This window comes from Seriola aureovittata, chromosome 23 (genome assembly GCF_021018895.1).
Source record: "Seriola aureovittata isolate HTS-2021-v1 ecotype China chromosome 23, ASM2101889v1, whole genome shotgun sequence".
NCBI classification, from domain to species: domain Eukaryota; kingdom Metazoa; phylum Chordata; class Actinopteri; order Carangiformes; family Carangidae; genus Seriola; species Seriola aureovittata.
In genome coordinates this window covers 10,242,084-10,382,770 of record NC_079386.1, presented here as the reverse complement: position 1 = coordinate 10,382,770, position 140,687 = coordinate 10,242,084, and the positions used below count along the sequence as shown (strand labels likewise).

At 39.5% G+C, this 140,687-nt stretch overlaps 11 protein-coding genes across 12 annotated transcripts in view; 5 read left to right on the top strand and 6 right to left on the bottom strand.

Moving 5' to 3' along the window:
- Window positions 1-7,076, bottom strand: part of LOC130164878 (mucin-2-like) — a gene marked incomplete at its 5' end in the record, with an annotated part of 13,280 nt that extends 6,204 nt beyond the window's left edge. The window contains one exon of the mRNA XM_056369870.1: window positions 3,379-7,076. Coding sequence (XP_056225845.1) covers window positions 3,379-7,076 — 3,698 coding nt within the window. The remainder of the gene's footprint in view (window positions 1-3,378) is intronic.
- Window positions 7,077-7,142: 66 nt separating this feature from the next.
- LOC130164446 (mucin-2-like) lies at window positions 7,143-9,100 on the bottom strand (the record flags this gene model as incomplete). Its single annotated transcript, XM_056369192.1, has 1 exon — window positions 7,143-9,100. A coding segment is annotated over exon 1 (1,545 nt), but the record flags the coding sequence as incomplete, so codon positions are not given.
- A 4,834-nt stretch (window positions 9,101-13,934) lies between these two features.
- On the bottom strand, window positions 13,935-17,293 carry LOC130164877 (salivary glue protein Sgs-3-like; the record flags this gene model as incomplete). The annotated part of the gene is made up of 3 exons (XM_056369869.1): window positions 17,280-17,293; window positions 17,105-17,115; window positions 13,935-14,662 (listed from the first exon to the last, which is right to left on the bottom strand). Coding segments are annotated over exons 1-3 (753 nt in total), but the record flags the coding sequence as incomplete, so codon positions are not given.
- A 2,091-nt stretch (window positions 17,294-19,384) lies between these two features.
- Window positions 19,385-27,042, bottom strand: LOC130164876 (salivary glue protein Sgs-3-like). The gene is made up of 3 exons (XM_056369867.1): window positions 27,000-27,042; window positions 19,775-20,665; window positions 19,385-19,392 (listed from the first exon to the last, which is right to left on the bottom strand). Exons 1-3 carry the CDS (start codon window positions 27,040-27,042, stop codon window positions 19,385-19,387), a joined length of 942 nt encoding a protein of 313 aa, XP_056225842.1.
- Window positions 27,043-47,135: 20,093 nt separating this feature from the next.
- On the bottom strand, window positions 47,136-52,156 carry LOC130164875 (putative uncharacterized protein DDB_G0282133). Its single transcript, XM_056369866.1, has 4 exons — window positions 52,114-52,156; window positions 47,657-52,000; window positions 47,479-47,543; window positions 47,136-47,320 (listed from the first exon to the last, which is right to left on the bottom strand). Exons 1-2 carry the CDS (start codon window positions 52,154-52,156, stop codon window positions 47,790-47,792), a joined length of 4,254 nt encoding a protein of 1,417 aa, XP_056225841.1. The 3' UTR covers window positions 47,136-47,320; window positions 47,479-47,543; window positions 47,657-47,789.
- Window positions 52,157-62,890: 10,734 nt separating this feature from the next.
- Window positions 62,891-68,472, top strand: LOC130164835 (E3 ubiquitin-protein ligase ZFP91-like). Of its 2 annotated transcripts, none has more exons than XM_056369823.1 (11): window positions 62,891-63,728; window positions 64,071-64,102; window positions 64,203-64,334; window positions 64,458-64,494; window positions 64,605-64,691; window positions 64,770-64,859; window positions 65,006-65,056; window positions 65,150-65,228; window positions 65,496-65,610; window positions 65,832-65,931; window positions 66,649-68,472. In XM_056369823.1, exons 1-11 carry the CDS (start codon window positions 63,406-63,408, stop codon window positions 67,472-67,474), a joined length of 1,872 nt encoding a protein of 623 aa, XP_056225798.1. In that variant the 5' UTR covers window positions 62,891-63,405; the 3' UTR covers window positions 67,475-68,472. The 2 variants fall into 2 exon arrangements, with proteins under 2 accessions (XP_056225798.1, XP_056225799.1); XM_056369824.1 differs by having other exon boundaries at window positions 63,602-63,728; window positions 64,055-64,102.
- A 1,208-nt stretch (window positions 68,473-69,680) lies between these two features.
- On the top strand, window positions 69,681-73,364 carry cntf (ciliary neurotrophic factor). Its single transcript, XM_056368510.1, has 3 exons — window positions 69,681-70,077; window positions 70,582-70,893; window positions 72,174-73,364. The coding sequence occupies exons 1-3, from the start codon at window positions 69,949-69,951 to the stop codon at window positions 72,312-72,314; spliced, it is 582 nt and encodes a 193-aa protein (XP_056224485.1). The 5' UTR covers window positions 69,681-69,948; the 3' UTR covers window positions 72,315-73,364.
- A 3,811-nt stretch (window positions 73,365-77,175) lies between these two features.
- LOC130164833 (uncharacterized) lies at window positions 77,176-84,776 on the top strand. Its single transcript, XM_056369821.1, has 8 exons — window positions 77,176-77,326; window positions 79,128-79,237; window positions 79,471-79,555; window positions 79,644-79,839; window positions 80,331-81,403; window positions 81,516-82,357; window positions 83,214-83,417; window positions 83,499-84,776. The coding sequence occupies exons 1-8, from the start codon at window positions 77,184-77,186 to the stop codon at window positions 83,741-83,743; spliced, it is 2,898 nt and encodes a 965-aa protein (XP_056225796.1). The 5' UTR covers window positions 77,176-77,183; the 3' UTR covers window positions 83,744-84,776.
- Window positions 84,777-87,024: 2,248 nt separating this feature from the next.
- Window positions 87,025-92,642, top strand: mfsd8 (major facilitator superfamily domain containing 8). Its single transcript, XM_056369987.1, has 12 exons — window positions 87,025-87,426; window positions 87,700-87,782; window positions 88,291-88,334; window positions 89,054-89,294; window positions 89,411-89,524; window positions 89,678-89,822; window positions 90,036-90,094; window positions 90,272-90,380; window positions 90,517-90,651; window positions 90,735-90,838; window positions 91,054-91,280; window positions 91,425-92,642. The coding sequence occupies exons 1-12, from the start codon at window positions 87,368-87,370 to the stop codon at window positions 91,629-91,631; spliced, it is 1,527 nt and encodes a 508-aa protein (XP_056225962.1). The 5' UTR covers window positions 87,025-87,367; the 3' UTR covers window positions 91,632-92,642.
- A 768-nt stretch (window positions 92,643-93,410) lies between these two features.
- On the top strand, window positions 93,411-104,119 carry LOC130164691 (tetratricopeptide repeat protein 31-like). Its single transcript, XM_056369579.1, has 18 exons — window positions 93,411-93,583; window positions 93,759-93,781; window positions 95,182-95,248; window positions 95,424-95,656; window positions 95,765-95,845; window positions 95,930-95,995; window positions 97,634-97,810; window positions 98,633-98,797; window positions 98,986-99,049; window positions 99,177-99,267; window positions 99,354-99,495; window positions 100,010-100,114; window positions 100,425-100,524; window positions 100,836-101,067; window positions 101,816-101,890; window positions 101,975-102,077; window positions 102,467-102,574; window positions 103,157-104,119. Exons 1-17 carry the CDS (start codon window positions 93,559-93,561, stop codon window positions 102,563-102,565), a joined length of 1,848 nt encoding a protein of 615 aa, XP_056225554.1. The 5' UTR covers window positions 93,411-93,558; the 3' UTR covers window positions 102,566-102,574; window positions 103,157-104,119.
- Window positions 104,120-108,380: 4,261 nt separating this feature from the next.
- Window positions 108,381-140,075, bottom strand: LOC130164054 (zeta-sarcoglycan-like). The gene is made up of 8 exons (XM_056368444.1): window positions 139,748-140,075; window positions 132,799-132,993; window positions 129,436-129,537; window positions 122,092-122,179; window positions 120,719-120,841; window positions 119,766-119,838; window positions 109,855-109,978; window positions 108,381-109,223 (listed from the first exon to the last, which is right to left on the bottom strand). The coding sequence occupies exons 1-8, from the start codon at window positions 139,784-139,786 to the stop codon at window positions 109,032-109,034; spliced, it is 936 nt and encodes a 311-aa protein (XP_056224419.1). The 5' UTR covers window positions 139,787-140,075; the 3' UTR covers window positions 108,381-109,031.
- Window positions 140,076-140,687: the final 612 nt, after the last annotated feature.

Here is a 140,687-nt window from a genome sequence, read left to right as displayed (position 1 = left end):
GTTGTTGGGGCAGTTGTTTTAGCGGTTGTTGTTGTGGCAGTCGTTGTTGGGACAGATGTTGTTGGGGCAGTTGTAGTTGTTGAAGCAGTTGTTATAGCAGTTGTTGTAGTTTGTGCAGTTGTTGTAGCAGTTGTTGGGGAAGTTGGAGCGGTTGTTGTGGTAGTCGTTGTTGTTAGGACAGTTGTTGGTGGGACAGATGTTGTTGGGGCAGTTGTATTTGTTATAGCTGTTGTTGTAGTTTGTGCAGTTGTTGTAGCAGTTGTTGTTGTTGGGGCAGTTGTTGTAGCAGTTGTGGCAGTTGTAGTTGGTGCAGTTGTTGTAGAAGTTGAAGTTGTTGTACCAGTTGTTTTAGCAGTTGTTGTTGTTGGTGCAGTTGTTGTAGCAGTTGTAGTTGTTGGAGCAGTTGTTGTTGTAGCAGTTGTTGTTGTTGTAGCGGTTGTTTTTGTGGCATTCGTTGTTGGGACAGGTGTTGTTGGGGCAGTTGTTTTTTTTGGAGCAGTTATAGCAGCTGTCGTGGCAGTAGTTGTTGGGACAGTTGTTGTTGGGGCAGTTGTAGCAGTTGTTGTAGTTGGTGCAGTTGTTGTAGCAGTTGTTGTTATAGCAGTTGTTGTAGTTGGAGCAGATATAGCAGTTGTTGTGGCAGTAGTTCTTGGGACAGTTCTTGTTGGGGCAGTTGTTGTAGCAGATGTTGTAGTTGGTGCAGTTGTTGTAGCAGTTGTAGTTGTTGGAGCAGTTGTTGTTATAGAAGTTGTAGTTGTTGTTATAGAAGTTGTAGTTGTTGGAGCAGTTGTTGTTGTTGGGGCAGTTGATTTAGCGGTTGTTGTGGCAGTAGGTGTTGTTGGGACAGTTTTTGTTGTACCAGTTGTTTTAGCAGTTGTTGTTGTTGGTGCAGTTGTTGTAGCAGTTGTTGATGGGGCAGTTGTTTTAGCGGTTGTTGTGGCAGTAGGTGTTGTTGGGGCAGTTGTTTTAGCAGTTGTTGATGGGGCAGTTGTTTTAGCGGTTGTTGTGGCAGTAGTCATTTGAACAGTTGTTGTTGGGGCAGTTGTTGTAGCATTTTTTGTAGTTGGTGCAGTAGTTGTAGCAGTTGTAGTTGTTGGAGCAGTTGTTGTTGTAGCAGTTGTTGTTGGGGCAGTTGTTGTAGCGGTTGTTTTTGTGGCATTCGTTGTTGGGACAGGTGTTGTTGGGGCAGTTGTTTTTTTTGGTGTAGTTGTTGTAGCAGTTGTAGTTGTTGGGGCAGTTGTTGTAGCAGTTTTTGTTGGGGCAGTAGTTTTAGCGGTTGTTGTGGCAGTAGTTTTTGGGACAGTTGTTGTTGGGGCAGTTGTTGTAGCAGTTGTTGTAGTTGGTGCAGGTGTTGTAGCAGTTTTAGTTGTTGGAGCATTTGTTGTTATAGCAGTTGTTGTTGTTGTTGGGGCAGTTGTTGTAGCGGTTGTTGGTGTGGTAGTCGTTGTTGGGATAGATGTTGTTGGGGCAGTTGTAGTTGTTGGAGCAGTTGTTGTAGTTTGTGCAGTGGTTGTAGCAGTTGTTGTTGGGGAAGTTGTTGTAGCGGTTGTTGTGGCAGTTGTTGTTGTTGGGGCAGTTGTTGTAGCAGTTGTTGTTGGAGCAGTTGCTATAGCAGTTGTTGTTGTCGTTGGGGCAATTGTTTTAGCATTTGTTGTAGTTGATGCAGTTGTAGTTGTTGGGGCAGTTTTTGTTATAGCAGTTGTTGTCGGGGCAGTTGTAGTGGTAGTTGTTGTGGAAGTCGTTGTTGGGGCAGTTGTTGTAGCAATTGTTGTTGTTGGGGCATTCGTTGTTGTGACAAGTGTTGTTGGGGCAGTAGTTGTAGGAATTGTTGTTGGGGCAATCGTTGTCGCAGTTGTTGTTGGGGCAGTTGCAGCAGTTGTTGCAGTTGTTGTAGCAGTTGAAGCAGTTGTGGCAGTAGTTGATATTGGGGCAGTTGTTGTAGCAGATGTAGTTGTTGGAGCAGTTGTAGTTATAGCAGTTGTTGCTGTTGTTGTTGTTTTTGGGGTAGTTGTATCAGTTGTTGTTGGGGCAGTTGTTGTAACAATTGTTGTAGAAGTTGTTGTTGAGGCAGTCGTTGTAGCAGTTGTTGTTGGGGCAGTTGTTGTAGCATTTGTTGTAGCAGTTGTAGTTGTTGCACCAGTTATTGTAGTAGTTGTAGTTGTTGGAGCAGTTGTTGTAGTGGTTGTTGTTGTGGCTGGTGTTGTTATTGGGATAGTTGTTGCTGTTGGGACAGTTGTTGTTGGGGAAGTTATTGTAGCAGTTGTTGTTGTTGGGGCAGATTTTATAGCAGTTGTTGTAGCGGTTGTTGGGGCAGTCGTTGTTGTTGGGGCAGTTGTTTGGGTAGTTGTTGTAGCGGTTGTTGAGGCAGTCGTTGGGACAGTTGTTGGGGCAGTTGTTGTCGCAGTTGTTGTTGTGACAGTCGTTGGGGCAGTTGTTGTATCACTTGTTGTTGTTGGGCCAGTTGTTTTAGCAGTTGTTGTTGGGGTAGTTGTTGTAGCAATTGTTGTAGTTGGACTAGTTGTTGTAGCAGTTGTAGTTGTTGGAGCAGTTATTGTTATATCAGTTGTTGAAGGTGCAGTTGTTGTATCGGTTGTTGTTGTGGCAGTCGTTGATGGGCCATTTGTTATAGCAGTTGTTGTTGTTGGGCTAGTTGTTTTAGTGTTTGTTGTTTTGGTTGGTGTTGTTGTTGGGGCAGTTGATGTAGCAGTTGTAGTTGTTGGAGCAGTTGTTATAGCAGTTGTTGTAGTTTGTGCAGTTGTTGTAGCAGTTGTTGGGGCAGTTGTTGTAGCAGTTGTTGTGGCAGTCGTTGTTGTTGGGACAGTTGTTGTTGGGGCAGTTGTTGTTGGGGCAGTTGTAGCAGTTGTTGTAGCAGTTGTTGTAGCGGTTGTTGTGGCAGTCGTTGTTGTTCGGGCAGTTGTTTGGGCAGTTGTTTTAGCGGTTGTAGTGGAAGTTGTTGTTGTTGGGACAGTTGTTGTTGGGGCAGTTGTTGTAGCAGTTGTTGTTGTGTCAGTCGTTGGGGCAGTTGTTGTATGACTTGTTGTTGGGGCAGCTGTTGTAGCAGTTGTTTTTGTGGCAGTTGTTGTATCAGTTGTTTGGGCAGTTGTTGTAGCAGTTGTTGTTGGGGCAGTTGTTGTAGCAGTTGTTGTTGTGGTAGTTGTTGTAGCAGTTGTAGTTGGACTAGTTGTAGCTGTTGGAGCAGATGTTGTTATAGCAGCTGTTGTTGGGGTAGTTGTAGCAGTTGTTGTTTGGGCAGTTGTTGTACTATCAGCAGTTGTTGTTGTGGCAGTCGTTGTTGTTGGGGCAGTTGTTGTATCAGTTGTTGTTGTATCAGTTGTTGGGGCAGTTGTAGCAGTTGTTGTTGGGGCAGTTGTTGTAGAAGTTGATGTTGTGGCAGTCGTTGTTGTTGGGACAGTTGTTGTATCAGTTGTTTTTTGGGCAGTTGTTGTTGTTGTTGTGGCAGTCGTTGTTGTTGGGGCAGTTGTTGTATCACTTGTTGTTGTATCAGCTGTTGTTGGGGTAGTTGTAGCAGATGTTGTGGCAGTCGTTGTTGTTGGGGCAGTTGTTGTATCAGTTGTTGAATCAGTTGTTGGGGCAGTTGTTGTAGCAGTTGTTGTTGGGGCAATTGTTGTAGTAGTTGATGTTGTGGCAGTCGTTGTTGTGACAGTTGTTGTAGCAGTTGTTTTTGGGGCAGTTGTTGTAGTAGTTGTTGTGGCAGTCATTGTTGGGGCAGTTGTTGTATCAGTTGTTGTTGTATCAGTTGTTTTTGGGGCAGTTGTTGTAGCAGTTGTTGTTGGGGCAGTTGTTGTAGCAGTTGTTGTTGTATCAGTTTTTGTTGGTGCCGTTGTAGCAGTTGTTGTTGGGGCAGTTGTTGTAGCAGTTGTTGTCATAGTGGCAGTCGTTGTTGGGACAGTTGTCATAGTAGTTGTTTTTGGGGCAGTTGTTGTAGCAATTGTTGTTGTGGCAGTCGTTGTTGTTGGGGCAGTTGTGTCGCTTGTTGGTGTATCAGTTGTTGTTGGGGCAGTTGTTGTAGCAGTTGTTGTAGTTGGACTAGTTGTTGTAGCAGTTGTAGTTGTTGGAGCAGATGTTGTTATAGCAGCTATTGTTAGGGCAGTTGTTGTAGCGGTTGTTGTTGTGGTAGTCGTTGTTGGGCCAGTTGTTGTAGGAGTTGTTATAGCAGTTGTTGTGGAAGTTGTAGTTGGTGCAGTTGTTGTAGCAGTTGCACTTGTTGGAGCAGTTGTTGTTGGGGCAGTTATTGTAGTGGTTGTTGTTGTGGCTGGCGTTGTTGTTGGGATAGTTGTTGTTGGGGCAGTTGTAGCAGTTGTAGTTGTTGTAGCAGTTGTTGTAGCAGTTGTAGTTTGTGCAGTTGTTGTAGCAGTTGTTGTTGTGGCAGTCGTTGTCTTTGGGACAGTTGTTTTTGGGGCAGTTGTTGTTGGGGCAGTTTTTGTTGGGGCAGTTGTTGTAGCAGTTGTTGTTGGGGCAGTTGTTGCAGCAGTTGTAGTTGTTCGAGCAGTAGTTATAGCAGTCATTGTTGTTGGGGCAGTTGTTGTAGCAGTTGTTGTTGGGGCAGTTGTTGTTGGGGTAATTGTTGTAGCAGTTGTTGTTATGGCTGTCGTTGTTTTTTGGACAGTTGTTGTAGCAGTTGTTGTTGGGGCAGTTTTTGTAGCAGTTGTTGTTGTGGCAGTTGGTGTTGTTGGGGCATTTGTTGTAGCAGTTGTTTTTGTGTCATTTGTTTTAGTAGTTGTTGTTGTGGTAGTTGTTGTATCACTTGTTGTTGTATCAGTTGTTGTTGGGGCAGTTGTTGTGGTAGTTGTAGCAGTTGTTGTTGTGGCAGTTGTTGTTGGGGCAGTTGTATCACTTGTTGGTGTATAAGTTCTTGTTGGGGCAGTTGTTGTAGCAGTTGTTGTAATTGGACTAGTTGTTGTAGCAGTTGTTGTAGTTGATGCAATTGTTGTAGAAGTTGTTGTTGTGGCAGTCATTGTTTGGGCAGTTGTTGTATCAGTTGTTGTTGTATCAGTTGTTGGGGCAGTTGTTGTTGGGGCAGTTGTTGTAACAGTTGTTGTTGTATCTGTTGGTGGGGCAATTGTTGTATCATTTGTTGTTGTATCAGCAGTTGTTGGGGTAGTTGTTGTAGCAGTTGTTGTTGTGGCAGTTGTAGCATATGTTGTTGTGGCAGTCGTTGTTGTTGGGGAAGTTGTTGTAGAAGTTGATGTTGTTGCAGTCGTTGTTGTTGGGACATTTGTTGTAGCAGTTGTTTTTGGGGCAGTTGTTGTAGTAGTTGTTGTTGTGGCAGTCGTTGTTGTTGGGTCAGTTGTTGTATCAGTTGTTGTATCAGTTGTTTTTGGGGCAGTTGTTGTAGCAGTTGTTGTTGTAGCAGTTGTTGTAGTTGATGCAGTTGTAGCTGTTGTTGTTGTGGCAGTCGTTGTTGTTGGGGCAGTTGTTGTATCAGTTGTTGTTTTATCAGTTGTTGGGTCAGTTGTTGGGGCAGTTGTTGTAGCAGTTTTTGTTGTATCAGTTGTTGCGGCAGTTGTAGCAGTTGTTGTTGGGGCAGTTGTTGTATCAGTTGTTGTTGTATCTGTTGTTGGGGCAGTTGTTGTATCACTTGTTGTTGTATCAGTTGTTGTTGGGGCTGTTGTAGCAGTTGTTGTTGGGGCAGTTGTTGTAGCAGTTTTAGTTGTTGGAGAAGTTGTTGTAGTTGATGCAGTTGTTGTTGTGGCAGTCGTTGTTGTTGGGGCAGTTGTTGTATCAGTTGTTGTTGTATGAGTTGTTGGGGCAGTTGTTCTAGCAGTTGTTGTTGGGACAGTTGTTGTATCACTTGTTGTTGTATCAGCAGTTGTTGGGGTAGTTGTTGTAGCAGTTGTTGTTGTGGCAGTCGTTGTTGTTGGGGCAGTTGTTGTATCACTTGTTGTTGTATCAGTTGTTGTTGGGGCAGTTGTTGTAGCAGTTGTTGTAGTTGGACTAGTTGTAGCAGTTGTAGCTGTTGGAGCAGATGTTGTTATAGCAGCTGTTGTTGGGGCAGTTGTTGTATCAGTTGTTGTTGGGGGAGTTGTAGAAGTTGATGTTTTGGCAGTCGTTGTTGTTGGGACAGTTGTTGTATCAGTTGTTTTTGAGGCAGTTGTTGTAGTAGTTGTTGTTGTGGCAGTCGTTGTTGTTGGGGCAGTTGTTGTGGCAGTCGTTGTTGATGGGGCAGTTGTTGTATCAGTTGTTGTTGTATCAGTTGCTGTTGGGGCAGTTGTTGTAGCAGTTGCTGTTGGGGTAGATGTTTTAGCAGTTGTAGTTGGACTAGTTGTAGCTGTTGGAGCAGATGTTGTTGTAGCAGCTGTTGTTGGGGCAGTTGTTGTATCAGTTGTTGTTCTATCAGTTGTTGGGGCATTTGTAGCAGTTGTTGTTTTGGCAGTTGTTGTATCACTTGTTGCTGTATCGGCAGTTGTTGGGGTAGTTGTTGAAGCAGTTGTTGTTGTGGCAGTCATTGTTGTTGAGGCAGATGTATCAGTTGTTGTTGTTGGGACAGTGGTTGTAGCAGTTATTTTTGTATCAGCAGTTGTTGGGGTAGTTGTTGTAGCAGATGTTGTTGTGGCAGTCGTTGTTGTTGGGGCAGTTGTTGTATCAGTTGTTGGGGCAGTTGTTGTAGCAGTTGTTGTTGGGACAGTTGTTGTATCACTTGTTGTTGTATCATTTGTTGTTGGTGCCGTTGTAGCAGTTGTTGTTGGGGCAGTTGTTGTAGCAGTTTTCGTAGTTGGACTAGTTGTTGTAGCAGTTGTAGTTGTTGGAGCAGTTGTTGTAGTTGATGCAATTGTTGTAGCAGTTGTTGTTATGGCAGTCGTTGTTGTTGGGGCAGTTGTTTTATCAGTTGTTGTTGTTTCAGTTGTTGGGGCAGTTGTTCTAGCAGTCGTTGTTCGGACAGTTGTTGTATCACTTCTTGTTGTATCAGCAGTTGTTAGGGTAGTTGTTGTAGCAGTTGTTGTTGTGGCAGTCGTTGTCGTTGGGGCAGTTGTATCAGTTGTTGTTGTATGAGTTGTTGGGGCAGTTGTTTTAGCAGTTGTTGTTGGGGTAGTTGTTGTTGTGTCAGTTGTTGTAGCAGTTGTTGTAGTTGATGCAGTTGTTGTAGCAGTTGTTGTTGTGGCAGTCGTTGTTGTTGGGGCAGTTGTTGTATCAGTTGTTGTTGTATCAGTTGTTGTTGGGGCAGTTGTTGTAGCAGTTGTTGTAGTTGGACTAGTTGTAGCAGTTGTAGCTGTTGGAGCAGATGTTGTTATAGCAGCTGTTGTTGGGGCAGTTGTTGTATCAGTTGTTGTTGGGGGAGTTGTAGAAGTTGATGTTTTGGCAGTCGTTGTTGTTGGGACAGTTGTTGTATCAGTTGTTTTTGGGGCAGTTGTTGTAGTAGTTGTTGTTGTGGCAGTCGTTGTTGTTGTGGCAGTCGTTGTTGATGGGGCAGTTGTTGTATCAGTTGTTGTCGTATCAGTTGTTGTTGGGGCAGTTGTTGTAGCAGTTGTTGTTGGGGTAGATGTTTTAGCAGTTGTAGTTGGACTAGTTGTAGCTGTTGGAGCAGATGTTGTTATAGCAGCTGTTGTTGGGGCAGTTGTTGTATCAGTTGTTGTTCTATCAGTTGTTGGGGCATTTGTAGCAGTTGTTGTTTTGGCAGTTGTTGTATCACTTGTTGTTGTATCGGCAGTTGTTGGGGTAGTTGTTGTAGCAGTTGTTGTTGTGGCAGTCATTGTTGTTGAGGCAGATGTATCAGTTGTTGTTGTTGGGACAGTGGTTGTAGCAGTTATTTTTGTATCAGCAGTTGTTGGGGTAGTTGTTGTAGCAGATGTTGTTGTGGCAGTCGTTGTTGTTGGGGCAGTTGTTGTATCAGTTGTTGGGGCAGTTGTTGTAGCAGTTGTTGTTGGGACAGTTGTTGTATCACTTGTTGTTGTATCATTTGTTGTTGGGGCCGTTGTAGCAGTTGTTGTTGGGGCAGTTGTTGTAGCAGTTTTCGTAGTTGGACTAGTTGTTGTAGCAGTTGTAGTTGTTGGAGCAGTTGTTGTAGTTGATGCAGTTGTTGTAGCAGTTGTTGTTATGGCAGTCGTTGTTGTTGGGGCAGTTGTTTTATCAGTTGTTGTTGTTTCAGTTGTTGGGGCAGTTGTTCTAGCAGTTGTTGTTCGGACAGTTGTTGTATCACTTCTTGTTGTATCAGCAGTTGTTGGGGTAGTTGTTGTAGCAGTTGTTGTTGTGGCAGTCGTTGTCGTTGGGGCAGTTGTATCAGTTGTTGTTGTATTAGTTGTTGGGGCAGTTGTTTTAGCAGTTGTTGTTGGGGTAGTTGTTGTTGTGTCAGTTGTTGTAGCAGTTGTTGTAGTTGATGCAGTTGTTGTAGCAGTTGTTGTTGTGGCAGTCGTTGTTGTTTGGGCAGTTGTTGTATCAGTTGTTGTTGTATCAGTTGTTGGGGCAGTTGTTGTAGCATTTGATGTTGGGGCAGTTGTTGTTGTATCAGTTGTTGTTGGGGCAGTTGTTGTAGCAGTTGTTATAGTTGGACTAGTTGTAGCAGTTGTAGTTGTTGGAGCAGATGTTGTTATAGCAGCTGTTGTTAGGGTAGTTGTTGTATCAGTTGTTGGGGAAGTTGTAACAGTTGTTGTTTGGGCAGTTGTTGTATCACTTGTTGTTGTATCAGCAGTTGTTGGGGTAGTTGTTGTAGCAGTTGTTGTTGTGGCAGTCATTGTTGGGGTAGTTGTTGTATCAGTTGTTGGGGCAGTTGTTGTAGCAGTTGTTGTTGGGGCAGTTGTTGTAGAAGATGATGTTGTGGCAGTCGTTGTTGTTGGGACAGTTGTTGTAGCAGTTGTTTTTGGGGCAGTTGTTGTACTAGTTGTTGTGGCAGTCGTTGTTGTTGGGGCAGTTGTTGTATCACTTTTTGTTTTATTAGCAGTTGTTGGGGTAGTTGTTGTAGCAGATGTTGTTGTGGCAGTCGTTGTTGTTGGGGCAGTTGTTGTATCAGTTGTTGATGTTTCAGTTGTTGGGGCAGTTGTTCTAGCAGTTGTTGTTGGGACAGTTGTTGTATCACTTGTTGTTGTATCAATAGTTATTGAGGTAGTTGTTGTAGCAGTTGTTGTTGTGGCAGTTGTTGTATCACTTGTTGTTGTATCAGCAGTTGTTGGGGTAGTTGTTGTAGCAGTTGTTGTTGTGGCAGTCGTTGTTGTTAGGGCAGTTGTATCAGTTGTTGTTGTATGAGTTGTTGGGGCAGTTGTTTTAGCAGTTGTTGTTGGGGTAGTTGTTGTTGGGTCAGTTGTTGTATCAGTTGTTGTAGTTGATGCAGTTGTTGTATCAGTTGTTGTTGTGGCAGTCGTTGTTGGGGCAGTTGTTGTATCAGTTGTTGTTGTATCAGTTTTTAGGGCAGTTGTTGTAGAAGTTGACTTTGTGGCAGTCGTTGTTGGGACAGTTGTTGTAGCAGTTGTTTTTGTAGTAGTTGTTGTTGTGGCAGTCGTTGTTGTTGGGGCAGTTGTTGTATCAATTGTTGATGTTTCAGTTGTTGGGGCAGTTGTTGTATCACTTGTTGTTGTATCAATAGTTATTGGGGTAGTTGTTGTAGCAGTTGTTGTTGTGGCAGTTGTATCAGTATTTGTTGTATGAGTTGTTGGGGCACTTGTTCTAGCAGTTGTTGTTGGGACAGTTGTTGTATCACTTGTTGTTGTATCAGCAGTTGTTGGGGTAGTTGTTGTAGCAGTTGTTGTTGTGGCAGTCGTTGTTGTTGGGGCAGTTGTATCAGTTGTTGTTGTATGAGTTGTTGGGGCAGTTGTTTTAGCAGTTGTTGTTGGGGTAGTTGTTGTTGGGTCAGTTGTTGTAGCAGTTGTTGTAGTTGATGCAGTTGTTGTATCAGTTGTTGTTGTGGCAGTTGTTGGGGCAGTTGTTGTAGCAGTTGATATTGGGGCAGTTGTTGTATCAGTTGTTGTTGGGGCAGTTGTTGTAGCAGTTGTTGTAGTTGGACTAGTTGTAGCAGTTGTAGTTGTTGGAGCAGATGTTGTTATAGCAGCTGTTGTTGTAGCAGTTGTTGTATCAGTTGTTGTTGTATCATTTGTTGGGGCAGTTGTATCAGCAGTTGGTGGCGTAGTTGTTGTAACAGTTGTTGTTGTGGCAGTCGATAGGGCAGTTGTTGTATCAGTTGTTGTTGTATCAGTTGTTGGGGCAGTTGTTGTAGCAGTTGTTGTTGGGGCAGTTGTTGTAGAGGTTGATGTTGTGGCAGTCGTTATTGTTGGGACAGTTGTTGTAGCAGTTGTTTTTTGGGCAGTTGTTGTAGTAGTTGTTGTTGTGGCAGTCGTTGTTGTTGGGGCAGTTGTTGTATCACTTGTAGTTGTATCAGCAGTTGTTGGGGTAGTTGTAGCAGATGTTGTTGTGGCAGTCGTTGTTGTTGGGGAAGTTGTTGTATCAGTTGTTGGGGCAGTTGATGTAGGAGTTGATGTTGGGGCAGTTGTTGTATCACTTGTTGTTGTATCAGTTGTTGTTGTATCAGTTTTTGGGGCAGTTGTTGTTGGGGTATTTGTTGTAGCAGTTGTAGGTGGACTAGTTGTAGCTGTTGGAGCCGATGTTGTTATAGCAGCATTTGTTGGGGCAGTTGTTGTATCAGTTCTTGTTGTATCAGTTGTTGGGGCAGTTGTAGCAGTTGTTGTTTGGGCAGTTGTTGTACTACTTGTTGTTGTATCAGCAGTTGTTGGGGTAGTTGTTGTAGCAGTTGTTGTTGTGGCAGTCGTTGTTGTTGGGGCAGTTGTTGTATCAGTTGTTGTATCAGTTGTTGGGGCGGTTGTAGCAGTTGTTGTTTGGGCAGTTGTTGTACTACTTGTTGTTGTATCAGCAGTTGTTGGGGTAGTTGTTGTAGCAGTTGTTGTTATGGCAGTCGTTGTTGGGGCAGTTGTTGTATCAGTTGTTGGGGCAGTTGTTGTAGCAGTTGTTGTAGAAGTTGATGTTGTGGCATTCGTTGTTGTTGGGACAGTTGTTGTAGCAGATGTTTTTGGGGCAGTTGTTGTAGCAGATGTTGTTGGGGCAGTTGTTGTATCACTTGATGTTGTATCAGTTGTTGTTGGGGCAGTTGTAGCAGTTGTTGTTGGGGCAGTTGTTGTATCACTTGTTGTTGTATCAGCAGTTGTTGGGGTAGTTGTTGTAGCAGATGTTGTTGTGGCAGTCGTTGTTGTTGGGGCAGTTGTTGTATCACTTGTTGTATCACTTGTTGGGGCAGTTGTTGTAGCAGTTGTTGTTGGGGCAGTTGTTGTAGAAGTTGATGTTGTGGCAGTCGTTGTTGGGACAGTTGTTGTAGCAGTTGTTTTTGGGGCAGTTGTTGTAATAGTTGTTGTTGTGGTAGTCGTTGTTTTTGGGGCAGTTGTTGTATCACTTGTTGTTTTATCAGTTTTTGGGACAGTTGTAGCAGTTGTTGTTGGGGCAGTTGTTGTATCAGTTGTTGTTTTATCAGTTGTTGGGGCAGTTGTTGTAGCAGTTGTTGTTCGGGCAGTTGTTGCATCACTTGTTGTTGTATCAGTTGTTGTTGGGGCAGTTGTAGCAGTTGTTGTTGGGGCAGTTGTAGCAGTTTTTGTAGGTGGACTAGTTGTTGTAGCAGTTGTAGTTGTTGGAGCAGTTGATGTAGTTGATGCAGTTGTTGTAGCAGTTGTTGTTTTATCAGTTTTTGGGGCAGTTGTTGTAGAAGTTGATGTTGTGGCAGTCGTTGTTGTTGGTACAGTTGTTGTATCACTTGTTGGGGCAGTTGTTGTAGCAGTTGATGTTGTGGCAGTCGTTGTTGGTACAGTTGTTGTATCAGTTGTTGTATCACTTATTGGGGTAGTTGTTGTAGCAGATGTTGTTGTGGCAGTCGTTATTGTTGGGGCAGTTGTTGTATCAGTTGTTGTATCACTTGTTGGGGCAGTTGTTGTAGCAGTTGTTGTTGGGGCAGTTGTTGTAATAGTTGTTGTTGTGGCAGTCGTTGTTGTTGGGGCAGTTGTTGTATCACTTGTTGTTTTATCAGTTTTTGGGGCAGTTGTTGTAGCAGTTGTTGTTGGGGCAGTTGTTGTATCAGTTGTTGTTTTATCAGTTGTTGGGGCAGTTATTGTAGCAGTTGTTGTTGGGGCAGTTGTTGTAGCAGTTTTTGTAGTTGGACTAGTTGTTGTAGCAGTTGTAGTTGTTGGAGCAGTTGATGTAGTTAATGCAGTTGTTGTAGCAGTTTTTGTTGGGGCAGTTGTTGTTGTTGTAGCAGTTGTTGTTTTATCAGTTTTTGGGGCAGTTGTTGTAGAAGTTGATGTTGTGGCAGTCGTTGTTGTTGGTACAGTTGTTGTAGCAGTTGTTTTTGGGGCAGTTGTTGTAGCAGTTGTTGTTGGGGCAGTTGTTGTATCAGTTGTTGTTTTATCAGTTGTTTGGGCAATTGTTGTAGCAGATGTTGTTGGGGCAGTTGTTGTATCACTTGATGTTGTATCAGTTGTTGTTGGGGCAGTTGTAGCAGTTGTTGTTGGGGCAGTTGTTGTAGTTGATGCAGTTGTTTTAGCAGTTATTGTTGTGGCAGTCGTTGTGGTTGGGGCAGTTGTTGTATCAGTTGTTGTTTTATCAGTTGTTGGGGCAGTTGTTGTAGCAGTTGTTGTTGGGGCAGTTGTTGTAGCAGATGTTGTTGTGGCAGTCGTTATTGTTGGGGCAGTTGTTGTATCAGTTGTTGTATCACTTGTTGGGGAAGTTGTTGTAGCAGTTGATGTTGTGGCAGTCGTTGTTGGTACAGTTGTTGTATCAGTTGTTGTATCACTTGTTGGGGTAGTTGTTGTAGCAGATGTTGTTGTGGCAGTCGTTATTGTTGGGGCAGTTGTTGTATCAGTTGTTGTATCACTTGTTGGGGCAGTTGTTGTAGCAGTTGTTGTTGGGGCAGTTGTTGTAGAAGTTGATGTTGTGGCAGTCGTTGTTGTTGGGGCAGTTGTTGTATCACTTGTTGTTTTATCAGTTTTTGGGGCAGTTGTTGTAGAAGTTGATGTTGTGGCAGTCGTTGTTGGTACAGTTGTTGTAGCAGTTGTTTTTGGGGCAGTTGTTGTAGTAGTTGTTGTTGTGGCAATCGTTGTTGTTGGGGCAGTTGTTGTATCACTTGTTGTTTTATCAGTTTTTGAGGCAGTTGTTGTAGCAGTTGTTGTTGGGGCAGTTGTTGTATCAGTTGTTGTTTTATCAGTTGTTGGGGCAGTTGTTGTAGCAGTTGTTGATGGGGCAGTTGTTGTAGAACTTGATGTTGTGGCAGTCGTTGTTGTTGGGGCAGTTGTATCGGTTGTTGTTGTATCAGTTGTTGGGGTTGTTGTTGGGGCAGTTGTTGTAGAAGTTGATTTTGGGGCATTTGTTGTAGTAGTTGTTGTTGTGACAGTTGTTGTTTTTGGGGCAGTTGTTGTATCACTTGTTGTTGTATCAGCAGTTGTTGGGGTAGTTGTTGTAGCAGATGTTGTTGTGGCATTCGTTATTGTTGGGGCAGTTGTTGTATCAGTTGTTGTATCACTTGTTGGGGCAGTTGTTGTAGCAGTTGATGTTGTGGCAGTCGTTGTTGTTGGGACAGTTGTTGTAGCAGTTGTTTTTGGGGCAGTTGTTGTAATAGTTGTTGTGGCAGTCGTTGTTGGGGCAGTTGTTATAGAAGTTGATGTTGTGACAGTTGTTGTTGTGGCAGTTGTTGTATCAGTTGTTGTTGTATCAGTTGTTGGGGCAGTTGTTGTTGGGACAGTTGTTGTAGCAGTTGTTTTTGGGGCAGTTGTTGTAGTAGTTGTTGTGGCAGTCGTTGTTGGGGTAGTTATTGTATCACTTGTTGTTGTATCAGCAGTTGTTGGGGTAGTTGTTGTAGCAGATGTTGTTGGGGCAGTTGTTGTATCAGTTGTTGGGGCAGTTGTTGTAGCAGTTGTTGTTGTGGCAGTCGTTGTTGTTGGGGCAGTTGTTGTATCACTTGTTGTTTTATCAGTTTTTGGGGCAGTTGTTTTAGCAGTTGTTGTTGGGGCAGTTGTATCAGTTGTTGTTTTATCAGTTGTTGGGGCAATTGTTGTAGCAGATGTTGTTGGGGCAGTTGTTGTATCAGTTGTTGTTGGGGCAGTTGTAGCAGTTGTTGTTGGGGCAGTTGTTGTAGCAGTTGTTGTTTTATCAGTTGTTGGGGCAGTTATTGTAGCAGTTGTTGTTGGGGCAGTTGTTGTAGAAGTTGATGTTGTGGCAGTCGTTGTTGTTGGGGCAGTTGTATCAGTTGTTGTTGGGGCAGTTGTTGTAGCAGTTTTTGTAGTTGGACTAGTTGTTGTAGCAGTTGTAGTTGTTGGAGCAGTTGATGTAGTTGATGCAGTTGTTGTAGCAGTTGTTGTTGTGGCAGTCGTTGTTGGGACAGTTGTTGTAGCAGTTGTTGTTGGGGCAGTTCTTGTAGAAGTTGATGTTGTGGCAGTCTTTGTTGTTGGGGCAGTTGTATCAGTTGTTGTTGGCGCAGTTGTTGTAGCAGTTTTTGTAGTTGGACTAGTTGTTGTAGCAGTTGTAGTTGTTGGAGCAGTTGATGTAGTTGATGCAGTTGTTGTTGTGGCAGTCGTTGTTGTTGGGACAGTTGTTGTAGCAGCTGTTTTTGGGGCAGTTGTTGTAATAGTTGTTGTTGTGGCAGTCGTTGTTGTTGGGGCAGTTGTTGTATCACTTGTTGTTTTATCAGTTTTTGGGGCAGTTGTTGTAGCAGTTGTTGTTGGGGCAGTTGTTGTATCACTTGTTGTTTTATCAGTTGTTGGGGCAGTTATTGTAGCAGTTGTTGTTGGGGCAGTTGTTGCATCACTTGTTGTTGTATCAGTTGTTGGGGCAGTTGTAGCAGTTGTTGTTGGGGCAGTTGTTGTAGCAGTTTTTGTAGTTGGACTAGTTGTTGTAGCAGTTGTAGTTGTTGGAGCAGTTGATGTAGTTGATGCAGTTGTTGTAGCAGTTGTTGTAGCAGTTGTTGTTGTGGCAGTCGTTGTTGTTGGGGCAGTTGTTGTATCAGTTGTTGTTGTATCAGTTGTTGGGGCAGTTGTTGTTGTTGGGGCAGTTGTTGTAGCAGTTTTTGTAGTTGGACTAGTTGTTGTAGCAGTTGTAGTTGTTGAAGCAGTTGTTGTAGTTGATGCAGTTGTTTTAGCAGTTGTTGTTGTGGCAGTCGTTGTTGTTGGGGCAGTTGTTGTAGCAGTTGTTGTTGGGGCAGTTGTTGTATCAGTTGTTGTTTTATCAGTTGTTGGGGCAGTTATTGTAGCAGTTGTTGTTGGGGCAGTTGTTGCATCACTTGTTGTTGTATCAGTTGTTGTTGGGGCAGTTGTAGCAGTTGTTGTTGGGGCAGTTGTTGTAGCAGTTTTTGTAGTTGGACTAGTTGTTGTAGCAGTTGTAGTTGTTGAAGCAGTTGTTGTAGTTGATGCAGTTGTTTTAGTAGTTGTTGTTGTTGTTGTGGCAGTCGTTGTTGTTGGGGCAGTTGTTGTATCAGTTGTTGTTTTATCAGTTGTTGGGGCAGTTGTTGTTGTTGTATCACTTGTTGGGGCAGTTGTTGTTGGGGCAGTTGTTGTAGAAGTTGATGTTGTGGCAGTCGTTGTTTTTGGGACAGTTGTTGTAGCAGTTGTTTTTGGGGCAGTTGTTGTAATAGTTGTTGTTGTGGCAGTCGTTGTTGTTGGGGTAGTTGTTGTATCACTTGTTGTTTTATCAGTTTTTGGGGCAGTTGTTGTAGCAGTTGTTGTTGGGGCAGTTGTTGTATCAGTTGTTGTTTTATCAGTTGTTGGGGCAGTTGTTGTAGCAGTTGTTGTTGGGGCAGTTGTTGCATCACTTGTTGTTGTATCAGTTGTTGTTGGGGCAGTTGTAGCAGTTGTTGTTGGGGCAGTTGTAGCAGTTTTTGTAGTTGGACTAGTTGTTGTAGCAGTTGTAGTTGTTGGAGCAGTTGATGCAGTTGATGCAGTTGTTGTAGCAGTTGTTGTTGGGGCAGTTGTTGTTGTATCAGTTGTTGGGGCAGTTGTTGTTGTTGGGGCACTTGTTGTATCACTTATTGTTTTATCAGTTTTTGGGGCAGTTGTTGTAGAAGTTGATGTTGTGGCAGTCGTTGTTGTTGGTACAGTTGTTGTAGCAGTTGTTTTTGGGGCAGTTGTTGTAGTAGTTGTTGTTGTGGCAGTCGTTGTTGTTGGGGCAGTTGTTGTATCAGTTGTTGTTGTATCAGTTGTTGGGGCAGTTGTTGTTGTTGGGGCAGTTGTTGTAGCAGTTTTTGTAGTTGGACTAGTTGTTGTAGCAGTTGTAGTTGTTGAAGCAGTTGTTGTAGTTGATGCAGTTGTTTTAGCAGTTGTTGTTGTGGCAGTCGTTGTTGTTGGGGCAGTTGTTGTAGCAGTTGTTGTTGGGGCAGTTGTTGTATCAGTTGTTGTTTTATCAGTTGTTGGGGCAGTTATTGTAGCAGTTGTTGTTGGGGCAGTTGTTGCATCACTTGTTGTTGTATCAGTTGTTGTTGGGGCAGTTGTAGCAGTTGTTGTTGGGGCAGTTGTTGTAGCAGTTTTTGTAGTTGGACTAGTTGTTGTAGCAGTTGTAGTTGTTGAAGCAGTTGTTGTAGTTGATGCAGTTGTTTTAGCAGTTGTTGTTGTGGCAGTCGTTGTTGTTGGGGCAGTTGTTGTATCAGTTGTTGTTTTATCAGTTGTTGGGGCAGTTGTTGTTGTTGTATCACTTGTTGGGGCAGTTGTTGTTGGGGCAGTTGTTGTAGAAGTTGATGTTGTGGCAGTCGTTGTTTTTGGGACAGTTGTTGTAGCAGTTGTTTTTGGGGCAGTTGTTGTAATAGTTGTTGTTGTGGCAGTCGTTGTTGTTGGGGTAGTTGTTGTATCACTTGTTGTTTTATCAGTTTTTGGGGCAGTTGTTGTAGCAGTTGTTGTTGGGGCAGTTGTTGTATCAGTTGTTGTTTTATCAGTTGTTGGGGCAGTTGTTGTAGCAGTTGTTGTTGGGGCAGTTGTTGCATCACTTGTTGTTGTATCAATTGTTGTTGGGGCAGTTGTAGCAGTTGTTGTTGGGGCAGTTGTAGCAGTTTTTGTAGTTGGACTAGTTGTTGTAGCAGTTGTAGTTGTTGGAGCAGTTGATGCAGTTGATGCAGTTGTTGTAGCAGTTCTTGTTGTTGGGGCAGTTGTTGTTGTATCAGTTGTTGGGGCAGTTGTTGTTGTTGGGGCACTTGTTGTATCACTTATTGTTTTATCAGTTTTTGGGGCAGTTGTTGTAGAAGTTGATGTTGTGGCAGTCGTTGTTGTTGGTACAGTTGTTGTAGCAGTTGTTTTTGGGGCAGTTGTTGTAGTAGTTGTTATTGTGGCAGTCGTTGTATCAGTTGTTGTTGTATCAGTTGTTGGGGCAGATGTTGTAGCATTTGTTTTTGGGACAGTTGTTGTAGCAGTTGTTTTTGGGGCAGTTGTTGTAGTAGTTGTTGTTGTGGCAGTCGTTGTTGGGGTAGTTATTGTATCACTTGTTGTTGTATCAGCAATTGTTGGGGCAGTTGTTGTATCAGTTGTTGGGGCAGTTGTTGTAGCAGTTGTTGTTTGGGCAGTTGTTGTAGAAGTCGATGTTTTGGCAGTCGTTGTTGTTGGGACAGTTGTTGTAGCAGATGTTTTTGGGGCAGTTGTTGTAGTAGTTGTTGTTGTGGCAGTCGTTGTTGTTGGGACAGTTGTTGTATCACTTATTGTTTTATCAGTTTTTGGGGCAGTTGTTGTAGCAGTTGTTGTTGGGGCAGTTGTTGTATCAGTTGTTGTTTTATCAGTTGTTGGGGCAGTTGTTGTAGCAGTTGTTGTTGGGGCAGTTGTTGTATCAGTTGTTGTTGTATCTGTTGTTGGGGCAGTTGTTGTAGCAGTTGTTGTTGTTGGGGCAGTTGTTGTTGTATCAGTTGTTGGGGAAGTTGTTATTGTTGGGGCAGTTGTTGTATCACTTGTTGTTTTATCAGTTGTTGGGGCAGTTGTTGTAGCAGTTGTTGTTGGGGCAGTTGTTGTATCTGTTGTTGGGGCAGTTGTTGTAGCAGTTGTTGTTGTTGGGGCAGTTGTTGTTGTATCAGTTGTTGGGGCAGTTGTTGTTGTTGTTGGGGCAGTTGTTGTATCACTTGTTGTTTTATCAGTTTTTGGGGCAGTTGTTGTAGTAGTTGTTGTTGTGGCAGTCGTTGTTGTTGGGGCAGTTGTTGTATCACTTGTTGTTTTATCAGTTTTTGGGGCAGTTGTTGTAGCAGTTGTTGTTTTATCAGTTGTTGGGGCAATTGTTGTAGCAGATGTTGTTGGGGCAGTTGTTATATCATTTGATGTTGTATCAGTTGTTTTTGGGGCAGTTGTTGTATCAGTTGTTGTTGGGGCAGTTGTTGTTGTAGCAGTTTTTGTAGTTGGACTAGTTGTTGTAGCAGTTGTAGTTGTTGAAGCAGTTGTTGTAGTTGATGCAGTTGTTTTAGCAGTTGTTGTTGTGGCAGTCGTTGTTGTTGGGGCAGTTGTTGTATCAGTTTTTGTTTTATCAGTTGTTGGGGCAGTTGTTGTAGCAGTTGTTTTTGGGGCAGTTGTTGTAGAAGTTGATGTTGTGGCAGTCGTTGTTGTTGGGGCAGTTGTATCAGTTGTTGTTGTATCAGTTTTTGGGGCAGTTGTTGTAGCAGTTGTTGTTTTATCAGTTGTTGGGGCAATTGTTGTAGCAGATGTTGTTGGGGCAGTTGTTATATCACTTGATGTTGTATCAGTTGTTTTTGGGGCAGTTGTAGCAGTTGTTGTTGGGGCAGTTGTTGTAGCAGTTTTTGTAGTTGGACTAGTTGTTGTAGCAGTTGTAGTTGTGGCAGTCGTTGTTGTTGGGGCAGTTGTTGTATAAGTTTTTGTTTTATCAGTTGTTGGGGCAGTTGTTGTAGCAGTTGTTTTTGGGGCAGTTGTTGTAGAAGTTGATGTTGTGGCAGTCGTTGTTGTTGGGGCAGTTGTATCAGTTGTTGTTGTATCAGTTGTTGGGGTTGTTGTTGGGGCAGTTGTTGTAGAAGTTGATTTTGGGGCAGTTGTTGTAGTAGTTGTTGTGACAGTTGTTGTTTTTGGGGCAGTTGTTGTATCACTTGTTGTTGTATCAGCAATTGTTGGGGTAGTTGTTGTGGCAATAGTTGTTGTTGGGGCAGTTGTTGTATCAGTTGTTGGGGCAGTTGTTGTAGCAGTTGTAGTTGTTGAAGCAGTTGTTGTAGTTGATGCAGTTGTTTTAGCAGTTGTTGTTGTGGCAGTCGTTGTTGTTGGGGCAGTTGTTGTATCAGTTTTTGTTTTATCAGTTGTTGGGGCAGTTGTTGTAGCAGTTGTTTTTGGGGCAGTTGTTGTAGAAGTTGATGTTGTGGCAGTCGTTGTTGTTGGGGCAGTTGTATCAGTTGTTGTTGTATCAGTTTTTGGGGCAGTTGTTGTTGGGGCAGTTGTAGCAGTTTTTGTTTTATCAGTTGTTGGGGCAATTGTTGTAGCAGATGTTGTTGGGGCAGTTGTTATATCACTTGATGTTGTATCAGTTGTTTTTGGGGCAGTTGTAGCAGTTGTTGTTGGGGCAGTTGTTGTAGCAGTTTTTGTAGTTGGACTAGTTGTTGTAGCAGTTGTAGTTGTGGCAGTCGTTGTTGTTGGGGCAGTTGTTGTATAAGTTTTTGTTTTATCAGTTGTTGGGGCAGTTGTTGTAGCAGTTGTTTTTGGGGCAGTTGTTGTAGAAGTTGATGTTGTGGCAGTCGTTGTTGTTGGGGCAGTTGTATCAGTTGTTGTTGTATCAGTTGTTGGGGTTGTTGTTGGGGCAGTTGTTGTAGCAGTTGTTGTAGCAGTTGTTTTTGGGGCAGTTGTTGTAGTAGTTGTTGTGACAGTTGTTGTTTTTGGGGCAGTTGTTGTATCACTTGTTGTTGTATCAGCAATTGTTGGGGTAGTTGTTGTGGCAATAGTTGTTGTTGGGGCAGTTGTTGTATCAGTTGTTGGGGCAGTTGTTGTAGCAGTTGTAGTTGTTGAAGCAGTTGTTGTAGTTGATGCAGTTGTTTTAGCAGTTGTTGTTGTGGCAGTCGTTGTTGTTGGGGCAGTTGTTGTATCAGTTTTTGTTTTATCAGTTGTTGGGGCAGTTGTTGTAGCAGTTGTTTTTGGGGCAGTTGTTGTAGAAGTTGATGTTGTGGCAGTCGTTGTTGTTGGGGCAGTTGTATCAGTTGTTGTTGTATCAGTTTTTGGGGCAGTTGTTGTAGCAGTTGTTGTTTTATCAGTTGTTGGGGCAATTGTTGTAGCAGATGTTGTTGGGGCAGTTGTTATATCATTTGATGTTGTATCAGTTGTTTTTGGGGCAGTTGTAGCAGTTGTTGTTGGGGCAGTTGTTGTAGCAGTTTTTGTAGTTGGACTAGTTGTTGTAGCAGTTGTAGTTGTTGAAGCAGTTGTTGTAGTTGATGCAGTTGTTTTAGCAGTTGTTGTTGTGGCAGTCGTTGTTGTTGGGGCAGTTGTTGTATCAGTTTTTGTTTTATCAGTTGTTGGGGCAGTTGTTGTAGCAGTTGTTTTTGGGGCAGTTGTTGTAGAAGTTGATGTTGTGGCAGTCGTTGTTGTTGGGGCAGTTGTATCAGTTGTTGTTGTATCAGTTTTTGGGGCAGTTGTTGTAGCAGTTGTTGTTTTATCAGTTGTTGGGGCAATTGTTGTAGCAGATGTTGTTGGGGCAGTTGTTATATCACTTGATGTTGTATCAGTTGTTTTTGGGGCAGTTGTAGCAGTTGTTGTTGGGGCAGTTGTTGTAGCAGTTTTTGTAGTTGGACTAGTTGTTGTAGCAGTTGTTGTTGTGGCAGTTGTTGTTGTTGTTGGGGCAGTTGTTGTATAAGTTTTTGTTTTATCAGTTGTTGGGGCAGTTGTTGTAGCAGTTGTTTTTGGGGCAGTTGTTGTAGAAGTTGATGTTGTGGCAGTCGTTGTTGTTGGGGCAGTTGTATCAGTTGTTGTTGTATCAGTTGTTGGGGTTGTTGTTGGGGCAGTTGTTGTAGAAGTTGATTTTGGGGCAGTTGTTGTAGTAGTTGTTGTGACAGTTGTTGTTTTTGGGGCAGTTGTTGTATCACTTGTTGTTGTATCAGCAATTGTTGGGGTAGTTGTTGTGGCAATAGTTGTTGTTGGGGCAGTTGTTGTATCAGTTGTTGGGGCAGTTGTTGTAGCAGTTGTTGTTTGGTCAGTTGTTGTAGAAGTCGATGTTTTGGCAGTCGTTGTTGTTGGGACAGTTGTTGTAGCAGATGTTTTTGGGGCAGTTGTTGTAGTAGTTGTTGTTGTGGCAGTCGTTGTTGTTGGGGCAGTTGTTGTATCACTTATTGTTTTATCAGTTTTTGGGGCAGTTGTTGTAGTAGTTGTTGTTGTGGCAGTCGTTGTTGTTGGGGCAGTTGTTGTATCACTTGTTGTTTTATCAGTTTTTGGGGCAGTTGTTGTAGCAGTTGTTGTTTTATCAGTTGTTGGGGCAATTGTTGTAGCAGATGTTGTTGGGGCAGTTGTTATATCACTTGATGTTGTATCAGTTGTTTTTGGGGCAGTTGTAGCAGTTGTTGTTGGGGCAGTTGTTGTAGCAGTTTTTGTAGTTGGACTAGTTGTTGTAGCAGTTGTAGTTGTTGAAGCAGTTGTTGTAGTTGATGCAGTTGTTTTAGCAGTTGTTGTTGTGGCAGTCGTTGTTGTTGGGGCAGTTGTTGTATCAGTTTTTGTTTTATCAGTTGTTGGGGCAGTTGTTGTAGCAGTTGTTTTTGGGGCAGTTGTTGTAGAAGTTGATGTTGTGGCAGTCGTTGTTGTTGGGGCAGTTGTATCAGTTGTTGTTGTATCAGTTGTTGGGGTTGTTGTTGGGGCAGTTGTTGTAGAAGTTGATTTTGGGGCAGTTGTTGTAGTAGTTGTTGTGACAGTTGTTGTTTTTGGGGCAGTTGTTGTATCACTTGTTGTTGTATCAGCAATTGTTGGGGTAGTTGTTGTAGCAGATGTTGTTGTGGCAATAGTTGTTGTTGGGGCAGTTGTTGTATCAGTTGTTGGGGCAGTTGTTGTAGCAGTTGTTGTTTGGTCAGTTGTTGTAGAAGTCGATGTTTTGGCAGTCGTTGTTGTTGGGACAGTTGTTGTAGCAGATGTTTTTGGGGCAGTTGTTGTAGTAGTTGTTGTTGTGGCAGTCGTTGTTGTTGGGGCAGTTGTTGTATCACTTATTGTTTTATCAGTTTTTGGGGCAGTTGTTGTAGTAGTTGTTGTTGTGGCAGTCGTTGTTGTTGGGGCAGTTGTTGTATCACTTGTTGTTTTATCAGTTTTTGGGGCAGTTGTTGTAGCAGTTGTTGTTTTATCAGTTGTTGGGGCAATTGTTGTAGCAGATGTTGTTGGGGCAGTTGTTATATCACTTGATGTTGTATCAGTTGTTTTTGGGGCAGTTGTAGCAGTTGTTGTTGGGGCAGTTGTTGTAGCAGTTTTTGTAGTTGGACTAGTTGTTGTAGCAGTTGTAGTTGTTGAAGCAGTTGTTGTAGTTGATGCAGTTGTTTTAGCAGTTGTTGTTGTGGCAGTCGTTGTTGTTGGGGCAGTTGTTGTATCAGTTTTTGTTTTATCAGTTGTTGGGGCAGTTGTTGTAGCAGTTGTTTTTGGGGCAGTTGTTGTAGAAGTTGATGTTGTGGCAGTCGTTGTTGTTGGGGCAGTTGTATCAGTTGTTGTTGTATCAGTTGTTGGGGTTGTTGTTGGGGCAGTTGTTGTAGAAGTTGATTTTGGGGCAGTTGTTGTAGTAGTTGTTGTGACAGTTGTTGTTTTTGGGGCAGTTGTTGTATCACTTGTTGTTGTATCAGCAATTGTTGGGGTAGTTGTTGTAGCAGATGTTGTTGTGGCAATAGTTGTTGTTGGGGCAGTTGTTGTATCAGTTGTTGGGGCAGTTGTTGTAGCAGTTGTTGTTTGGGCAGTTGTTGTAGAAGTCGATGTTTTGGCAGTCGTTGTTGTTGGGACAGTTGTTGTAGCAGATGTTTTTGGGGCAGTTGTTGTAGTAGTTGTTGTTGTGGCAGTCGTTGTTGTTGGGGCAGTTGTTGTATCACTTATTGTTTTATCAGTTTTTGGGGCAGTTGTTGTAGCAGTTGTTGTTGGGGCAGTTGTTGTTGTATCAGTTGTTGGGGCAGTTGTTGTAGAAGTTGTTTTTGGGGCAGTCGTTGTAGTAGTTGTTGTTGTGACAGTTGTTGTTTTTGGGGTAGTTGTTGTATCACTTGTTGTTGTGACAGTTGTTGTTTTTGGGGCAGTTGTTGTATCACTTGTTGTTGTATCAGCAGTTGTTGGGGTAGTTGTTGTAGCAGATGTTGTTGTGGCATTCGTTATTGTTGGGGCAGTTGTTGTATCAGTTGTTGTATCACTTGTTGGGGCAGTTGTTGTAGCAGTTGTTGTTGGGGCAGTTGTTGTAGAAGTTGATGTTGTGGCAGTCGTTGTTGTTGGGACAGTTGTTGTAGCAGTTGTTTTTGGGGCAGTTGTTATAGCAGCTGTTGTTGTGGCAGTTGTTGTAGCGGTTGTTGTTGTGGTAGTCGTTGTTGGGCCAGTTGTTGTAGGAGTTGTTATAGCAGTTGTTGTGGCAGTTGTAGTTGGTGCAGTTGTTGTAGCAGTTGCACTTGTTTGAGCAGTTGTTGTTGGGGCAGTTATTGTAGTGGTTGTTGTTGTGGCTGGCGTTGTTGTTGGGATAGTTGTTGTTGGGGCAGTTGTAGCAGTTGTAGTTGTTGTAGCAGTTGTTGTAATAGTTGTAGTTTGTGCAGTTGTTGTAGCAGTTGTTGTTGTGGCAGTCGTTTTTGTTGGGACAGTTGTTGTTGGGGCAGTTGTTGTTGGGGCAGTTGTTGTAGCAGTTGTTGTTTTTGGGGCAGTTGTTGCAGCAGTTGTAGTTGTTCGAGCAGTAGTTATAGCAGTCATTGTTGTTGGGGCTGTTGTTGGGGCAGTTGTTGTTGGGGCAGTTGTTGTAGCAGTTGTTGTTGTGGCTGTCGTTGTTTTTTGGACAGTTGTTGTAGCAGTTGTTGTTGGGGCAGTTTTTGTAGCAGTTGTTTTTGGGTCATTTGTTGTAGTAGTTGTTGTTGTGGCAGTTGTTGTATCACTTGTTATTGTATCAGTTGTTGTTGGGGCAGTTGTTGTAGCAGTTGTTGTTGGGGCAGTTGTAGCAGTTGTTGTTGTGGCAGTCGTTGTTGGGGCAGTTGTATCACTTGTTGGTGTATCAGTTGTTGTTGGAGCAGTTGTTGTAGTTGATGCAGTTGTTATAGCAGTTGTTGTAGTGGCAGTCGTTGTTGGGGCAGTTGTTGTATCAGTTGTTGTTGTATCAGTTGTTGGGGCAGTTGTAGCAGTTGTTGTTGGGGCAGTTGTTGTATCAGTTGTTGTTGTATCTGTTGTTGGGGCAGTTTTTGTATCATTTGTTGTTGTATCAGCAGTTGTTGGGGTAGTTGTTGTAGCAGTTGTTGTTGTGGCAGCTGTAGCAGATGTTGTTGTGGCAGTTGTTGTTGTTGGGGCAGTTGTTGTATCATTTGTTCTTGTATCAGTTGTTGGGGCAGTTGTTGTAGAAGTAGATGTTGTGGCAGTCGTTGTTGTTGGGACAGTTGTTGTAGCAGTTGTTTTTCGGGCAGTTGTAGTAGTTGTTGTGGCAGTCGTTGTTGTTGGGGCAGTTGTTGTATCAGTTGTTTTTGGGGCAGTTGTTGTAGCAGTTGTTGTTGGGGCAGTTGTTGTAGCAGTTGTTGTAGTTGATGCAGTTGTTGTAGCAGTTGTTGTTGTGGCAGTCGTTGTTGTTGGGGCAGTTGTTGTATCAGTTGTTGTTTTATCAGTTTTTGGGGCAGTTGTTGTTGCAGTTGTTGTTGGGGCAGTTGTTGTATCACTTGTTGTTGTATCACTTGTTGTTGGGGCAGTTGTTGTAGCAGTTTTTGTAGTTGGACTAGTTGTTGTAGCAGTTGTAGTTGTTGGAGCAGTCGTTGTTGTTGGGGCAGTTGTTGTATCAGTTGTTGTTGTATCAGTTGTTGGGGCAGTTGTTCTAGCAGTTGTTGTTGGGGCAGTTGTTGTATCACTTGTTGTATCAGCAGTTGTTGTATCAGTTGTTGTTGTAGCAGTTGTTGTTGTGGCAGTCGTTGTTGTTGGGGCAGTTGTATCAGTTGTTGTTGTATGAGTTGTAGGGGCAGTTGTTTTAGCAGTTGTTGTCGTTGTGGCAGTCGTTGTTGGGACAGTTGTCATAGTAGTTGTTGTTGGGGCAGTTGTTGTAGGGGTAGTTGTTGTAGCAGTTGTTGTAGTTGGACTAGTTTTTGTAGCAGTTGTAGTTGTTGGAGCAGTTGTTGTTGGGGCAGTTGTTGTAGGGGTAGTTGTTGTAGCAGTTGTTGTAGTTGGACTAGTTTTTGTAGCAGTTGTAGTTGTTGGAGCAGTTGTTGTTGGAGTTGTTCGGGCAGTCGTTGTAGCAGTTGTTGTTGGGGCAGTTGTTTTAGCAGTTATTGTAGCAGTTTTTGTAGTTGATGCATTTGTAGTAGCAGTTGTAGTTGTTGGACCAGTTGTTGTAGCAGTTGTTGTTGTGGCAGTTGTTGTAGCAGTTGTTGTAGTTGGTGCAGTTGTTGTAGCAGTTGTACTTGTTGTAGCAGTTGTTGTCGGAGTTGTTGTGGCAGTTGTTGTAGCAGTTGATTTTTGGGCAGTTGTTGTAGCAGTTGTTGTAGCAGTTTTTCTAGTTGGTGCATTTGTACTAGCAGTTGTAGTTTTTGGACCAGTTGTTTTAGCAGTTGTTGTGGCAGTTGTTGTAGCAGTTGTTGTAGTTGGTGCAGTGTTTGTAGCAGTTGTACTTGTTGAAGCAGTTGTTGTTGTAGCAGTTGTTGTTGGGGCAGTCGTTGTTTTTGTTACAGTTGTTGGTGGGGCAGTTGTTGTAGTTGTTGTAGCAGTTGTTGTTTTGGCAGTTGTTGTTGGGGCAGTTGTTGTAGCAGTTGTTGTTGGGGCATTTGTTATAGCAGTTGTTTTAGTTGGTCCAGTTGTGGTAGCAGTTGTAGTTATTGTAGCAATTGTTGTTGTTGGGGCAGTTGTTGTAGCGGTTGTTGTTGTGGCAGTTGTTGTTGGGGCAGTTGTTCTAGCAGTTGTTGTAGTTGGTGCAGTTGTTGTAGCAGTTGTAGTTGTTGGAGCAGTTGTTGTTATAGCAGTTGTTGTTGGGGCAGTTGTTGTTGGGACAGTTGTTGTTGGGGCAGTTGTTGTTGGGGCAGTTGTTGTAGCAGTTATTGTTGTTGGGGCAGTTGTTATATCAGTTGTAGTTGTTGTAGCATTTGTAGTTGTAGCAGTTGTAGCAGCTGTTGTAGCAGTTGTTGTAGTTTGTGCAGTAGTTTTAGCAGTTGTTGTTGTTCGGGCAGTTGTTGTTGTTGGGGCAGTTGTTGTAGCGGTTGTTGTTGAGGCAGTTGTTGTTGGGACAGTTGTTGGGGCAGTTGTAGTTGTTGGAGCAGTTGTTGTTGTAGCAGTTCTTATAGCAGTTGTTGTTGTTGGGGCAGTTGTTGTAGCAGTTGTTGAGGCAGTTGTTGTAGCACTTGTTGTTCGGGCAGTTGTTGTAGCAGTTGCTGTTGGGGCAGTTGTTGTAGCAGTTGTTTTTGGGGCAGTTGTTTTAGCTGTTGTCGTTGTTGGGGCAGTTGTTTTAGCAGTTTTCGTTGTTGGGGAAGTTGTTTTAGCAGTTATTTTTGTTGGAGCACTTGTTGTTAGGTTATTTGTTGCTGTGGCAGTTTTTGTAGCATTTGTTGTTGTTGGGGCAGTCATTGTTGTAGCAGTTGTTGTTGTTGGAGTAGGTGTTGTACTGTGTGCAGTTGCCAAATGGAAAGCCACTATTGACAATCCTAATTAAGATAGAATCCATGTGAAATATTTTCACTTTTTCACTACATTCATTTACAGGGTACAATACAATGTGAGAATTGTGGATTTATTTCAAATACAAATCTTTTGCTTCACGGAACTTTACGAAGTTAGCCATTGGTGTACTTTAATAGTGGGGTTTTTTTTTCACCCCAAAGTAAAAATGTATTTTATAATAGATCATGATTTAAAGGTGGTGGTTGTTTTTGATACGCAGTCAAGATCTCCTACTTAACTTAATATTTTTTTGTTTTTTTACACATTTTGTCTTATTTTGTTTTAAAACAGTTTTAATACTTAGAATTGGCTTACCTGTTACAATCACGAAGCCTGATATGATCTGTCTGGAACCCATCTTGTCAATGAATCTATGAAATCAACGAAGACACAGTTTCACTCACAGGTGCAGTTCGTCAAAAGATTTTACCTCTCATGTAGCATATTTGTTAATTATTACTTTGTTTGTAATGTTAATATAATGAGCATATAACACATTCAAAAACATCTTTGCAACAAGTAGTCAATTATTACTATGTTTGTACTGTTAATATAATGAGAATATAACACATTTAAAAACATCTTTGCAACAATAATAATTTAATGTGAATAGTTTTTTTCTTCTTTGGTATTGTGTTTCAAATGAAACATAGAAACTTGAAAATAATAATTTACTTAATAATTAGTATGTATTTAATATGCAAATGACTTAATTCGGTATAGGAGTACTTTTAGCCTTAATAACTCATTGTATGTTTTAAATACTTTACTTCCTTACCTATATCTTGATTATACCACTGTGTCACAATGATGTTGATGAAAACAGAGAAAACATGAATGTCTATCACTAATGAATGAATATCACTAACTAGGACACTCTGATGAGTTTTTGTTGATCATTTCAACTTCACACTGAAATTTCCCTTTCCTAATTGTGGTTACAGCAGATACTCTATATTAGCGGTGGACATCTCAAAACCCAACATAATAATTCCATATTTAAGGAATAGAATGAATTTTGATGAAGTGTTTCAAATGCTTTGTTGAGTATGTATAAACCTTATATGCAATAACTGTCAACCAGAAATTTTACAAATCCAAGTTAATGGGGAGATCTTATATTTGAAGGAAAGACCTTATATCGCTTTAAAATACCTCACTTCAGTCTTACTTCAGCAAATACAAGACAAACAATAAGAATCTATTTCAAGTGTTCAGAATTTAGTGCTAAAAATAAACCCCTGCCTTTTCTTCATATCTGAATGAGGAATATTATTACTTCCAAAATTCTATTGTCAATTTCTTGTGCCATTTCACTCAATTTCTCCATTATTTCTTATCCAGGTGTAGCTAGAATATAAACACGTAACTATACACATTACCTCAACAAGTAGAGGACTTGAACACAGAGCTGCACTGAGTGGAGAGACTGTTTTTTAACCACTGTAAACACTTAATCTGTGCAACTATTCACAAGCATCAACCAGGCTGAAATGTGCTTGAGCAAAGAACTGGATTTAAGTGCAGGGGTGCTACGAGCTGACCCTGAACTCTGACCCGACTATGGCAAAAAGAGACCCCCAAAGAACCACTACCACATCACAGTTTCATCTTTCAAAAATGTTTGTCATCATTTGTATGTAATGATATGGATATAATAACAAAATTTAAATAGAGCTTTATAGTGGAAAAATAACCCTAGAATATCAGCCAAAGGAACCATTGAACCAGAATTCCACAAGAAATTACGTCTGTGGTGGGTAATTTAAGTGATGATCACTTATCACATTCAGTATGAGATAAAATGCAATAATGGCACATAATAATAAAAATAATAAATAATAATAAAAAATTGAAATTAAGACAGAGGACATTACTAAAATGCATTTGTATAATAAATATTTAACACATTACAAATGTTCAAAAATGTACATATAAACATAAAAGTGTACTTACCCAAAATTAAGATATAATATGAAAAGTTATTAATTCCCCCTTCTTTTTTCTGGTGTAGATGTTTTAAAGTGTTTCAGTGTTTGTTTTGTTTTTTTTAATTTAACTCAGTTCCCATATATAACACTGCAAACCTCTCACCCTTTGTGACAGTCAACACTGTTTGAAGCCTTTATGTATTGAACTCAAGTAAGAGTGAATGACGTGACTTATTGGTCATACATTTAAAAAAGGAAATTGTTACACCTTTGGTGATTAAAAACAATCACTTTGACAATCTGACAGATTCTTGGCACAGCACCACAGTATACTCCTTCTTTTGTTCTTTATTCTGGTGTATTCAAGCTAGGAGAATGAAGTTCTACCAGCCTGACAGGACAAAATGCCAAATAAATAAAAAAATACAGAGTTCTTGTGAGGTGAAGTAGAGAAGGAGGAAATGCAAGAAAAGTACAACAATAATGGATTTGGTAATTCAAAATATATTGAACGAATATTGTATATGACTTTTGGCCTTATCTCAGTATATATGTAAATAGATCATACAATACAGTTGAAGTACAAAGCCATTATATCAATATGATCCAGAATGAAATCACGGTATTTTATAAATGGTGAATATCTGTCTTTGTTTTGCTTATAACCTGAATGTCAATAGAAAATACATAATTGTAAAAGTAATCAATAGCAGCATATTGTTGAAATAAGGACACCTCAACTACGTTACTGCTACATTTGTTTCACAAGTGAGTTGAATGATGATATTTATTACATTGCAGCTTCTATACAAAGACAGTGATTTGCATGTCATGCAAATTAATTCAAATGATCGCATTTGTATTCACTGACAATTGATCGGGTTAAAGTTGAACACTGACATTACATTGAATCCTAAAATCTGGTTTGGCTGGTTTATGAAGAGTTCATTCTCAAGTGTTTTAAACCATTTAAGATATCTATTTCTTTTCACTTTAGCTTTTTTATTTTAAAATTAGTTGACATTATCCTGTGGCATATTTAACATGTAGCGTTTATCATCAGGTTTCATAGCTTTTAATTTGTGTACTCTTAGTGTAACCCTGTGTTATTCTTGCATTGCACTTCTTACGAATCACCTGTCAATCAAGAGCCTTTATGTGAGATCACTCAGTCCAAACTTAAAGGTGCAAGTTATTGCAGGTTTTCATAATCCAACATAAGGAGTAATCATCTCACTCATAAATATAGTAACAGGAATGATGCAGCAAATTTGGAATGTAAGCTGTACAGTACATATTAAATCCACGTATACTCTACTCTTAATGTTATTTTTTTTTAACCTTCTCACTTCTGAGGTAAGATAAATCAGTACTGAAGGACTACTTTGTTTAAACCAAACGGGGCGAAAGAAAAAGTTGCATTATGTTGAGAGCGTTAAATTTGTGGGGTTTTCGTTTTTGATTAAATTAAAGAGATTGGTTTGTCTGGTTTTATCTGGCTTTGTTATTCCTTGTTTTATACTCAAGTGAGTTGTCACTATTCAACAGCATAATTAATATGTAGTGACAATGTATCTAGTTGTTCTAGTTTTAGGCTTTTGCTGTCAGGATGCATAGCTTTTAGTTGCAGTGACATCTTTGGCTATGGGACCTATCCCTGTGTTGTTTTTGCACTTCTTAGAGCGCACCTTTCAGGCAAACTGCGTTACCACAGTGGAAAACAAGGCAGAATCTAGAACCTAGAGCTTACAGCTTCCTACAAGTTTCGGTCATAAGAAGATCCACGTTACAGGTTGCTGAAGCCTTATTCCACAACACATCATTTGATATCAAAAACCTGTCTTTTCAGTCCATTTTTTTGCAGAAGATAATCTCCCCCTGATACATCAAAATATTACATTTACAGCATTTGTAGCAGCTGTAAATGCCCACTCTGAAATGCTTTGCTTGTGTCATCCAAGAAAATTAAAATAAAAGGAATTCATTGTGAAAATAAATTTAGAACATAGTATTTATTTACATGTATGATGTCTTATTGTATCTTCAAGATCCACTAAACTCCCAATAGGAAGTAATCAATCTCAAAACTTGTCACAACTCTCAGACTACACCATAAACTCGAAAAAATAAACCAGCAGTGAAAGAGTGGAGGTGAAGATTCTGTTGAAGTTGAGATTAGGGGAGCAGTGAAGAGACAGAGTAGCATACCTAGCAAAGGAAATCCCCTTGTACAAAGGAAAATCAGGAGGTGCATTCCAGTGAAGATCTTTTATTAGGAACGTTTTAGGACAGAGATTCAGTTCACCCTCCCAGGGGAGCGGTGTCAGGCTTACACCCCTGCTGGACACGCTGTCCAGCAGAGGCCAGATAATTGTCTTACTTTTAAGATGTTCCTAAGTAACCAAATTTTGTTATTCAATAATTACAATGAATATATCTAGTCCTGATCCTCAGGTGGTTACATTGACATAAAACATTGCTTCTCTGTGTCTAATAGTTATGGAAATAATATGCATACATTTAACAGACATACAACTTGCAGAGTTAAACTATAATCGATCACATATCTCTAATAGAAGTAAAATTACAAATGTGCACATAATCAGTAAGAAAAGTAATAAAGTCATTGCACTGTAGCACCTTAAGACTGCACATTTTCTTGTCTAAAGAGCCTCTTTATGAATATGCAAATATGCAAGTTTAGCAAGCTTGGCACTTGCCCAATATGTCGTTGTAACAAAATGAGCAGCAGTCCATGTCAGCAAATTCAAAATGATTTTCATGACTTGCTAATTAGTTGACTCAAAAATGACTTGAATTCTATTTTAAAGATGATGTACCTTACTACCATCCTATATGAATACATTTTCAAGGTGTAGCATCATTGATGAAATTAAGTATATTTTTGCTTATAATTTATTTATATTTCATTACTCTTGTGTGTTTAATAATACTATTCTGATTCTGTGAGTGTCTCAGTCTCATAATCCAATGATACAATAAGGTGTGCCCACAGATTAAAAATAGAAAATAAGCAAGTGTTTGTGCATTTGTTTTCTTTCCGTAAACATACATTTTACTCTTGGTAGCTCAAAATTGGACCCTGAGAGAAAATATGTCATAATACATGCCACAGTGAACTGTGCCTTTTTTCCAAACCGATATGGACACAACAATGACAACCCTTTATTATATCACACATTTTCTCTCAAATAGCCAGCCATAATTCTAACTCCATAACTATAATCAGCTGTGATATTCACACTGTTCTCAGTCCATCAATAGACTCATCATCCAAATCAGGTAATGTGAGATTATCTCATTCCTCAAAAGTAATACAAGAACACATGGGTAATTTCAGTCTTGGCAATATTTTAGTGTGGTTAAACTGGGGACGAATGGGCCAATACAGTAGACCTAGTAAGCAGGCCACTAAGTGTAGGTACTGCATTAATGGGGATGACAGAACCCAAATGTGAAACGCCAAACCACGTGCCATAGTTCGGCTAGCTGGACATGTTCATTTTCCATTTCAGGGAGAGATAGAGAGCACAGCCAGTATAAGAGAAAGTAGGTTGAGAGATGGATACTTAGGCAGGGAGTGGTGTGGTAAACAGAGAGACAATGAGGAATAATAGATGGAGTTATTGACTCGATGAATGAGAGAGAGAAGCCATCAGTGAGCATGCAAGGTGAACCTCCAGATAACTAATTACATATTTGTCATATTTTTCTAAGGTGCAACTGAGCAGCCAAAAAAGGGACCTTGAGGTACATCACTTTCTTTCAAGGACAGCAATCAAAGCTGGCAAAACTTTGGTCACAGAAAAATGGCAATTGTCCTGACTGGATAACAAATTTCAAAGAAAAACAAAGATTTTTCCACTTAGATGTCTGTCACATAGAGTATGTTAGCCTGGTGAAGGGTGTTTGTAACCAAAGGCTAGCAGCGACAGTTAAGTCTTGTGCACCACAGAACTGCCAGGTTGAGTGTAGGATACTTGTTGCTCTTGAGTTCCCAATGAACCTTGTGATATGGGTAAAGAAATTGATGATAATATGATAATAATAATAATAGAATAATATATATACATAGACTAAATACAAATATAATAATTTTGTGCATATTGTGAGCCAATCCTCAATATGAAACTGATACTGTGTAACTGACTGCCAGTGTCTCACTATTTTATTTTTTATGACGATTTTATTAAATTTTTCTCTACTAGTACTATTTGGATATTTTGGGGGATTTTAAAGTGTTGTGTTCTGACTACAGAAACAGAAAAACATGTAAATGAGAACAGCTTTATTGGGAATTCAGTTGTATTAAAATACTGCATATATGACCACAGAGAGTAGGAGAGAAGAAAACAGATAAAGGGCTGAAAACCGGTGACATTAGGCAGAATTTCCAGAAAACTTTGACCGTATAACACCAAGGTTAGCTTTCGTTTATTGGCTCCCTATCCATGTCAGTTTAGACATTAAGGTGCGTTTAATGGTGTACAAAGTTCTAAATGGGCTTGCGCCTTCATACCTGTTTAGCAGGGTAGACCTGTATCCTGATATGAATGCAGTGTTCAACACTATTGTTTGAGCACCTAATGTGTGTCTTGTGGTTGTGCTTGCGTATGACCTTCAATCTGCAGTACTTAACTAGGCACACACGCTAGAGTCAGTCAGTGGCTATTCTCTTGTTGTGTGCAGGTATAGACTAATGTCTATTATATGTAATGTAAGTGTTGTTCCTGTCCAAGATAGAATCTGTGTTTGTGTTGGTGGTCTGTGTTTGGTTTATGTGCAGAGTTTTGTTGGAAATTATGTTGTAAATGCAGTCAATTGCTTGTCTCTTTTTGTGTGCAGTGTGGGAGGGTGTGCTGAAGTTGCTGTTGCTCTCCAGTATATGGAATGGCTGGGTCGGTGTCCGGAGAGCTGCATGGTGCAGAGCAGCAGCTGGTCAGCGGAGATAAACAGAATTGATGCAGAGACCGGCCAGCCACGAATCAGTGATCAGCAACAGCACAACAGTGCAGCACATGGACACTAAGGATTTGCAGAAAGGGCAGTAGCTTAAATAATTATAGGTAATTTCCTTTTAGCACAGGTGTAACAGTTGGATGTTTCTCTCCACCATGAAGTCCACATTGATGCTACACTGACTTACGAAAGGGGAGGGCCCCTCCTGTCAGCCAACATCTTTTCATACTCAGCATCAAGTTTTCTGTCAAGTTCTAAGGTTTTCTTGTAGAGAAACCTCATCTTTTCTGCTCCAGCCTGAAACAAATAACACGTAATACAGTTGCTTTAATATTTAAGTCTTGTTCCTTCGCAAGGCTCACTTGAGGAAAGGTCCAAATGTCACTGTGACTAGCCTGCTTAAATTACCCCTTGTGATCCTCTTGGCCTAGATGTGAAGGCTAAGGGGGAGGAAGATTTCCATCTTCGTGCAAAATTAACAACATAGCAATGGAAGCATTCAATTTAGGATAAAAGGCACTTGAAGCAGTTATTAGTCCCATGTGCAGACCACCACCATTAGCAAGTAATAAAAGATCAATCAATTACAGTGTGTCCACACTCACCATTTGTATTAAGACAGGCAAATTGAAAACTGCATAAAATTGGTAACAAAAGGACTAAGAGTGTACCCCAAAGATCTTTCTGTGTGTACAAACACTGTCTCATCATCTAGGGCCCCCACCTGAGAGTTTAACATTGACACATACCTTATACAAATGTGGCCTGTTGGGAGCTTCCATTTCCACCAGGGTTGATGAGACACGGCCTTCCACCCCTTACACTAAGGAACAACCCTCATTGCAGAGAGCCAGCTCCTCAGCAGGAGTCTACTCCTGTGTTTTTCCTGTTGGCTGCAGCAATATCAAAGCCATTTCATTGTGCTTTAGTATATCATCCTACAACAGAGAACCACTGAAGTACTAAAGCCTTGTACTTGTACTTATAAATTATGAAAGTAAGTCTACTTACCAATTTGAATTATGTTTTTATTTCTTAATTTCTCCCAAGTCCACTTGGCACCACTGGGGTTGCAGCTGAAAGAATTAGTCTAAAAATTTCATACATGCCATAACAATACATCCAAGCAATACATTAATTTAATGTAACACACAAATGTAATTACAGTCAGATCTACTCGTGCCTTAATGATAGAACAGTGATATTATAAATCTATTAACTCATGCATTCACACAGTTGCTGATTTTTTGCCAGCTGTCCTTCCTGCATTTGGTAGCTGCAACTGTGTTGCTTTTAGAAGGGATTATGTGTTTGATTTATGTGTGATTGGTTATACACTGCAAATACTGCCCCTTTAACGTGGATGTGCTCATTACTAGATCTGTTTTTTAATTCACAATTGAAAATGGGAACATACTCGGGGACAGCTCCAGGCATGTATGTATGTATAGATAGATAGATAGATAGATAGATAGATAGATAGATAGATAGATAGATAGATAGATAGATAGATAGATAGATAGATAGATGGTGTACTCACTGTCATGAAACTATGTAAGTGAGAGAAACACACCTTTAAAGTGTGATGGCTCCCCCTGTGGATAGGTGTACTTTGGTACACCAGGGGTATAGCTAAAGTGTATTAAAAAATACAATGAAATGAAATACAATTAAGAAAATAAAAGAATAAATTTCAACAATGCATATTCTGTTTTCAACAAAAATATCTTTTAGTTTTCAGTGGTTTCCCTGGTTTTAACATATCTGTGATGCCATATTACAAACGTTTGACAGCATGTTTGGAGTCTGCCCTTTTCTTTTTATATTTGTGTAATTTCTCCATTAATAAAACCAACTGCGCAAAGAAAATAAGATCTTTATCCATGGCTTTCAAATAATAAGTAAAATGACCTTATCATTATCACCATTTAAACTTATTTTATGCCAGATCACTTCCCCATAGAGTAATGCCAAAATAATCTCCTAGCACCTTACACCTCTGTTATATTCAGTAGGATGACATTTCCCACCATATTTCTTTTTATAAAATATTGACTTGCCTCTTATTCCAAAAAAGGTACTTAAATACCAATTTCCAGGCAGGTTATTTGATCAGATAAGTAGTTTATACATAGACTGACAGCTATTGACGCCAACACAGCCAGGTGGAGCTGTGCTGTCTCATGTGAGCTAATGTCACAGTGAAATTACTTGCTGTAACTTAACATAACATAAATGTGAATGGAAGCTTTTGAGACTGTTTAAAGATAGGTCATGTTGCTGGTTCCCTGTAGACCTACAGTATTAGGTATTGAAAAATCAGAAAAGTGTCAGTTTACTAGTGAACAGGAAACAGCATCAAATGTATGGTGTCAGGTAAGGTCTAACAGTGACTCACTGATAAGCCGTTTTTCTTTTCTTTTTCTTATTTTCGTAGAGGTGGTACCGTTACACATTCAGACTATTGTTCAGTATGGCTGAATCTAATCTTGATAAATCTATTATTTTGATTCTTTTTATGCCTCTACAATATCAGAAAAAGTGCCAAATAACCAGTTCCCAGAGCTCAAGGTCACATCTTCAAGCTGGAGTCACAGATTTTGTTGGCATTTTTTCTTAGAAAATTACTTAAACTGTTCATTCATGATCAAAATTGTTTTAGGTCAATACAGTCATTACTCATGGTTAATGATTGCTGTGTGATAAAATTATGTGTTGAGTTACATTTTTGGAAGCGATGAGACAGAGTTTGATCGTTTATACAAATATTTAATGCCTCTAATGAAAGGGATTTTCATCTGTCCGTCATTATGTTGTGATTAATCATTTTGTACCCACTTAAGATTATATTATAATAATTATAATTATAATAAGATCTATGAGAGTAAAATCTAGGACTACTGTTTACTTATGAACTATTTGGATGGAGCTGGTTTCAACAGTGACATTGAAGGTGTTGTTGGGGTTAGCCACAGCTTCTACTAATGCATCTACAACAGCAGTAGCCTGTGGGATTTCTGCCGGTGTAGCAGTTTGGTTGAACGCAATCCCCACTTCTGCTTCAACATTGTCCACTCATGTTCTGATTACAACTCGTCTGTATCAAAAGAGCACATTACTCTTAACATTGAGAAGTTTATACCTTTGCGTAATTAATCAGTTATTTTGTGACTATTAACATTCAAAACTCTAATAATGATGACCACAACCCTGGAAGTAAAGGAAAGTCAGTTGGATTCTCAAATATAAAAATTGTTACCTAAACTGTCTGACAAAAGTGCGGACGAAAACACTGCCAAATCTTTCCATAAAGATGATATCACACTATGGGAAGGAAGCAAATACAAAAATATTAATTAAATTAAAATAGAAAAATAGAGTATTCTCCAATTGAATTTTAAACAACTGTAAACCCAGTTAATGCACCTAGAAAAGTACTGAATAACGTGACCATTTCAACATTGTACTCACAACTGTTACAACTCTTGTCGCGAGAGTCTGAAATTCAGTGCTGTTCTGATCAGTGAGTTCTTCTACAAATGGTTCTGTCAAGGTTGCTGCGAGAACCACAACTGCTGCAGGAGCTACAGTTGTAGCTGTTGTTGTTGATGCAACAGTTGCAGTGGGTCCACCAGTTGCAGTTGATTGACCATTTGTTGTTGAACCTCCAGCTGTTGATCCACCATTTGTCGTGGATCCACCAGTTACAGTTGATCCTCCAGTTGTTGTTGAAACTCCGGTTGTTCCGCCAGTTGTTGCTGATCCACCAGTTGTTGAAATTCCAATTTTTGTTGATTCTCCAGTAGTTGTTGATGCACTAGTTGCTGTGGATCCCCCAGTTGCAGTTGGTCCTCCAGTTGTTGTTGAACCTCCAGTTGTTGTTTGGCCACCATTTGTTGTTGATCCACCATTTGTTGTGGCTCCACCAATTACAATTGATCCTCCAGTTGCTGTTGAAACTCCAGCTGTTGTTGGTCCACTATTTGTTGTTAATCCACCAATTGTTGAAATTCCAATTGTTGTTGAATCTCCAGCAGTTGTTGATGCAGCAGTGGGCGCCGCTGTTGTTGAATTTGATGGAATATTTGTTTCTGTAAAAGAACAAATGTGTAACATGAGAAGAAAAATGGAAAAAACACATCATGGTAGCCAAAGGCTCTTATTTTGCACAAACATATACATCACAATATACTGATTGTTAATGTTTAGTAAGTCACAGTTAAAGTCTTTCTTCTTTTTGTGACATGATAACTATGATTTTGTATGGTCTTTGTCGACCAATCAATTTCTTAAAAAGGCATCAAGCAAGGAATCAGTAATAACTTTGACAGTAAAATCTAATTGTATGCAGAGTTGAAAAATAATCCTGTAAACTTGATCCTTAATTGTCACAGGACTTAAAAATGTGATGCTTATTTACAGATGAAGTTCAGGAATATATCAGAAGTCATCCTTGGACTACTCGCACTCAGAAACAACTGTGCATTGTTAATTGGGAAAACAAAGTAGTTTATTGTGAATTTATGTATGCCCATTGTGCGTTGGGCGTTCAAAGACAAAGGGGCTTCACAGCACTAATCTTGACACTGTATTTTAAAAAACACAATATTTAAATGACAGGCAATAATAGATAATAACAGCATTTTTAAAACCATATCTGTCAAAATGATAGATGAGAGTCTATAACACAACCTCTGCCCCTGAGGTCATAGGTGTGGCTCCCAAGGAAGTCACAAATATGTTTGTGGGTGAGTCAGCAAAGTGTGTAGATATGTGAGTGTCATGAACTGATGCTGAAATTTTGTCACTGTGTACTGCTGAATCCACCACAGTTGAATTTAGTAAAGGGGAGGTAAACTCTTGAATTGTCAAAGTTTGCCTGGAATGACCTGTAGTGAAGGCTGAAAGAGTTTGTGTAAAGTAAGGATGAATCTAAGTTGAAGTTATTGTTTCAGCTAAGGAGTTGAACAGTCTTGACAAACAAAGGAAGTGCTAGAGTTTACCTTGGATAATTTGGAAGCTGGCTGGTTTGGTTTGGTCAGATTAACAGGAAGCAGTAATGCGTGAAACAGTATTTATTTTACTGCCAGTGACAGTATTTTTACTGACACTTTCCTCTGTTGATGTTTCATTTATTTCCTCAACTGATTCTGATGTTTCTCCTTTGACTCAAGTTAAAGCTTGAGTCAAGCTTGGCATTATTTGGCATTATTCAAGCTCCTACCATTTCCTCTTCCCTGTTGGAGGTAGCTGTTGTATTCCCACGTGGAGTAAATGTGTTTGTCTCCATGGCCACTGTAGTAGTCAAAGCATTTGTTGAGTTAATTTCAGGAACCTCTGTGAAGTGTGACAGCTGTGTGAGAGGAAAAGGCAGAGAAGACACAACATTTTAATTATAAGCAATAGCAGAAATTTTATTTGAAATTCATGTGTCCATTATCTCATTGTTGATAATAATAATAATGATAATAAAAACAGTTTCCACCTCCTTTGGCTGAGGTGTTGTATAGCCTAATGGCAGTGGGAACAAAGGATCTCCTGAACCTCTCATTGCATACATCTCTCCACAACAGTCCTGAGTGAGTCCAGACTCCTGCCAAGCACAGACCCAGTCTTTTTGACCATCTTGTCCAGTCTCCTTGTGTTGGAGTCTGACATGCTGCTGCCCCAGCATACTGCAGCATAAAAAAGTACACTGGCCACTTCTGACTGATAAAACATGTGCAGCATTTCACTGCAGACGTCAAAGCACCTGAGCCTCATGAAGAAAAAGAGCCGGCTCTGCCCCTTCCGGTAGATGGCATCCATGTCCAGGGGCACACCTAGGTATTTATAAGTGTGCACCACCTCAATGTCTTTCCCTCGAATGTTGACTGACTGAAGGGTGGGCCTAGACCCTGATAGTCGATGGCCATCTCCTTGGTCTTGGAGATGTTCAGAAGGAGGCAGTTCTTGTCACTCCATTCACTGAAGGTCTAGGGAGGCACTAAAAATGATCACATCATTTCAATTCCAACAGCCACACAGATGGTTAATCAGCTGGTGTTGATAGACATTGCTTCCCATCTGACTCTTTAGAGGTTTTTAAATAAAATGAATAAAAAGTAACATCTCTGCAAATCAGTGTTAATGCTAGCAAGCTAGGCTAATTAGATTGCGACTAGTGGCTTGTCAGCCTAGCCTGCTAGTTTCCACTTTCTGAGTGAAATACAAACTTCACATCACAAAGCAACCTTATGTTGAACTTTGTAAAGAGACAGACGTCTTAAATGGCTAACCACTGCACATCATCACATGCTTGTTGCAAAAGGGGAACAACAATCTGTATCAGCATTCAGAGTTTACAGCGTGTCTCCCAGTGCCAGATCTCAAATGTCAGTCAACTGCTACCCTGTGAAATGCTTAGTGTCCTGAAGCTTAGGTGTTTTTTCCACAGCTATATCCAAATAAAAATGTTATCCCTTTTTGAAAAATTAAATATTATGCACTACAGCTGTAGTAACGGTACTACTTAAGTTCCTAAATTACAGGGCTGCTTACGCTGGGACTTCGATACATCCATTTAATCCATCAATTTAATTCAGTTTAATCAATCTGTCTTATCAAGAACTTTGTGTAGCATGGAAAAATGACATTTTTAAAGCAAGATTCAAAAGCATACTTTGCATTTACAACAAATTAGTATGACATGTTTTGTGAAAATTATATTAATGTATAAAATCGATATTGCAAGAATGAGGTTACTCCTTTGATGCAAGATTAATCCAAATAAACAACCAACATTTTATTTTCATTCATGGGACAAGAAACAAAACAAGAGCACCTTACAATGTTGTGCAATCCACTGCAATGAATAATATTTTGTAGAAGCATTTTGTTTCGATGTCAGAGCAGTTGATCCCGCTTGATTGTTCATCATGGACATTTGGATATGTCATATCAGGATCAGCACAGGATTAGCACACAAGAGTAGCCTACTCCACTGATTTAGCATTCCACTCCCATGTTGAACTCACAATGGACAGTTTTTGATCAAAAGAATGATCAAAATGAATGCAGCAGAACCAAAGATATATTTTTTATTCTATTCATTATTTTTTCTTGTCAAAACCTGGTGCCTACTTTACCCACAATGCAAGTCAAAGCCGACAAAAGCTTCAAGTCAAAAGCCAACAATTAATTAATCCAGCTTCTACAGATTTCTACAAAACAATGGCTTTACCACCTCAGAACACTCAAATCTCTAGCAACTAACAATCCATTTTTTTGTGTAACTTCCTGTGGGTTTGCATCTAGTAACTATTTCAGCTATTACAACTGACAACCAATGCCCGGTACTAGACATCTACAACCACTGAAAATTTTAATCTACTCACACAACCATCTCAAAATTTAAAATGAATTGTCGACAAGCAGGCAACAAAACTTGTCCTGGGACTAGTCCATATAATAGAGAGGTCCAGAGAGGTATGGCATGGTGGCAGTGAGTGAGTGAGAGAGAGCATGGCCAGGTGGCCATCTTAAGTACAGGTGTGTCACATCTCCTCTGACGAACCTGCCACTCACTCTGCCTCCAAGCATCCTGAAACGCATCATAGGTCAAAGGGCAGATACACAGCACAACAGAGGCCAATTGTCACAATTGGCACTGCCTTTAAATCAAAGGTACTATTCCTCTACCCAAGACCCACTGACTCACTACACATGTTCTGAAATGTAGCAGTAGTATTAATAGTATTAGTATAGGCTGCAATGCAAGCCTTTCAATTTAGTCAGCATGTACTGCTGCAATACGATGTAGTTATAACTTAACTATATGAAAAGTAAATGGCATATTCTGTGATTGCTTTGATAAATCATGAAACTGACAGCAAATTTCAGGTTTTTACAAAGTGATGATAAACCTATACTGAAATCAATGGACAATAATTGAAGCTATGAAAAACAGGATTTGGAAAATAGTCAGAAGTAATGTGATTTGTTACAAATAGACTAAAACATATATATTAATAGGTTTCATGTTTCAATCCATAAAATTTAGCCTACTTCTGTGAGGACTTTCATTTCATTCAAACTCAGAAACCAACATAGGGAGGTGTGTTCAAACCTGAAAATCAAGAGTAGTCACATATTTTTGGTTATATGCTAGGGAGTGCACAGTTCATGAAAAAAAATCCATCCCATTTGTCAAGTATATCCAGGGTATAACCTTTTTTATGAAAAGCCTCCTTAATTGTACCTATTGCTGGGATTGCGTCATAATTATTGATATGATTTTTATTTTTATGATATTAATATTTTGGTATTATTGTGAACCATTTTCTTTGTGGTCATTGGTCATTTCATTATGTGATATCATATTGCTTATTTCCGGTGTATAATTCCCTAAGGGTACCTGGTGTAAATGATCTGTTCCACCCTGATGAAGTGATGACCAATATCCCAAACTAAATAAGGGCTTTCATTATAAGTTTTCACCTTGCTCTGCCTGAGACTTTCTGCAGGACATTTTCTTTTATATAAATTGCCTGGTGCTATACAGTAGTTGTTTTTGTTTTGGTTCTGAGCAGTGGTGGAACGTAACTAAGTAGATCTACTCACACTTTAGTATTTTCATTTTGTTACTTTATACTTCTACTATACTAGATTTTAGAGGGATATATTGTACTTTTTACTCTGCTACATTCATCTGACAGCTACAGTTAGTAGTTACTTTGCAGTCATGAGCATGTACAGTAAAATGCATTGTTATAGTAAATTAAACAATCCATTAGCATTTAAAATAGGTAGAATCACTTCCACCTCAGCCAGCTACAATTTTTAATTGCTTCATATAGGGACCCAATAGTACATATAGATTAGTGACAACTTTTACTTATAAACTTAAATAATGTCTTTTTACTTATTTTGAATGCAGGACTTACTTGTAATGGAGTATATCTAAGAACATTTACTCAAAGATCTGAATACTTCTGCTGTCACTGGTTCTGAGTAAATTGCAGTGAAACTGGAGGTAAAGGGTCTTAGATGAAACTGGAGCTTTAGATCAGTTTGGACTATAACCTGTCCTCTGTCTCCACCTTGTGGCAGGTGTGAGATCTGTGGCTTCACCTGCCGTCAGAAGGCCTCCTTAAACTGGCATATGAAGAAGCATGATGCAGAAGCCTCCTACCAGTTCTCTTGCTCTATTTGTGGCAAAAAAGTTTGAGAAAAAGGACTCTGTTGTTGCCCACAAGGCCAAGAGCCACCCCGAGGTGCTCATAGCTGAAGCCTTGGCAGCTAATGGAGGTTCAGTAAGAAGCAGCCCCACCCCGCTAACAGAGACTGTCCCAGTGCTCACCCAGCCTGACCGGCCCTCTGTCAGCCCGGAGAGCCAGGAGGTGGTGGGTGGTACGCTCACTCCACTGCAGCAGGTTGTGCTCCCACTTGCTCAACAGGCTCAGATAGATGTATCTCAAGGCCAGTTCTTCTGACTGCTAACACATCATATGTTGCAGGTAGCACACCAGCAGCAAGCCCCTACCTTGCTGCACCTCACCACTGCTTCTCCCACTAACCTGCCCAGCACCAGCCACCCCCAGCTCATCCTACTCCCCATCATTCCTGCCAGCACTGTCACATCCATGACCATTGCAGACTCCACCTCCCACCCTGAGCTCCATCACTACCCTTGCTCCCCAGCATGGCATGCAGTGGGGCAGGGAGGATGATGAAGTTGCATAAATGCACAAGGAAGGTGAGCTGTGGGAGAGGGTTATAGTGAATAGGGGTCATCAGGATGTTGGGGAAGTAATGTGGGAGAGCAACAGGGACAGGAGGAAGGAAGATGAGGGGATTGTTTGGAACCAGGAAGGAGACAGAGGCTGCGATCAAAAATTATGTTTTGCTTCAGAAGGTTCCTAACTGAGTTCCTAAGTGTCTAAGCTAAATCTCTAAATAATAAGGAAACATACATAGGAAACACTGGATCTTCCTTTACTGAAGTAAAGGAGATAATGCTGTCCCACAATTCCTTGCTGCAGCAACATTTAATATGACACACCATTGTAGTTTCACCATGGCAAAATGAGTGTTCTCTATTTAAGAAATGTATAGAAATGTCAAAAGCGCCCATGCCAAGAAACTATATACTTATGTCTGAATATAATTTATTCTGGTCTGGTTATTATTATTTTAATGGCTCAACTTTCTGTAACTGTGTATTCCTTTCATGTTATCTTATTTACACTTATTGCAATCCTGTTTGCTTTGTTTTTGTTTTCAGGAAAGGAGTATTTATTGTCCATGCGTTGCAAATAATGTTAGTTAAAAAAAAGCCTAGTGTAAGTATAGTCAGATTCTCTCAGCACTGTGGTTGTCTTGTCCTAAGTCCTTATGAATTCTCAGCCACATCTTCCCCTGATCTCATGACATTTTTCCATCAAGTTTAGTTCCGCTTTATTATATAAAAAGGAAATAATGATGAAATAGAAAGTGTAGCTTAAGTTTCCCCTTTTTTCATTTTTTAATAAATATTCCCAACACATCTTAACAACTGAGCAGCTTTAAAACCTCCTTTTCTCTTTCTTTCTCTCTAATAACCCACTCCCCCACTTTCACCACCTTTTTCTGTGACTATTTCTCACATCTCTCACTGACCCTGTTGAAAAGATCTGATTGAAAAAGTCAGTTTTATGAAATAATGATACAGGTTTTGATTATCTGTATAGATCATCAGTGCCTTTAATGGAAGCCTCTTCATTATACAGTGATACATGTTTTTATATCCACTTTAAATTGAAACATTTTATTTTTTTTGTATCCTGATCATCTTGAAGACTTAGTATTTCTTTCTAAAGGTATACAAAAATACCGGCAAACTCACAGAATACACATATGCATGATAATATAAATACATATAAATAAGAAAGTGACTGGATTATCGTACAGGACATTGTTCAGAAGTTGTATGTTTCTCGAGGGCCATGACATTCAACATAAATCTGATTGGGTCAGTTTTGGGGGAAGGAGCAAATATTGGCTGAATGTTTTGCTTACTGAAATTTTTTCTCTGTCAACTTCTGTAACTGGGCAGTTCCTATATGCAGTAAAACATAATTAAATATAAATAATTTAGGTAATGTTCAAATGACTACCTGTATGTTCTATTTCAATAGTAGTGTTTCTAAATTATATTATTATAGCGCAACATGTTCAATTGTTGTAGTGTGTCAAGGTTTTCATTTTCATTACTCAAAATTTTAAACCATAAATTTGCAGTGATAATGCTTTCATTTCAGTAGATCAGGTGCCTAAAGTTGTCTCCTTCATGGATGGTCTTCCTTGGACATTAAACAGAGAAATAAGGAAAAATTCTAGCAAAGGACCATGCTGGGTTGAATCAGTGTGCCATTGTGATCAACCTTTGTTATGAAGGTGTGTGGTCATCCAAACTTTGAATGTGATATCTGGTTCTATCTCTTTCCATGCCATATAACATTTGTGATCCTCCTCTTGGATATTTGATGAGAACAAAGTCCTTTTTCATACCAGTGATAGCAGTCATTTTCTAATGAGATTTCACATGGACATCAGCATGGACACTATTGCTGGCTTGATAGCAGCCATGACATCAGCACCAGGCAGGACGCAGTGATGAGACTGAGACTCTTGTGGCTGACTCCACTTGACACTTCTGTAAATAAAATGTAAATGAAAGGGGAAAAAGATTTTGCTTTAGCAAACAGTTCTGTACATAATATAGAATTTTGATAAGGTATCATTCAATATTGCTTACGTGTGCCATCCACAGAAATGGAAGCGGTGTCAACGTTGAAGGCTGTGATATTTGAAGCTGCATTAACCAATACATTTGCAATCTGAGTGTTATTAGGAACAGATGTAGATGCAAAGCCAACGTCCATGTTGTTGATGATTGATCCATTACTGCAAAAGAAATTACCAAGAAGTATTGTTTTATTTGTATGAAGTTATCGCCAATATTGGTAAGATTCTGTCAACGACAATAGAAAATTACCTGAATGAAACCACATTCAAAGAGCGGAATGAAGAAAATGCTTGTTGGTAGAAAGGCTCAAGCTGCAGACATAAAAGAAAACCAGCTGTAAGTACCATATTGGCTTGTGTTTGATCACTTGTGCATTTTGTATTTTTAATTATGGTATTTAATCAGGACTATACAACAACACTGTTCTTCCATTCTACTTCTTGTTAATCCAAATTCCAGTGCAATTTCAATGTCACCATATTTAATCTGTGTCCTATTTGCTGTATGTGTAACAATGTTTTTTCATCTCATAAGGAATAAGGAATATAAGGAATTATTAAAAGCATAAACTGAGATAATAAATTAGACATATGTTTGCATGAGACTAAATTCTTTTAAAAACCAGTTTATAATTAAAAATAAGTCACTCTCTGATTGTAAATTTACTATGTGCAGATGTTGAGTGATAATCATGATGAAAATATGTTTGCAGAGAAGGAGAATGACTTTAAATGAAACAAATGAAAAGAAAAGATAGCATATAGTAGAATACTGTTACATTATATACATCCAATACATCATGGACATCTTGTAAAACATTTCAAATTAATTTTGCTCAATTTCATTCTAATAAAAACACTTACTGTTGACTTGATCAGTGAGGCTCGACTTGTAAATGCTGCAGATGATGTATCCTGCAAGTCACTTGTAAATGTCTCTCCAACAGATCTGAAAGTCAACTGCCTTGTTGTGACTGCCTCAGCAGTTGTAGTCGTTGCTGGTACTGACGTGGTGTTTGTAGGGGTTGTTGTGGTTGTGGTTGCAGCAATTGTCGCATTTCCAATTGTTGTTGTGGATCCACCAGTTGTAGTTGTTGCACCAGCAATGGTTGTTGTAGTTGCAGCAATTGTAGCTGTAGTATTCACAGTGGGCGCTGGAGTTGTAATAGTAATATTAGTAGTAGTTGTTGTCGCATTTCCAATTGCTGTAGATCCACCAGTTGTAGTTGATGCACCAGCAATGGTTGTTGTAGTTGCAGCAATTGTAGCTGTAGTATTCACAGTGGGCGCTGCTGTTGTTGAATTTGATGTAGAATTTCTTTCTGTTAAAAAGAAAAAATATGAAGAAAAATGGAGGATACATCATATTAGCCAAAGGGTCTTTTGAACTAACATATTCATTACAATATACTTTGTGTTAATATATAGTAAGTCACAGTTAAAGTCTTTCTTCTTTTTGTGACATGATAATTATGTTTGTGTATGGTCTTTGTCGACCAATCAATTTGTTAAAAAGGCATCCAGCAAGGAATAGGTAATAACTTTGACAGTAAAGTCTAATTGCATGCAAAGTTGAAAAAACTTCTGTAAACCCGATCCTTTATTGTTGTAGGACTTAAAAATGGGATGCTTGTTTTCAGATGAAATTCAGGAATATATCAGAAATCATCCTTGAACAACTCATACTGAGAAAGATCTTTGCAATGTTGATTGAGACAACAAAGTTGTTTTCTAATATCTATTAATGTAAAATGTGGGACTACTGTTTACTTACCCACTACTTGGATGGAGTTGGCTTCAACACTGAGATTAAAGGTGCTGTTGGGGTTATTCACAGCTTGTACTAATGTGTCTGCAACATCAGCAGCCTGTGGGATTCCTGCAGTTGTATTAGTTCGGTTGAACTCAAGCCCCACCTCTGCTTCAGTATTTTCCATTCGTGTTCTGGCTACAGCTGGTCTGCATCACAAAAGCACATATCTCTTAACATTCTTAAGTTATACCTATGTGTAATTTTTTTTTTTTTGCCATCATTAACATTAACAACTTTAATATTGATCACCACAACTCAGGAGGTAAAGCAAAATCAGTTGGATTCTCAAATATGAAAATGTTACCTAAACTGAATGATGAAAGTGCGGATGAAAACAGGGCCAAATTGATTGCTGTAGATGATATCAAACTGTGGGAAGGAAGCAAATAGAAAAATATTAACAAATTAAAAATACAACATTTTTCAACTCAAATCCAAAAGCCATTGCAAACTCAGGTAATGCATTTCAACAATGTACTCACAACTGTTACAACTCTTGTCTCAAGAGCCTGAAATTGAGGGCTGTTTCGATCATTGAGTTCTTCTACAAATGGTTCTGCCAAGGTTGCTGCAAGAACCACAACTGGTTGGGGAGCTTCAGTTGTAACAGGTATATTAGTAGTAGTTGTTGTTGATCCACCAGTCGTTGTGGATCCGCCTGTTGTTGTTGAGCCACCAGTTGTTGTTGAACCTCCAGTTGTTGTTGATCCACCAGTTGTAGTTGAACCTCCAGTCGTAGTTGATCCTCCAGTTGTTGTTGATCCACCAGTGGTTGTTGAACCTCCAGTTGTACTTGATCCACCAGTTGTTGTTGAACCTCCAGTTGTTGTTGAGCCACCAGTTGTTGTGGATGCACCAGTTGTTGTTGAACCTCCAGTTGTAGTTGTTCCACCAGTTGTTGTGGATCCACCAGTTGTAGTTGATGCACCAGTTGTTGTTGATGCACCTGTTGTAGTTGATCCACCAGTTGTAGTTGTTCCACCAGTTGTTGTGGATCCTCCAGTTGTTGTTGATCCACCAGTTGTTGTTGAAACTCCAGTTGTAGTTGATCCACCAGTTGTTGTTGAACCTCCAGTTGTTGTGGACCCCCCAGTTGTTGTTGATGCACCAGTTGTTGTGGATGCGCCAGTTGTTGTTGAAACTCCAGTTGTAGTTGATCCACCCGTTGTTGTGGAACCACCAGTTGTAGTTGATGCACCAGTTGTTGTGGATGCACCAGTTGTTGTTGACCCTCCAGTAGTTGTTGATGCACCAGTTGTTGTGGATCCACCAGTTGTTGTTGAAACTCCGGTAGTTGTTGATGCACCAGTTGTTGTTGAAACTCCAGTTGTAGTTGATGCACCAGTTGTTGTTGAACCTCCAGTGGTGGTTGATGCACCAGTTGTTGTGGATCCACCAGTTGTAGTTGATGCACCAGTTGTTGTGGATCCTCCAGTTGTTGTTGATCCACCAGTGGTTGTTGATCCTCCAGTTGTTGTTGATCCACCAGTTGTTGTGGATCCACCAGTTGTTGTTGAAGCTCCAGTTGTAGTTGATCCACCAGTCGTGGTTGATGCACCAGTTGTAGTTGATCCACCAGTTGTTGTTGAACCTCCAGTTGTTGTGGACCCCCCAGTTGTTGTTGAGCCACCAGTTGTTGTGGATGCACCAGTTGTTGTTGAACCTCCAGTTGTAGTTGATCCTCCAGTTGTAGTTGATCCACCAGTTGTTGTGGATCCACCAGTTGTGGTTGATGCACCAGTTGTTGTGGATCCTCCAGTTGTTGTTGATCCACCAGTTGTTGTTGAAACTCCAGTTGTAGTTGATCCACCAGTCGTGGTTGATGCACCAGTTGTTGTGGATGCACCAGTTGTTGTTGACCCTCCAGTAGTTGTTGATGCACCAGTTGTTGTGGATCCACCAGTTGTTGTTGAAACTCCGGTAGTTGTTGATGCACCAGTTGTTGTTGAAACTCCAGTTGTAGTTGATGCACCAGTTGTTGTTGAACCTCCAGTGGTGGTTGATGCACCAGTTGTTGTGGATGCACCAGTTGTTGTTGACCCTCCAGTAGTTGTTGATGCACCAGTTGTTGTGGATCCACCAGTTGTTGTTGAAACTCCGGTAGTTGTTGATGCACCAGTTGTTGTTGAAACTCCAGTTGTTGTGGATCCACCAGTTGTGGTTGATGCACCAGTTGTTGTGGATCCTCCAGTTGTTGTTGATCCACCAGTTGTTGTTGAAACTCCAGTTGTTGTGGAACCACCAGTTGTAGTTGATGCACCAGTTGTTGTGGATGCACCAGTTGTTGTTGACCCTCCAGTAGTTGTTGATGCACCAGTTGTTGTGGATCCACCAGTTGTTGTTGAAACTCCGGTAGTTGTTGATGCACCAGTTGTTGTTGAAACTCCAGTTGTAGTTGATGCACCAGTTGTTGTTGAACCTCCAGTGGTGGTTGATGCACCAGTTGTTGTGGATCCACCAGTTGTAGTTGATGCACCAGTTGTTGTGGATCCTCCAGTTGTTGTTGATCCACCAGTGGTTGTTGATCCTCCAGTTGTTGTTGATCCACCAGTTGTTGTGGATCCACCAGTTGTTGTTGAAGCTCCAGTTGTAGTTGATCCACCAGTCGTGGTTGATGCACCAGTTGTAGTTGATCCACCAGTTGTTGTTGAACCTCCAGTTGTTGTGGACCCCCCAGTTGTTGTTGAGCCACCAGTTGTTGTGGATGCACCAGTTGTTGTTGAACCTCCAGTTGTAGTTGATCCTCCAGTTGTAGTTGATCCACCAGTTGTTGTGGATCCACCAGTTGTGGTTGATGCACCAGTTGTTGTGGATCCTCCAGTTGTTGTTGATCCACCAGTTGTTGTTGAAACTCCAGTTGTAGTTGATCCACCAGTCGTGGTTGATGCACCAGTTGTTGTGGATGCACCAGTTGTTGTTGACCCTCCAGTAGTTGTTGATGCACCAGTTGTTGTGGATCCACCAGTTGTTGTTGAAACTCCGGTAGTTGTTGATGCACCAGTTGTTGTTGAAACTCCAGTTGTAGTTGATGCACCAGTTGTTGTTGAACCTCCAGTGGTGGTTGATGCACCAGTTGTTGTGGATGCACCAGTTGTTGTTGACCCTCCAGTAGTTGTTGATGCACCAGTTGTTGTGGATCCACCAGTTGTTGTTGAAACTCCGGTAGTTGTTGATGCACCAGTTGTTGTTGAAACTCCAGTTGTTGTGGATCCACCAGTTGTGGTTGATGCACCAGTTGTTGTGGATCCTCCAGTTGTTGTTGATCCACCAGTTGTTGTTGAAACTCCAGTTGTAGTTGATCCACCAGTCGTGGTTGATGCACCAGTTGTTGTGGATGCACCAGTTGTTGTTGACCCTCCAGTTGTTGTTGATCCACCAGTTGTTGTGGATCCACCAGTTGTTGTTGAAACTCCGGTAGTTGTTGATGCACCAGTTGTTGTTGAAACTCCAGTTGTAGTTGATGCACCAGTTGTTGTTGAACCTCCAGTCGTGGTTGATGCACCAGTTGTTGTGGATGCACCAGTTGTTGTTGACCCTCCAGTTGTTGTTGATCCACCAGTTGTTGTGGATCCACCAGTTGTTGTTGAAACTCCAGTTGTAGTTGATCCACCAGTTGTTGTTGAACCTCCAGTTGTAGTTGATGCACCAGTTGTTGTGGATCCACCAGTTGTTGTTGAAACTCCAGTTGTTGTTGATCCACCAGTTGTTGTGGATCCACCAGTTGTTGTTGAAACTCCAGTTGTAGTTGATCCACCTGTTGTTGTTGAACCTCCAGTTGTAGTTGATGCACCAGTTGTTGTTGAACCTCCAGTTGTTGTTGATGCACCAGTTGTTGTGGATCCACCAGTTGTTGTTGAAACTCCAGTTGTAGTTGATGCACCAGTTGTTGTTGAACCACCAGTTGTGGTTGATGCACCAGTTGTTGTTGAACCTACTGTAGTTGTTGAACCTCCAGTAGTTGTTGAACCCCCTGTTGTTGTTGATCCAGCAGTTGTCGTTGAACTTCCAGTTGTGGTTGATCCACCAGTTGTTGTTGAACCTCCAGTTGTAGTTGATGCACCAGTTGTTGTTGTTGTTGAACCTCCAGTTGTTGTTGATGCACCAGTTGTTGTGGATCCACCTGTTGTTGTTGAACCTCCAGTTGTAGTTGATGCGCCAGTTGTTGTTGAACCTCCAGTTGTGGTTGATGCACCAGTTGTTGTTGAACCTACTGTAGTTGTTGAACCTCCAGTTGTTGTTGATGCACCAGTTGTTGTGGATCCACCAGTTGTTGTGGATCCACCAGTTGTTGTTGAACCTCCAGTTGTAGTTGATGCACCTGTTGTTGCAGATCCACCAGTTGTTGTTGATCCACCAGTTGTTGTTGAACTTCCAGTTGTGGTTGATGCACCAGTTGTTGTTGAACCTCCAGTTGTAGTTGATGCACCAGTTGTTGTTGAACCTCCAGTTGTTGTTGATGCACCAGTTGTTGTTGAACCTCCAGTTGTAGTTGATGCACCAGTTGTTGTTGAACCTCCAGTCGTGGTTGATGCACCAGTTGTTGTTGATGCACCAGTTGTTGAAACTCCAGTTGTAGTTGATGCACCAGTTGTTGTTGAACCTTCGGTAGTTGTTGATGCACCAGTTGTTGTTGAACCTCCAGTTGTGGTTGATGCACCAGTTGTTGTTGAACCTCCAGTTGTGGTTGATGCACCAGTTGTTGTTGAACCTCCAGTTGTAGTTGATGCACCAGTTGTTGTTGAACCTCCAGTCGTGGTTGATGCACCAGTTGTTGTGGATGCACCAGTTGTAGCTGATGATTGTGCAGCCACTGGTGTAGTAGCAAGCTCAATGGCCACTACATTTAAAGAACATAAGTATTAATGTGTTTAAAATAACACTATTTTTTTCACAGCACTGTGAACACCTCCACTCTATATTACAAGAATCACTAACTTACCTGTAAGTATCAGCAAACTTGATAAGACTGGTCCAAAACCCATTGTGTCTACTCTTTAACCTGCAATATTTGACAGGACAGTGACTTACTCAAAAAACACAATAAACAGCAAACATCCTAATGCACTTAATGTTCAATTTGTAATGATGAAAATGTCTGATTATTTTGTACAATTTAAACTATATTTGCAGCTTTGTAAATCATCATATGTACAAGTTGTTCTGTTGATTTGTAATTGTACAACATAGAAGCTCTTTTACCACCTTTGCTTCAAAGGAGCACCTGCTCTTCCAAGCATAGAATGTAATCGTTCAGTACATAAATGTGAATATAATTAAAGACTGTATAACAGAGATGCAATGTAAGCTATAGATTTAGAATTTATTGCACCACTACAAGTACATATTTCAAATACACATATAATTGACCTTATCATTTATTTGGTCTCATATATATATATGACATAAAAGCATATCAAATGTCTCTGCTAGATTTGTTTTTACATAGCAGGGCTGAAAGTAGGATGGTTTTACAACTACTAATTCACAGATATTATATGAGGGTGTAGGTATGGGACTCTTCTGTGGCTTTTACCACTTGGCCTTACCTTTCACAAAGTGACTATTTTTACTTCTGAGGCTGATATTTTGTCATAGCAGTAAGCACAAATGTAACTACTAATTTCAATGATTATTATTATGACACGTATTAGTGATATTTGAAACTCAATTATGGTACTTATTTTGGTCTATGCATAAGCAAGAAAGATGCTTGCAAAGAACATATTATATATCACAATGGATCCTCTCAACTTTCCATGTTTTCCTCAGACAGGAATCTACAAGCGACAGAGGTCACACCTTATGCAATTATGACCACTATAATCTGCATAACCTTTATATTTCACTCAGCTAATCAGAATTTAATATTAACTGTCTCATAGTTTTGTAAATGGTAAGTTATTTTGTTTAGTATTAGGTTTTATAGAGCTTATGAGGAAAAAAACAGACATTAAGTACTTGAAGTGGTATAAAAGGGTAAATTAAAATGCTTTCATATTTTTATGAATGTGCAAACGTAATTTTTTTGTTTTATTTCAAGTTCAAGACCACAATTCAAATTAAAGCATTAATATATTAAGTTCAGTGAGTTGTTTTAAATGACCACTTTCCACAACATTAATGACATTTTTCATCTGAAAGATGTTCTGCAGACTTAGAAAGAACAAAATATCAGGAATTAAATCCCAATTAAAGAAATCACATTGTCAATTTATGCCGCCAAAATGAAAGGGATTTCCATGAATACAGTTTAAATTATGAATGTTAACTATGAAATTTTATAATTAAAATGAAGACTAATCTTAGCACCGATGCACAGTTTAGCACTTTTACGTTTTACGTTTTTTTTCTGAGAGTTAATACTTGATTTCAAATTGTAGCATATAGACACTGGAAATAAAATGTCACCAAAATTGCATTTCCTTTCACACACTTTTGTCTTGTTTTTATCTTAACATTACACATTAGTGCCCTGAGTAGATGTTTCTTATGTTGTATCAAACATTTGTATCGTAAAAACTGACTTTTGGTTATTACAATATGCTAAAGGTGGCAGCCAACAATGCAATGGAAATAAAACTTTGAAAGGCACTGTAAAACAAATAATTTCTTGCATGTTAACATTTTGACTGAGTAGAGTATTTTATTGAATTCCAAACTGTATGTATAAAAAATCAGAAATGTGTATCATAATTATAAAGCAGCCTTTAAGACCTGGTGTAAGGTTAATAGCAATCTCAGTACTTTACATTTCAGACTAAAACAGGTTACTCTTTTCATTTTAAAACGTCTAATGGATCTAAAAATGATATAAAATGTATTTACATGTGCTGACTGAGATTACTCTTTTTCCACATAGGAGTCATAAGCCTTACTAGCTCTTGCCATACAACCAGCAGACCCTGACCTCATTATGGAAAGGAATAAGGGAAAAAAAGGTTCCTGCATGAACCAATACATTATTAATTTTTTTTTTCATCATAACTATAGGATGAATGAAATCTAAATAAGATTAGAAGCAAAGCATTGTAATAATCCAATAGAGCAAGATTTCACAAGAAATGCCAAAATAGTACATAACATGCAATCAAAAACATGTTATAGTAAAGTATAGAGTAATTTATTTGATTTCATAAAAATAACTGTAAAATCTAGAATTTAATTAAACAAAAATGTACTTACCCCAAGCAATATTCTAACTTTATTAATAATGTTCTTTAAATTTATTTTAAAGGCTCCTTATGAATGCTGCCCCAATGCACATCTTGTGTGATGCCACCTGTTTGCTGAGGTCTTATTTATATTGCTGAAAAGTAAAAGGAAGTGTCATAATAGGCGGTCATACATTTTCTGGAAATGTTTCAACACATCACTGAAGGATGACAGCAGGAAAAAAAACTGCCCAAACGGCTCCTGGGTCTTTGTCTATTTCATGGTTCAGCCTTTTTGAAAATCTAAAGCACAATGCATTCCAGTCAAGTGAACTAACTTATCTCTTAGTAGAGCTGCATTATACTCATCAAATCAAATACTTTCATTTTATTACCTGCATATTGATGTAACATGAACAAATTTTGGAGATTGCTACTTAGCATGAATTCTGTGGATTTCCACACATTTTTAGTTTCTTTGGTTTGCACACAGCGGCTATGACAACTAAACACACTCTTCTATGTTGAAAACATGACAGTGAAAGAATACAAATGCAAAGTAACAACATCATGCTTTTAATAAGCAGTAAAAATTTATCATTGACCCACCCTGTGTTCAGGTTGACATTTACAGTTTGTGAAATTCTTTTTTAGTGAGTAGGAATCACTGCAAGATTCAAACACTTTTTATGGCTTCAACAAAACTTTAAGTAAAAGATCCCTCAAAGTCAACATCTGCAGGACAATAAGACCATACTGTGATATTTAACAGTGTCTCATGGAATTATAGGATATACATAATCATATACATAATACTGTCATACAATAATGTTTCAACATGACCTGAATACAAACTCCACAGAAAGAAAGTAAGAAAATGAAAAAGAATAAATAGTGACAAAGTATGACACAGTATATATAAGCATAAATAATCAAGTTTATTCAGGGTGTAAATACAGTGCTCCAAACAGCAGATGTATTGGTGCCAGAATATTTAAAAAGAAAATAAACAACAGCATTAAGTAGAAAAGAAAAATAAGCACACAATGTGCAGGTAGATAAGGTAACAAAACATCACAAAACATCAGAATGATAAAGTCAATAAACAAATTTCAACATGGAAGAAAAGTCAAGGCACATCAAATTATACACAAGATTTGTTAAAGGCATATCTCCATTATTATTAGGTAAAAATTATGAACGATGGAGTATTTGTTAAATTTTACATGTCAGACAAAATATCCCAGTGAGCCTTAAAAATGTGATAATTCAGTAAATAAAAGAAATAATGAAATCCATAACTGAACTGGGGATTAGATGGCAATAGAACCTGGAAAAAAACAGAGCCAGAGAAATAAAAGAAATAAATTTTAAACAATAAATCTCTTTTATTGCAATTTCAACCACACAGTAGATTTGTTAGCAGCAGGTTTTGCTTTTTTTTGTATTTTCATTATGTTTAAAAATAGGACCTGAGTCTTATCATTAAAAAGGACAAGGTGGATGAAGACATGTATACCACAGAGAGAATGCAGTATGACTGGCATAACCACCAAAAACATGTTGGAGGAAACACTATAGACATCATTCAGTGCCCGACTTACTTTCACAATCCTTTTTTTAACTGTTCACGGCATTGGTAGCTGAGTGATATATCTATTTGTGGTTGTACACTCTGTCCTTGACAGTTACCATTTAGGCTACTTAACAGTCTATTGCACATAATCAATGGACAGCTGAGCTCAGAAAACTAACATTCAGTGTGAGAAACAACAGCTGCATCAGTGACAGCACATTACAGGAAATCTGCTTAGTTTGTGATTGAGAGTAGCTGAGAGTGAGCGGCCCATCAGTTTTACACACATTCCTCTTATACAATGAATTAAGAGTGTGGATTGGCTCAATTAATATTGATCACTGGTCATAACAGTGATCTACAAATAATAAGGATTTCAAGCCTTTGGTGTATAATGTATACTTCTGGTGGCAATGTTGGTATCTGTGAAATCAAATGAGAAATATAATTTAGTACAGGAAATTTCTTGACACAATTAAAATATCAACCTGGCTTGAACGTATGAGGCATAAAGACTAAGCACACAGCTAGAACACATGTATTCCATCATACAGACTAAATATCATACCATCACTGACTTTAAATGTATAGTTTGCCATTTTGGGACATACACGTATCCACTTTCAGAGTTCGTTGAGAAGATTGATGCCAATCTCATACCTGTATGGTGAATATGAAGCTACTGCCAGCAGTCGGTTAGTTTAGCTTAGCAGGTAACACTTACCTTCAAGTCCCCATATTTAGCAAATGTGGTCCAGGACAAGGGGCTTCACAGCAACAAATTTTGAAAATGTATTTTAAAAAACACAATATTTCTCCCCAATAAGGGGAAATAAGTAGGATTAACTTGTAGCTGGGTTGTGTTGGCTTGGGCAGGATTCAGGTGGGAGGCATCTGGGGTAAATGATAAAGGCTCGATAGAAGTTGAGCTTGTGGTAACATCTGTGATCGCTGTGGTTTGAGACACAAGTCCAGGTGATGGCAAAGAGCTGGATGGCACTGCTGACAGTACTGGAGTCACAGTTAGGTTTGTTGGTGTAACTGTTAAATAGCTGTTAACTGTTCTTTGAACAGGAATACCTATACTGTGGCAAGGAGTCCCATCTGTTGGTACAGGCACTTTGAGTTTGGGAATGTTGTCCTTGGCGGCTTGGTCGTGTCTCTGTTACTGTTGCCAAATACATTGATAGGGAGGTTGTGTCTGATGCTGTTTCCACAGATCCACAGATGATGGTGTTTTGACAGATTTTATGTTGTCCTGTGGAATCATTGTCGATACTGCAGGTTTTGGCGATTTCTCAGAAGATGTAGTATGTATAGGAGTTGTTGATTGTGGTGAGCTGGTTTGATTTTATGGCTGCTGTGGCTTGTGTTTGAAGAGTTGTTGACTCAGTTGTAAATGACATGCCGTGCATTGGTGTTGTACTGTGAATTGTTGCAACATCGGTTTGGTTTATTTCTGTTAGTTGTAGTGTACAAGTTGTTTGTATTTCTCCTCTTTTGCGCTGTAAGTTATTGTTGTTGAGTTTATTGTGGTTGATGCAGCTGTCTGTGGTTGTGGTGATGCGGTGGATACTGAAAGTGCAGATTCAGAAATTTGTTTTGATGACAAAGTGATTGCTTGTAATGATTTTTCCAGAGTTGAAGTTGTCTCTTGTGTTAGAACAGATACTGTTGTCACCGATACAGTATTTTGTATTGCCAATGGGTTGAGTTTTGTGCTGCTTCAGAGTTTGTAGGTTGTGTCAACGTTTTGGTTAATTCTGTCTTTACAGATGTTTTGGTTGGTGTTGCTGTTGCGGCTGTAGATATTGTTGTTAGAAAGAGAGCACCTACATTTGAGGCTGAGATTACATTTATCACTGATGAATTCTTTTGATTTGGTGTTGCAGTTGACCCTGAAACTGCAAATGATGTACTGTGCACTGCAATGTATTCTGTGGTTTGTGTCTCATGGGTTAGGGTCACATGACTGTCTCAGACACGTCATCAGATTTGTTGGAGGTTAAATTTGGCTCCTCTCTCTGTGTTTTGTCTTTGAATTTCTGTGTAGGTGCATAAAGCACATCTGTTTCTGATAAATGTGGAATGCTCCTTTCTGTACTATGATCTGTGACGTCTGAGGCCTTAGGTGTGGCTGGAATGGCAGTCACAAATATGTAGGTGGATGAGTCAAAAATGTGTGTAAATGTGTGGGTGTCATGTAATGGTGCTGAAGAGGTGTCACTGGGTACTGGTGTATCCACCACAGTTGAATTTAGTAAAGGGGAGGTCAACTCTTGCATTGTCAGAGTTCGGCTGGACTGAGCTGTAGTCAAGGCTGAAAGAATTTGTGTAGAGTCAGGATGAGTATGAGTTTGAGTCATTAGTGTAGCTGAGGAGTCTAACAGTCCTGACACATTATGTACCACTATGGATGTGCTAGATACAACAAAAGATAAGGTGCTAAGGTTTGCCTCTGATGATTTGGAAGCCTGTTGGTTTGTAGTAATATTAGGTGACAGACCTGTTGGGACAGATTCATGGGGAGCAGTCACAGGGAGATCATGAGAAGTAGGATTTCTTTTACTGGCAGTAGCAGTATTTTTACTGACACTTCCCTCTGTTGAAGTTGCATTTATTTCCTCCACTCTTTCTGATGTTTCTCCTTTGACTCAAGTTACATTTGGCATTATTCAAGCTCCTACCATTTCATCTTCCCTGTTGGAGCTAGATGTTGTATTCCCATGTGGAGTAAATGTGTTTGTCTCCGTGGGCACTGCAGTACTCAAAACATTTGTTGACGCAACATTCCTTTACTCATAAGCAATAGCAGAAATTTACATTAAAGTCAAACTGAAATTAAAGTTAATTTCTATTAAGTTCATTTTGATATATGTACTTATGTGATCAAATTTGTAAGTATTTAATGTTGTTTTTTCTGCCCCCACATTAGTGTTCTTGTGTTTGAAAAATGAAACAATATGCACTATAGCTGCACTATCATCATATATTTATTTACACAATAATTCAAATACTTAAGTTAAATAACATTAGTGATAAATTACATCTATTTAGTGATAAATGACATCTGTAATTTAGTAACCCATTTAATCCATCAATTTAATCCAGTTTAATCTTTTGATTCCAAGTGATTTCCTTTTTGGGATGCTTCGAATATTCTCATTTAGCAGACACTTTTATTCCAATCGACTTACAAGTGAGGGACAAAACTAAAGCGTCAGTGCAGTAGGAGACTTCGGTGTAATTACCTAGTTCTACATCTATTCAATCTAATTCAAGTGCTACGAGATCAGGTAAAGAAGTGCTAAAGGTGTTAAAAAGTGTTAAAGGTGTTAGGAAAGGAGGTGCCGTTGGAAGAGATGAGCCTTCAGGAGATTTTTGAAGATAGAGAAGGACAATATATATCATCGTATTATCTGTACTTTCTAGAAACTGGTATACGTCTGGTATGTCTTACATCAGGTGGGATATACATATAGTTAGTCATGTCATGGAACAGTTCATGCCATGTCACCTGACTCCCCTGTCAATAGGCTTAGAATATTTCCACACTTCATGGTGGCAAGTGATCGGCATCCATGAGCAGCAAGTATATCTGATAACAAAACAAAGCCAAAAAGCAACAGATTCAAGGCATTTGCCTCCTATTGTTTGAAGCCAAGCACCTTATACCAACAACAGCATATTCTACGTGTCTTGCATACTTATGTCTGAGTAAGTGTAGTCTGTGTGATCCATGTGTACGCAGTTTCAAAAAAGCATGAGACGATGTGTTGTAGATTACATTCTTTCCCCCACTGGCACAAATGCACTTCTGTTTTTTAATATGACTTCTCGATCAACCACCACTATGTACTGTATTTAATTATTTATTTTTCTGTTTGTGCCAGTATTTTTTGCAATGATGCGTGATGATTATACTGTATTGTATTCCTTTGGTTGATGATAAATCCAAGTAAACAACCAGCATTCAAACTGGCCTCTGATTTATGTGCCAACATAAAGCCCCTTTTGTAATCATTCATTGAGACTGTCTCTGTCATTTCTGTACTGGGTGTAGGTATTATAAGTATTAAACTGTCACTTGTGGATCTCCTGACCACGATTATGATTTAATATTATTTTAATTTTATTTATGAGTATTATTTCCTCCTTTATACAATTTACTTTATATGTTTTACAGCTTAATAACTCTGCATTAAGGGCATATATTCTGTTGTATTTTCTATAATATCCATAGAGAGAGAATGTTGGTGTGGATCCACTACAGGAAGGTCTGGACAGGATTTCAACAACCACATCAGGAAGAAAGAACTTTTGCTATGGACTTCTACATGACTGGAGTTGCTCTGCGCACTTTTGAGTCTTATCCCGCAATGGATCATATTATAATGTTTGAATGGAACGTAAGTAAGTTGATTATCTAAACGCACAGCTATGTGAGCAAATGAACTGTGGGATAGTGTCAGGTGCTTAGTAAAGCATGACCAGGGTTTTTCCTGGTGGTGTCCCCTAAGTGACCAGCTAAGTTGTCTATACCTGAAAACTGTGAATAAGCTGGGAAAAAAAACTTTTCAGGAGACGTTGAATAATGTTGAAGTCATTCATGAGAGTCATGAGACATATAAAAACATGCTTTGTTTAAACAGTCGAAGCTGCAGACTATCAATCACTTCGTCACTGTCGTTCTTCCTCAAATATGACAAGATGGGATTTTGCTTATGTACGTTATGTCCGTGGGCTGGAATGTGTCTGCCCCTCCCTGTCTCTCTCTTGCTCTCACTCTCTCTCTCTCTCTCTCTCTCTCTCTCTCTCTCTCTCTTGTCTGCATTAATGCTGTTTGGTTTCTTTTCAGTTCAAACGATAAACATCTCACTTGCACATATAGACTCCATCCAAATTGTTTCAAAGAATGTAGAAACTGCGAGTCACAAAATCTACTACTCACCTTTCAACACCATCAAACTGACGTCTTGCAAGAATCTTCAGTACACTGATAAGCATAAACATGACTAAAAGAGAAGAGCCATCTTAAGGTGTCTCATGTAACCAGTTCTTTCAGCCTTAATCACACCTGTCTGCCCACCTCATAGCAGTGACAAACAACATGAAATAAAATCTGTTCATTGTAATGTAATGCTGGGTGTGGGAGTTAGGGAATTTTTCATTAAGTTCTTAGGTAAGTAAAATGGAAGATTTCAGTGTGTGCAAATTGGTTATTTTTCATAGTAAGCCCGATTAGTCTGACATCTGAGCCTGTTTGGATGAGCATTATGTGTTTTCCTTTGATAAAAATAACAAAATGACAGTTAGGTTTTGTTTTGAGGGAGCCGTTAACCACTCCTTTCTATTCACAGTAGTTCAGTTTACAGGAAAATATGTTCTGATCCTCGTTGATAATTGTGAGTAAAAAGAGATCAGCCTGTTCAGCAACAATCCAAGCTTCATGGGGGGACACATCACACTCTTGACACCAGTGAGTTTTTGTTGAGACCAAATGAATAAGTTCAAGCTGATATCCTACCACATTCATAGCTGTAAGTTACACCATGCAACAACATTCTGGTCTACTGGCCGCTGAGCAGCTCCACCAGAGCAGATTAGGGTTAAGGCAAAGCCATTTTTTTTAAATAGCACCTTTCAACAACATGCCAGTTCAAAGTGCTTTACATATGACAAGAAATAAAATTAACAAGACAATACAAAAATACACATAGTACTTTCCAATGAAATCAAAGATTAAAAATCAATCATTTGATACACAGAAAGCCAGTTCCAGGATCTGAGACCTGAAGTGATGTTTTCCACTTTCTCAGTCAGCTTAATCACCTCACTGAGACATGTTTCCTCTAATTGTCGGATGAAGTTGGCAGATTTTGTTGTTTTCATGTGGATGTTACAATGTAAGTCTGAGCCTATGATTACACTAAGATTTCTGACCAGGTTTGAGGTAATTAACACTGAGCAAAATTATTTCTGCCCTATCTTTAACTATAAAAATTGGGACATCCAATAACTGATTTGTTCATACTCAAGGACCTTGCTTCAAATGAACCTCAGCATTGGCACTGCCTTTAAATGAAAGATTCTATTCCTCTACACGATGCCAGCTTAACAACCACAGATGCTCTGAAATGTAGATGAAGAAGACATAATCTGTATTGCAAGCCTTTCAATTCAGTCGGCCTGTACAGCTGCAATACAATGTAGTTATAACGTAACAATGAGAAAAGTAAATGGCAGAAACTGTGATCACTTTGATGAATCATGAAACTAACTTCAGAAAATTTCAGGTTTTTACAAACAGTTTTTTACACAGTAGTGGAAGCTAGAAGTAATGTGATTTGTCATAAATAGGCTAAAACATACATATTAATAGGTTTCACGCTTCAATCCATAAAATCAACTATGAATACTTTCATGTCACTCCAAATCAGAAACCAAAATATGAAGGTGTGTTCAAACCTGAAAACCACAAGCAGTCACATATTTTTGCCTAATTAATAGGGTAATTATAGTATTTAAATTCCATAATACTGGCACAAAGCCAACAAGGATCTTTCTACGTTTTCTTCATTTGCTTCCGTGTTCTGTATCACACCTAACTCTACCACATTTTTGTCATTCAGAACAGTTTCTAGTTTTATCATTTTTACTGCCATGCTTTGACCCAGCCACACCTCGGTCTTTATCAGTTGTCACATGCTACACTGAACAATGTGGGAAACTTGATATTTGTCTTTTGTGTTCAATAAGGATATTATTTTAGATATAATTTATGAATGGCTCATAATTAAATAAAAATAAAATAAAACACTTTATAGAATAGTAGTAGTTATAATTATTAGTAGTGTTTAATTACTTTGGGTTATGTATGCAATATAATGAAAGAGGGTATAAGAAAGAAGAAAAAACTTAAGTAATGGTAATGGCAGTATTTAATTATTTTAGATATGAATTTTGTGTGCCATATAATGAAAGAGATTATAAGTATGAAAATAATGATAACAATTAACAGTAGAATTTAATTATTCATAGGACAAACATAACCAAGATAGATCAAATTTTAATAGGTGTTGCGCAAACTGCATAATAGTCAATGCATAAATAGAAGCAGTCTACTTATAACTACATTCCCCATAATCGTCCTTTGTAAACAGTATGGAAGCCCGTTGGTCCAAAAGTAATATTTTCGCATATCCATCTGCTGTTCTTAAAGGAGACGCATCTTAAAAAGGCCCCGTCTCAGCCAAAGAAATATGAGGTTTGCTATGGCTTTAAGAAGTAAATAATGCTCAGTGTTTGTAAAATTATATTCCTCGTACAACGTAACTTTTTAATTAATCAGATAACTAATTAAATGTTGCGTACTGACGTGAAATTTACTCTTGACCGAGCTAACAAAACTTGGTCCCACTAGGGCCTTCTACGTTCATCTTAAATTATCTATTTTCACGACGAGGTAATAACAAAAGGGTCGAAACTGTTCAATAAGCGCGGCATGGACTCCGAGGAAGACGAAGTTTCGGGTACTCGTCCTGGTTTTGGGACTACCGGAGACTCAAAGGAGGCCCCTAAACCATCCACGGACTCGGTTGAGCCGTCCAGAGGGAGAGAAGGACGTAAAAGGCGGGGGAAAACTGCAGTGACCTCCCCGGACTCCTGTGATTCTCGTTCTAGTGCCAGCGGTTGTTTGCGTGTTTTGCGAGCCAGAGGAGCTTTAGCTGGAACAACGTTAGAGTCGAAGAATGCCACTTCAAAGAAAAAACCTGCAAGTCTGCTTCTTGGAAATGGATCACGCTCCAAAAACTCACCTGTCATGCAGTAAGTGCGTGCACAGATGCCAGCTACTATATTGTACATGACTATAGTATCCACATAACTGCATTACTTTCAGGAGGCATGTTAAAAGCTCCAGTGAAATTGCAGTGTAAGGAGGCTTGTGGCTGTAATTGTGGGCCATGTGTTTTAACAGTGGGGTTTCTTAAAGCTATAGAATTACCAGATATAGAAACCAAAACAAATGTGTTGAATGCTCTTGTTATTCTGTTCTTGTTCACTGTCAAAGAAAAGTTGAGTTAAAACTATCTGTATAATTACCTTGTACTACAGATTTATTTTGACTTTCACCTGGCTATTATTTACTATAGACCCTCTCTTACACAGAACTGCCATCAAGAAATCCACAGTCAAAAAAGGTATACATACTTAAATGCATATCATCTATAAGCAGGAATTTTGTTCTTGTGAGATATGATTAGATATGTCACTAACACATGGGCACACTAACTCCCTCAGCATCCAAACACATTCCCAGACCAAAGCGGTCCAAATCTAGAAAGGGCAAAGGGAGATCTTCAACCCGAGCCTCACACACCACATCAGCAACAGCATGCAAGTCTGAAGCAGACACGGAGGCTTCATCATTTGGTAAGAAAAAGATGACTTGCGTTCTTTTAACTGTATAATTGTACAAATGTCATGACAATAAGACTGTAATATTTTAAATGCAGCAGTCATCTCAAGCTGAAATTCATTATATCTGTTTCTCAGGAGAGGAAACGGGCGCTTTGAAAGGAAGCAATGACAAGTGAGTGTTATTCTACATAAGAAATGAGCAGCACAGAAAATGTTAGATTTCTCATTGATTTGCCAAAGTGAATTTCATTGTGGCCTGTATGGTGTTGATGTCCACATTAGCGTTGCAGATCCAGATGTGACTCTCAACGAGGACGATCCATTCAGAGATGACCCAGATGACCTCAACTATAAACCCGAGACAAAGACGTATGTTGAGCTCACTGCCCTTTCTTAATGAATGTTAAAATGTTAGTTTCAGTAATAACTTATCTTTTAACTCTCTAGGGAAAAATCAAGGCAGCGTACAACATTACAACAAAAGGAAGTCAAAAAAGAGGAATCAGAAGAGGAAGAAGAAGGAAATGGCATTAAAAAGTAGGTTTTGATCAAGATTGTTGTGCACATTGATGATAGACTGGGTGATAACACACAGTCAAACATGAAGAAACAAAGTATGGAGAAACAAGTGTTGTTTGACAATTCAGAATCCATACTAAACTTCTGAATGTGTTTTCATTTAGGCGAGGTAGACAGCCCAAAGATGACAAAGCCCCTAGGCAGCCAAAACGAAGGTATACATCTTTGTTATGTTATTTATTATTGATATCTTTGTTATTTGGATAGAGTATGACTATTATAAAATGTAGTCTTTTTTGTTGTTACAGGAAAAAGCCTCCAGTGCAGTATGTCCGCTGTGAAATGGAAGGCTGTGGTACTGTCTTAGCTCACCCGCGCTACCTACAGGTATGCCATCCTGTCAGCTGTAACCATGACAACCCCAAAAATAAGGCACTGTCTGGAATTTTGCACTGTACTGTAGTTAGAATATTAGCTTACCCACCGGAATATAACGGATATATTCTTACATATTATTTTAATCTGTGATCTTCTCTTAAGGTGCAAAGCTTGATGTTAATGTTTGAATGATTAAAAATAGATTAATCTTTAAAGGACTGAGTGTGAATGTATCTTCAACCTGCTGACTCTTTCTCTGTCATCTCTTTATTCCAGCACCATATAAAATACCAGCACTTGCTAAAAAAGAACTATGTGTGTGATCACCCTTCATGTGGGCGCTTGTTTCGTCTGCAGAAGCAGCTGTTGCGCCACGCAAAACACCACACAGGTGATGTTATAGGGCACAGATGTTTATGTACGCAGTGTTTAGACTGGCAGCATACCTTATGTTTATTTGCTTTTCATTAAGAAAATTCTGAGCCGCTTCAAGTCCCTAGTTGAACATGCCAAGTTAAGAGAAGAAATTAGATGGTTTATTTAATTTAAAAACTTGAATATTTTGTCTTTCCTGTCAGATAGTTTCATTTCTGCTCGTCATTTGTCTTTCAGATCAAAGGGACTACATCTGTGAGTACTGTGCTCGTGCCTTCAAGAGCTCCCATAACCTTGCTGTGCACAGGATGATCCACACAGGAGAGAAGCCAATACAGTGAGTAGGCACAACAGTTTCCTTATTTATTTAGAATGGATTATTTTAGGATAATCATATAATATAAATTGTATTTATTTCTGCTTCTGGTATCTACAGATATTCTTAGTACGCTTATATGAAGACACTCCATCGTTATGTGTTTTATGTTTGGGTTTTTTTAAGGCTAAATAAAAACATTTTTCGTCAGAATTAACAGAACATATAGGAAACACATCAAACGCTGAACACATTGTTAACTATTGTAGCCCTTTCTGTCACTGCAGTATTTACACCACTCTAGTATTGAATCCTGCTTAGTCTGCAAAATTTGCGTTGCATTACATACATTATATAGGCTACTACAGTATATCCAGGGTTGAATGAAGATTTAGACTATAAACCCTTTTTATGAAAAGCCTCTTTAATTGTACCTATTGCTGGGATTGCATCATAATTAGTGATAGGATTTTAATTTTTATGATATTAATATTTTGGTATTATTGTGATAATCATTTTATCTGTCTTTGTTGGTCATTTTATTATGTGATATTATTGTTTATTTCCAGTGTATAATCCAATAAGGGTACCTGGTGTAAATTATCTGTTCCACCCTGCTGAAGTTGTGACCAATATCCAAGTTTTGCAGTGAAACTGGAGGTAAAGGGGTCTGAGATGAAACTTGAGCTTTAGATCAGTTTGGACTATAACCTGTTTTCTGTCTCCACCTTGTGGCAGGTGTGAGATCTGTGGTTTCACCTGCCGTCAGAAGGCCTCCTTAAACTGGCATATGAAGAAGCATGATGCAGAAGCCTCCTACCAGTTCTCTTGCTCTATTTGTGGCAAAAAGTTTGAGAAAAAGGACTCTGTTGTTGCCCACAAGGCCAAGAGCCACCCCGAGGTGCTCATAGCTGAAGCCTTAGCAGCTAATGGAGGTTCAGTAAGAAGCAGCCCCACCCCGCTAACAGAGACTGTCCCAGTGCTCACCCAGCCTGACCGGCCCTCTGTCAGCCCGGAGAGCCAGGAGGTGGTGGGTGGTACGCTCACTCCACTGCAGCAGGTTGTGCTCCCACTCGCTCAACAGGCTCAGTTAGATGTATCTCAAGGCCAGTTCCTCCAACTGCCAACACATCATATGTTGCAGGTAGCACACCAGCAGCAAGCCCCTACCTTGCTGCACCTCACCACTGCTTCTTCCACTCACCTGCCCAGCACCAGCCACCCCCAGCTCATCCAACTCCCCACCCTTCCTGCCAGCACTGTCACATCCATGATCACTGCGGACTCCCAGAGCACGCTCCTAACCCTGAGCTCGGTCGCCACCCTGGCTCCCCAGCAGGACACGCAGTGGGGTAGGGAGGCTGACGAAGGTGCACAGATACCCGGGGAGGGTGAGCTGTGGGAGAGGGTTATAGTGGACAGCAGTCATGAGGATGTCGGGGAAATAATGTGGGAGAGCAACAGGGAGAGGAGGAAGGAAGATGAGGGGATTGTTTGGGAGCGGGAAGGAGAGAGACAGATTCTGTTACAGTGTGCTGAGATTCATGGAGATAATTTAATCTAAATAGAGAATGAGGAACTTCATAGAGGGTAAGATGAAGGGACAAAAGACTGAAGAAAATGTCAAAAGTTCATAAACTGACATAAATATTTGAAATAACAGAATTTATTTCCATGGAGTATAACATAGTAGTTGCATACAGTTCTCAGTTACAGAGCTACTTCATATCAGGGAGTATAATTTGTAATATTATAGAGTACATTACTTATTTTACCACTTAATGAATATTTTATAACTTTTGTTTTATCACCTTGTGTTTGTATATACGTGTGTATGTTAGACTGAAAGATGATTGTGCATTATGTACAAGAAAGTCTAAAATTACATTTATGTTCCCATAGTATCCCTGTTCTGTTTATATGCATCTGTTTTGCAAGGTAAATTGACAAATGTCTTTGAGATAATGAGGATAACTTCAGTAGTTACAGTTACTTAAAACTTCAGCAACAACTACAACCAAATTAGGTTCTCTGTGTAAAAGAATCTTTGGTGTAAGATAATACAAGACATATTGAAATGTATTGAATGTTTAGTCTGGACCTTGAGACAAATCTAACTTGTTTTGCTGTCAGTAGAGGTTTGACAAGAAGAGATTACAGTCAAAATCTAAAATAAGTCGTTTTTATCGATTATCAGTGATTTGGTTCTGCTGGTGTGCTAGTAATCCCTGACAGTGAGCTGAAGCAGTTAAATGGAATTCAGTCATCTTTTATTGTTATTATTATTTTTATTCATTATTTACAGCTGTGCTTTTCCTACTGTGACATGTCAAAGTGTCTCCCACATTTTGTAAAGAAAAGATCAAAATCACCTTCCTCATTTGATTGTATTTGTTCACCTTCCACTTTGACTTTTTTTGTCAGCAATTGTCTTGAAGCAATGTTAGATAATAAAATGTACCTCTGTACACTGCCACTACTACTGAGTACTCATAAGCTTCCAATCTTAATTTATCAGAAAATGTGTCCAAAATAACTATAATAAACAAATTATGTTCTGAAGTCTTTGAGTGGAAGTATTTTTTTGGACAAATCATTTAAACAAGGTGATTCAAAATTTACTGATTTATTAGAAACAACACATTTCAATATCAATTAGTTACGAATCAGTATGATTTTTATTTATGTCAGATTTAAGCAAATGCCTAATTCTGAATACAGGAGAACAGGAGATGAATGAAAAGCAGCCTAGTAAATTATTGCAGAAGATGCACATAGTTGTTTATAATTGGTTACATATTAAAGCTGGTAATTATAAAGCTGAAAATTTATTTTCCAGTGCTCCCTGGTGGACAAACTATGTAACACAAATACTGCTTCTAAATGACTTCAGTTAACTTTTACTTATCTTTTAGAAAGTACTCAGACCCCTTCCCTTTTTGCACACTTTACTGTGTTGTAGATTCACATGTACATGATTAAAATTGACATTTTTACCCATCGATCTACACTCAATAATACATAATGACAAAGTGAATAAGTGTTTTTAGAAAATTCCAGAAAAAAACTGGAATCCCGCATTTACAAACGTAAACTAAGAATCTTACATTTTTACACTTATTTCATCTGACAAAAAACGAAATTTCTATTACATATTTTTATTCCAACTTTATTTACAACAATGGCCAGGATGGTGTATTTACATGAAAACATCCACAAAAAAACAAACAAAAATGTAATTGCTAATAACTTTATTATTCTTTGAGGAGAAGATTGGGTGTGATTGCAGGGTAATAAAAAGGTGTATGTAGTTTTTTGGATACGGTATTTTGCCAATTTTAAATGAACTAAATTCACTTTTGCCTTATATTTGTCAATGTGTTGATAAAAATTTTAGATTCCAAATAACACATTTTCTAAACATGTTTTTAAATGAGTGAATGTCATAAATTATGAATCTGGAAAATATCTTTCCATAAAAAATTAATCATAATTCTCCATAGGGACGATGCAAAACGTGGGTACCAGAGCTTTTGTTCTCTGTACTCTTTACTAAAAAGTGGTTTGCAGTATGTGTCAATTTTTTAGATTAACTGCCTATTCTATTGGTCAGAAATATCATATGCTGCACCCCTTGTGGTTTTCCATACTAGCTTGCAGTGGCTGAAAAAAACTACCCCAATAATGAGAGTTTTTATTATTTGCGGAAGGATGGGTGGGCCACACGGTGACGTTTTTTGGGACAAAAAAGGCCCTCCTGTGCGTCCCCCTAAAAACGCCCCTGTGGCTTGCGGAACCAATTAAATCCCCTCTGGTCGCGTGCATGCCAACATGAACACCGACATAAACACGCTGCACTGACAGTCGCTGTGAGGACCTTCGGCTCGTGCTCAAACCGCTGAAGTATCCAAAAAAGATTCCGCGACACGTTGTTTCTGTGCCAATATTTACGACCTTGGAGGGGAGGGAGATATTTCTCCACTCGGTCTTCATCCAGCTCGCGGCTAACCCACCTATATAAACAGGGCTGGAGTGCAAATGGCAGAGCAGGAGGAGCAGACGATAACCGTGCTGGACGCGCCGGTGACTGGCCGGTCGCGAACGGGGAGAGCGGTGGCTCTCGCCCGTCTACTGCACCACGAATGTACTCATCTGCTCCAGCTATATGTGAGTTATCAGTTTGCACACTCGTTATGCTTACCTCATACTCGTCAGGCGGTGGGATACACTCCCGTTCCCGTTAGTTGGGGCTTTTGCGAGCATGTTTTTGTTGTGAGGCAGCTAGCTACCTGTCGCATTTGAATTACATGTGGGACTTTTACTGGATATACTTTTAATATGCACCACTATGCACTTGTGTGTTGTTGAAGGGATGCTGTGGTGCAGAGCGTAATTACACTAAAAGACGCCCCCACCTCTTCCCCATTTCCCTGGGGCCCCCTAATGGATAGAGTGCATTGGATTTTTTTCCTGCTGTCATGCTTCTGTGCCTCATCTTCCTTTTTAGAGTACATTTTAATTAATCAATACAATCAATGCGATTTTCACTTTGGGTTCAATTTGCAATTGATCTAGAATAAGATTAAAGGTACAAGTACAAGGCCAGTAGCACCTTGTATCTGTCTGCTTTGCAGTCATAAAAAAAAGATCTATATTTCTCATCCTTTCCAGAAAGCAAAGGAGACCTTCTTAGTGGACCACACCCCAGACGGCAGACGCATCGTGTCCCTGTCCCCGGACTCGGAGGAGCCCAGCACCGAGGAGAAGGTGCAGTTGCTGCATTCAGCTCTGCGGCGGTGCTTGGGGCTGCTCCACTGTGTCATCCTGAAGGAGGTGGAGGAATGGGGTGATCTGGAGGGCGACTATGAGACCATGAGGAAGACCGTCCAAGTCCGGCTGGAGCACTTGCTCCACAGCACCAAAGATTTGGTTGAGACTGAGGACAAGACCCTGGAAGTCACCCCTGACCACCAGTGTAATGAGGTAAAGTATTTGTTATAATTAGTTAGCTAGCGGTCCTCTCATATGGTTACGAGAAAGTGATATTTATCAAACATCAGTAGCATTCATCTTCCAGTTACATAGTTGCAGTATTAAATGTAGTTCACTATACTGTCAAATAACATATTTATATGACAAATTCAAATGAATTGAACACAGGAAAGCAGAAGAAAGGGTCGTGCATTATCAGTATTTTAAAAATATGTTTGTTTTTTATATAACAAATTACATAACAATAACTTAATATTGCGTCATTACCACTAAAAAAGACAATAGTGTAAATGTATACAGCCCCTATGTCAGTCAGGTGAGAAGAAACCCTCCTTTTCTCCATGAAATACATTTTTGTCACCTACATGTTTAAGTTACATGCATTTATTATGGTATCATTACAATTAGCTAAACTATATCAGATCTGACACAAGCATTCAGCACAAAAGGTCCCCACAAAGCAGGGGATATCCAAGCTACCTGGTCTCTGACATCTTAATAACATAATTGTCAAATGGAAAATTTAAAGCTTCAACAAGGCTGTGACTAAACCCTATATTACATGATTAACACCATTATGTAAATGTGGCTGATGTTGGGAACAAAGATTCATATAATTAACTCAATCTAGATATAGCAGTTTAACTGTGTTGTAATCAATATTTCTTTATTAACAATAGATTAAATGATGCAAAAGGTGTCACTAGTAGTGATGAACCCACAGAGAATTATCAACCAACTCTGTTTTAGCATCTTTCAAACTGTTTTGTTTTGTTTTGTTGTTTTGGTTCACTCTCATGGCTTCCATGATGTTGTTTTTGTTTGCAGCAGACAGCAGTTTTCAACAAAAAGGTTCTGCAAGCCCATTGTATGCTCTTTGCCCAGCACCAATCAGCAGAGAGATATAGTGAGAGACTAGCTGGTGAACATAGTGGAACATTTAGCAGCTATAGAGCCAGATATTTTTCCAAGGAGTTGGTGGAGACCAACATTAGAGCTAAAAAGTATAGGACTTGCATACATCAAGTGGACAGAAATATGACTTCAAATGAATTGCTGCTCCATATCTGCTGGATCTCCCCTAGCTCTCAAACTTTTAACATAGCACGATGAGACTAGATAGTTGCTTATAAAATGTATATTTGTGTGAGGTTAACACAAACACCTTTTTACGTTAGCTTACTTATCCAATAAACACCTTTTCTTTTCTTTTGTACTGTATCTCGGTATAATGAAAGGCATTTGATGTTGACTTTCTCTCTTCTGTGTAGGAAACTGATGGTGCAGGGGGAGTTTTTGGCCTCAAAATGTGGACCTATCAAGTGCTGATGGAGCTAATCCACTGGGCTGACCATGCAGTGCAGACCCTCCATGTCTTACATACAGAGAGGGAAGGAACAGAGGAGATCTAATTTTCTTTTGTTTAAATCTAACAACATGTATGAACTCACTCAACACTAACAGCCAGCTTTCCCTTTTACTTATTCCAAATTAAATATGAAGTAATGTGGAATATTGTCTGTGAACACTAGAGGTTAAAATGTACTGCTTAACTAAAATCACAACTAAGCTCCTTTAATAAAGCCCAGTAGACAGCTTTTCCCAGACATTGGTATTTCCACAGCAAGTGCTAAAATGACCTCTGGTTTGCCACAGTTGCTATTTCCTTTGACAAAGAAATGAGTGCAGACTTTAAACTGTATAAAGGTTGCTTTGCTTTGCTTTGCAGTGGCAGAGTTAGACTGTTTGAAAATGTCTTCTTTTGTATACAGTGTGTAATTTATTTTATTTAAGTGGATTGACCTTTGATGACTAAATATCTGCTGTTCATAACACTCCAAAATCTACTAACTGCTAGAATGTAGCCAAAAATACATGACTGATAAACTGTGACTGATGTGCAGCTGAATCTGTAACCCTTTGCTATTTTAATAGGTCATTTTAGCTCTTAATGTACCACATTATTAGCATACCTAATCTAAATAATTCCATATCATATTTCATGTTTTCATATTCTGAATGCTTGTATAGTTTATTGTTTGGCACAATCTGTGATGATCAAGTGTCATGTGTGCTGCTCTGATCACCAAGTTCTCTCCTGATGTCATACTTGAATGTGCTGCTACACTGTTCACAAGTTTGAACTATTAGAGCAGTGGTTCTCAAATTGTCTCTGCCATACCCTCGTTTGGAAGCTAAACAATGTTGGAGGACCTCTGTGTTAGACTAATATTTTATGGTAGGATTGTACTGTCTGTTGCAAAAAGTATCAAACACATGGCACCACAACAAATTCACTGTGGTGTTAAAGGCCTGACACAGCATACACAGTCACTGCGTGAATGAGTTGTGACTTCCAGACTTGCTGGCATTGTGAATTTCTAAATGTCATGCATTTCTTTTATCTCTGTGATAAATAAATGGATGTGCATTGAAAATTAAACGCAATCTTAACCCTTGTATTTTGTTGGCAATGGCCTTTATTTCTCATCAATGTGCTAATAATTTCCACAGAAATTTCCTAGAAAGAGCTATAAGTAATTAGTAATTCCATTCAAATGCTGTACACAATAGTCTTGTGAATGGACCAGAGTGGGAAGATTCTGACAGAGTTGATAGTGATGATAGCATGGAGATAAAACAAGGTAGTGAGAGAAAGGGAGAAAAGAAGAAATAATTTTGCCTGGATCAGTGCAAAGAAAATCAGGAATAGATTAGAGAGCGCACAAGAAACACTTTGTTAGATCGCCAGGTTTCTAATGCTAGATTTAACCTTAGTATCCAGAAGTTCAGTGGGGATATGTGGGTGGGATGTAGCAGAAGAAATATCAGTGGGGAGTGATCATTTTCTAGTGTTACAAATAAATAAGAAACAATGAGAAATATATGGGAAGTGTGTATTTAGCAGTGCAAAATGGGAAGTGTTTAACTACATATGTGAGACAGAAAGCCATACACTAGATGTAAATAAAAAAAGTTTAAAACAACATTACTAGAAGCTGCTAATCAGCCAATCAGAAAGGGGCGGCAGTATCGAGCACTGAAAATGGAGAAGGAAGCAGGAATGTATGTATGAAGAGAAGGTAGACATGAAAGCAAAGGCACTTATTCAAATCTATAGTCCTGATAACTTGACTGAGGAGGAGAAGAGAGGAAGCGTAATGACAAGATAACCTCATCCTGGACTTCTTGAGGGAAGGGATGATATTAAGAGTACATGTGTAGTACTTTGAAAGAAATTAAGAGGGCAATACTAAGATGTGTTGTCTTTGCCTTAACATTTATGATGTTTTTATGACATTTCATGCCATACTATTCTATGACGTTTTTTGGCATTTTTATGACTTATTATACTATGTTGTTTGATGCCTTGCCATACTATGACATTGTAATGACCTTTTATGCCTTAATATACTATGATGGTTTTTGACATTTTATGCCTTACTATACTATGTCATTTGATGCCTTATCATATTATGACTTTTTTAACGTTTTATGCCTTAATATACTATGTCGTTTAATGCCTTACCATACTATGACGTTTTATTTGACTTTTTATGTCTTACTATGCTATGATGTTTTTTGAAATTTGTATCCCTCACTATACTATGTTGTTTATTGTGCCTTTCCATACTATGCCGTTTTTTGGCAGTTTTATGACTTACTATACTATGTCGTTCTATGCTTTATGTCACAAACCGGGCCACACGGCCATGACAAAAGAGGAAGATGCACACAAACAAGCCAAATAACAAATGTTTTATTGAAAGAAAGAAGACAATAAATCTAGAAGAAGAACCTAAACTAACAATGGTATGAGTAATCTGTAAAATCAGCAGTGTAAGTGGGTGCATGAGTGAAGAAGAGTGTAAATGCAATGTTGAATGGTGCAGCAAAAGAAACAACAACAAACCAAATGCCAACCAAATGGGTGCCTCAAGGAGGAGAGAGAACCAGAACTGAGCTCCAACATGGTTTTAAAAGCGCAAGCACACAGGGCCCAGGTGTGCCAGGTCTGCTGATGAGCCCAGGTACTGACAATCCTTTGCCACACCCACCTCTAGTACCTGTAAAGGAAGCAGCCACACACAGGAAGCAACAGGTACAGAGGTGGAGACAGTTGTCACACTTACTATACTACAATTGTTTAATGATGTTTTATGCCATACTGTAGTATGATTTTTTTTGCCATTGTTATGCCCTATTATACTATGATGTTTTTTGGCATTTTCATAACTTAATATACTATGTGGTTTAATGCCTTGCCATACTATGACATTTTTATGACCTTTTATGTCTTAACATACTATGATGTTTTTATGACGTTTTATGCCATACTATAACAGGAGGTTTTATGTATTACTATACTATGATGACTTTTGTCATTTTTATGCCTTACTACATAAGCACTTAGGTGTTTTATCATCTATGAAGCTGCTAAGTTTGTAATATAATAAAGTATGGGAAGTGGGGAACTTTCAAACTGGTTGGAAAGAGGCAGTGATCATTCCTATCAGGAAACCAGGGAAAGACCCATCAAGTCCAACAAACAATAGGCCGATAGCACTGACGTCACATATAGGAAAGATAATGAAAAGAAATATTACAGAAAGACTAGTATGTTATATGGAAAGTAGAGGAATTCTGTCACACCATCAGAGTGGATTTAGGAGTGGTAGAGGAACCATGGACCTTGCTATTTGTCAGAAAACAGATTTAGAAAGTTCAAATTAGTAAAGAATTTGTAATGACAGTTTTTTATGTAGAACAGGCATATGCTATGTTTGGGAGGAGGGATTAATGATGAAATTAAGTAGGATAGGAATAGCAGGTAGAATACATAATTGGATTAAAGACTTTGATATATTTATTCAAATCAGAATCAGGACAGACTTATCATGAACATAGATGGTAGATGACGGTACTCATCAGGGCATGACATGGTCAGAATGGGGTACGAGAAGATTTGCAATAAAAATATTTTTGTAGCTCTGTGTAGATCCGTGTTAGACCATGCGTGTATTACTTATGGTTCAGCAACAAAAACCTCATTAAAGGAAGTGGTTCAAACTCAAGCTTTGAGAATTTGTTGTGGTGCTTTCGAACAACTCCTGTGTCTGCTCTTCAAGTTGAGGTGGGGAAAATGCAGCTGCATATTAGATGTAAAAAGTTAATGATGAAATAATGGGCGAATCTCCAAGGCCATTTTTTAAGATCGACATCCAACAGCAAAGGTACTTCTCCCATGTTGTGAGAGAGAAAGGGCCAAACGGGAGCAATGAGAAAGCTATACATAACAGTTAGAAAAGAAAAAGATTTATCCCTATGGTACCATTAGCAGTAACACTACCCTGGATGTTTCCCTCAGTGTCAATTGTTTTCTGTATTCTGGAACAATTTCAGGTCGATAAAGGTTTTGGAAATATTGCATTCTTGGTTGAAGGAAAATAGGAGTAAGGGAAGAGAAGGGACAGGAAGGAAACTGAACTTTTGTAGTTTTTACTCCATTACATTTTTTTGACAGCTGTGGTAACTGTGTTTACTTTTACTTTGATTTTGAATGGAGGACTTGTAATGGATTATTGTGCTGGTATTTCTAATTAAGTAAAGGATCTCAATACTTATTCCACCACTGGTTTTAGAGATAGGGTGTCTGAGATGTTTATCTAATCTTTGACTTTGAAATTTAGGATAATTAAAGTTATTAAACCCTCTGAGAAATTTAAACTGCTAAAAACTTGACAATGATCTCCAACTTGACACTGTATTTTACTAACTTGTCATGTGTGAAAATGGTTAGAAACCAATAATTTAATTTTTAACAGTGTTTTTAATGTAAAATCTTAATGATAAAATCTTAATCAGAAAAGTAACTGTAGCTAAAATGATCACATAAATGTAGTGGAGTTAAAAAAAAAAATACAAAATTCGCCTCTGAAATCTAGTGGAGTAGTAGTATTAAATAGCATTAAGTGGAAATACTCAAATAAAGTACAAGTGCCTCAAAACTGTACACTGTACTGTACAGTTTTAAATACTTAAGTAAATGTACTTAGTTACTTTCCACCACTGGAGACTGCCCTGATTAAAAGCAAAGCATTGATTTACTTTCACTTCCTCGTGATTGCATGAAATATCACGTTCTACTGAATAGCTACGATACTGTATTTTCGACTTGTGCATCCATTAATTATGAGGCTTGATGTTATAATAGGCCTTTACTTTCCTCAGAGGTGGGTGCACCCCATTTTACCATTAGAACCCCAAAGGATGTTGTGCACATGCGCGTTGTGCAATCTACCGGAGCGCGAGAGGTAGCGAAGGGAGTCCTAATGGCGGAGAATGTACGGTCGCCTTTTGACTACCGGGAGCCACCGACCCTCGACAGCGACGGGGATGGGAGCAAGCCACCGCCGCCACGGGGGTGAGTGAGCGCGGCGAGCCTCCGGTTTGCCGCCGCGCGGGGTTGTTTTCACCAGGGATTTGTGAGCAAAATGCAAGAGCCAGAGACGCACGCGCCGCTGCAAGCGTGCGCGTTTGTTTAGTTAACGTTAGAAGCCTTTATTCGCGTGCATGATTTCACCGTAATGTTGCAGAAAACGTAGCCGGAGAAGTGCTTTTTGGTTACAGCTGTTGTGTCCTATGAGGTTGCGTCTTCCAGTACCCGCCTCGATTCGCATTTAATCACCAGCCTTTCATTTTTGATGTTTTGACGGCAAAGAAGTCTAACGTTAGCTGCTAGAAGCTAACAGGCTAGCCACAGTTTAGCATTAATGTTAGCATGCACCCAACCTAAATCATCAATGTAACCTCGCCGATCAGTGATCTGCTCTCTTGTCGATAATCCCTGCTGTATGTCTGATTTCTTAGACTCCAGATCCCTGAACATATTATTCAACAATGTCAGTATATTCACGCTCCCAACGCTGCCTGACTGTTCAGCTGGTGCAGATTATGACTCGTGGCTAGTTTTGCTTTGAGTAAACAAAGTTGCTGACCACCACCAAAATGCACCTGAAAACAGTGGGCTGTCACCAGACTCAGTGATTTAAGCACGCTTTGTTGTGGCAATCACTCTTGTGTAAATGCACTTATACACTATGACGTGATTGTAGAAAGGGGTGGGGCCATTTTCAATATTTTGATTAAAAATCATAATGATAATCGAGATAGCTGAAATCATAGCTTCCACACCGGTTGTCTGTTTACAGAAGAACAGTTATGGTCAGTGATTACCACATCTCTTCTATTTTGGGCTGATTTACACATGGATTGCCAGTTAAACTTGCTGCAAGGACAGTAAACCAACATAATGTGCTAGAATAAATTCTTCTGTAACTTAATGTTAAGTCAAGAATGGCGGTTGGACTACGGTCATTATACAGGCAGTAAAATGTATTTTTATTGGGCTCGAATGGATGAGTTAATCAAAAGAAAAATTAATTGATTCAATCTATGAGTAATTTTTCAAACAATGACACCAAACATTCCAAAGACGTTTAATTGTGAGGATTTGCTGCCTTTTCTTGTCTTACATCAAGATAAATTCAATTAGGGCTGCAACTAAAGACTATTGTCATTACTGATTAATCTGCTGACTATGTTTTCAGATAATCATTTAGTCTATGAAACACCAAAAATGGCTATCACTTTGCAGAACTGAATATGACATCCTCAGTTCGACCAAAAATCTGAATACCCAAGAATTCTTAGTTTGAAATTATATTTGAAAAAGAAAAGCAGGAAATCATCTCGTTAGAAAATCTGGAATCAGAATATTTGGTATTGTGTCACCATTGTTGCTTGCAAAACCAATGAAACAATCAGTTATCAAAATAGTTTGATTATTCTTCTGTTGATCAATTAATTGATTAATAGACTCATAGTTTCAGCTCTAAATTGCAACACCTGTAGATGGCTTTGTTTTTGTTGCCTGTCAAATCAAAGGCATTACATTTTTTTCTGAAGTAGAAGAAACACACCGTGGTCACCACTGCAAGTAGTTTATAGCGTTATTGTTATAGTGGATGAGTCATCCACCTGATAGAAAGGCTCTGTGATCAGATTGAAGCATTGCTTTGCAACAGGTATCACATGCTCCGCTCCATTTGGGCTGCCTTCCACCCGGATACTTAAGATACCTTAGACTTTCCAGGAAAGTCTTAGGTACTGCTTTGTCTGAATGTATCATTGTGCTAAACGAAGCCCTGGTCTTGTTTTTACAGCCGCGTGTGTGGGAGAAAAAGGAAGGGGACACCTGTGAAGGTGTGTGACCGAGCGTATGTAACAGAAGATGAGGAGGAGGAGAGCATGTCAGAACACAGCTACAGCCCAGGTATATATAGAAATACACACACACACACACACACACACACACACACACACACACACACACAAACACACACTTTGCCACATGCTGTTGGGGGTTTTAATTCACTCTGGTGCTTATGGAAAATAAGTGTGCTATGTTTTATTCAGGAGTGTATTGTAGTAAGGAGAAACACAAGGCCTGTGGTTGTTGATGAAGCTGTTAAAATATGCTAGAATCAACTGTCTACTGTGTCCCAGGTGATGGCCAGTACCCAGAGGGCGCAGAAGACCGCCTCCCTCCACCTGGCAGTCCCTACTACCTGCCTGATCCCACTCAGCTCTGGTAAGGAGCACCCTGACCATGTTCACTGTGATCTGCTGCTTTTTAGGTCTGGGATCCATCTTGCTAACATAATTTTTATATTTTTCAGTGTGCCAGAGTTGGGTGAGGAAGGGGCGAGTGGTGTTCGGGGGCCTGTGCTCTTCCATCCACCACCCAACTGCCGCATTCGAGAGGTCCACTGTGGGACCCAGGTGCGGCTGGTTGTCATAGCAATCCGAGACATCGCCAAAGGGGAGGAGATCACAGTGGACTACAGCCTGACGGACTGGGGCGAGAATGCAATGGTGAGCAACTCACTTGATGATAACTGGGATAAAGTGGACAAGGAACGATTACAGGACAAGTCTGGTGATAGTCCGTATTTTTTTTTGTCAACAAATCCCATGAAAAGACCAAAACCAACAATGAATTGATCATTTTAACAGGTGTTGCCTTTGAAGCCAAAGGCTGTAGTTTATTTTGAGTTGATCTTTTATACACAATCCTGCTGCTGTTAATGCTCATGCACCAAAATTGTGGGAGAAAATAGTCCCCAAAAATGTACTACATGATCTTAAAACAATGTATTTGTGAGATTTCAGTAGGAACCTGTGGGAAGGAAAGTCAAAGTATTCTGTGAAATGGACTGACACATTACTTGTTTTTACACAGGATTTGTGGACAACAAAATTGCTATTAACATTTAACTTCAAGTGTAATGAAAATGTAGATCCTGTAATGAAGCTACATGTTGAGCTAATGGTTTGGTTTGAATTTGAAATCTGTCTCTCACCAGGAGGATGAGGCTGGTCCGCACCCACTGTCCCTCTCTGTGTCTGATTACCTTACCCCCTCCTGGTCATTATCACCCTCATCCTCCCCACTCACCCACTCTGAACCCAGTGACTCTGATCGTGAGGAGGACGAAGAGGAGGAAGATGACGATGATGATGACGATGATGAAGAGGAGGAAATTGAAGAAATACGTGGCCGGATGCTGCGCCGCCGCAAGAAGCGCAAGCTGCCAGCTGCTGTCAATTCAAAGAAGAAGAGCGCGCCCACCTCCACCAGAGGACCTGGGCGTCCATGTTCTTCCTTTTCCCGCCCAGCACCTGTTGCACCCCCAGTCAGATCCCAGTCCCAGCCCCCAGTCAGCACTCTGGCACCCCCGACGACCAACATCAACAATAACATTAACATAAACATTGGCAGCTCCAGCGGTGCCACAGTGAGCCGGCGGCAGCACTGCCCGTACTGCGGCCGCCACTATCGCTCTCTGGCACGGCACCTGGAGAAACACCACGCCAACCAGCCTGAGGTCAGAACAGCCATGGAGCTGGCACACCTCCACACGCACAACTCTTCAAATGGCAGCGCCACACACCCTCAACCCTCATCGTCCTCCACCGCCGCTTCTCACAGTCATTCCTTTGCTGTCCCTCAGCCTTCCGCTTCAAACCCCGCACCGCCCTCTCTCTTCTCCAGGGAGAGGGAATCACCAGCGACTCGCTCGAGCACAGGTGCCGTCTCATTCTCCCTCTCACTTTCACCGCCTTCTTCAGCTCAACCTGCAGCCGCCAAGAAGGGGCCAAGCTTACCACCGCCCGCGGCAAAACGCCCTACACCCCCGATGGTGTCTCGGGTAAAGAGTCCATCACCACCTCCCCCGTCTACTCCCCGAAGGGGTCGGAGGATGAAGAGAGAAAAGCAAGAAGAGCCGCAGAAGGTGGAGGTGGAGAGCTCAAGAAGTCAAGAGGAACTGGTTCCACCTCCCACTCCAGAGCCAGATATAGATCCAGATGAAGATCTGGAGCTTAGTGCAGAAGGGGAAGAAGATGTGCCAGAGGAGAAAAATGGAGAGATTGTAAGGTGTGGTTGTCTCTGATACACTTTTGTTCCCATTACATATTTATTGGTAACATTGTTGGGTGGTGCATCGTGATTACAACTGCTATTTCTCTCTCTCTCTCTGTGTTTCCAGCACACACAGACATCACATGTCACCGCTGCTCTCCTCCCTCTCTTGTCTGGTCCTGTACCTCCGCCGCCAGCAGCACTCCTCTTTCCTGTCTTTAACCCGCTCACCTCACTCTGCTGAGGCCTGGCGCCTGCTCTGCCATTCCAGCCTCTCCCTGCTCATCCTCTACAACCGCCACCGTGAATGTGAGGTGGCCAAGCTCACTATCCAGGACTACCGCAACCGTATCACCCCACAGAGCAGCTCCAGCTCCAGCACCAGCACCAGCACCAGCACCAGCACCAGCACCAGCTCCCCCTCTGGCATGGAAGCCCTCTTGTCACCCTTTGAGCGCCAGGTCCTCAGTCAACTCCCGCGGGCTGGTGTTTTAGGGAAGCGTGGTCGTATCCAGCCGCTTATTCTCCCGCCACACTGTGAGTCCTGCCTGGACCTGCTTCTTCAAACCAGCCCCAACGTGGGTGTTGACCCAGAGAGCCCCTATGTCTTCTCCCGGCCATACCATTCTCCTGCTACCCCTCTCCGGGGCACGGACCTCCTGAGAAACCTGGCACGAGCCAGCGGGGCCAAGAACCCCGGAGCACTGACAGCAACGCGAGTGCGGCGACAGGTAGCCATCCTTACCCAACTGCTACTGTTAGAGGAGGGTGAGGGCCAGGGCCAGGGCGGAGCTACCAAACGCTTGGAGGACTTCCTGGAGCGAGAGTACCACGTGACCCAGAACTGCTCCACTATCATACGTGATCCTGCACTCATGGGTCGTGTGGGTCGTGTTGTTCTTTACGGAGAGAGGGAAGGTGTGCTTTTCAGAGGAATGAGCCTGCAGCACATCTGCCTTGAGTTGGACGGTAAGATGTTGCATTATATATTTTCTTTTTTCAGTAAAAAAAGAATAGACCCCTGGGCCCATCAGCAGGTATTTCATGCATGCAGTGTTCAATTCATGTCAGGTTCTGCTTCTGAGAACCTTTGGTAAGATTGAACTCCAAACATCTGTTTTGAGTGATGTTAAGTGAACACATTGTTATTTTTAAAGTGGAAGTATTAATATGTATTGGACTGTGGAAGGAATGTCAGCCACTTAAATTAATTTAGAGGGGTCAAATAAAAAAAGCATGACTGGTGAATAGCATTTGGTCCAATAATCCTAATTAAAAAAAAAATTCATATAAGGCAGAAAATAGTAAAATGTTCACAGTAAGCTTTGTGGAGTTTCCAGATTTTTTCTGGAAAAGAGACATTGTTATTACGGTATCAGGTGTAGTTTTTCTATTTTTCAAAATTCAGTGCACACATTTTTTTTTCTTGCAACAAAAATCTCATTAGTGGATATTTGAAAACGTGAAAATAAAACTAAAACTATCTGCATTGCGTAATAACAATAACACATTCATTCATTCCCTTCAAGTGTCCCCTTTTAAGTTCAAAAAGCTACAATACTACAAAACACACTTGGGATATGGAATATCACAAATCTAGTACAAATCCAGGACGTTTCAACGGCTGCATTATTACATTTCATTTTAGAGCTGAGCAAAGTAGCAAAGCAGATTACAGCCAGATTTTACTAGTTTGCACCATTTCATTAAGAAATGTTTTTAATAAGTAACAGTACTGCAGTTGAACTCTTTGCTTAGAATATGTTAAGCTGTATGTCAGTCATTAGATTTGAATTAACTACCTAATGTTTTATCTGTCCTTCAGTCATGTCTGGAAACTCAGCAGACTCCTTCTCAGAGGATTCTGAGGCAGAAGAAGAAAAGGAGGAAGTTAAAGAGAAGGCTGAGGTGATGGTGAAGAAGAAAGGACCGGGCCGACCACCACGGAAGAAGAGAGCACCCATCCCTTCTCCAGTTACCCCATCGATAGCCAATGTCCATAAGAGGCGATGTATTCCACCCAAATCAGGTAATCATCAGTCAGTAACAGTCTGTGACTTCCAAGCATCATCATTGATTTACACTTAGTAACACCTCCTCTGTCTCATAGGGAAGCGTGGAGTGCTGAAGCGTCCCTGGTCAGAGGCGGAGCGTGTAGCAGTGGAGACACACCTGAAGAGAAACCTCATGGAGCTGCGTGTCCCTGCGAAGGCAGACTGTGAGCGCTGCCTTGAACTCTGCCCTCTGCTGGTCAGCAACCAGCGAGACTGGAGGGCAATCAAGTTTTACGTCCACAACCGCATCCAGCTACTGAAGAAGCAGGGGAGGAGGGAAAGCGCCGCCGCAGTCTGCTAGAGCAAAACAAAGAGGTGGCAGAGGACACATAACCACAATGTACAAACCACCAGCAATCACAATGAAGAGGAAAACTCTTGGCCATGGTGGAGAGCCGCTTCTCCTTCTTTCTTTCATGGATACAGTACCTGAAGTTAGGTGCTTTCCCAGTCTCATCACTCTGGTCATAAGGGAGTAGTGTAATAAAAGTGACTAAGCTAAGAAACACATGGGTTGCTCCAGTTAAGAATCATTCGTACTCAGTGTCGGGGATGCCCAGTGTCTGTTTCCGAGATGTATTTTTAAGTGGTTGGACAAGATGTACTTGTAAGTGTGAATATGAGTTCAGACACAGTGAATGCTTTTTTTTTTTTTTTTTAAGATAATTTTTTATGTCATTTTTACTAGATAGTTGACAGTGAAGTGGAGAGTGTTAGGAGATACAGGGGAGAGAAGGTGACATGCAACGAAATTGTGTCTGGAGTCATGCAGTATGTGCTTTAGACCTCTAGACCACCAGGACATGCTACAACAAATGGTCCTTAGTCTAGCATTTGCTTCCACAGAAGGCTGATGACCAAACATGAATGTGTAAAGCTTTGGATGAAGAAACCAATGGTTCTGATGGTTAAAAATCCCCACAGAAAAACTACTTGTCTTCAGGACTGAAATGTATAAACTTGTATAGTTTGTGTTTGATATTGACTTGGCATTGTGCCCCCACCCCATGGCACCCAACTGACAAGTGTATTAAAAAAAGTATTCTTCAAAGTCTTGGACCATGATGCACCTGATGCACCTGTGAATTGGTTCTTGCATACCTCTTATACCATGATCATAGTCAGACTAGTATGTATCAAGGCACGCCTACTTGAATTTATTGCGTATCAGAATTTTTAAACAAATTTTATTTCAGAATCAACATATGGTCATATTCACCATGTAAATACTTCCTAATCTATGAAAAGTATACAGTAGTGATTATAAAGTTAGTATTGTGTTATGGTGTATATACTGTAAATACTATCTGTACTTATTAAAGTGTATGACATTTTGCTGTGTTTTCTTAAACTGGATTGTAAAGTGAGTTTTACACTGTGGACAGAGTGAAACAGAAAATAGAAATGACAAATAAATACAGGATCTCAGATTGGTTGAGTTGATTCAAAAAACTGACAGTCACAAAGAGCGCACACATTATAAAATGATTTTTCCGTTTCAAAATCAACAATCATTGAAAAGGACATTAACAAACAGCATTAAAAAAATATATGGATACCATTCAGTACAATAATAACTTAAGGAAAACTTAAGTACACTCCACACCTGTACACCTGTACTATGCACAACTGTAATCAGTGGTAGAGCCAGAGTTGGGTTAAACTGGCAACATGAGCTTAGGGTTAGCCTAACCCTGACACTAAACAGCCACTGCATCTGGTAAGCTGGTTATATGACCTTGACGTTTTCTGAAGATGATTAAATGAGTGCAACAAGCAAATGACATGCAGGGAAAATGCAGAAACCAGTTTCAAATTCAGTATATAGCTGAATATACTTTTGTTAGTCCACCACAATACTATTAAGTTAAGATCTACTACTACCTCCCCACAGCACCACAACTCTCTAGTATAGATACTACAGCATATTTATAATACCTTACTATCAATCATGTTTTTTGAGTATGTTTGATATAAACTTTATTGGTATTGTACAAAAGTATTACTAAAATAGCCGTCACAAGGAGAGGCTCAGAGTTAACATGGTAAAAATGAAGATTAAAAACTGAAAAGTAAAATAACAGGATGAGAAATATCACATAAAGAAAGTAGTTGTGAATATATCGACTCATTAAAGACTCCACAGAGACTTGCTGGGTGCAGCACCTCTTCGGTGATGTGCAGAGAGGAGCCATTAGACATTAATACATCAGTAGACCTGTAGAAATTGAAGATTTGTTAATCGGGGTCTATTCCAGAAAGCAGGTTTAACAAACTCTGACTCTAACCCTGAACTCTGACTTGATGAACCCAGAGATGGAAAACTCTGAGTTTTCGGTTCCAGAACAGCTGATCTAAATTAGTTCAATCAACTCTGAGTATGTTCACTCTGAGATAACCGCGTGCATGAGGAATATAAAAAGCCATCAGCAATGGATCTCCGAGTCAACGATTCACCATGGCAACAGGTAAATAAAGAGCAGCGCCTCCATTTTAATCCAGTGGAGCCAGAAAGATGAATGTGTGACATTAAAGCGCGTTTATTTGTTTAAAAAAAAAACAAAAAAACAAAAACAGCAGCAGTAGGAGCAGTGAAAGAGTCTGAGATGTAGAAAAGAGTCAGTTAGTTAAAACTATTATATTGTATTCAGCGTCGTCAACTAGACCACATTATTTAGCAGACTTTTATTTCCGTTATGGATGGAACCTACTGTTTGTTAGATGAAATGTTTACATATATTTATTCAGATGTAACCTGATGCCGACGAGAAGATGAAAACATAAATGAAATAGATCAGACAGAAGTTCATAGATATGTGATTGTAACCTCAGATTCTGACCCTTGAACAGCTTCATGATTTTGGTGATTTGGTGAAATGTCGAGGTTTAAGCTGAGTCTAAATTTTTAGATGTCTACTTTAAATTTAAAAATCTTGCTCAACAGCATCAATGAATGTATTTGAACATGTAGTAAATTTATATACAGTGAACTGAATCACTGCAGAACCAGTTGCAGACTATCTGCAGCCTGTATTCAAAACCTCACCTTTTCACTACATTTATTTCAGTTTTCATCCTTACTCAGAAATATTTATTGATTTATGTTTATTACATTTTACATTTATGTGCATTCTCCTAAATTAGTAAAGATGAATAAAACATGGTGCTTTAATAGAGTTGTTTGCACACATGTGCAAACACGGGACAGCAGTGTTTATGTAGTTTGTGAATTCTCACGTGAGTCTGCTGCGTCAAGGTAAAAGGCAAAAGCCAAAATGGCCCCGGACGTTATAAGATGTTGGCTTCAAAATAAAAGCGTAAAGTTGGTTACGGTAACCCCCCCCCCCCCCCCCCCCCACACACACACACACACACCCCCACCCCCCAAAAAAAACAAAAACAAAAAAACGAATAAACAGTTCTTGGACTGTTCGTCTTACGTATTGCCAAATTTAGAGAAATAATCTGGCTTTTCATTGACTGGTCCACTTTGGGATGAAATAACAATTTTACTTTGATACGATTCTGATTTGGGTTTATTTTGAAAATGTAACCGGAAGTTTCTGTTTTTTTTTTTTACTTTATTTGACTTGATAATAGGACTAGCCGTCTCTGGTATCATAGTCCAATTTTGTAAGCTTTTAGGTGGTGTACTGAAGTTTATGGACGTCGGTTGGAAATTACTCCACCTAACATTATGTGTGGAGTTAGTAAACCTAACGTTTTGACAATAATGTGAAATGATAGTTTAAGTTGCTAACATTAGCTGATACTATAGCTAGCTTACCAGAGCTTTTCGAAGAGTTGTAAGTAGTAGTCTAGTTCAGTGACTGGCCTCTGCTAAATGGCGACGTAGCGACCTGGTTTCACATCTCCAAAGTCTGGAGCAACGTCTTAATTTTGCTGGGTTGCTGTTTTAACTAAAATGTCACAACTTGTTGACTCCGAAGAGACCACTCCATTGCTCAGAGATGATGCAAGCAGGTGAGTGCAGAGTTCAACAGCCACTAACTGGAGAAATTCGCCACTGTAATTTTAGATGAGTAAACATTCAACACGGAGCTTTGCAAGTGCATTGTTTACCAAACAGGTAGCTGGAGGAGTGCTAGTACTAACACTGTAATGCATGTGATCCATGCATTATGTAGACCATTTGGGTAAAATTGGTTTGCTAGTATTTCAGCCTGTTTTGTTTATCAAGCCCATATCAATAACCTCAAACCACCTATGCTGTCTTGTCCCCTTGCCTGTCTGCAGCGATGACTCTCAGGATGACGATTACAAGAGTCGGTGGAGGTCAATCCGAGTCATGTACTTCACCATGTTTCTCAGCAGTGTAGGTGAGGATGCCCTACGAATTAGAGAGATTTTTAACACTTATACTTTTACAATATTAAAAGTCAATTGCAGAGACACTTCATTGGGTTCCCAACAAGTTGTGTATGTATGGAAAAGGGGTCTCTTCCATATTGAGGTGGAGAATAATGATTAAGAGACTGTCCTGTAACTGCCCTGTCACTTGATGGAGACACTAAATCACTGCCAGTTGGGCTGTTCTGTAATTTAACATGCCTCTGAAATCCCTGTAGAAAGACAGAGCAGATCACATAAATCTTCCTGTGGTCAACTCTGAATCACCAAAACATATTCCGTATTTTTATTGAGTTTCTGAGTATTTACAATTATATTTGTCCACTCAGAGATGCATACAGAACCACATTTTCCATCTAAACCAACTAAACAAAACACACACTAAACACGCACAGTATGTATGACATTTCTGCACCCTGAAAGATTCATAACTTTGGCATTTTGTTGGCTTGCAAATCATTCTATGTACCCTTTCAGGTTTCACCATTGTCATCACATCACTTTGGCCCTATTTACAAAAGGTATGTATGACTCAGTATTTTTCTTGGTTTAAAGATTGTTGGCTGGTGAAATTACGTTACTTTGTTTTTGCTGTTCAAAGGCAATCTTGGCAGGGTAAAGGGGAAGTGAAAAAAGCTACAAAAACTTGGAAACTTAATTTTGGATTTAGCAGAAGTTTTGCACTTGCCCTGTGCACTATTTAAAACTGAGTAATTAAGCAGTTCTACTTGGGCACATCCTGGTTGTGTGTCAAGTATAAGAGCATGCATCAATAATCGGACTCATTTGCATTGTAGAACATCATCCCTGTTGGAAAAATTGTGATACTTTATGATGAACATAACCATCTTAAAGGGAAACTGTATTATCCTGAATAGAACTAGAGATAGAAATACAGTTGTCAGAGAGGAGCGCAGTGACCTTCGCTGTTCCTCCTAGCCACTACACCCAAGCATTAGCTATGATAAGGCATGAATCGAGTCTCTATTGTGTCTGTCTCATTTCAGCAAAAATGTGAGGTCACTCTCATATATTCTGTGTATAAATTCTGTGTGAATCTTGCATTCTTTGAACATTTGCACTGCGAGCTCTTGTGTGTAACTTGTTCCCTTGCTGCAAGAATAAATATTCTACTCTTTTTCGAATTCTGAATTTTCAGACAGTGTTCCTGAGTTTATTTGATAATTTACTTAACAATCCCCATGATTGTACATTTTGTTTTCATCTGTGTTCCATACAGATTGATGATAGCGCCAATGCCAGCTTCCTGGGATGGGTGGTGGCAGCCTACAGTCTTGGTCAGATGGTTGCCTCACCCATTTTTGGCCTGTGGTCTAATTACCGACCACGCAGGGAGCCATTGGTGTGCTCCATCTTCATCAACCTGTCGGCAAATATCTACTATGCCTACGCATACCTGCCCAAGACCAACAACAAGTTCCACATCCTCATGTCCAGAGCTTTTGTGGGCTTTGGAGCAGGTAACGTGTAGCATTCTTGTTTGCTCTTAAACTGTACATGTATCTTTGTTCTACCATATGATGATGTGGTCAGTGACACACATTCCCTAAAATTAGATTTGGTCTTTTCATTGCAGGGAATGTTGCTGTGGTGAGGTCCTATGTTGCTGGAGCTACATCACTGAAGGAGAGAACCAGCGCCATGGCGAATATGAGTGCCTGTCAGGCCCTAGGTTTCATCCTGGGACCAGGTAAAGATGGCTATATTTTGTTCAGATTATGTAAACCTGCTCAGTATAATGGCAATTCTGTGAGTGTCATTTATATTGTGAAAGAAGTTGGAAAATAAAGGAAGAAGTTGCAAATTAAATTTTTTAACTTTTGCATATCTTTGTATATGTCAGCTCTTCAGGCATGCCTATCATTCATCGGAGAGTATGGTTTCACAGTGAAGTTCATAGACCTGCAGCTCAACATGTACACTGCCCCTGCTTTACTGGCTGCAGCATTTGGCCTCATTAACATCCTGCTGGTCCTCCTGGTGCTGAGGTGCGGCTTTGCCATACAATGTGTCTCTGTAGGCATATTTATTTTTTGGAACTTTGACTGCACCAAATGAACCTAACCATGTCTTTCAAAATCATTTAATTTCAATGAGCTACACTTCTGATGGTTCATTTATCATGCTTCTCAGTGGTCACAAATCATCTTTTGATTTCATCACTGATATTAATCAGGGATTGTCTTGATGCTCACTAACAGAGAGCACCGTGTTGATGACCATGGAAGACACATTCGAGCCATCAACTACACATCAGAAGGTATGTGTTGTCTACTGTCTTTTTTTAAATATATATATATATATATATATATATATATATATATATATATATATAGAGAGAGAGAGAGAGGATAGTGTATATTGACAGCATCTGTTGGAGAATATTGGTCAGTGTTTCTTTGTTGAAGCCTTTATCTTCCCCTTTCTTCTCCTGCAGATAGAGTCGACATTAGCGAGGAAACTGAGGAGACAATGGACCAGGTAGCGGTCCTGACCTCCAACGTCCTCTTCTTCATTGTCATGTTCATCTTTGCTGTTTTTGAGACGTATGTATTTCATTACAGAGTACAGAAACAGTCAAATCTGAATGCAACACACAGTTCTTATTATCTTATGCCAGGATCTTTATACTCAACTGCATATATTTTCAAGACCTGACTGTATATGTTCATGATTTTTCAGAATTGCCACCCCTTTGTCCATGGACATGTTCGCCTGGACAAGGAAAGAAGCTGTTTTGTACAATGGCATCATCATCTGCGGCATTGGATTTGAGTCCATCCTTGTGTTTCTGGTCGTTAAAGTGGCTTCTCAAAGGTACCCTTACTCATGAATCTGTTAAATAAAAATACATCTCAACTTGCCAGAGTTTAACACGAGGAATGTTTACTTCTTTCCAGGATTGGGGATCGTCCTGTGTTGCTAGCAGGCTTGGCCATTATATTCTGTGGCTTCTTTATACTGCTTCCATGGGGCAATCATTACCCCAAAATCCAGTGGGCAGGTACGGATTGTTTAAATTGCACAAATAGTTTCAGTTTCCTGTGTTGGAGTGATTGAATACCAGTTGGGCTTTTTACCCTTTTTGATTGAAAAACGCAGCTTTGTTTTTGAGGTTTGAACAGAACGCTGTGCAGTAGCAATAATATTTAGAGTTTTATCTATTTGTTTGAGAATTCAAATGCACTTACTTATTTTGTTTTTCTTTTCAAAATATAGACCTCAAAAACAACTCATTGGTCAGTCAGATATCTGAAGCCACAAAAGCCTCCAACAACTCTTTGGAGCCTACAGGCTGCCCATATGAACAGACCTGGTGCCAGTATACCCCAGCAATACACCTAGCCCAGTACATCTCATCTGACATCTTGATTGGGGTGGGATACCCAGCCTGCAACGTGATGTCCTACACACTGTATTCCAAAATCCTTGGACCCAAGCCTCAGGTGAGAAGACTGCAGGGCAATGGAAGTGTTATTTTAACAAATAAATCAACATTTTGGAAAATGTTCGATTTTGAAATGTAAAATAATTATTTAATGCATCTTTTTAGAACCCATAATGTGGATGTTTATTGTTGCTTTCTGCAGGGTGTGTACATGGGGTGGTTGACTGCCTCAGGCAGCGGTGCACGGACATTGGGCCCTGTCTTTGTCTCCCAGGTTTATACCATCCTAGGACCTCGTTGGGCTTTTAGCCTCATCTGCAGTATGGTGTTAGGGGCAATCATCCTCCTCAGCTGTGCATACCACAGACTCATCGCATTTTCTGTACGCTATGGAAGGACTGTAGAATAACAATTGCCACTGAAAAGACTGTCAGTTTCCTACTTTTATCCTCAAAGACTTTTAGCCAAAATCCTGGCTGTGTTGACGGTTTTTTGTTGTTACTCACTTTCCAATGTGTTAACTGCCTTTGACAGATTGTGACTCAGGGTTGACCTTTAAACTCTAAGGTGAAGAGATAAGGCCAGGTTATTCCTCATGACTTGACCAAAGATGGCTTCTTCGTTTTGAGTTCAAAGGGTGTTAGAACTGCAACTGCACTTTTACTCATTTATGAAAGAAGACATGTGACACATACTCAAAATTATGTAAGGCATTGCCTTGTATGAGGTGGGGCCATGATATCAAAATATTTTAAATCAAGTTACTAAACATTTGTTACTGAAATATTGTAACTTAGCACAGATATAGCATTGTTGGTTTTAAAGATAACTGAATTCTAAAATATATGAATACAGAGACTATTTTAGCGAAGCATTTACAAAACCTGAAAAGGTTTTGAGTCTGTCTTTGCATTAAATCATGAAAGTAATTTTTGGAATCCACAGGCAAACGAACAGTCCACCTGAACAACCACGACCCAATTATTGGTAATTGAAAATAAGTATCAAATTGTTTTACTGAGAGAAAATGTGCTGACTATTGAAATATTGGTTGTGGCATTCCTTATACTGTATGTCCTAATCTGTCAAAGTTGACATTTTGCTGTTTTAGTGACGAATATGAAAGAGGTCAGTTTCACTGTGCGATGATTTGTCGTACAAGAAATGTGACTCTTGAGAGATAAACAGACATGACATAGGGCATATAAGTGAAATATTTCCAGAATAACTGTTCCACATTGAACTGTTTTCCTCAAAGGGAAAATACTGATATAATTTTTCCTATTTCCGTTAAAAGCTTTACTTGTGGTTGTTAAAACTGCAGGTTGTTGTCTACCTGAAATATTTCAGAAGGTGATGTGTGAATGTGTGTATGCTAATGATTAACTGAGTGATGCATTAAAGTTTTAATGTGATTTTACATTCTCAGTGTCGTTTCGTTAATTTTGTCATTTTCAGTTTAGTCTAGATCGATAAAGCAATCAAGGGAGAAAAGGCTTTTTCATCCCTTGTATGCAGGAGGATGATATAGAAGACTTTACACATCATTGGGGGTACTTTAAATGTTGCAGCAGCACAAGAGACGGGCAAAGAGCTAAGAAATCCACTACAGAGCTATTTGAACGAAATCAATCTGAAATGAAATAACATTTAAAAGCTTTAAACATTATTTACCTTAACTTAATATAAATTAATTAAGCAAATATGTCTCTGAATATATATGTACAAAACAAATAAGTGTAATGCAACTGCAAAAATCTTTGCTACAATTGTATAAACAGATTAAAGATACATATAGATACCTAGGTATAAGTATAAATAATAAACACAATATACCGTATTGAATATATATTAAATATGTGTATAATATATAATATAAACGATATATGTAATGCATTATGCCATATAAAATACAATACAATTTTTTATTTAAGTTTCAAACCATCAAACATCAAACATGTACACACTGTAGCCCTATCTCTTCAAGTGTTAAAATAAAACTCATCACGCCCAAATGTTAAGTGTAATAAAAAAATAAATAAAAACAAACAACATGAAAGCAAAAGTAATGCGGAGATGGCCATTAAAACATCTGTATGGCCAACTTCCATCAGGGGGCAGCAGCGGCGCTTTTGGCGGGGGTGTAGCAACATTGCGCGCATGCGTTCAATTAGAGCGAATTTCCATCCGTTCACGCAATGTTGGTTGAGAGCGCGCACACAGCATGTAGCAGAAGTTAGTGGCTGCTAACATTAGTGTTAACGTAATGCAACATAGTGCATAATTAGCTCGATTTGAAGAGTACATGAAGCGATGGGGGACATGTTTTACTAAACATGGAGATATTTAATGACGAGACGGGTAAGAAAGTGCATTTTTTGCTTCTTATAAGAAGTTGTTGGGTAGTTCAGCTAACAAGCTAGCTCGTACTAGTTGGAGTTGTCGCTAAATACAGATAAATCACTGACTAACCCTGTTGATTTTATTTAATGCTGAAACGGCAGGATTTTATATTGTTTCCCTTCGTCTTTTTCAGAGTTGACGGATATCCATATGTTCGTAAGTACACCATCTTAATTGTCCTCTTTTATGATTGTTTATCAAAAAACTAAGTCATTAAGGAAGTGCCCACATTTTGGCACTTGGATTTTTAGATGCCGATAATGCGGCTGTCAATGATATGATCCTTTACTCAGCATGGGAATATGTTGTCAGTGTTGCAGCATTCGTCCTGCATACGTGTACTTTAAGGCTAGTAGTGAGTTCATCAGACTCAACTTTGATAAGAGTCTTGCTGACTAATGTGTGTTTAGAGACACTTTAAACACTGCACGTAGTCATTTCCTGTGTATATCCTGCACTCCGACGTGCTTTATGTGCGCAGCTGTTTCTCTTGCAAAGCAATGAGCCTACCAGTTTTTACAACAAGCGTAAATACATTAAACTATATCACCAAATATATAACTTGAGAACAGCTATATATTAAGGCTCAATTTTATCATTTACAACAATTTTGCTATTAAGTTTGTTAATATATATTAGATTTGTTTCTAGCAGGAATTTTGTCAAATAGCAACTGTAATTGTTGAAAGGAAGTAGCACATGTATTTGCAAGGTGCCCTTTGTGTTGTTCATGTGTTAAAAGTAATTGTTTGTTTCTCTGAACCTGCTTTAAAACATCCTTTACTTACTAAGAGGCATAAAAGATACAGCATAAAACATTTCCAAAGCTCCCCTTCCTCCCTTGAATGCTACATTGTTTACATTAGTTTTCCCTATCTTCTCTGTAATTGGGGCATAACTGCCTTTTACAGTTGCCACCACTGTAGTCTGTAGTGTGATTTTGGCATGCAGGTGCTTCCTTGTGCATTTTAGCAGAACTTGATATATGAACAATGTAAAGATTCCCCTGTAAAAGCGGAATGTAGAAGCCACAGGGGGTTCCACTCATCAAAACTTTGCTGTATCATGTGTCCAGTAGTCAAACAATACACAGTACCTTTGACAAAACCTTGTTGTTCTTATTATTGTTCTTCTTCTTATTATTATTATTAAAGGTTTAAATTTTGTATGTTGGAAAACAATCTTGGCAGTACGGTTTCAATGACTGACTCACCTAACTTAATGTTTAGAACACAGACAGTTTCAGAAATTGGATTCTTGACTGCTGGTTTTGATTCAGTGAGTCAGAGCTCCCTCAAGGTAAAGGAAAGTGAAACTTAAGGACGCAGTGCTTCAGTGGCAGTAAGCTCGCTTCAGTTCAGGGTTACAGTCAGTACTGGCAATTGTTTATCCTTGGGAACGTACCAACTTTTTTTTTTTTTTTTAGTATAATGAGGCCCAAATGTAGATTAAAAGTGGGAAAAATAAAAGTTTCAAGGCTGAAATTGGTGAGCTAATCTGACGGTTATCAGCAACTAGGTGGAACTGACGTTCACATTTCTCCCTCTCCTGTGTAGCAAAGGTTTGTGGGTATGTTTGAGGGACGTCCTCGTCTTGAAAGGATAGTAAGAATTGGCCTTCTTGGTAAGATTCGCATTAAAGATTTCACATTACACATCTACACACACTCGAGTCTGTTTTCGTAGTTTGTGAAATTGTTTTACAAGTTTTTTTAAATTTATTCTGCAACTCAGTTTATGAATTGTGTTGGGTAAATTGTTATGTTTGGTAGAAGTTATAAAACATATTTTCTTAATAGGTATGGAATACGACGACGATGATACTGGTGAGGATGATTATGAAAGTCAGAATTGGCCCCATGGTTACAACAATTTACACAGATACCCAAGGTTCTCTGACATAAGTAGTGATAGAGGATTTAGAGGGAACCATACGAGGTCATCCAGCTCCAATTATCAGCCTCCACTGCACTACTATACTTCAGCTGACGATCCTCGCCCACCCTCTGTAAAAGTTCAGGCAAAGGAGAGTGTAAGTTCACATTTGTTTTGTCTGTCTAACTTGGATAACTTCATTATGATGTGAAGTGATTCTGTGGATTTCAAATTGTTGCAATGTTTGTTTTCCCAACTCTTGTAGGATACTGAAAGAAGGGCAAGATTATTACAAGAAACTAAAAAAGGCAAAGAAAAGGCTGAGAAGAAGCGGCTTAAGAAACAGGTAAGTTCCACAATCTCCAAGAAGAGTTTGGTAGTTGTATGTCAGATTGTGTAAATTAATCGTTTGTGTATTCTTGCCTAACAGAAGCAGAAGGAAAAACGGCGCGAGAAGATGGAGAAGGAAGAACAGACCCCCTTAAAAAATGAAGAGGTAATGGCCGTTTGTGTGCAACATCTTTAAAGGTGTAATGTGTAAGATCGTGCTACTTGCTCCACCTCCATAGGGGGCAGCATTTCACCTCTTTGTCCCTGTCTAGTTAATCATGTTGTTTTCCCCATGTTCCTTAAAATGTATCATTTATATGCGCATTTATTGTTGATGGTTAAAAATTGTTGATAGCACTGAAACAAAAGTACTTGTAATACAAACAGTATGTTTTTATTTACCTATAAAAATATGAAGGCAAGGGGATACTGCACATGGGTGTACACATGGGTGTCAGGCTATAGCAGCATAGGAAGGGATGATGACATCATCACAAAGGCTGAATCAGAAAATATGGTTTATTGCCAGGTAGGTTTTTACTTACAAGATATTTGGCTTGGTGTTTGGTGCAGTATATAATAAACATATTAATAGGAAATAACAATAAAAAGGTAAAATACTGCAACAGTCAAAAAGATAAATATAGATAGTGTTGACAAAACTCCTGCTGAGCAGGATGTGCAAAAGATCAAAGTATAGACAATATCTGTTATGTGCAGGGATGGTATTACTGTAATGTGGTTGTTGATGAGGCCAGATGCAGAAGAAGAGCAGGTGCTGGTCCATCACTGGGGAGGACGACTGGAATTCTGGTTCTCATACAGACAAACGTGATAGGACAATTAGTTTAGATCATACAATTTCTTTATAGTCAAACATGTTAGGTCTGTTGTGTGTGTGTGTGTGTGTGTGTGTGTGTGTGTGTGTGTGTGTGTATAATGAATAATAAGGATATATGCTAAATGCTAAAATAAATACAGTATTAGGCAGTGGATCCTGAACCTACTGGTTCTGGATCAAACTGTTTCTTTGTCTTACCTCTCTCTTAAGAAAAGTTACTGACGCATCTAGCTGGACTACAGCCGCAGGAACAGGCTAAATTCTACTGAATCGCTAAAATGTCTGTTGACATCATCAATCATACATTTATTCCATTTGAAGTGTTTGTTGGTACGGTTTGTCATTTGCACTAATAATACGTTTCACTACAGACCAACATAGATGTTACTCACCTGTCTAAAAAATTGCACCTCTGTTTACCCGGAGCTGTCTCTGGTGATGGAAAAACACACCAGGATTTACTCGTGTTTTGCCTGTTTTCTTTGCCGTTGAACGTGGTTTCTTGTCAGATTGGTCCTTCAGGATGGAGATAAAGATCGCTTTCTAGGCGCTTCACACATCTGTGATGTTAGTTGGGTGTTTTTTTTTTTTTGTTTTTTTGTTTTTTTAGTTGGGAGCTGTAGCTTAACTTCAAGCTCTGGAGGAAGCTGTTCTTCTTCGTGGAACTGAGGGCAGACTAGATGCTATACTGACTCACAGCATGTAGTGTCATAAAGTGGTATTACAACACAGCCCGGGACGCAGCTAGTTGGTTAGCATGCTCATTTCAGTAGATATCTTTGAAATACAATAGATGGAGGTCTTGGTCATGACATCATCACTGTGGCTCCTTCACATACTATTGATAGTGTTAGTTCATTTTTTGAACATTTTAAACTAAAATTCTGGCCAGATCTTACACATTACACCTTTAAAAAGGGAGCAGCCTTGTGAAATGTTACCAGCTTTGTTTTTGTTTTCCAGGGGACAAAGGAGGCAGAGCAATCTAAAGCAGAGGAGAGTAAACCAGTTAATGACAAATCCAAAGATGATACAAACTCCAGTGTTAAACAGTTGGCTTCAGCTAAAGATACAGACAGCAGTGATGATGAATCCAGTGATGAAGATAGTGAAACCAAGAACGACTCCTGTGACTCTGAGGTACCAAGTGCTCCTGTTAATGTAGCTCATACACCTATAATTAAGCAGACAAAACTTTGTCACACAATTTGGAACTATCTGTAGTTTTGTAATGCTCTTCTAAATTAAGTTTGATATTGGTGTGAAATGTTTTATCTGAGGAATCATATGCATAAACATGCTAAATATACCTATGTTATGACTTAGATTTTAACGTGACAGTTTTGAAAAGCACCAATTCTAAACAGTGAAAGATAGTTTCACTGCTGCTGCTGAAATGTGTCCTAAAGAAGAGGAATCATTGTGGTATTATCATGTTTCAAAAATCTCAAGAGATGGTGGTCGGTGGTCTAATTTGTGCCAGTTTAGGGGTTCTTGCTGTGAAAAAGTTAGGAGAATCACTGGTTTAGATGTGATTGGTTAGCTTAAAAAGGTGGGGGTGGTCTAGTAATTATCCAACAATTATACAAATATAGAGGTAGATGGAGCTGCAAAGGACTGTTCACTGCCACACAACTCCCTCAGGGGGGATGGGGGCTGAGATTAATACACTAGACCTCAACCACAGCATTTGGAAATGTAAAAAGTTTCACCCCAAATCACACTGGATTGGATACATTTATGTAACTGCCTCTGAATTAAAGATGAACCACCAAGAGTATTTTTGTTTTGCTTGATGAGAAAAGAATTTTAATTAAACTTTTTTTAACACCTATTTAATAAGTGACAAATGAACAGTCAACACTGAGACACATGATTAGAATGTGGAAAATGTATATTTTTAACCATTTAAGCGGATGACAGTGTCTCTGTTCATAATGTTTTGTTCTTTTTTTGTCAAAGGAACTGGATATGACAAGTACTTTTGTGACTAAAGCTGCTCTCATAGCCAAGCGTAAATTGGAGCAGAAGCCCAGACCTGAGAGGAAGGATAAAAAGATCCCGGTTAAGGAGCATAAAAAAACAGTCTCTGACAAACCTAATGAAGACCCAGAGAGTGAAAAGAAGGTGAGTTATCTTGCACACAAATCAGAGATGACTTTTTATTTTATTTTTTTCAAACTAAAAAGTGGAAAATCGATTACGGTTCCAATGACTACAGTTTGACCATAATACAGTAATAATTTTGTAATTTTGTTGTCTTTGGTACATGGGATAAGGTTGCTCATCTCATTCCTCTCTTACTGTCTGATCAGGATTCTGCTACCCCTACCATCCCCTCTATTGAAGATAATATAAAAATAAGTACTGAGCTTGCAGGTAAGTTTTATCTGTCTCATGTACACAAACTTTCAGGCAGATGTTTTGATAATGATAAGTATTTAATCATTATGTCAATCAGTCGATGAGATTTTAATTTTAACTGAAGGTTTTTTTTCTCCTACAGTTATTGGAAATAGGTTTGCAGGTTCTGGAGACTTTAATATGGCCGTGAAATACTTCACGGATGCAATTAAATACAACCCTAAAGAGTTTAAGTAAGAACACGTCCTCTACTTCAGTCACATTAAATTTACACCACTGTTCTTATTATGCAACGTCTAAACTGTTATTTCTGTTGCAGGTTGTTTGGCAATCGTTCCTTCTGTTTTGAAAAGATGCAAGAATATGAGAAGGCACTGACTGATGCTGAGTTGTGTCTCAATATGTGTCCAGGCTGGGTCAAAGGCCTGTTCAGGAAAGGCAGAGCTCTGGCTGGTCTAAAGGTAAATGTTCTCCCATTAAATCTTTTTTAAACATGCTGATCACATACATAGTTAATTTCTGTTGTATAACAGTGTTATCCTAACACTGCTAAATTGAACTGTGACCCTACAATCATTGTATGCATCAACCTGTGAATTTTGTGAACTTTTAACTCTTACATATGACCTTCCTTTCAGCAGTGTGGGTAGCTACTTCTAATTTGAACTTTTTCATGAGTGTTTACATTGTTTTGTTTACACATTATTTCAGGTTGGAATGACTTTGGGATCACTTTGGCCTTGTTGCAGCTTTACTCAATTAATTCAAAATGTCACTGAGCTGCACAGTCTCACATTATTTACTAAGGCTTGTTTTGACTTGCTGTTGCTGTAAACATTAATAACTGAACTGATTAATCCAACAGAATGACAGTGAATGAGTCTGAACTTTGATTTAGTCGCAAGCCAAAGAGTGGGGAGAGCTAACCTTTTTTTTTTTTTTTTTCTCTCTCTCTCTCACTTCATCTTCCTCCAGAGGTATGAGGAGGCTTCCCATGCCTTCAGGGATGTTCTCAAACTGGATGGTTCATATGCAGAAGCTGCCCAGGAACTAATGCGGGTGCAGATAACACATCTAATGGTGTGTAACAGTAACATGTATGTTTTTGTTGTCACCTGTGTGAGAAATGAGAAGGAAAATGGGGTCAAATTTATTGCTCTACTCAATATAATATCTATTGTTTGTATTTATACAAAAACGCAGCTTTGTGTATCAGTTACTTCATTGAACTACTGCAAATTTAAGACTTTTGGTTATTGCACAAAAAGGCAATAAGTAAAAATGACCAGTACCAATATATATCAACTTTGAGAGACGGTGAAAAGGCGTTGACAGAGAAGCTGAAAGATGATCACTCCCTGAAGGTGTTTTAACCTGTGTTTTGTTTCAGGAGTGTGGTTTCACTCGCGATCAGAGCTCAAATGCTTTAATTATTCACGGGACAGTTGAAAAAGCGCTAGAGGTGTTGTCCAAATTAAACCATCGACCAGGTGAGTGTCTCCCTCTCTGATTATACCGTCAAGGATTAGACTGAAATGCTGTCATGTGTCAGAGGAAATTAAAATCATCTTGTATTGTTTTATCTTACCTGTGTAGACTGCATTTCATACATACTTATGTTTTAGTGTCACTTCACTAGTGGATTAATTAATTATTTATTATTAACTGTTATTACCAATTAGCTACTGGACACATGAAATTCCCCTAGGGGATAAGTAAAGTATTTATTTATCTGTCTATAGCAGATATATCTGTGTGTAGGTACGCCAATTCCAATTTTAACCACTTGTCTTGTGTGTAGGAGCCGCTCTCCCACCAGCTCAAGTAGTGAATGTCACCGGAGTTTCTCCAGTCCTTTCAGCCAACACAAACTGTGCACCTGCTCATCCTCCTCAGTCCCAGGATGCATCAAAAATATCACTTAAGAACAACCCATTAGGCCAAGTTCAGAATATGTCAAATGTCCAGAGTCAACCAAAGCCTGTTCCTAATCAGGCAGTGAAGAGCAGCAATGAAAAAAGTCAAAAACCACTGTGAGTATTAACGGTCAACATGGCAGTGTCTGAAATGTTGAGGTATTTAAATTAGACTTTAAACAAAAGCTCAACACAAACACAACTAACTCACTGCTTATCATATTTATTACAAATGACCGTGTGATACTATGGTTGAATGCTTAAGTCTTGTCTTTCAAATTTTTTATTCATAGTGTTTCTGTAGTAGTGAATATTAACTACAGTCTGTCTCCAAGCCGTGAAAGTATTCATATTGTTTCTCTGTTACATTTGGCTGTATTTCAGTGTGATAGCCGTTGAGCTCAGATCATCACAGTTCAAACTCCCTCGTCTCTGGGGGAGGGTTTGTTTCTGTCAACTGTTAATCAGAGGAAGTGACAAGGGCAGGGCATAGTATAAACTTCAAAATTAATACTTCACCATTCACATTAATTTGTCAATGATATATAAATTACTAAACATTAATGATACCAGTATGAGCCTGTATAATTGAAGGTTAATTTGATGATTCTTGATCAGTTCTCATATTAGACAAGCTTCATTACTATGCAGACAGCATACTTATGGTTAATGGTATTGCTTTACCTCTAATTAGACAGTATATTCCAAGAGAGCAGAAAATCATTGAATGCCTCTATGCACTTCAAACTATGTGTTATGAATGATGGTGTTTTTATCTATAAAGTAGTTTCTGACAAAATAACAATCAGCATCTCTGCGCAGGTGGATTCACACATCATTTGTCACCTTCACTCTCTTTCAACAGGGAGCTGTTTCCAGTTTGGGTGGGAAACCTGATTTACCCAGTAACTGAGTCTGTGATAACCAACCTGTTTAACAAGTAAGACAATGTTATCTTAATGTCGTCTTTGTAGACAGATAGTTCAGTTGCACAGTAAGTACTCACACAAACTATCTTCTGCAGGGCTGGGGTTGTCTATAGTGTGAAGGTTCTGGTTACCAAACGATGTGCCTTCGTAAACTTTACTAAACCAGAGTATTGTGATGAAGCAATCCGGCGCTTTCATGTAAGTATGTCCTGAACTGTATCTAATGGTCTTATGTTTGGACTGTGAGCGTAAACTACAATGTTTACAACATGACTACAAACATTCTTTTCTTGCTTCACAGAGTCACAATCATCTGTTGTTCTCAGAGACTGGCGACAGCCAAGTTTCATTTCTTAATTCAGCTACGAATACCTGCTACACTGGTCCTAATTAGCCCTGCTATCTGTTCACTGATGATGATTGGGCTTGTTTAAAATTGGTTTCCCCAAGACAGACAAATTATTGCTCCCTTCCCTATGTGTAAATAAATAAGGAACAAGACTCAGCCAGGACAGGTTATCAGCTTTCCTCTAAGCTACATGAATTTACTTCTTCTGTAAATGAATGTTTTCTGTTCACTTCCCCAGGGCTTTGAGCTGAATGGCATGAAGATTGCTGTGAGATATCCAGACAGGATTCCTCATGGCATGGGAATTTCAAAATCTGCCCTCAAAGCTGCAAGATGAAAATATGAAGTGAGTGCTTTATAAAGCTTTAAAGGAATAGTTCAACATTATTCACTTTGTTTCTGAGTGTGAGACAGACCTGGGGCGGGACACCGTTAGCTTAGTATAATGACAAGTGGTGGGAGACAGCTAGCTTGGCTCGCTCTGAACTTACTGAATTATGTGCTGTAGCTACTTCTTGGACTTCACTGCTCCTGGTTGTTGTTTGCCAAGCAGTAGTTCTAGCATGTAAACCACAAGTTGTTGTTTTTACATTTCTATTTGTGTATGCAGTACAAGTGAGATTTAATTTCTGGTGGTGTTAGCTAGCCTGGCTCTCTTCAAAAAGTCTGTTTCACTTCCAGTCTTTATGCTAAGCTAACTGCCTTCATATTCAATGCACAGACATGAGTATTGATCTTTTCATTAACTCTCAGCAAGGAGGGAACAAACTATTCCTTTACATTATCAATGTTTAATTTGCATTTAAGTAGTAAAAGATTGTTAACTAAAGATTAACTGCCCCTTTTGTAATAGTTTGTAGAAGCTATGCTGTTCCTTTGTCATACTGACATATGAAATATTAGCATCTCACAACATATCTACTTACAGGCAAAGCGCAGTTGGACACCAAAGACAGAGAGACAGAGATGACCACAAGCACTAAAAGTAAACAAGATGCCTCTGAGATATCTCAATAAAAGCAAAATCACTTAAACTGTCCAGTACAGACTAATCAATGGCACCTACTTCTTTTTGAACTAGTCCATGCCTTTTTAATGGACCATAGAAACACTGACACTTACTGCCAGGGTTGGGATTATTTTTCTTAAAAAAGCAATGTATTACTGACTAAAAATGACTCCAATTTCTCCAAATAGATGAACATCTTATATATTTTTTTACCAAAAGTTTAAAACTATCAGGTATTAACAGAAGCTTTTTGATGCCAAGATTGTTAAAGCCTGATCAATATAGTGGAGCGCTGTTGATATTTGTGTTTTAAATGTCAATATAAGGAAACTCAGTTAATAATTAACATATATACATGATGATTCAACACTCTGCAGTACAATAATTATGTATTTAATTAATGTCTGAAACTTATTATTTTATTTGGGCCCAAAATCCAGCATCACAGGCTCTAGAAGTTATTGCAGTTTGTTTTTTTGTTGTCTTTTTTTTTTTTACAGTTGAAAAACAGTGAGATGTTGATCTTATTTAAATATGGTGAACTTTACAGTAAGGTATTACAAGAGACTCACATTTACAAAGTATCTAAATCATCTGTATTCATATCCATTCAGAATTAAGTTTACTATTCACTTTACTTTTAATACACCTTTATCCTATCATTCTATAAACTATCATTATAATTCTCTATAATACAAAAGGCACTATTTTTGTTGCATGCATACTTACTGTTTAACTGTTCAAGGTTCATTGTAATTCACAAGATTACATTTCATCAGTGGTTGATCACGGGGTGGTACATCTTATGTTTTATTCAGATGCCCTCAGTAATTATGGAGTTATCGTGTTCTTAAGTCAAGGATTAAAGATTATTTCATATTCTTCCTGTTCCTGTCTTGTTATTAAAAAAATGGTCTTTAACCAATAGTTGGCATAAAGAGTTATTGGCCTGCTGACTTTATGAATTGTGAGTGTCATACCCTGTTTCAGCTAAACACAAAGGACTCATGGCAGCTTCTATATATTTAGTCTAAAGCCCCAGCTCACATTTTAGATAGTGGAAGCCTCCTGGTGCATGATTGCGATGAACATAGTGAATGGTCAAGTTCTAATATTAAGATGTAGTCTGAGTCCATTTACATTGAACAAGTCACAACCTTTCTCCAGTTTAACATATTTCAGCCAAATATCCTACAGCCTTGTGACGGCTGAAGACCTTACATACAATACAGTGTGGTATATTGGAAAAGACGTGTAATTTTGATGGATACGCATAGAAAGATGTTGCAAGTAAGCATGATTAAAACTGAATTAATAAAAAGGTATTAACACTAGATTTTGCACTTTTTTAGATTATGTATTTGAGTGATGTGTAGTTCTAAACAAATGCCCAATGAATTCAATTATTGCAGACTTGTTAACTCAGAGTGGACCTGGGGCTTTCAAGGTCCCTGGGGACATTTGCCCTCTGTGTCCAGGCAGTAATCCAGCTTTTAACTTGAAGTGATTGAATTTTATAAATGTTATCTTCAGGACTATGAGCCAATAGATGGCAGCACAAGCAAAGCATTGGATATGCAGTGAACTGGCAAAGTGGAGATTCTTTGAAATGAACGTAGCGTTGCACGTTTGTGTACTTTGTGCAAATGACATTTCAAATGCAGCCTCAATTTTGACAAGTTCCCTTTGTACATAGCCTGTATCATCTAACGGCAGTACATCTGGAAAAATCACCTGTTTGTGCAGCGTTTGATGATGTAACGTCAACCATAAGGCGAGCTGTGGATTGATATGATATGATCAAAGTATGATAGGACACAAGACTGGCATCCTGACAACATGGCTGTCTGAGTTGCACCTGAACACCACATCTCATCACCTTATAAAGACTGAACAGCTGCAGATTGCAGTCTTTATGCCAAATAAACCAACAGAAATGTAACATCAACACCAAAGTCACTGAGTACTTCTCCAAAACTTTTTGCAATAAAATACATTAATCATTATTGGAACAGGGAACTAACACTTACAAGTTGTAGGGAAGATTTGCAAGAGCTGAAAAATAAGATTAAGTTTCCTTTTCCAGTATCGGGTGAAACTACATTCAGTTTTGAAACTGATACATATAAAAACACTGATACATATAAAAACATGAATCCAAAGCAGTCACAATCTCTGAGGTCTAAGCATCTGCTGCCTGTTGGAACCAAATGAATGTTTCAGCATGATCACAAATGCAAAAATGGAAGTCTTTAGGTAGCAGCAAAATCATTAATCTCCCTAATGTGAAATGATTATTGAATTTTTGCGAGTCCATTGCACCTTTCACCTCACTTCATATGTGTACTACAGCTGGTAGAGTGAATTATTAGTTTGGAAACCTGATGTTGCTTTCTGAAAAGCCCACCAGTCATACGAATGTGCAGAACAACTCTTTGACTCGAATCTCATCCAGGTCCTGTCTCACCATCTACTACTTAATTCTCAACTGTGTAAACTACAAATAGGATACAAGGCGTTGATTTAAAAGTAAACTAAAGAAACAGATGTTTGAAAAAAGATGATTCTGAGTCAGCACACACACAGGAGCACTCATGCCTCATCAGCTGGCATCACATATTCATAACTCTTGATCAACTGTCCTCAAACACCTGCTGCTGCAGAGCCACTCCACATACTGTTTGAAAAATGAGATTAAAATACAAAACCCACAGTTGCGATACTGATCCGGCTTTTGTGATGGTAACTTTGGGCTTAATTAAAGCCAGAAAACCTGTGATGTGCACCCAGCCGTGACCGTGCAGCAGCAGGCTACAATAATATCTGTTCTTAACCCTGTGTCTTAAAAACACTCCCCCCGGGTCCAGCTCTGTTCGCAGAGCCTGTGGCAGAGGAAAAGACTTCATCGTGTTCCAGCCTCCGCCAGGTGAAATGCTGAGGCAAGATGCACATCAACATTACAGGGACAGAGGGGATAATGAAATAGATCAGGTGATAGTATCTGTACAAAGTAGGTGTGAGTCATTTACTCTCCTTTCTGCGGTTGCTGTTTGCTTCTCTTGAGGCTGCAATAAGACTATGTTAGGAAATAGCTAATTTACATCTCTACACAGTTTGTCAAATGCTAAATATTTTATTTAAAACCTTCCGTTGTCGTCTTAATCTCTCAAGAACTCAATTTACATAATAACACTGAAACACGACTTACTTTGATTGATAAATCTTTGATGTAAATGATATTGATTCACATCACATGGCCCGTTTTGTTTTGAATAATGAACTTTCATTTCACCTTGATAATTGTGACTTTTCTGTTGTGCTTCACAACCTTGCTGAACTCTCACATGGAGCAGCAAAGAGTTCAATTTAGAGCTGAAATGATAAAGTGACATTAAATCAATCACCAACTATTTTGATAATCAATGTATTGTCTGGTGAATGTGAATATTTGCTGGTTTTCTGAGTCACCAAATCATAATAATAAACTAAATATCTTTGGGTTTTCATCTGTTGGTAAAAAACAATGAAGCCATTTGAATGTGTCAGTTTGGACTTTGGGAAATTCTGATGGGCAATTAAAAAAAAAAAAAACTTCATTTTATGGACAAAACTATTACTGGAGGAAATAAACAGTATCTGAAAGCAGCAAGAGCTTGAAAATAGTTGTTCCACATAATGACATGTCTATGATTAAATTATTGATTCTTATGTTTCAGACTTATAGACAGTATACACGACTTCACCATGCACACAAGTCACCACAGTCGCTGATCTCTGAGTTACAAACAAACACAAACTTTCTGCAGGAAAACGTGGCCAAAATGCAAAAGAGGTTGCGATTAAATGAACTTCTTAAATCTCTTCAGAAAGAATTCAGACAAACCACATTTTTGTCTGTCTGTAATGTAGAGAGGACAGGCTAATGTACTATGGTACATTTCCTGGTGAAATCGTACTGTGAGACTGTTTCACTCAGGGACGTCATCATGCTTTTCAGCTGTTCTCTGTATGTCCGATGTTACATAAGGCCTATAGGCCCATTTCAGTTTCCACAGGCCCCTAACTCTGATACAAAAATTGTCCTTTGCATTTTTTCTAAAGATATTTCTTTGTTTTTCTACTGGTTCTACTGGGGTTGGATCATCTGAATGAAACAAACAGCTGTTCTCCTACACAAGGATAAATACTTTAGAAGTTTAAATTAGATGTAATAATACAACTCATTTTTTGGATTTGTCACTCACAATGTGTGATATCAGACACCATGCAATTTGGGCAAATTAGATGGATCCGCAGCATTTTAATTAACACTTTTCTGTTGTACCCCCACTTTACTACTTGAGGGTGATTATATGGTCTATTCACACACAAACAAAACATTTTCCGTGATGCATCTTTGAAAAAAGAAAAACATAATGCCACTGAGAGAAACTCAGTGAGCAGGTAGTGGACAGCTGAGCTCTTGTTACAACGCTATCATGGCTCTTACCAAACCAGCCCGTCTCTGCTGGTGGCCGATGATGGAGGATGAGGAAGTGGGGCGGGTGGAGCGAGGCTTTTGCACTCCAGCGGGTCTGCTGACACATGGCTGCCAGCCTCGCTCTCAGCTGCAGTGCCAAGGTCAGCCAGACTCCTGTGTGGAACTCCACAGTGGGCCGCTGCCTTGGAGAGAAGCACAGTTCTCACACTGAGTGGGGGTTTGACGTGCAAGAGTTAGCAGGCAATTAAATGAGAACACTTTCTTTGAACTTAGCAAATGAGGAGTGTTAAAAATGTATTCTTGAAAGCAGAAGTTAAAGAAAAAGGTCCATTTGGTCGCTGTTCTGGAGCTTCATCATCATCTTCATCAGTTTAAAGACTTCTCACCCATGGACATTGTAATACTGTTTCCATGGTCGAGAATGAAAGCACAACGTCCAAACCAAAATGGACGAGAAGACCATAATAACTGGACAAACTCCATCTGCTGAAGATCTTGTGATATAATGGACAGCTCCAGAACAGCTACTAAATAGACATTGTGTTTTTCCAACTAATTTTTCTCATGTTTTACTATCAATATCATTTAAAAAAAGTAGAACATTTACCTTGAAGTGGAGGAGTCTTGTCTTGTGAACTTTAACCTGAACATTCAAAACTGCTGTTTATGTTTCACTCGTCTTTATCAAGGTTAAACTTCATGTACAATGTGTGCCACATAAAAACATGTTTAATTTCAAATTAAACAGCTGCTAACACAGTGAAAAAAACTAGAATATCTATTGAGAATACTCAAAATAATCTAAAATCTGTGTTTTTTGGGGGGAAAAACATGACAGATTTGTGCTTACTACACTTTCTACCATCACAACTTCAGACACAGACAGGTTCAATATGACTTCTATCAGAGCTGAAGGCACCTGTGTTTTGTCTTCTCTTATTCTTTCTGAATCCTAAAAACAGTCACTGCATGTCAACAATGAACCTAGAGTAGAAAAATAAAAGTTGTGTCCTCTGACTCTAATATAAGGTAGTGGAAAAGTTCTTGTTTGTATGCGATATTCCTGATTTCGGAAAGCTGCTCCTCAGACACGGTCAGTGGTGAGTCCTGACCTCCAGTAGACCACTGCAGGCATCAGGCATCATTAGATGCTTCTGTGCTAATCTGAACTCAAACGGCTCAGACAGCTCAGACAGCTCTGTCTCCGCACAGTTGAGTTCCACTCTCCGTCAAATGTACCGTCGTAGAGTCTCGATATCAGCTGCTCCGGAGCAGATGGTAGAGGTTTCCCCGATCACGGACACTGCTCCCAGGTCAGCTCCAGAGGCAGATGTTGCTCATGGCCTGGCAGGTGGAGCTGCTCTCTGCGGGAGACAGGTAGATCTTGCCGCTGGGACAGACACACACCTCGTACACGGCCTGTTCCTGGGAGGCCTGACTGGGAGACGCTGTGTAGACGCCGAGTGGGAGGCTCCCCAGCTGTATGGTGTTGGCATCTAAAAGAATCTGGGAGCAAAAACATCAGAGACATGCAGGAAGTCATTCAAATAACATCATAAGAAACGCCCCCAAGGTGATTGAGTACCAACTCAAACTGATAACTGACTGTGGTGCAATCAGTAAATACGCTGAAATACAGCAACACTGATCTAGTGAGTTGGGATGAGCAGTGAAGGAGGAACTCCACCTCTCTATTAAATCATTTGTAGCCATGCTGGTGGTGAGCTCAGTTATTTGGTCCATCACATTTGCTCTAGACTGAAATACATCCCCAAATATTAGCTGGACTGTCGTGTGTTCAGACATTCATATTCTCCACAGGTTGGATTGTAATAACTTTTCATCATCTGGTCAAAATAATCATTTGTCCCATACTCCCCCGTTTCTTATCAAATACCAGCAAAACTTATAAAACCCCCATTAGCCTCAGCTGCACTTTGTGTTTAGTGCTAATTTGCACGTGTGCGCACAAGTGAATCTGTTATGATTTATCAATGACGAGGAAGGAGACTGAGGGAATAGTTTATCAGGCACACCTAGGTCTAGCTAAGCTGATGCAGTCTAACACAACAATAAATCCTCCTTCAGTTTTTGTTGCAAGAATTTCAAAGAGGTGGATGCAGTTAATCCACCTCACCTCTCCCTCTGTTGACTCCAGCTGTAGGTCCTTTCGGCTGCTGACCTTCAGCGGCCCCTTGGCAGCGCTCACTTCGACCCCTCTGGGAGCCTCCATGGTCAGAGTCCGTGTTGGAGACTCCAGTCTGAAAAAAAAAAAAAAAAAAAATCAAGCACAAGCTCAGAGATTTAGTGCATGAATTCATCGATTTATTCTGTTTTTACTTTCAGGATGTTTGCATCATTAAAACGTTGCCTTTCAGTATGATTTTATAGCGATGGACACAAGTTGCATTCAAGGTTAAATTGATTGTTATTCAGCTCATAGTTTATGAATATCTCTGTATAATTACTGGTTTAGGGCAGGTTTATGGAATTCAATCATGTTATTTGTTTCAGAACGGACCCAGGGCAACAAGGCATTTAAAATTGAGTCAAAATGTCTCACATTTGAAAAAGCAAAGCAGCTTATTGATATTTCTGTTTGACTTCTGCTGCATAAATGTATTTTGGCAGTTAGTTTTACCAATGACTTCACCACCTGTGGAATATTAAAGTTGCTGTTCATGTTTAAATAGCTCTTCTCATTATTCTAATCCGGTATGGCTCCTAAACAGCCCATAATTGTATCAGCTGATTTTGACCTTCAGCAACACTGAGGCTAATGCAATTTGCATTTTCCTCCCGTGGACTATTTGTTTACACGGGGAAAGATAAGTGTGAGAGCCAATCAATGTGGAATTTGTTTTCATAACTCATAACCATTTCAAATTGATTTTCTGCCCCCATCTTCCCCAAATCTGTTTTCAATGAATTTTAAATGGAAGACTTTAAGGAGCCGACTTGAAATCGCTTAAATCTCCATACCCTCTGAAAGTGACACACATTTCGGATTATGCGCTAGTGGAATAAGAGGAGAAAAAAAGAAAAGCAAATGAATTTCATCTGCATTTGAAAAGCCTCTTTGACTTTAAATCAGCTTTCAGTAGATACAGTTTGGAGAGGATCTGTGAAATGTGCCTTTGACCTGTGACTGTTTGTGCCCTACACCCGCGGGAATAAAGATAGATGTCTGCTCAGTTGTTATTTTTACCAATCTACTGCTCATTTTCCTTTGTTCTCCTTGAAAAGCAGTTCAAAGAAAGAGCAGATAACATACAATACGATAATGATGTGTATTTCCTTGTCGTCTTTATTTCCTGTTCAGAGTTTTAACTTTATCTGTATATTTATTGTAATTTTCGCAATATTTGATCATTTATCGTATAGAATTTAAAACAAGTAAATTCTCGGTCCATCTCCCGTAGCAACACAAGCTGCCATTTCTTCTCCTGAAGCTTTGCCGTTCATTAGTGAACCGCAAGAATCTGTGTTGCGAGCGCTGCTCAGCTTCGTATGATTCAGTAATTATTTCTCAAGTATCCACTGATTATCTGTGGCTTGGATGGATGAGTCATTAAAAGACCCATTAAAAAACACTGCACTGAGCTGTGCAATGAGAAGTTAGTGATTTGTGACATGTGTCTGACATTTCCACTCCATTCAAAACAGTTCTATCATCTCTCTCTCTCTCTCTCACACACTCACACACACACACACACACACACACACACACACACACACACACACACACACACACACACACACACAGGGCAATTCTGCCAGAAGACAAACTACTCCATTTCCAAGAGTGCTTGTTTGAGACAGAGTCCAAAATAAAGCATTAAATGAATTAAATTAAAAATGTCCCTTGGGTTTTATAACCATCTCAAACTACTTCCACTTTCATGTACAGAAAGCTTACGGTCTAGTTTGTGAGGCTCAAACAACAGTAAGAAATCACTTTTCACTTTACTGCTGACTGGTAAAACCAGTAACCATTACTATTAATGAGATACAATTTGAAATACATTGATGGCTGCTCAGGAGTTATATTCCTCATGTTAAATGACACCATTTTATTCCCAATACCCAATAATAACTGTATTACATGGAATGAATGAAGTAGTACTTTGTTTCATTGGATGAGTGAGTTTCAGAAGCTCTAGATGTGGGAAGAAATCCTTGGGCTGGTTTTCAATTTAACATAAAGTGTTCAATGTTATGGATTTTTTATGGGGGGGGGGGGGGGGGGGGGGGGGGGGTTTCTGCTGAGCGTTGCATTGCTGAAGAAGAGAAGACAGGTTTTGAGTCTTTAGAACTGTTCTGTTTATTAATGAAAAAAACCAGTAAACACAGTATTGAACACACAGAAATGTAATTTCCTAATCATAGAAAATGTTATCAGACAGTATTTTGAGTTATGTTAGTGTTGAGCAGAAAGATCCATTGATCCATGTAGAGAAAAAAAAATATTGCACTAATTCAACATCATTGCCATTTTCCTTAAAACAAGCAGATGAAATAAAAATATTCATGAACTTTAAGAAATGACTGAGGTCTCTCATGCTGAGAATCTACATGTTTATCACTTAATTTCCAGGAAAAAACTGTGGGACCCTTTAGAGTTACCCGTTAAAAATCAGCTAGACATGTTAGATTTAAGACAAAGTCAATTAATAAGTGAAGTTTTTTTTTAAATGCTTCAATGTCCAGAAACCTTCAGATCAATTTCCTGAAAGAAAAAAGAACCAAGGAGCTTCAGGTACACTGAATATTTCAGGGTTTCTGGCTCCATCCATCCAGTAAACTGTAAAATGTAAAGCCCGTGAGAGATAACCTGTGTGGTATTTGCAGTCATAAAGGCCGTTTACAGCAGTCTCTCCCGTTCTCTGGAAAATCTGACCAGCTTTTCTGGCTGCATTCAGAATGCCCTTTACATCCACAGAAAGGTCACCGTATCGCAGAGCTATGGAGGGAAGACCTGTGCTGGACCTAATGTGCTGATCGCCGAAGTTGATGTCACAGAGGATGAGGTTGTTTTAAATACAGCATATCTACTTTGTTTGTGGAGGGGATTTCAAAGGTGAAAGTCAAGTTTATTTTTATAGGTCAGCGTTAGTTTCACTTTTCACTCTATAGCTCTATGGCCTCTAACAAATAAGACACAATGTGGAAACTTTCCAAAACTACCAGACGCTGCCACAATACAAGAAGGTACTGGATGCAAATGAAAACAGATCTAAATAACCCTCGCTTACTTCCTCCGCAAGCACCCAATTTATTATCTTAACTTATCTTAACCTTTGTCAGAGCAGGAGACAAATGTACACAAAACATAGTCTCTCACAAAGGGAGCAGCGAAGCTGTAGACAACATGTCTCACATTTTATTGACTTCATATTTCCTACAACTCTAGTAAACAGACTCACTTTTGCAAGTCTCACACATACAGTAAGTTAAACTGCAGACATATTCACACACGTCATCAAGGAGTTAGAAGTGCAAATCAAATACCAGATGGTGAGACAAGCCACCAAATGCTATCAGAGCAGGAGTGTCCCTCCCTCTACAAGAATCTCTTGAAGACTCATCTCTTCCATGAGCACCTCCTCTCCTATCACCTCTAACAGTGTAACAAGCACTTACTATGCACTTCTTCATCTGATCTCCTTACACTTAACCTTATTGAATAGATTTAGTGCGTAGTGCTTAGACGAAGGTCTCCTACGGCACTGAAGCTTTAGTGTCGTAAACAGTAAATGCAAAACTAGTAAATCCAAATGTAAAATTATGTCTCTCAGCTGATCATAATTGAAAATTCAAGCCTGTGATGCACTTCATGGTATTTGATTGTCTAGGTGAACAACACACTATTACATATTTACTGCACAATTTGTCACAATACAGGCAGGTACACTGGCAGTACTGGTATATGGTTTTGTTGCTAGGCAAACCTGGCCTGTTGAAGTTTGGCAACCAATCAAAAAATGACAAATGACAGCCTGACGACCATGACAGTGACCAATGCAGAGGAAGACAGGATAAGTACAAAAATATGATATGAACTTCAACTTAAAATCCATTGTCCATGAGGGGAAATTCACCTTGCAACCAGGTGAAACAAAGCAAACATAACACAAGACACTCACGTAAACATAGGATACATAAAACCTAATATAATGCATGAATCATAAACAAAAATATGTAAAAACAAATTCTTTGATCCATCATGCAAGTAAGAGCAAACCTGGAGTTCATCCAAACATCATCTAACCCAATCATCAATGGTCCACATTTCCATCATCCTCACCAATTTTATACGAGAGGCGCATCATCAGCTGACTCATCAGGAGCATTTAACAGTTTGATAGCATTAGAGATAAAATCGTTTCTGGCTTGATAATCTCTAAATTTCCTTCCAGACAAGAGAAACTCAGACTAGACAGAAAATGTGATATAGATCAAGAACTTTAACACCAATAATCTTTCTGGTCACTTTTCCGAAGAGAGTTTCAACGGAGCCTGAAGCTCGCAAAGCAATGATAGATGTTTATTTATAAACTTACAGTTGGAGGAGTATGATCTCCCTCTCAAACAAACCAATCATCATTATATATCTGTATGTTTTATTGTCTGCTGTCCAAACATTTCCCTCATGACCAAATATGTAACAACAAAGAAGTGCCATATGTCTCTACTGCAGTAAAGACCAGAAAAAAATACATGACTGAGGCACTACATCTCAATCCCACCAATCTGGTGGTAGGAAAGTCGGACCAGAGCTAAGTGGGAGCAAGAAGAGTTGTTCTCTTCTGCCTTTATCTTCTTAATGAACCTGTCACTCTTGTGTGGACACAGCTACTGCTGAGACCGTCCTGAAAGCTGCTCGGATCAACTAGAGAGCAGTACGCGGCTGGCCGCTCTGCAAATAGACTTTAAACCTGAAGGAGGAGGGGAGCTCAAGCAGCAGAAAGTTGCACAGAAAATAAAATGAAAAGCTGTTTCCCTGCTCTCTGATGCTGTGCCTGGAAATGTACCATGTGACATCTGCCCTGTAAGAAACCAGAAAGCCTTCAAATCCTGTCTGGTCTGGGTCTGCCTTTAACATCAGACTTGTCTTACGACAGATTCCCAGGTGCCTTTAAAGCAGCAGTTTTATTTACAGTCTGCAAAAAATTGAAAAAGTCAGTTCTTGACACTGTTGAGACATGGAGTCTTTTTGTTGTATTGATCAGACGCCCATCTAGTATCTTTCCTGAGCAGATGTCAAGAGAATAGACATTTCCCTCTGAACGTGAACAAACTACATGACAGAAGTATCACAGTAAAATGATGTAAAGATTCCGTATTGCAATCCAGCTTCACCAAGAGGAATATCATCCTGCGGCTTCTGATGGGTTTGAGACACCAGGAATAAAAATGTGCATCAGTAACCGGAGCAACTTCCTCCAAAAAGAGAAACAAAATGATCCGATTATGTAATTAACACAAATATTTTCATATATAGGCGCACATTATCTGTAAATAACTAGCTCCACCTCTGTCCTCAAACTCAGCACCAGTCACTTTGAGAGTGAAACTGAACTGCAGAGGTGACGGTGAGGTGAAGGAGCTGATCAGAGCCTGACAACAGCTATGACTAAAGGTAATGAAGCTGGGAGCTGAAAGCAGGACATGACAAACTGACACATCTCTCCTGCAGGACCATATCCACTTTATAACAGCTCTCCCCTTGTTTTAGAGACCTCAATATCAAGGTCTCTATTCCTGACAGGTCCTCAGCATAGGTGCAGGTGCATTTATTCACAAGTCATCATGGACAAACTTGTTTCCTAGTTTTTTTGGGCATACAGATGACAAAGATGACGGACTGAGGGAGTAAAAAAAATATATTGAAATAGGAAACTGTCAGTCACAGAGGACCAAAAGTAATGGACTATAAATCAATCATGCTATTCCACTGTTGACCTTCCACTTACTTCACTAAAGCCTAAATGTTGAGTCGATTAATTGATTAGTTGATTGACAGAAAATTCATTACAAACAATTTTGATGATTGACTAGTATTTTTCAAGCAAAAGTTTAAAAAAACAAGGAAAAAAAAGAAATCATTGCATATTAAATACTTGTAGGTTTTAAACTGCTGGTTCGACACCTGAAGGTAATAATTATAACTAGTTGCAGCCCTAGACTCCACACACTTTTGTTTTTACTGCTATAAGAGCAATAACTGTATTTCATACTGCCTCACAACTTGACTTCATTCTCTTTTTGGTCAAGGGCAAATTTTCTATTTAATTTTTAATTGCAACTTTCCCCACTTTGTGAGCATTTTTGTCTCAAATTGTTTATATATACCTTATACCTCTTATTTTGTTGTTCATGCATTGTACTATGTATCCCTTCCTGTGCTGCGGTGACACCTCATAGGCGCCCCCCCCCTTTTCCTAAGTTTTATTTTTGGCCATTTTTCCTGTATTGATAGTGACAGTAGGGAGAATGACAGGAAAGGTGAGGAGCAGGGGAGAGAGAGGAAGAGATGACACACAGCAAAGGGCCCAGGCTTGGACTCAGTCTTGACACATGCTACGCCTGTTTAACCAGGTGAGCTCCCAGTTAAGTTCATCTGCTCTCGTGTCCTTTTCACCAATTGTGGACAAAGGTTCCGAAAAAAGTTAACAGCATAGTGAGAGTGTTTGCACAATCATTCACATAATAATAGCTAAATATTGATTCTGTATACTTATGGTCCACCATGTTTACATCTACTAGAAGAAAACAAAGATAAATGTATAATCTCCAAAAGATTTTTGCAGAAATCTAAATATAAGAAAATTATTATTATTATTATTATTATTATTATTATTATTATATTATTCTGGAATAAATCTGAAACAAATGAAACAAATTTACTTCAGCACAGTTTTGACATGTCACAAACTGTTGTTATTATTTCAATCATTTAAATAACTGAATTGTCATTGAGTTGCAAAAGCACCCAGTGAAAATATAAACCTGTTCACCAACTTCAGCTCATGTGCCAAAAGGTTGCAACAACACAAACGCTGATAAAGTCCAGTAGACTTAATGATGAAATTCACAACTTTCGTAAATCATGCAAAATGTAATTAAACGCCAGTGGATTTATTATACTCAGTATATTCAATTATTCAGAAGCAGCACAACGATAACAAATGAAGACAAACTTGAGTGCGAGTGTACACAGATAAAGCCCTCAGAGAGGAGAACAGGTGCTTCAAAAAGCAGGAGGATCTCAGGTGGGTTTCTTTGATTTTGTCTCTGCTCTGTTTTTCTCCCAGATTACCATTGGCTCGCAGAAAAATAAAACACATCACAAGCAGAGTGATCTTGCTTTACAGAGCAAAAGAAGAGCAACACGGAGGCGAGCCAAGCTGTATCTTTATCATCCAGAGAGGTTTACTGACAGGTGGTGAGTGGTTTGCAAAAAGGGTTTAACTTGTCACACTTTCAGGGAGGTGGAGAGAGGGGAGAAATTCATTACCATGGATGAAAAGTCCCAGAGGCAATCCAAAAAAGATTCATATGCCACTTTCCACACAAATGTTACACTTTTAGAAAAACCTACATTTTTTGCTTTACTGTGTTGGCAGTGATATAGTAAAGTGGAGAAGAAAAAAATAATGCCAGGGTACGTTTGTGATAAAATGGGTGAGTGAGTGTCTAAGAATTTTTATTTCTCCGAGTCAATCATTTCCGATACTGTCCTTAATTATACAGTATGATGTCATCATATCTGATGATAAATTAGATTTACATACGTGTAATAAATCAACAGGCAATTCTGGCTCATAGTTCACTGTGTGGCTGTTTAAAGAAAACGTGCGTGCTTTGGTACCATAGAGGAACCAGTGCTTCTCTTTTGGTTCATTATGGTGAGTGGGTGTCAAGTTAAATAGCAGTAAAGACTAATCCTCCATAATTGCTGGAGGAGTTGTGTATTGTGTTCTCTAGCAATGTCACCGTTAGCGTGGCGGCATACTCTAAAGTCCAGGTTATGGCCGAAAATACAATAAAAAAAACAAACCTTGTGGGAAGGTGGAAGTGTTTGTAGCTGTTCTGACAGGTCATACTGAGCGGTGGAGTGAAAAGCCTGCCACAGCCCCCTCAAATGAAGGTAACCTGTCTCAAAACACTAGTTTGAAATTAGTTTTCACAAAACCCTTTGGAGAAAAATGAACATCAACGGTACTACTTTTGTTCTACCGGATATATGTGTAGTATTTAAGCCCTAGCCTGCTTTACTTTCTTTGCAAGCTAATAATTATAAATCAACATATTTCCAATGATTTATTGCCTTCAAACAAAAAACCTTTTTTATAAAAATCAGACACATTTAAAGAACTAAAAGTAAAACTATGCCAACTATAAAGTGGCTGATGTGAATGAGCTACTAAATTTTTCTGTGTGTGATCTTTTTATATACATTATTATATATTATATATATTTTTTTAATATATATGTATATATATATAATAGCTGAAATCACAGCACAGACCCTGCCTTTAACTAGTGTATGGTGATTTTGTCAGATAACGTTGTGGTTACAAAATCAGGATTTTAGCAGCAGCATGGAAATGGCTTGGCAGTTTACATGTAGTCTTAATGGGCCACAGTTCAGTCACTGTTTCATACTTGCTCCCTTGTCTTGACAACAGGAACAAAATAACATGTAAATGAGAAACAGCTTTATTGGGAATTCAGCTGTATTAAAACACGGTATATGTGAGCACAGAGAGTAGGAGAGAAGCAAACACTTAAAGGACTGAAGCCGGCTGACACTGGGCAAAATGCAAATAGCCTACAACACAGTCCAGCCATATACTAGGTTTTGACCTAGTCTTGTTTTTAAGAAATCTAGGTTACATATAATGGTTGTTTTAACAGCCTTGACATTACTATATTTCAAAATACTACCAATCTCCCAAGGTGACACTGCAATGATGATGTCTTTGCCTACAGCCCAATTAGTCTACACAGTTTAGTAACGTAATAACAACCTAATAACAGGAATATTCTTAGGCTTTAATTCTTGTCATTATTAATCTACATTTTCTTGTAGACAATGACAATTTCAGTCATTCATTGGTGAAGGAAGCTAGTCATTTTGAAAACTGCCTGCAGAAATGATAGATTTATGACAATGGATTATGTTTTTCAATTAAACCACACAAACAGAATCCAACTTTAATAATGTTGAAATCTTTGATCAGACGCATTTAAACAGGAGAAAAATCTGAAACCGGACAGGCACGTTGCTGTTTTCGTGTCTCAAATGTCTCCTGTTCGATTGCCTCTCGTTAAGATTTTGAACACATTGCAGATGGTCACCCCTGAGCTGAGCCTGTGTGTGTGTGTGTGTGTGTGTGTGTGTGTGTGTGTGTGTGTGTGTGTATGTCTGTGTGTGCGCTTTAAAGTGAACCTCATCAGTATTCCTCTCACTCTGGAAGAATTAGCTGCCAGAACACTGCTTTTTCTGCCAACTTTGATCCCAGCCCTCCCTTCAGGACCAGTAAGGTGGACAACAAACCGCACTCGTTACAGCTCGTTAATGGACCGACACCGGGCCCAGAGCCTCAGGCGGAGTTCATTGGGGATCTCATGCATGGGAGTGTATGAGTCTAATGCATCTCAACCTTGCCCACTTTCTCCATGCTCTTTCGATGCTATAATCAATTTCTGACTGCTATAGACAATAACTAACAAATTACCTTACCCCTCAGCTGTGAAATTAATATAATGGTCAAATCTAGCTTTAAATGTGTGCGATAACAAGCCAACCAGTAGATGCTTGAGTTTACAAGAGGGTGCTTGAGAATAATGATACTGGTGAATAATGGTTCCTGCCACGTTTTTTTTTTTTTTTTTTACATTTCAGTGGAGATTCGACTTTGAAATGTCATGGAACATTTATCATCATTATTTAAAGATCTTCATTTTAATTGAACAGGATATGAACATGTGACATTAAGCTTTAATGAATTTCTGTAAAGTCAATTAATATGAGCTTACTTCAGGTCTTCAGAAGCCCTCGCCTGGATCAGGGGAGTTTCTACTGAATGCCCAAACACAGCGCCTTCAGAGCCTGTCGATAAAATGTGCTTTTATAATTCACAGAAATTACAGCTGGCTAACAAACCATGAAGATGTCCATAGCAAATAGTATCAAAATAGGTTTTTGTGTGATTTAACTTAACTTGGTTTGTTTAAGCTGGTTTAAAAACTGTCAATCAAAACCTAGTACAGACCGGGACACTCTTTTATTCTGACGGTCTCGGTTCCAAGTGATCTTCTGATCCTCAGTAGCCACTTTATAAAGGTACACTTGAACAGTCTAATGTGATCCAGTACAACTGTTCTGCCATAAGGTCTACTTTTATTATGCCTATAATCTTAATTAAACTAGTCTTTGCATTGAGGTCATAGTAGTGGTAGTTATATTCCTCTGCCCTCCTCATGTAAAAGAACAGGAAGGGCCGTGTAATGTAGTCCAAAGCAACGCCATCTTTAACTATGAATGCTATAACTTAAATATAAATGCCTCAATAATGAACATTAGCCACCGTGCTCATAATACCACAGTATAAGACACCTCGTTGTGAACATTGGTATCATGATGGGGTTGTTACTGTGCAACAAGCTTCACACACCTTTGTTTTAACTTCTTTCTACTCTGTGATAAATCAGAGAAACTGTGCAGTTTAACAGTTTAGCAGATGTGACAGATTTCACACTGTCCTAAACAAAGGTAACCAAGTGGGCAAACACACCAGAGATCGTTTGAACTGAACCAAAAAAGTTAGGTGTGAAAATCTTCTTTAAGTTTTGGTACAAAAACTCAGACTGTAGAGGTACCAGGAGGGTAAACAATACCCAGCTCAAACAATTATTCTTAATCCATTTCTAACAGTTTTATATTTCTGATCTATCAAAACATTACAAGTTGAGAGTACAGGACATTTTACCTGTGACAGTGAACTTTTCTGTTGTCATGACAACTTCCTCCTCATCTGCAGTGAAGAGCAGTCTCCCTCCGTCTCTACTCCGCACCTCCAGCTTCTGACACTGGGCCTCCACAGCCTCAGGTCCTGCAGAGATGAGATCGATGTACCGGTTGTGGAAAAAAAAAAAGTACTATAAACACTGTTGACGGCATTTATAAGAATTCTACCTTTCTGTTTTAATTTAGGTCTGCTGCATTGTTCAATATTTGATGAACACACCTGTACTTTAGTTTGATAATTAACAATTAGAGACAGATCTTCCACCTAAAATGTTTTATTAGTCTGCATTTCTAACATAAATGTTCTCTTTGTAAATGGTGCTGTCAAGTAAAGGTTGCCTTTTGTTCTTCTGGCCTCGCAAATCAGCTTTAGGAAACTATGTTTGGGAATGTAAGGCTATTAGAAAACTTGCAATACTTTGTCAAGTGTTTGCTCTGTAAATGAAAGGCACTCAACAAAGCTGGATCAGCCATGCTTTTACAATAAGTGGAGACAAATCAGTAATCTGTTCCACCGGTGAAATATATTAATTCCTATTCTCCAGACTTTGGTGCTTTTCCACATGTGCATGCAGAAACTTTTAACGTCTCCCTCTCTCGCTCCCTCCTCTTCCTCTCTCTACCATTAATCCACAGACTGCGACGGCTGGGGAATTTAATTATTCTCGCCAAGTTTCATCTCATTTCAGACAAAAATGCACTTTCTACAAAAGCAGGCGCTAATTTTTGGAGGAAGGTCAAGCGTGACCAAAAAGTGTCATATCACCAGTCTTGTCAAATCAGCATCAACTCTCAACTTATGTTGGCTAAGATCAATAGCTATTAATGTTAATAAGGAGGTCATTTGCTTTCCAGTGGTCATTAATCATGTAAATGACTTTGGTAATTTGGACTGACTGATGGTTGAACTTGATGATAATAAGAAGAATCCATTGCCCTTTCAGTAAGTGCATCAAAGGTTAGTGTCTGGTAAAGACTACAGTCTTTTACAAGAAGACAATTAAAGACAATTAAGAGATGAATTGTTGTGCTAATGTTGATTAAAGTCATTAATTAATAGGATTGATTGGGTAATTAACAGCTAGAGCCAGACTGATCTAAGATCACTTTTTAATAAGTTGTACATACAAAAAGAGAGCTAGTCATAGCTGTAAATAAATCTGTCTTCCAAATGACACTGGGGCACCAAACTGTTGCTCTAGGTTTTTAAACTACCTCCAGGCCACACCCCCTGACAGTGATGTCACAGCAGGTTTTTCCCAATCACGTGCGTGATTTAGTGTTTCAGGTGAAATGGCTTCCAGTGTGGGTGTGTAGTAAGAACCAGAGACTCACCCACTGTGAGCTGGCCGGTCAGCTGGCCTTGGTTGTTTCTGGCGTTCAGCGTCACATTCTTTTCTGATCGCAAGACCAACAAGCTGTCCTAGAGGAAGCATAAACAGAGAGAGACAGAGAGAGGAAGAAAGAGAAGGAAAAAAATATGTCTTAAATCTTCACTTAAATAGTAGGCAGCAGAATCTTGGCTTAATTCATGATACAAGTTTTGATAAGTAATATTTTTTTATTTATGCGAGTTAAAAACTGAAAAGAGTCCAGGAAGCTGATCTGTAAACTGTGGTGGATGTTTACAACAATTCACCATTTGCCTTTGGGATGCGTTTAGCTGACCTCAGAGTTTGTTCATCTGACGGCTCATTTCTCTTCACTACTGAATTTCTTTTTAGCAAAGTTATTCCATTCACGAAGCTTAACAACTGATTTGGTGAGTTTAAATTGTTATACCAATGTAAACAAAGAGGAAGGTGTTCGATACAAGAATTGCCAATCTACAATAGGTTGTACTGCTTTCCTTGATAAAAACAACTTAATTAAACCACACTGAGTGATGAAGTATGGGTCGAGTTTGAAGAGGAAGGGGGTGGCAGGGTGGTTTAGCTAAAGTGCATTTCCCATCAGTGACAGGTATTGGTGTATCCTTCTCTTCACAGCAGAGGCATTGCAACTCTACACCTGTTCTGCTTTCTGGCAGTTTTGCATTTTGCAAGTTTATGGCTGTTTGACATTTGAATGATGGCACACGTGTGAGTTGCTGTGTGCATGCTGAAAAGGCTTTGACTCCATCCACCTGTTTTACCTCAGTTGTTCATAATTCTTTGTAAAAGTGAAAACTGCTCATGACACAAAGAATAAATAAAAAATCTGACCAATTTCTTTGTACTGAAAAGTTACTGGTCATTTTATGAAGTCTTTTCCTCTTCATATACCTTGATATTGCATCGTAGATGACTTATGTAATGTGAAAATCCACTGACAGCACACAAAGTTGTTGATTTGAATTCCCGACCTCCTTTTATGTTCTTTTTTCTAATATTGTATTACTGTAGATAAAAGTGACATATGTAAGCATTTAGTTATAGTTTGACATTGAGCTAATAACTATGCTGTGATGCAGCGTAATAGGTTTGATTAACTTCCTACTTTCTACTAAAGACGCATCAAATTGTAGCAGATTATCTCAAGTTTGTGCAGTGTGTAACTTCGCAGAGGTCATTCGGTTCATTTTCATTCCCTGCTTGCTCCTCCCCAATATAAATGCGCATCATGAACACAAGTTCTCCAAGAAGCATGGCATCGTGAAGAAATTTGAGTTCTTGATTTGAAGTATCCCTTTTAAGAGTTTATAGGTCTTAAACCGTTTCCTGAGGGACCGTTGCTGTTGTTCTCTTCAACACTTCTTTGGGATCACATAAAAGGCTTTTTAGTTGCTGCGCCTGTTGAGGAAGGTCAAGTGCAGATCAGAGTGAATGCACATAAATGGAGCTTGTTGGTGTAGGTGCACTGGGCCCCATCAGACTGAAAAATTACCATTGCTGCTGCTGCTAAGGCAAAGGATGCTTTCCCGCATACAATGAATAACATCACAACTGAAAAGCAAAAGCACAGCACACTGCTTCAATGAAACAGTTTAAAAACAAAGCAACATCATATGACGCTACTGTCTTTCTCTGAGTGAGCCAGTGTAAATAAATTCAGACCTTTAAAGCACAGATCAAGAGCACTGCCATAATCCTAACCAAATATTTGCATAAATATATTTAAATTTTAATTATATTTGTCTGTTGTGCCAGGAGCTAATTTGCATTCTGAGCTGAACAAATAAATGTAAGGAAAAAAAAAAAAAAAGTTGAAAAGGTATGCTTATTATGTCTTAATTTCCTCATTCAAACATCAAATCTTGCAGGCAGGCTCTTTGCAATGCAGGGTACAGGCTTTGGGAACATATTTGCAGGCATATTTAATATTTTTCATATTAAAAGTGACCCCTGTATTTCAGTCTAATACGGATTGGCCAAATTAAATTGGTTCTTGCAAACTCGGTTTGAAGGATGTTCAGATCTTTAAGGCGCTGCTGCTGCTGCTGCTGCAGTTTGCTCCAAAAAGCTTTGATTTGAAATAGTGAGAGTTAGACAAGCGGATGGTTTCAGCCCTCATCTGCAGACTTGGACAGCTGAATTGCTGCTTACAATCGACTCTGTCATGCTTATCCAGTGCAAGTAGGTGAGACTTAGTGAGGGAGAAGTTTCACTCCAATAAAGATACACCTGCATCTGATGCTATTTATAGATCAGTCAGGGTCCCCGGAGACGACAACGAGAGCCAACAGTCTGAACAGCAGAGATTTGATTAACTGTATCTGGGCACTGTGTTGCTGCTTCATACCACACTGTTTTCAGACTGAGGCAGACAGTTGCATGTGAATACATACATAACAATGACTATTTAGGCAGGCTTTTATATATATATATATATATATATATATTTTTTTTTTAAATACAACAACAGACTAACTAATCACATATCTGGAGGCAGTGCACTTGAACATTTTGACTTCTGCAGTGTCGTCAGCAATATTAGTAGAAGTTGCAGCTGGAGACAGCCAAAGAAAAGTCAGGCCGAATTATTCGGATGTACCAATAGAGACCTAGATGTGCAAAAACCATCTATATTGTACATCCCAGGCCCTGCCTCTTTATGTCCACCTACTGTTTGCATCAGTGGGCTTTAAGCGTGTGCAAGTGAATCAAAGGCCGTGGCTGCAGGCTAAACACTCAAGCACCTGATTTTTTTTTTTCTCCGAGTACATTCAAGCAGACAGGAGGAACTAATAAGTGAAATCTGCTCATGTAGATCTTAATATAAATAAAATATCTGCGTCTCAACTGCCCATGATTTAAATTCACTAGAACACTAAAAGCAACAAATCTGAGTGGACTGACCATTCTGCTAAAAATATGTCACCACTCAAATCTATTTTGACCTCTGTTGTCCTTGAACGGCAGCACAGTATTACCCTAATGAATGTGAAAAAGAGGAGCCATTCAGAGACACAGCACCAATTCCAAAACTCGTCTCAGTTGTGTCCTTTTCAAGTGAGTGAACACAAATCTAGACACCACATTAGCTCAATAACATGATATGACTTTTGTGGAAAAATGTATACAGATTAGGACATTTCTCACCAAAACAGTAGCAGAGTTTTGAATGTTTTTGTCAAAAAGCTGCAAAAGAACCAAGATAAAACTTTTCTCTGACAATCAAAATTTGAAAACTGGAAAGCTTCAGGAAGTAAGAAAAAAAAAGAAAATTGAACAGTGTAGTAAAGTGACTCTAGAGGGTCTAAAGCTAACAATTCAACAATTTTAACCAAAAAGCAGCCATTACACCATCACCAGCAACCAAAATGTTCTCCCAATGGCTGAAAGCCACACTAAATGATCACAGACAATATGTGACAAATACGTTGTTGACTTTGATATTTTTGTATGACAAAAGTGGAAGGAGTAAGAAATGCCTGCTCAATCGTTTGGTGTCACTAACACTTCGAATTATGAATGCAATGTTCTGCTGGCAGGTGGAATTTTAAAGTGTGACAGAGATTTTCAAAAAGCCTGAAATTACAGTCGCTTTGTAGCTTTGAGTTGGGTGAAATTTCAAATGTCAAACTGATCTCACGTGCCTGACATTATAGTATCGTGTATTAGGAACTGTTGTGTCGCAATCATTATTGAAATTTCCAAACATTTGATATTAAGGTTATGCTGTGGACTCTTTCTCATGTTCCCCAATTCAACCTCTTTTTGCCATAACAATTCAAATGTGCCTGCGCTGAGCTGTCTCTACAAGCCGACAGGTGGACGGATGGATAGACAGAAAGATAGATAGATAGACGTGCATAGGGGAAGCCCTTAGGGTGAGAAAAAAAATAATGTACAGAATATTTCATCCATCTGCCTGTAAGCTCTGACAGACAGCTCAACACAGGTATTAACTAAAAGCTGCAGGAAAAAGAGGTTGACATTAGTCTCACACATTAAAAAAATCATAATGTTGAGGGTCTGCACTCCAATTTACACTTCACACATTACCCATAATATCACATGTGAAAGAAACAAAGAGGCTCTAATGAAATAAAGTGGAAAGTGGTTAAAATCAACTCTACACTTTACCACCATAATGTGGGAAATATTGTGACATCATTACATAATGTGGTCCATCGTCTATATAGTAAGTGATAGGGCTTGGTAATATTGTTTGAAACAGTATTATGATATTAATAACAGTAACTTGGCAATATCATTATGTAGTCTATAATGATTAGAGCTGAGTATTAACTCATAATACCAACCAGAATGTGTCCATAGCATCGAGGATCAAACTGTTAACTACTGAGAAATGACAGTGGATTCATGGTCAGATTTGCTTATTGTTTGTTGTTTGATAAAATAAAATGTTTTATCTTTTATCTATATGATGCTCACCTAAGTTTGTCCGATTTTGCTCAATGAAAAAGGGGCTCTGAAGAAATATATGTTTATAATTCTCAGAGTTAGACCTGGATTCATTGATTTCTTTTTTTTTATCACTTCAGGGTAGCACAGCAAGCTGGAAACACAACACTGACATATTATTACCTTGGAAAGGTCATGGTGAACTGTCCAAGTAAAGAGAGACACAGAGTAACATTAGCATTCCTTTGGAGTCGTGTTTCTGGCCACCTGGTTAGAGTAAGTCCAATGTTCACTTTCTTTTTAAGTCTCTTTTTGGTCTCCTCCAATCCCTCAGGGAAATATCCGCCTCTTTAGCTGCTAAATTATATTCACCAGCTAGATTTTAAAGTCTTTTCTCTGACAACAGTTGCCTGGAGCAGCTGGAACGATGCTGACAGGAGATGTGAAGGTGAATCAAAACAACAAAGCTGGAAAACCAAAAGAATGAACTAAAAGACCCAGAAAAGCTCTACAGAGCTGAGAAGAACAGCAGAGTTGGGTTAGCACAAACAACCCCTGTCACATACAAGTAGCCATTTGATTCTTTGTTAATATTTTTTTTATCAGTATCAAATATTGTTTTATTGTCAGTAACAAAACTTTGGTATTGTATTAACACTGGGATAGAAAAATGTCAAGCAATACCCAGTCCTGATAATAATAGAACAAAAATAACAAAATAATAATAAAATTCATGTTTAGTGCTATTGTATCATTTTACACATTACATGAAACTAAATTCTTATATATATTAAGACATATTAAACAACAAGATATAGTAAATATAATTAAACTTTGCTGAGAAGCATTAATTTAGACAACGGAAGTTTATAAAAGTGATAACTCATTATGTCAAAATCACCAATTATTGGATTTACAAATGCATTAAAACTAGAATGGCACTCAGTATAGTGACCTCCACCGAAGCCAAACATTGTCAATGCACCAAATTGTACAAACCCATAGATCTCAACCTCATTAATTTGTAAGATTTTTTACAGCAAGATCCAAACTATTACCTTAGCATCTCACAATGTTTAGGAAAAGGACAGAAAAATTCCTGGATCCACAACAACATTTAATGGGTTCTTCCCTGGTCCACCCCACGCCCCATCGCTCAACCAAATTTGGTGCAAATCTGTTAAGTACTTTTTGCATAATCCTGCTGACAAACAAACCAACAAACTAACAGACGTGGGGGAAAACATAGCCTTCCTTGGCGGACGTAAATGTGCATCACCACAAGAGACATGCCCATTCAGATAACGTCTCATGGGAAAAAAACTCCATATTTTTGTCTTTTGTTCTGAAAACTCTACAGAATACAGTTGTTGTATTTGTTATAAGTCTAGCCTGGATTGGCACCAATGTAAACTGTATGTATGCAAAGTTAACAGCGCTCATTTTACAACATGATACTGAAAGCGCTGATTTCATAGGCTACTTAGGCTGTAATGTGCTGCCAGCCATCAGAGTTACGGCCAAAAAATATTTCCACTTGAAAATCACAGATTATGGTTTCGGCAATTGATGAAGAGTCCAAGCACTGATAGATCCATGAGAAATAAAACTAAAGCTACTTGAGTTCAGCTAATTGTCTGTATCGCAGCTTGGACTCTGAATATTAAAAAAACACTATGTTTAACTTAAGATATCTCTGGTGCATTACTACATTCACTGTTTGTAGTAATGGCTTATTGATCAATGGTGGTTATCTGCCTGAAGAACAGCACTGTGCACTGTGGTGTAAACTCATTGGATAACCATAATCCCTGCTCTCTCAGTGCTTGACATATTTCCTCAGGTGAGAAATATTGAGTGACCCACAGAGATTTTTGTCCTGCAAATATCTCTGGTGCCAGTAGATAAGGGGGCCACTGCACAGCCTGTCTGTAAAACAAGACAGTAAAAATGTCTGCAGGTGGTAATGCACTGGGGGATGAAATATTGGCTTTGTCCCATGTTCGACTTGTGCGTCTGCTATGGCCTTGAGGTGTTGGATACTGGTAAGTGCACAAGTGTTATATTTAAATCAACATTTAGCTCCAACTAGAACATCAAAGAGCAAGAGTGGGCAATTCCAAGTTGTTTCTCAATCTGCTGTTGCAAATTGTACCCACTATCGAGCCACTTCCTCCATCGACGTCCCTCAGAAATCAAATTTACATGGAATCCCAGTTTTCAGTGCTTGAAATTGCTTTTCTACACCATGCCTAATCACTGAAAAAGTGGATGATCCAACTGAGCGTCTGTGATTCGTGTGGGAGAAGGATATTTGGATCAACTTTGCACTGGAGCTGTGTTGGTTAATCTACTAAACATCAAAGAGGAGAAAGGAGAGGGAGGAAGTAGAAGAGGGGAATTTATTGCGTGGGCTTGATTGGATATCCAGCAGGGGGACTCTGGTCCCTCTGTAATCGCCTGTAATCTCCTGTAGGGTTGTATGTGGCCTGAGAAGAGCCGAGAGGCAGCCTATTACCCGTTTCCTGCTGATGGGAGGCCCTGATACTGCAATGCTGGGGGATGCCAGGAAATGAGGAGGACGAGGAGGGGAGCACCGGACAGAGAAAGTGTGTAATCTCTCCTATCAGGGTACAAAAATAAGGTAACATCAAAGTATCATCAAGTTAGAACTCGGAGAGAAGTTGGCCTTTAAATGAATTGATCACAACATTCTCAAAACCGAGGGATCAATACCAGCTTGTCTGCAGCTGACAGGAGAGATGTTTCTCTGTGAGAGCTTTTCACATGTGTTTCAGTCGATGGTAGTTATTCCTAGTCCATCAGTGCTACAGAATACTGATCAACAGGCAGCTGGAAGTTGGTGAGAGGAGCAAAGGGAGCAACTTACCCCTCTGGACTGGATCTCGTTCACATAGAGAGGTAGAAGAAACTCAGAGATTCCTTCCAGCCGAATCCCATCCTGGTTCAAATGGAGGTTTCCCATCCCATCCTGAAACATAATCATGATCAGTCAGTGATGTTGTGGTGAGCAGTGTTGATTTTCCTGATTTGATTCAAAAGATTATAAACCTCCCAAAAGCATAAAAAATTGAATCCTGCTGTCGCTGAGCTGCATCAGACAGAGCAGGAGCTGCTGCGTGCCAGACAGGCCAGTGGACAGGCAGCGGCGCTGAGTGACAGGGAAGAAGTAGGACATGACATCGAGGTGACAATGCCACAGACACTCAGCTGTGTCAGGGTGACAGGCTGCATGCAGTGGGAGGCAGACTGAGGAGAGCCAGACTAATCTGGCAGCTGCGGATGTGAATTCATGGAAACCATAAAAGAAGGAACATTTATATATCAAACAGATTAACATGAGTTGGCTTAGTACTAACATGGACTTTAAAATAATAATTATCATTATTAGTAGTAGTAGTAGTAGTAGTAGTAGTGGTGGAAGTGGTAGTAGCAGTTCTCATAGTAATATTTTTTTCCACGTTGTTTAAGCCCTCAGAGTGATTTACGGGGAGATAAAACAGCATCAGACAAAAGAACAACAGCATAATAATGAAAACTCAGTTCATTCACTCAGTTCCAGCTCAGTTTTCAGTGCTACAGCATCATGCTACCTTACATAAAAATTAGGAAGATTTTAATTTAGGGAAATGGGCATCCCAAACTATATGCATTAACAACCTGATTGAAAAAGCCTTGCAGAAGCCTTAAAGGACAATAACATTGATTAGAGGTTTTAGCTCCTTAACAACAAATCAGGTGCACTTAACAGTTTGAGTACAGGCTGCAAATTAGATTCAGTGTATTTTAACCATTGGTCCAGGAAACAATTTCTTTCTATTTATTTGTGTACAGCATGAAAAGCAGTTCGTAGGCTCTTGAAAGTTGTAGATCACTGAGAGCAGAGAAAGAGAGAAAGTCTGTGTTGACTTTTAATAAAGTTTTATTGCAGTCTGTTTTCTGCAGTAGATTACCCCATAATTACAGTGTAACTCTGACCAAAGTTAATGCAGACTTGATGTTCACTGTGACAGATTCCACAAGTCAAGTAAACTTAAAGACTCTCATTTTCATCTTGTATAGACATTGATGGAAGAGTAAATCCAAATCCCTAAAACACAGCAGAATGGTTTGCTAAATGGTTAGCTGTGATTGTGATGTAAAGTAAAAGTAATTTATATATGAAATATATAATAATTAAAAATATGAAATTACATAAATAACAAAAAACCTTTAATAACTTGGGGGCAAAGTTTTCATGCATTTGCTTTTTGTCTCTGAAAGACTGAAGCATTAGAAGATCCTATTTAATGAGCACTTGTGCTTTCTTTAAAACAGTGGATCTTTAGTGGGGGACCTCATGCTTCATTAGTGTGTGTACATAAAATGTCATCACAACTGTTAAACAATCCTGGCTTTCAGTTCATCCTACCAGATCATGTTGCTTTTCTCTCATGAGCCCATTGTTTTACACTTAAATTGATCCCTCATCCTGTTCCAACAGAAAATACATCACATTAAGGGAATGAAAGATTGCAAAGACGGTATAAAGTGAGGTGTGATTCTGCAGCTTTATGGCATATTTTTCACACCACATTTATTCAGGACCTGATTTCAGTGGTAGATAGTTCTGTAGAAATTGGATAAGGTTATGCCTTGCCACAGCACGATGAGCAAAGTGAAGTTTGAGGGCAGCTTTGTGAGGATGTGTGCGAGCAGACGGGCCCAGAGTGATGTGTTTAAAGACTCTACAGTGCTTGCAGCACAAATGGATGGAGACGGTGAATTACAGATTCAGAGTGCAGCAGGGAAAGCTCCATCATACATGGTAGAGAGCCAGGACTGGGGACAAACAGGAGGACAAAGTCAGAGGAGCGGAGGAGGTGGGTGGTGCAGTGTGCAGCTCTTTGTATGTCAGCAACCAGACGTAAAAGTCACTCCTGTGCTGGAGTTGAGGTGATATAGTGGGCGGGAAGAGTTGAGTACACGGCTGCAATCAGTCAGACGAGTAGGTGGGATGCAGGACAAACAGGAGGGCGTTACGACAGCCCAGTCATGACGTGCTGAAGGCCTGGATGAGCCACTCAGTATCAGTGAAAGAAAGAAATGAACAGGTACAGGCAATGTTTCTGAGGTGGAAAAATGACACCTGGCAAGTTTTGGTTTGATAGAAAAGTGGAGAGCCAAGGTTACCCCCACTGTCCTCAACAGGCAGAGAGAAGTTGTGGCATTTATTTTGAGAGGATGTGGATGTGGAACTGGATCGTCACCGCTGAGCTTTACAAGACCACTAAAAGTCAGGACATCTTGGCTTCTGCTGCACAACCTTTTACTTTACTATCTTTTGTGGGTCTCCTATCTTTATAAAAAACCTGTTAAACTATTTCTTACTTGGCATAATAGCATACTTGTTTTGTTTTTTTTGTCTTGCTGTTTTGCCATCTTCCTCATGAGCATTGCAAGTGGTGTTGTAACATTTGCATTTAAGATGAAAATCCCCACAACTTCTGTAATTTCAAGAACAACCTCATTGTTAAACCAACGCTTATTGGCTGCAGCTATTATCAGGTTTTGTGTTTGATGTCTACGGATAGGTGATCCTATACCCGTCTCGCCAGAAATGGTGAGACGGGTATTCAGGGGGTAGTTGCTTGCGTTTTCAGGGGGGTAGTTGCTTGTGTTTTCTTATTGAGCTTGCCAAGTCCTGAGAGATGGGGATCAGCGAAGTACATTTTCTGGAGCGACACCAACAGCGCTGATAAGGTCTTTTACTCATGACACAGATTGATGGGAGGCGAAGGAGTAGAGGAATGATAGCAATAGTCAGGGGACACATCCGTCACCGAGGGAGGATGCTGCCATTTGGAGTTTGTTGACAAAATGGTAAATTGTGTGCATTGTCCCTGAAAATGTCATGGGAGCTTGCAGCATCTGTCTGTTTGGTTTTTGTCCGAGATTAACACATTCTGTGTCAGCCGGTCCTGCTGCCAAGGCTTTTCTAATTCTTTATCAAATCCAGAAGAGACAAAGCACACAACATGAGAGATGGTGCCTGTAACACATTCCGAATGGGCCTGAATGAATAAAGTCTTCCAAAGAAAGAAAGAAATAGACAAAGAAAGATTTTAGCATAAGGGTGCAACATAATAGATGTGAAAAAAAGTAAAGGGCTCTGAATACTTTCTGAATGCCCTGAAACTTTATTTGCCCAACTGACTCGGCCTCATTTCGAACAAGGCCATGCTGTACTCACCACTGAGAAATTCATGACTTTTATGATCCAGACAGTGAGGGCCAGGTTAACTATCATGGTGACCAAGAGCAGCAGAAGAAAGAAATAGAGGCATCTTTTCCTCCAGCCGTACAGACCCACTGGGTAGACGGCATCACAGCCTGGCCGCTGGAGGTGCAGGGACTGGGACGCGAGGATAAACTGCTCCTGGGTAATCTGGAAAACAAAAACACACACAGACAGGAGCTTTTATGTTAGCTGGCGGCCAAGGATATATTCATTTCACAAAAGTAATCACATATTGTAAGTGGTTATTACCACTCGCAAGCACCACTAAAAATGACTGAGCTGAGGCACGGCTGTGGTATTGTACAATTTCCGAAAAGTGGTGCCAATACAGTACAAAATGGTGCAAGCACACCATGAATGTCAGCTGGGCACAGCCTGAAACATCAGTGCTTGGTAATTAAATTGAATGAGAGGGAGATTTGAATATGTAATACGCTTATTTTGAGAAAACAATTACAATCTTCTGTCACTGGTAACTTTTGTAATGAAAGACACATCAGGGCTGAAACACTTTAAGAAACTGAACCAGTAGCAGGGTAATCCATCAAGCCATGTGCATTAAAGACAAGGTCATTTGGGTGACTTTATTTTATCCAAAGAGATACTAAATCAGAGTGCCCATTATGTTTCATTCCACTGCAGGAAAGAGGAATTACCAGTCAAGATTCATTCTGACAAGTTAGTGATCAGTTGTGGGAATACGAGGCCCAGAAGTAGAAAAGCTCTTAAACAGCAGTTTTTCATTTCCTTGTTAAGTCAAACAGAAAACTACTGCTAAATCTAGATTTTATTAACTAATCATGGTGATTAATGTAAGTTCCACTAGTGGAAAGCAAGGCATTTGACATTTCTGCTTGTATTTATGCGTTTTACAATTAAAATTAATTTGTATGGATTCAGCATGTCACAGCTTTGTTTTCAGTGCTAATTATTGTTGACATTTTGTCAAACTGGATCTCTGTGTTCACAAAGAAAGTCACCATGACTGACAGCTTCCTGCAGCCCACCTGTTAACTGCTCCCCTCAGCCTGAGATCTTTATAATGTTACTGCCCATCAGCCTTTCACAGGAAAATACTACACATGCCGCGCAGCACACCAATGAGGCTTTATGGACCTATGTCCACCAGAAGATGTGAAACAGATAGAAGAGGGTTGTCATGGTGGTCAGTTCATGGCTTAAGTAAATGGCAGGCTTCATATATTAAATTTCACTTTATGGACAAATCACAAGCCGCTTTTCATCCACTATAGTGGAGTCATGAAAACATGAGGTGAATTATGAGATGCCAGAAAATGCTCTCCACTCTCGTTGAGGACCGAAGCGCCTGCCAGCCACTGAGAAGCTGCTACATGCAAGCTCTGATCTGAGATCAGAGAGGATGATGTCTGTCAAGTGCGGCTGTCCAGGCGAGGGCGAGCAGTTGCTGTTCTCCAGCCGATCGTGACCGCGAGCTGACAGTGTGAAACTCCTCATCACAGGTTGCGGGGCTGGCTGAGCTCTGAACTGCTCTGCTCAGCTGTTGATGGGATGACTTCACACGCAGCCTGCCATCCCACTCTCTTGCACAGATAATGAATAAAGCAAAGCTCCTGCTCGTACAAACCGAGATAAAATGTTGAACAGCAGCAACAGAATGTTTTATTTTGTCAAATTATGTAAAGGATTTCTTTCAAAGTTTTGAATACTTGCACAGGAGCAACTATTAATTTATCATGTCTGTATAAAATGCTTGAAACACACATCCATAATTGACACACCTGAGCACAGTTTTCCCCTGAGGGACTCCAGCAGTGTAACACAAGCATAACTCAAGTCAGAATCTATGCCCCACATCCTTTATTCACACTAAGCGTGTCATTAGCATAGGACGCTGATGGCAGGTATCATTAGATTGTACGTTTTCATGACAGGTTCTCATTAACCGTGGCAGAGCAAGCAAAGACTTTTTAGCTCAGCAAGCAAAAGACTTTACCACAGGAGGAACTAAATTACTTAACCAAGGTTTAATTAACAGCCAGGACACAGAATCCCAGCCTGTGGTGGTATTTACTATTGTAGCTATAAATCAATCTCTGTCGAGGGCCTGCAGCTGATCGGTTTTAGTGATTATAAAACCACAGACACTGAATCCATTTTTGTAAAAATTGTATAACTGTGTGTATCAGGCAGTGTGTGGTGTATTGGCTGGCAAAGGGCTGGTGCTAGAAATAGGCATGCACCCTTGAAGCTTTCCAGGAATTCAGAGAAACACCTGCATTTTCAGACACTTATCAAATGCAGGAGGCTTTACTTTGTGTCCATTTTCATAATTGATTAATTTGCAGATTACATTCTCAATGAATCCATTAATCACTCAGAAAAAAAGCCTAATGACACATAATCAAATGTTACTATTATGTAAGACCAAGAAAAGCATCAGATGTTCATGTTTGAGAAGGTGGAACCAGCCAAGGTTTAAGATTTTTGTATGAAAATGTCTCTATAATCACAATAGTTGCAGATCAATATTCTGTTACTTGATTAATCAATTACATAACTAATCCTTACAGCTCTATTTTACGTAGATCCATGATAGAGCTGGAACATTAAGTTGATTAATCAATCAGTCGATCAACAAAAAATGAATCTTTCACTCTTTCAGTCATTTTTCAGGCAAAATAGTCAAATATTCTCTGGTTCTAATTTCTCACGTGTGATGATTTGATGTCACATGTGACAGTAAAGTGGATTCCTTTGGGTTTTGGGCTGTAAATGAGATAAAACAAGCAATTGAAATGTGTCATCTCTGTTTCTAGAAAAGATAGCAGGCGTTATTTACTATTTTCAGCAGAAAAGAATAATCAAAACTGTACAATATTTGCAAAATATTTTCATCAAATAATGTGCTAGTATTTTACTGACAAATTTTAAAACATAATGTTTGCGCAGTGCACTGAAGCCTATATTTCCATATCTTTCCCATTACTGACAACATTGCTTGGAAGAGCATGAGTAAGTGGACAATCTCTAGTGGACAGGAGTCTCCACAGCCTCATCACACCTTCATCCACTCTTAAAGTGTTTGCTTAGACAAACAGTTTAGGTCACATCGAGAAAGTGGTGGCAGATGTCTCACAAATGGATGTTGCGACTTTGCAGCAAATACAAATGACCCATATCACTGGCCTAGAAATGTCAGTGATTCCAATTTAAGTGGCGATACAGCTGAGGGACAAGAGCACTATGAGAGGTGCTTACACAGAGGCTGAATACAAACTCTTGTTGCAGTGTCACAGAGGACTTCTTCACAACTAGGAAGATGCTTTACATATAACATGTAGTAAAATCTTAAACTGAGCTATTGCTGAGCAGAAAAGATCGTAACACCCTCACACTAAGAAACACTAAAAACTTATATAAACATTTAAAAAAAAAATTAAAAAAACAGTTTAAAAAACAGTAAATCTACTAGCCTACAGCCATGCCACTGCTGGACAGATATGGTCTATTTTCAATCCACTGTTGCTAGGGGAAACTTCAGCACTTGTAATTTCTATGGCAACCCACTGTTCCCAACACTAGTGGATCCTGTGATTTCTTTGCAAGAGTTTTAATGCATATATTACCCTGGTCGAGTCATGCCTCCTAAAGCTTGGTTATTCACGGAGCAAATGGAGGAGTGCATAGCGGCTGGCGTTTTGTCAATCTGTCATTTCAGCATGCTGGTCACAGCTGACTCTCACAAACATGGCGAACTGGACTGATCAAGATGTCCAACTGCAGCGGCTGTGAGAAACTACTTTGACTTTTAAGAAACAAAACATTGATTACAAAGCAAACTGTGTAGGCATGTCACACTACGTTGAGTCCCATTTATCACTTTATGTCAGCTGTAGGAGGCCTGACAGTTACCTCTTAATATGCACAGGTAGTGAAAATTTAGTCTCCTCATTTCAGATAAATCTCAAAAAACATACAAATAATAATTTTGCATTTGTGATAGTCATTCCAAAAAATAGGAGCACTGTTCAGTTAAAGGTCACTGCAGGGACAGATGGACACTAACAGGTTGGTATATGACAGACATTCAGAAATGAAACAGTCAGAAAGAAAACGCATCTTCTATGATGAAGTCGGCTTCATATTAAGGGATCACAATCAAAAGTATTAGGTAATGTAGTCCAGCCTAATGACTGTCCTCGGCAAAAACTCAAAAAGATTGTCAACCTGGTGGAAGAAGGTAAAAAGTTAAACTCCTGAGCACTGACAGAAAGAACCGAGGCCAGCGAGCCGTCTGTCACCCTGTTTCCTGTGTCAATAGATTATCATGAACAGATGGGTCTGAAATCTCCTCAATGCTACGGATGGTTTACCACCTACAGTCATGATTACATGTAGTTTCTATTAATAGAAACCAAACACCTACACAGCAACTTGCTTCTTTAAGGTACAATAAGCTATAAAACTGCTATCTCTCATGCACTAAGCTGGAAAAGTCCTTGTGGATTTGTTGCATGACCACATTTATCTTTCTATATACTTTGTATGTACTTCATCAATCGCTTTGAAGTTATCTGTCACTTTCCTTTTTGCTTTGGGGGTGTTAGGGATGGGGGTCCTTAGAGATTTGACTACAGACGTTGCAGCTGGATCCAGCCAAAGCCAGCAATTACCCAGCAGTCCCTACCCACTGCCAGCACGCTTCATCTTCACCAATTAGCGTAGAGGGTGATATTCTACATGCTGTTTTGATCAAACAGTGACATGCTGCAGAGGCAGCAAAATGCAGCTGAGAAGCCCCTAATGAAAGAAAATGAGATGTTATTAATGCCTGATAATGTTAATCAGCAAATCGGCGAGCGCTCTCTCACTCAGCAGTGCCACAGGGAGTCCCACAGGGTTGCTTCAGCTGGAGGTAAGAAAACATTTGAGATGCACTAATGACTGTAAAGCTTGTACTCATCCATCCCGCATATGAACACTGCACAATCGCTGAGGCAGCAGCAGGGGAAACTAATGGACACAATCATGCTACAAGTCTGACAAGCGGTATTAAAGCACCTATTTATTTAGGTTCTGTGAGCTTTTTAGTTTGACAGAAAGTCCAATCAACGAGACAGAGAAGCCTGAATGCACGACTGTAAATGGGAGAGCCAATTATATTTGTCAAATGTGCAACTCAGTGCATTGATGTAACCATTTCACATTTTGTTGACGTGACAATCAAGCATATGGGTGAGGGTGCTGCTGTCGATAAGTCGCTCCACTTAGATGTGAAATCGGATTTTTGTGGCTCCATCATCTCTGGTGGAGTAACAATATCGGTGGAGCTCGTCAATGTCTTCATCTTTTGTAGTTGTGGTTGCCCTTTCTTTGTGGATGGATGGCAGTGCACTTCCTCCAACTGAAAGCAACAAGGTAACTCCACTGTAAGTATGAGACCGGCAGGGATCAAAGATCTTCAATAAGTCCGGCACAATGAAAGGTCGAAGCTGTTCAATCAGAGCACACAGCCAACAAAGCCAGAACATCACAGGGCGTTTGAAGGGAGTTTTCAGAGAGAATTTCCTTTTGCCGTTACACGCCGTTCTGCTTTTGAGGACACTTTCATGAAACATATTTGTACTTTTGCAACACAAAAGTGTGCAACAAGCCTCATTGGCATTCTGCACTTTGCATCATTTATTAACGTCGAGATCTGGTTTTGTTGAGTCTCAGATGTTTGCAGCTCTGTCAGTTCCCTCCTCAGTGTTGATGATGGCTCTGGCAGACGGGAGAGATGACAAACTGCTGATGTAAACAGACACTTCTCCACAGCGCACTAGCTTTCCTTGCTAATCCCTAGCAAATCCTTAGAGAGCCAACGGGGCCATTTTGGACAGCACCCCATAGGCGTCATTTGCATTCATCAGTCGAACGCACAGGGGAAGTGCCAGCCTGAACACAGCATTATCAAGAAAAATACTGTCAGAAAGCTTCCTAAACAAAGCTTCAGTTTTAAATAGAGAAAATAGCTTATTCTCACACTTTAAAGTCACCTTCCTGGAATTTAAAAAAAGCATGTAACTCACATTAAACAGGAAATTAGCAGAAAGTGACAAGTCTGCAAGTTTGTCTAAGAGGGAAGTGCTAGATCAGCTCAGAGCCAGTGTGAGCAGGAGTGATTTCTTGACTGATACGCTTGACCCAACCACTAAGCCCAGAGCTGTGTGTGTGTGTGTGTGTGTGTGTGTGTGTGTGTGTGTGTGTGTGTGTGTGTGTGTGTGTGTTTGTGTTTGTGTGGCGGACCAATGGACGGACTCGAGTGCCTGGCCAAACAGAAGCTCTGCTGTATGAGTTTCTGACACTGAGCTGCTTTTTTGCACTGCAGCACAGAGACAAGATGCACATACTGTACCCAGAGGTTACTGCCTCCCCTGCTAGACTGGAATGATAATGACAAACCATGCAGGCAGAATATTCATAGGCTGTCACATTACTGTTGTTCTTGTAGAGAGAGAATGCATAGAACATGAGGTATACTGCAAGAGGGAGATACAGAACTCCAGGCAGGCCTCCTGAGGTGTTTGAAGACCCGGTCACTGGTTATTAATCATCATATTCCCGCATGAAGAGAAATGCAACCACTGCAAGACTGAAAGAGTGAGCGGACAGTTTCCATTCATCTTTAATTAGCTGGGATTTTAAATGGAACAACCGACGCACCTGTTGCAGAGAGAAACTTGATTTTGGACTGCTGAATAGAACAACACAATATCTAGATAAAATGAACAGTTAAATTCGCACTTGTGCCCCGTGAACCAAGGTAAAAACTCACTTTCCTGTTGCTAAACGTGATGTCCCTGTTAAACTAGTATCCACTCCACCCATAAACTTGACTGTTTTGATTTAAATCATATCAAATAGGTTGTAAACTTACCTTCAGCGACTCTATGTCGAGAGTAGCCGACTGTTCCATGTCACAATCTCATTCGTCCCAGTTACATATTTACACAAAGTTCAAAAAAGCTAAAAGCACGAATATTCAGCCGCCTTAGGAGGCGCGAGCTGCACTTCTTCACTTCCATTCAGAAAGAAAAATGCATATAACCACTGTTTTAGGGTAAGTAATATTTGTTTTAATCTACATATTAAGCGTACATTGACGGTATTTTAAATCTTCTAATGTACTGTAGTTGGTGCAGGCTACAGTCTAATTAATACACGCGGGCTCAAGTGCTCCAGTCCCCTCCTCACTTTACGTTCCATTAGTCGATGAGACGAGTCGCTCCCCTTCAAAACTCACCGCCGTCAAGTCAGACAGAATCACGCTCAGTACTTCCGGTAATGATTTTAAAAGTAAAATTTTTTGTTTGTTTGTTTTTGTTTTTTTTGTTTTTTTACAAATAAAGATAAATTACAAAGCTGCAAATCAGTACAAAGCAACGAAAAATAAAAAAATACATTTAAACCTTTACCTAATGTCTTTTTTTTTTTTCTTTCTATTATGTAACATTTCAACACTGCTCATTGCTGTTGTATGGTAACACATTAAACACATTGTTATTTCAGGTTATTATATGGTTATATTTCTCTAAAGCGCTTCAAAGTGATGAAGAATGACTTCCAGTACCTTGCTAACCCAGTGCATAAAATATGTAATTTTGGATAATTTCTCACAGTTGTCAGCGTCATTAGGATACATTTGTGCCGGTCTAGCCTTACTTAACTGGACCCTGTGAGGTATTTCACAACTGAGAATTAAAGGTGAAGATTTAACTGCTTCCAATGTGTCATCCCTTGGAGTCTCAAAGGGTATGTTTTAAAATGTTTAAGATTAACCAACTAGTCAAAGTCTGCGGGGCCCTACTGACCTCTCA

Coding starts and splice junctions, on each gene's coding strand:
- LOC130164875 (XM_056369866.1), bottom strand. CDS start 52,156: ATGGGTTTTGGACCAGTCTTATCAAGTTTGCTGATACTTACAG. Junction 52,001..52,113: donor AAGTTTGCTGATACTTACAG/GTAAGTTAGTGA, acceptor GTGGCCATTGAG/CTTGCTACTACACCAGTGGC.
- LOC130164691 (XM_056369579.1), top strand. CDS start 93,559: ATGGAGATATTTAATGACGAGACGG. Junction 93,584..93,758: donor GATATTTAATGACGAGACGG/GTAAGAAAGTGC, acceptor CGTCTTTTTCAG/AGTTGACGGATATCCATATG. Junction 95,657..95,764: donor AAGTTCAGGCAAAGGAGAGT/GTAAGTTCACAT, acceptor CAACTCTTGTAG/GATACTGAAAGAAGGGCAAG.
- LOC130164833 (XM_056369821.1), top strand. CDS start 77,184: ATGCGCGTTGTGCAATCTACCGGAGCGCGAGAGGTAGCGAAGGGAGTC. Junction 79,238..79,470: donor AGAACACAGCTACAGCCCAG/GTATATATAGAA, acceptor ACTGTGTCCCAG/GTGATGGCCAGTACCCAGAG. Junction 83,418..83,498: donor ATGTATTCCACCCAAATCAG/GTAATCATCAGT, acceptor TCTGTCTCATAG/GGAAGCGTGGAGTGCTGAAG.
- LOC130164876 (XM_056369867.1), bottom strand. CDS start 27,042: ATGGGTTCCAGACAGATCATATCAGGCTTCGTGATTGTAACAG. Junction 20,666..26,999: donor AGGCTTCGTGATTGTAACAG/GTAAGCCAATTC, acceptor CAACTGCTACAA/CAACTAGTCCAACTACAAAA.
- LOC130164835 (XM_056369823.1), top strand. CDS start 63,406: ATGGACTCCGAGGAAGACGAAGTTTCGGGTACTCGTCCTGGTTTTGGG. Junction 64,495..64,604: donor TTGAAAGGAAGCAATGACAA/GTGAGTGTTATT, acceptor TGTCCACATTAG/CGTTGCAGATCCAGATGTGA. Junction 65,932..66,648: donor ACAGGAGAGAAGCCAATACA/GTGAGTAGGCAC, acceptor ACCTTGTGGCAG/GTGTGAGATCTGTGGTTTCA.
- cntf (XM_056368510.1), top strand. CDS start 69,949: ATGGCAGAGCAGGAGGAGCAGACGATAACCGTGCTGGACGCGCCGGTG. Junction 70,078..70,581: donor CTCATCTGCTCCAGCTATAT/GTGAGTTATCAG, acceptor CATCCTTTCCAG/AAAGCAAAGGAGACCTTCTT. Junction 70,894..72,173: donor CTGACCACCAGTGTAATGAG/GTAAAGTATTTG, acceptor TCTTCTGTGTAG/GAAACTGATGGTGCAGGGGG.
- mfsd8 (XM_056369987.1), top strand. CDS start 87,368: ATGTCACAACTTGTTGACTCCGAAGAGACCACTCCATTGCTCAGAGAT. Junction 87,427..87,699: donor CTCAGAGATGATGCAAGCAG/GTGAGTGCAGAG, acceptor GCCTGTCTGCAG/CGATGACTCTCAGGATGACG. Junction 89,295..89,410: donor TTTTGTGGGCTTTGGAGCAG/GTAACGTGTAGC, acceptor TTTTCATTGCAG/GGAATGTTGCTGTGGTGAGG.
- LOC130164054 (XM_056368444.1), bottom strand. CDS start 139,786: ATGGAACAGTCGGCTACTCTCGACATAGAGTCGCTGAAG. Junction 129,538..132,798: donor AAGTCATGAATTTCTCAGTG/GTGAGTACAGCA, acceptor ATTATGTTTCAG/GATGGGATGGGAAACCTCCA. Junction 109,224..109,854: donor TGGAGTCAACAGAGGGAGAG/GTGAGGTGGATT, acceptor TTTTGCTCCCAG/ATTCTTTTAGATGCCAACAC.